The following is a 128,339-nucleotide window of genomic DNA, read 5'->3' as shown; positions in this document are numbered from 1 at the left end:
TAATATTTCAGTTCTGCATTGTACGAAAGTAGTATGCAACAAACTTTTTCACCGAGAAGCAATAGATTGCTCACACTGCAGTTCACAGACCACACATTAGATTAATACTTGTATAGTGTTTGACCAATCCAAACAAAAGAAATTGTTTGCCCTGCATCAAAGAAATTTTTAAAAAGTCACCTGTTTTCTTTTCTCTCCAGTCTTTTTATTCTGAACTGACTTCCTCCAGTATACTCATTACAAGCACAAGTTTATTTCTGAACTCTACAAATGTTATTCCTTAGCTTACTTTCAAATGCTGTGCTAAAAGGTGTTACAAATAGCTGCCCCTGCTGTTTCTTCTTCCCTGTGGCAAAGCTCCACTCGCTCATTACTTGATAGCACATATAATACCAGAAACAATTTTATTTATTTGTGGAATTTGGGCTTCACTGGCAGGGCCAGCATTTATTGCCAATTCTTGAGTTGGTGAGCTGCCTTCTTGATTTGTCACGGGTAGACCCACAATGCTTTAGGCAGGGTTTGCCAGGTTTTTGACCCAGCAACACTGAAGAAACAGTGATGTATTTCTACGTCTAAATGGTAAGTAGCTTGGAAAGGAACTTGCAGGTAGTGATATTTCTATGCATCTGCTCTCCCAGTCCTTCTAAGCAAATAAGCTGCTATCAAACATTTTCCCATTGTCAATATTTAGTGACATTAAAAAATATATCCAACAAGTATGTTTTGACTTCCTTTCTTACAGAACAGTTGAAAGAAGAGGAGCTTTCAGTGAAAAAAAATGCTTGCAGAGTTAAGCTGTTCCTTATTCGTGATATATTAACCAATGAATTTAACCCTTCACCATGGCTAAGTGATCATTGCACAGTTTGATATTGAGTTGGCATCTTAACAGATGTTACTTTTGGCCATTGTACTGCAAAGGCTGCAGACTGTCATAGATAAGTGAACATTCACGAGTCACGCAATTACTGCCACTCCAAGCAATGTTTCCTCTCCACCAGTTGTCAGATGACTTGACCATAATCTTGTGATGAAAAGAAAACTGCAGTGCACTACGTCAATGTTTGTCTTCCAATCATTTGTACTGACTTCATAATAGCCTCAAGTCTTTTTAAAAAGTCATACATGAGACAAAATGAACACATTTTAAATAGCCCATGCTACCCACTTTCACCAAATAGTTACTGTTGTTGCAAATGAATATATTTACCTAAACACAATTAACATGTCATTCCCCACTATTCTAATATCATCTCCTATGTCATCAAAACACATTTTAAAGTTCTTTTTAATTATACACAGATACTCTTAATTCTGAGCAGCATGTGAAAGGGAATTCCTTTTCCTGAATCTGCATTTTAGTACAATTACATTTTGTATCATAGACCTAATATAAATTAAATTTGAATATTGCTTTAAATTTGCAGTGTTTAGTCTTTTTGTGTGGATTAGAAATAGTAGACTATCAATAACATGGCAATATAGGTATTTTATTAACACACTCCAGTCTTTTGTAAAGAGATGGATTAAGGAGTGAGATTTGAAAGCCAGATGAGTTCTGTATTAATTTATTTTGAAATATTTCCTCCATAATAGTCACGCCTCCAGAAAAAAAAGTGAACAAATGAGAAGGCCGATGCCATCTGCAGGTTCGGCTTACCCTCCATCAGGCCTCTAAGGAAACAAAGAAGGCAGGAGAGAAGCCCATACTTTTTACCTTTTGTGGTCAGCTGATCCCACTGAGTTGCTTTTGGTCATGTCTGGAAATCTTCTACTTCAGAAAGGTTTTTTTTTGAAGGCTGAGTCTGTTTCCAGTTTGGTAGGTGACCTGTTTTGTGTTTTCAGTGTGTCTGGGAACTCCTTAGTGTAATTAGTGACCTTTGAACTCTGAAGCTAATCCTGAGCTGTTTTGTATTCCTTACCCATCTTTAAGGCTGGTCTTCTCTCTTTTTCAGTATCCGTTGCCACAATTAAAGAAGAAACAGCTGCATTTCAAAGGGATTCCGATTCTAGAAGCTTAATCGTGATTGACAAGGCCTTCTTATTCTAGGCAATAAGAAAACTCTGGGAGTCCTTTCTTCTGCTGAAACTTCAATCATTTTCAAAAATTCTCATTTGGATTTCATTCTATTCCTTTTATAACTATTCTGCTATACAATTTTACAAAGTTGAAAGATGCTTAGTATTTGCAGTATATATGAATTGCATTCATCCCAAGATTGGTGCCAGACCTATATTGTTGATGGGGAGGAAGCTAAAATCCATTTAGCTTCACAACACGGTTATAAAACATTGTGCAAATCCTGCAGACGGTCTTCTGTCACAACACTTTTATCTGTGTACATAAAAGTAGCTTGCAGCATGGCATTCTATAAGCTAAAATGTCCAGGAAGTGTGCACATTAAAGCTACTGTTTTAAGCATTTTCACGGCTTTTTTGTACAGGACTCTGTATTTTAAAAGATACTTTGTCATGTTGAGAAGTTGTAAGTAGATTAGTAAATGAATTCTGGAGCATAACCTTGTTTTTTTTAACTCAACTGTACCTATTCAGTAATTATATTTAAATACATCAGTTTTGGTTGTTGTAATATGTGTTTTATGTTAGTATCTGAGACAAATTAACATTTAACAAAAGTTAAACTTGCTTTTATGATTAAAAGATAATCTTTTTCCCCCTCAAATCACCACTGCCATCATCAAAGCAGCAAAAGAAATCAATCATTTTCTAATATAGTCAGATCTTCGGTATTTAACTAATGTGATTATTTCTTGAGCTTCAGGTGTATTCTTCCACAAGGGTTACTGGATAGTGTCTGTTGTGAAAAGGCTGATAGATATTTTCCCTAATCCAGGCAAGGAGGGTAATTATCAATCATAAAATGCCATGCCACTGCCCCAACCAATTCAGTGTTGGACTGGCATAGAATAACAAATGGAAGTGAATTAATTAAGTGACTATTGACACAATAAATAACACGTTTAACGGAACATATTTTGATAAATTCATATATTCAAGTTCCAACTGAACTAATTTTTTTAAATTATATGTCAGAAGATCCAAGATCATTCATGCTGACTAAAAACTTCAGAAAAAGAATGAATTTAGTGATTTGAGTGGAACATTTATATGATTGCCAATTTTATGGAAGATCAATACTTGCATTTTGAATTAATTGACAAACTTTGTAGACAAATTATTTAAATATGAACCTATTAATTTCCTTTTGTACAATGATACATCTTAAGTCTCTGGCTTTAGTAATTTTCACTGTATTAAAATTTATAACCTAAATCTTCCCTATCAATAATGCAGTACAAAACTTGGAGTTGCAATTGACATACATAAAATTGTGGTAATATATACCCTTTATTGAGATAAAACCATGAGGCCATTATATTGTCTGCAAACTATTTATATGCGTTCAAAATTAACTTTGAAATAAAACTATCTCAGTGAGGCTGAAAAGTATTGCTGACCACAAGGTGAGACCTTACATCAATGCCTTAAATCAATCCAAACGTCAATAATGTACTCATGATTTGGAGATGCCAATGTTGGGCTGGGGTGTACAAAGTTAAAAATCACACAACACCAGGTTATAATCCAACAGGTTTAATTGGAAGCACTAGCTTTTGGAGTGCAGCTCCTCCACAACCACCTGATGAAGGAGTGGCGCACCAAAAGCTAGTGCTTCCAATTAAACCTGCTGGACTCCAACTTGATTGTTGTGTGATTTTTAAGTCAATAATGTAAATTATTTCAACGATGAACTCCACCATTTCTAAACTATTTTAATTCCAAAAAGCAAAGAACTGCAGATGCTGAACATCTGAAACAAAAACAGAAATAGCTGGTGAAACTCAGCAGGTTTGGCAGCATCTGTGGAGAGAAAGTAAAGTTAAAGTTTCAGGTCCTTTACAGCTCATTTTGCAAGAGGGAAAGCGCAAGTAACTTCCACTCCACCTCTTAGTTCTCCATTATCAGTTGGCTTGACTGGTCTTATCTTTCCATCATCATCCAGTCAAATCTTTCCTGTTTGAAAATGTTTAATTCTATTGGTTGATTTGACATAAATATTTCTCATGCATGAACTTTATCTTCAGTGTCTTGATGTTTGGTCCCCATATTACCCTGACACATGTCATTTCCAGTACAAAGTATACTGCATGCCATGCTGCTTTCTGAATAAATACCTAATGTCCAGATCGAATTTTGTCAATATAAATATTTAATTATTTGCATCTTATTTGTACCCCTTTTCTAAGCCGCCAGTCAAGCTGTTCCTCTCTTCATAAAATTCTTAAATACTCAACCCTTTCCTAATCAAACCCAGTCAATGCTGTTACCACCTGAACATTTTTTTTTGTTTAATCCACGTTGTGCATATCCAACCTCTCAGAAAAAAATTAGGACTAGCTCTGGTGGGATTACAGCTACATAAAACCATCCGAGAGCACACTTAACAAAAAAGCCTAAATGTGTACCTCTTGATGTAGCTTCTACGTGGGACTTTTCAATATGCAAAAGTTGATTCGCGTCCGATCGTACAATGGTATTATCCACAAAAAGTACAAATTCACAACAGCTCAACAACGTGAAATAAGATGTATTTGAAAAAGGAAGACAGTTGACAAAGATGTTGAAAAACAATTAACATTGTTCAGATTTCAGGGACCTTTTGGGATTACATCTTAAAAGCCAGCAAATCAGATTTGCAGCAACTGAAAGTGAAACTGATACTTCCTTTACGAAAGTTTGCAATACTATCCAATTCGAGCCATCGTCCAGTCAGTTTGTTGTATTATTAGGTTAGAATACATGAAGGAATGTTATCTGTTTTCACAAAGAGGACCGCAACTAAAAGAAAAGTTAAATGTTAGCTGAATTCTGAACCTTTTAACCTGGCTCAAGCCTGTTGCTCCCTGTTATGCAAATACCTTAAAATCCCCTTGTTTAGTTCAGTGGAAATAATTTTTTGAATGACAGGTTTACTTTGTGTGGATTCAATTGGTGATTAATCCCCCTTTGATCTAGGGTATTTTGCTAAACTACCAGTTACCTCTTCTGACAGAGTGCAACTGAGATTAGGGAGATCATTGGAATGCTATCAGGGTGTAGGTTTATTTTCCATAACCTCTAAGAGCAAGGGCGAGGAAAGCAATCTATTTGTAGGATTTGATGCTGTGCGGCGTTGTCAATGGAGTCAGGAAGCTGATTGTATTTATTTTAACACTGCAACTGTTTTTTTCACACAAACAAGGCAGATTTTTTGTTAACATTGCACATCCTTGTTGATTGGGCAGTTATGTCAACACTCAAACCAATTTGGTGAAGGGAATAATGTTCCGTGTTCATCTCAAACATAAAACTGTCAATGTATCCCTTTAGCCTCATCAAGAAGTGAGCAGATTTCCCCTTCAAATAGCTGTCGAGTTGATGTAAAAGTAGAATGGTGAAGATAAAGGTTTTAACGAGTTGAATAATTAAAGCCTAGACTGTAAAACGTGTTTCGTGCATGCATTCCCGTTATTTTCACTTGCAGTTTATGGATAACGGCACAACTAACGTCATCCTTCATTCCACTGTCACAGACATTCAATAAGCATTGCCTTGTAAAACTTTTATTTAAAGAGATCTCGATTTCTCAATTCCAGTTTTAATTCCTTTTCCACATTAGAGGAGCTGCAAATTTCTAGCTGAGATTGGTGTCATAAATCTGTGAATTGCCATTTTTGCTAACAGGCGGTTATAACATATTGAATGACGAGAAAATGTTTGAAATATTTAGCTCACTGACAACTTCCAACTCTGTTGAAATGACTTCTGAGAATTTGTATCTAAAAACGATCAAAGATTTTCTTTAAAATTTCAAATTATAACATTTTTAAATATACCTACAATGCGATGATGTTTCTTTGTGTGAATTAGCTTTGTTTGAATTAAATAAGCAGCTGTAATGTTAAAATATGAACAAGCATTAATGCAACTTAAAAAAAATAAGATAAATTTGAGAAACAATAAGCCAATGGTAAATTGTCCCATTTCTTGTCAGATAGATTTTCCTAGTTTTTGTTGCACAAAGCTTGTTCTGATAATGTATATGTATTATTGTATATATGAATTCTTTATCACAGCCAGACTCCAGGAAAGACAAAAAACACTGGCAAATGAAGCTTAGAGGACACTGACCTAGGTTATCTTTGTACACCTTCACGTTATTTATTATTATAGGGAGGCACTGGGAAGAGACATTTCCGAGTTCCCTGCACCATTCTTTTGCAAAAATAGATGATGGAATATTAAGCCGTTGGAAAGAGGAATACACCTCAAGAAGGAAAATCATGATATCCATACAATGCACATCATGGCAGTTCATAGTAACATTAGCAAGTTCAAGCACAGGCTGCATGGCTAAGAAAGCAAAACATAAAAAAAATGTTGCTGTTTAATTAATTTCTGCTGAAGCCATTTCCCACTTGTCACAGGACTGAATGATGACCTCTCATATATTTTTCTTCACAGAATATACACAAGGCAATTTTTGTCCTGAACATTATCCAACTCACTCCATCTCTTGTACTGGAAGAGGCAACAGCTAAATCTAAATTTGAACAATTGCTCAGAAAGAAAGATAAATAAGCAGGAGGAGGAGGAAAGCTGATAATTCACAAGTTTTAGATGCTTATTTATTTCTTCTGTGTGATGTCAAAGAATAAATAATTTGTTGGTATTTTTGATGTGTGAATGTATTACATTAGATCATGACTGGTAAGAGAAGATTATAGCTGCTATTATTATATACTGTAGATGTATAACATTTTAACAGCCGTGTTTAAAGGAATAACCATGTAAATGAGTTAAAACATAAATTGCTGTGGTGAAGCACAGAGGTTAGCTAACAATCTGATCTCATGTGAAGGCTTTTTTTTCCTAATTTAGGTATGTTTAATTTATTAATTGGGGTGATTTATGAATTTGTATTAACTTACACGCACACTACAGAAATTGAATCTTTATGTTACCTGATACAATGACAAAAATTTGTTATGCAAGTAAAAGTTTATCAAATATATGTTTGGGTTGAAGCGATTATTTGCTATATGGAAGATGCCAAGTATGTAGGAATAACATTAGAATTATTTTTATAAAATCATTTTATTTGAACGATCTTGATTTGTATTCAATATTCAATGCCAGTTATAATTATTCAAGTGCTTGAATGTATCACATTACAGAAAGTAAGTCTCCACTGTAGTTTAATAGAAATAACATTTATATAACACTTTTCAGACTCATAAAATAACTCAAACTACTTCAAAACCAATCCATTGATTTATTCCATTTTGTAGACAAACCTGAAGCAAGTTTTCTGAGCAGCAAAATCCTACACATATCAATGAGATAGTTGGTGGCCAGCTAATCTGATTTTGTAATTATAATGGAAGAATGTACATTAGCAAGAGCACTAAGAGAATCTTTCTGCTTATGTTCAGATTATGTTGTTAGATCTTTTGCATCATTTCAATTCGATCTTAGTTTATACTCCAACTAAAGGAAAACATTTTAGATATTGCACCATTCCTTCAGCACAGCATTGACATACCAGATTTACGTGCTCAAGTTTGGAGTGGAGGTTAAGTCCATGATTTTCTGATTTAAATGTCACAGTGTAATCAAATAGTCAAGCTAATGCTGCACCTATTAGAATAAACAGTCAGTTTCCTCAGTCAGAGGGCAGAATTGTACATAGACATTGGACATAATTTGTTAGTTTCTTAAATGACTCATCATGGGGATTAGAATATCGGTGAATTACATCTTCAATATGTTACATTTGCAATTGAAATCACCAAACTTTTCAGTCTTCTGGTAACTTGTCGACAAATAAAACAAGGTAAGAATTTAGAATAAAAAATTCTTACATTTAAACAATGTTTCGTTTCGTGAAATAGAACTGAACTAACTGAATAAAGATATCACTTAACATTTATTCTAATGTAATCTTTACTCTGAGTAAAATGTCAAATAAAGTGATGGAGTAGATTTTAACAAAAGATATCACAATGGCAATAAATAGGCTAAACATTAGTATTGAAAAACAGCCTTCAGTTTTGTTCAAGAGATGAATTAAGAAGATTGGTGCTTGATCCAAACAGAGGCATTATTGTTCGCAACATCTTCTCACAAAATCATGTATTTTCTATTTATCTTTAACATGGTTTGCATCCGGCAATGTTACAATATTTGAGATTCTGAAGAGAAAAAAATGAAGAAGTGCAAAGAATTATGTTGCATGTATAGTTGTGATTTACTCCTGTGTTAACCTGTGATTGAATTCTAACAATTTAACAAAAGTTGCTCATAAAAAATACACTTGGAATTCCGTGAAGATCTCTCAGAGGAAATCAGCCAAAGCACACAGAAATGCAAAGCCTAATAAGACTCTCAGCAATTCTTTTATCAAACTAGCAATATGTGACATAAATAATATGTAAAATCAGAGATGTTTTAGAGTTATGTTTGTAAAGGCTAAATTAATATTCACATTTTAGTAACTGCACATGGAATCAAATCATCAAAAATGTTTGGTTAAAATATCATTGTGGACTAAAGTGTTCAAAATATTATTTTTGCTTCTATGTTCATGAACCAGCATCTTAAGGTTTCATTTGAAGAATTTATTTCAGAAATAATTACATTTCGAGCTTTGAAAGGCAGTTCTGTAAATTATATTCCTTTTAGTTGACTGCAGTTGATCATTCCAAATAACACTGTTTCCCAAGTAGCATGCATCAATCTTTTCCTTAACGAAACATATAGGATTCAGTTTTCTTCCTTCACATTTAATGTCTCCAGTTCTACGTTGTTTTTGAAATCCGCACACAAACCCATAGATTATGCCTCATTCTTGAGCTCTCAGATATCATGTACCAGGCCTTTCAGCAAATAAAGTCATCAAAATGACAGCAAGCCAAATTGAGAGCCAAAACTCTAAATCACAAAATTAGTTTCTGTTGCAAATAGCATTACAAAATTTGTAAAATTTTTGAAAATAGTTAATGATATGTGGTCTTTAAAAAAAAGTTAATATATAAATACAAATATGTCATCAACACCCAAATTCAATTATTTTAATGTGAAGCACGTTATTGCCACATATAACCTTGATAGGCAGTATTTGTGTTAGAGATCACTTGTCATATCCTGTCATGGGTGAAAACATTGTTTACCCTTTTTTAAACTTGGTTTCACAAGATTGCTTCCTCATGGTTGTGGTATTTTGAATCTTATCAATTTCCATTTTATCACAACCACATGGAAATGGTGGTAGAGAGTCAGCATAGATCATTTATAAGAGATCTAACTTGACTAGATTTCATCATTTTTAAAAAGAAAGATGTACTGGCCTCTCCAATGACTGAAATGTTTGCTGTTTGTTTCATTAATAATTAGAGCCAGATAATTGACAGTGAGTGACAACTTGTAGTAGAATGCTGATGTAGTACTGCATGTTTTTGTATATATTGAAATCTGTCATTAAATCTTAAAAAGGCCCATTGTCACTTAAACATTCCAGCTTGAAAATCTTGGATTTCTGCAAGTTCCTGTCAATTATAGAATCATTACTGTCATACAGCATGAAAACGAACCCTTCGGTCTAACGTATCCATGCTGACCAGACATCCTAAAATGCCAAGGTTCCATTTGCCAGTATTCGGCCCATTTCCCTCTAAACCTTCCTAGTCTTAGAAGAGATACCTTTTAAATGTTGTAGTTATTGCAAAGGTACTACACATAGAGAGAAGCCATTGGTAACTTTCACATGAATTAAATTGGTGTAGAGTTTCAAGACTTAATTTGAATTTTATCACAGAAATTATTCAAGACCATCCCAGTGGCAGATTTATATGGCCCCTTATTTACAATTGTGCCTCTTTTAAATATCATTTGCAAACCCCACTTAACTATTTGTGGAATTGAATAGCAAATTGTCTTCTACTTAAAAAAAACCCTAAAAATGCCATACCGGTATGACAAATACGGTTAAACTCTGCATGGTTGCCAGTTTGCCATCTGTCCTTGTTGGCAGAATTCTGCACCAGTCTTGTCTGTCCTCTAGTGGCACATTTGTGGCACTGCAGCATGCAAATCTCAACTGCACCAATTTACAGAAAGAATCTGCTTGTCACCACCTTTTGTTAAAATAAATACTTCAGTTTCAACGACATCATGGAATAATAGCGTACACGAGTCAAGAATTTCTAGATTTTAAACCAAATATTTTTGATAACATAGGGCACTTCAATAAAAGGTCAGTGACTAAAATAATAGTCACTGCTATCCATATCACAGTTAAAGTGTTATTAAACCATGGCTATCACTTGTTATAGTATATAAATTCATATGAAACATAATCATGTACCTTGAAATAAATGGGGTTTATAGGTATGTTGCATCTCTTTTCAGTTTCTGTCACATCTTCTGGACCATTCCATCAAAGGTGGTTAAAAACCTGAGGGAAAACATCTATCATCATATAATCAGTTGTAATCGCATCTGTTTTTCATACAGATTTGACTTCCGGTCCCTCTCCATGAAATTGCTATGGGAATCAGAGCTAATTTCCAAAATAACACTCCACTAAGCATTGCTGTAAAGGTGTGCTATTCAGAAACAGACTTCTTTCCACTCCAAGTGTTTTAACCTTACTTGCAATCATTCCTTACTCCAGTTGGGACTTGGTACCCTGACTACCAGTTGCCTCTCTCTCTACCTCATCCAAAGTGTTCAGAATGGTAGGCAGCTCTTGGCCATTAAAATGCAGTAAATGTTGTCATTGTCAGATACTATTTTGCATACAGATATGGTGCAAGTCACTTTGGAGATGTAATAGGGAAACATTGTTGATAAATCCAATTTTTTTCTCATTCATATTTTCGCAGGTGGCATTGTACAACTACTGGCAACTGGAATTCTAGATGTTTTTTTCTTCCTGATCCTGGAACTAGAAAAGCCTTTGCCAGGTTTTAGTCATGATCCTTCAACAGTGCAGAGTGTAGATCAAACATGGGACCTGGGTCTGTATGGTTCAATGCAAAGCCTCTCAGTATATTGATTCAGCATGCCATCGCAATGCTAAGTGATGTTTTATTTTTAGCTAACTTCTGTTTGAGGACCATTTAGGTTTACATTTTTTAAAACTTTGCTTAAAGTTGGTATTACACCTTGTAATTTATTGATATTGATGAATTTGCCTTAATTCCTGTTTCTTTTAAACACACCCCTGAAGGAGACGCTGTGTTGAACATAAATCATGATCTGGTGCTCATTATAAAAGCCAAAGGGGCAGAAAGTTGTTTGTATTGTGCTTGTTTTTTTAAGATGCACTAAGGCACAAATATGCAAACTTAGCAGTGAGTTGCCCCACATAGATTTAGTAGGGGATCACCTACCTGCTCTGGTTTCATCTTATTGTACTGCTATAAAGTGTCTACAGATGTTTTATACAAATATATGTTTGAAACAGTGAAATAATAATGCAAAAGCTTCAGCACCCACTGTGAGTGCCAACTAAGATAACAGCTTAGAGACTGGGCTTAGATATAAAAATGTCCAAAGTGACCCCTGTGAATGCAACCTGCCATTTGATAGTAAAAGCAGAATATTGTAGATGGCTGAAATGTGAAATAAAAACAGAAAATGCTGCAGATTTTCAGAAGATCCAGCAACACCTGCGGAGAAAGAAACAGGGTTAACCTTTTGAGTCCAATCGAAGTACTGAAGAAGGGTCTCTGGACTCAAAACACTTCTCAAACATGTTTTGATTTTATGACAGTTGATAAAGATAATGTCACAATTTAACACATTATGGTAGATAGCTGCTGACCCTCAATGTATCATGCCTTTTAAACAAAAGATTACTTTTATTTAAATCTCTTTAGAGTTTAACATTAAACATTAGTATTTTTAACACACTTTAACATTTAACATTAGTATTGTTTTTTCTGGATTTCCAGATTGTCACGTTTCTTTCCTATCTGTAATGAAGTCTTATCTGTTCTAATGTTTACAATCCATTCAGATTGATAGGATCCAATGCCAGGTCCATGTTCTTTGATTGTTTGGAAATGGAGGTATAATTACTCATTCCATCATTATCAATGGAGTTACGCAGGATGAGAAAGTCTCTTTTCAGATTGTCTTGGCTATCTAGGTGGTCCAGGCATAGATTTATATCTGATCACTGATGGTCAGGAGTGGCTCATGCAGTGGCCTAGATTATCAGGATCAGGCTACAACTTGAGCTTACTCAGATTTCCAGATCTCGGACGCAAACGTAAATAGCTAAAAACGATCTGAGCATTTATCCTGACAAAGTAGATGAGACAAGACAGACAAATATTTACGTTATAGGCAAGCATTGATAGCTACAATTATATTAGCTGCAGATTGAAACTTGTTAAAGACTGGAAATGCTTGAATGAAATCAAGTGGATTGGACAATGGACAATGGATATTTTCCTCAACCTAATTCTCTGAAATCTCATTACTAAAGGTATTCAGGCACGTAGTACAGCACCATCATTTGTTCTTTTGCTTTAGACCAAAGTCTCCATTAATCATCAAGATGGCAACATTCTTTGGCTTAAACAATACAAAAGAGCTTATACTCTATAAATTTCTATTCAATAGAATTAAGTGGTCTTGATTGAGAACATGAACTTTGCATTTAAAACTGCTTATAATAATATTTTTATAGGTTACATTATTTACAGTTGTAATATTTAGTGGAAATATAGAATCTTGGATATATCTGTTAAGTCCTCGAAAGCCACCCAAATATTACGTTACAATCATTCTGATATGATGTGCAGGTGTTGGTGTTATACTGAAGTGGACAAAGTTAAAAATCACACAACACCAGGTTATAGTCTAAAAGATTTGTTTGGGAGAAGCAGTGCCTTGAAAGCTAGTGCTTTCAAATAAACCTGTTGGACTATAACCTGGTGTTGTGTGATTTTTAACATCATTCAGATAGTAGTGCATTAAAAAAAATCAGCAGTTATTGACTGGAACATTATATTAAAGATAACAACTGGCTATAATTACTCACTGAATTAAACATCACAGGAGTTTCTAGAGTCTGCATTTGCACAGTTAAATATGAAAATCAAGAAATTGTGCCCAATTTGCCCTGCTTCTCCATATTATTCAACAGTGGAAACTCTTGGTCAGATTTGGCATTCAATATAAGGGAGGGAATCAGGTTGTGATGCTTACCAACTAGACAAACATTGCACTTACCAGTAAATGTTATGGCTTGTCTATTCAGATAAAAGTTTCACCTCCTGGCACTAAAAATTTACAATTAAAAACAGATAATCTAATTCCTTAATTACTAATACCTTTAAAATTAAATTTCTTAACATTTTTCTTCCTATTTAATTTCTCTAAGTCCCACCTTCCTTTCATCTACATTGTTCCATATTCTGAACATGATTTGACAGAGAATACTTAATCCAATCTCATACTACTTGGTTTGGAACTTGCACCTCTGAGATTTCTTCACTCTGAAGAACCTATTATTTCTTGAACTGTTTAGCCAGATTCCAGAGAGTGCTGTGCTTAAACATTTCTCCGGTAACTGTAAATTGCAACTCAAAATTCCATGAAAGGTTTGTGGGTAGCTGTAAGAATGAGAAATGGCAAGCTGTGTTCCTTCACTGCTGATCACAACGTCCAGACTATTTATTTTCAAAATAATTACACCCATTGTCATTGTATCTAATCCTGACGTAATTCTTAATACTAAGCCGTAGCTTTGCACAGAAGGGCATGTTGTCAAATACTTACAGTTTAAGGAGAGAAGGTATTAGCTTAATTTTCTTGAGCAGTCTTGGGTTGATTTTATCAATTGATACCTGCAGGTGAGACCTTTAACATCACCCGCGATTACTTAGAGTCATAGAGCCATAGAAAACTACAACATGGAAACAGACCCTTTAGTCCAACTCGTCCATGCTGACCAGATATCCTAACCCAATCTAGTCCCATTTGCCAGCACTTGGTCCATATTCCTCTAAACCTTTCCTATTTGTCTACCCATCCAGATGCCTTTTAAATGCTGCAATTGTACTAGCCTCCACCACTTCCTCTGGCAGCTCATTCCATACATGCACCACCCTTTGCATGAAAAAGTTGCCTCTTAGGTCCCTTTTATATCTTTCTCCTCTCACCCTAAACCTATGGCCTCTAGTTCTGGACTCCCCCAGTCCAGGAAAAGATCTTGTCTATTTATCCTATCCATGCCCTTCATGATTTTATAAACCTCTATAAGGTCACCCCTCAGCCTCCGACGTTCAAGGGAAAACAGCTCAAATCCTCTCCCTACAGCTCAAATCCTCCAACCCTGGTAACATCCTTGTAAAGCTTTTCTGAATTTTTTCAAGTTTCACAACATCCTTCTGATAGGAAGGAGACCAGAATTGCACACAATATTCCAACAGTGGCCGAACCAATGCCCTATACAGCCGCAACATGAAGTCCCAACTCGTGTACTCAATACTCTGACCAATAAAGGACACCATACCAAATGCCTTCTTCACTATCCTGTCTACCTACAACTCTACTTTCAAGGAACTATGAACCTGCACTCCAGCAACAATCCCCAGGACCTTACCATTAAGTGTGTACATTCTGCTCTGATTTGCTTTTCCAAAATGCAGCACCTCACATTTATCTAAATTAAACTCCATCTGCCATGCCTCAGCCCATTGGCCTATCTGATCAAGATTTCATTGTACTCTAAGATAACCTTCTTCACTGTCCACTGCACCTCTAATTTTGGCATCATCTGCAAACTTACTAACTATATCTCCTATGTTCACATCCAAATCATTTATATAAAGGACAAAAAGCAATGGACCCAGGACCGATCCTTGTGGCACACCACTGGTCCCAGGTCTCCAGTCTGAAAACAACCCTCCACCACCACCCTCTGTTTACTATCTTTGAGCTAGTTCTGTATCCAAATGGCTAGTTCTTCCTGTATTCCATGAGATGTAACCTTGCTAACCAGTTTCCCATGGGGAACCTCGTTGGATGCCTTACTGAAGTCTATATACATCACGTCCACTGCTCTGCCTTCATCAATCTCTTTGTTACTTCTTCAAAACTTCAATCAAGTTCGTGAGACATGACTTCCCACACAAAGTCTATCCCTAATCAGTCCTTATCTTTCCAAATATTTGTAAATCCTGTCCCTCAGGATTCCCTCCAACAACTTGCCCACCACCGATGAAGGGCTTATGCCCGAAACGTCGAATTTCCTGTTCCTTGGATGCTGCCTAACCTGCTGTGCTTTAACCAGCAACACATTTTCAGCAGCTCACCACCGATGTCAGGCTCACTGGTCTATAGTTCCTTAGCTTTTCCTGACCACCTTTCTTAAACAGTGGCACCACGTTTGTCAACCTCCAGTCTTCTGGCACCTCACCTGTGACTATCGATGATACAAATATCTCAGCAAGGGGCCCAGCAATCACTTCCCTACCTTTCTACAGAGTTCTCAGGTCCACCTGATCAGGTTCTGGGGATTTATCCAATTTTGTGCATTTAAAGACATCCAACACCTCCTCCCATGTAATATTGGCATTTTTCAAGATGTCACCATCTATTTCCCCACATTCTATGTCTTGCATGACATTCTCCACAGTAAAGACTGATGCAAAATACTCTTTTAACATCTCCCCCATCTCCTGTGGTTCCACACATAGGCTGCCTTCCTGATCTTTGAGGGACCCGGTTCTCCCCCTAGTTACCCTTTCGTCCTCAATGTATTTATAAAAATCCTTCTCCTTCCCAGAAATGATGATGATGCATTTGCAATGATCAATGACAGAGTCATCACAATTGCTTCAAGCCAGGTTTGTATTTGATAGTTAGTTACTGCATACGATTCTCATGTAGAATTCTATGACTACAGAGATCTTGAACCTGGACTGTAAAAGTGTCTGATTAATGAATTTGCCCTCAAAAGGCATCACAATGTTCACAAGTAGAGTTCACACATTCAGACAGAAAAAAAACATTGCCCAATCTGAATGTGGTGGGAGCTATTTCTTATTTTCATTGCACATTTGTGATTCAGATAAGGATGGAAGGCAACACAGTTAGTGCTTCAGAGACTAAGTTGCAAGCTCAGCCTATCAACTTAAGTGAGTCCTCCAAATGTTCCTTCCTTTACATTCCTTCCTGCTTTGTCCAAACTGTTGACTCCATCAGGTTTAAGCCTTCACACATTTCCAACCAACCTTTTAGATTAGATTAGATTCCCTACAGTGCAGAAACAGGCCCTTCGGCCTAACAAGTCCACACTGACCCATTCCCCTACTCCCTACTAATGCACCTATCACTGTGGGCAATTTAGCATGACTAATTCACCTGACCCACAAATCTTTTGGACTGTGGGAGGAAATAGGAGCACCCGGAGGAAACCCACGCAGACATGGGGAGAATGTGCAAACTTCACACAGACAGTCGCTTTAGGCTGGAATCGAATCCGGTTCCCTGATGCTGCAAAGTAGCAGTGCTAATCACTGAGCCACCGTGCCGCCCAAATTAACTGTTCTCTCCTCACTTTTACACCTGATCCCCAGATGTAACAACTATTATAATGTATGGTTCATCAAAGGCAGGGAGTTGGTGCAGTTAATGACCATCCTCTCACAGTAACCTGGGTTCCCCAGAGCTCTGTCATTTCCCTCCTTACATTTTGAGTTGCTACAGCCCCCTGAACCTGTATATCTCAAGTCTCTGGACAGAGATTGGATGATCTTGACTGATTGTGGCAGGACTGACGGACTTGATTAAGGATGACTCTCTTTAGACTTTGAGCTATAGCCTTTTGGTATAAGCACGTTCAGTGTATTTGCCATATAATCTACTGGCACATCCTGAACATTGATATAATGTGGTGCAGTACAACAACATATCTAGCTCCTTGACTGATCACTGCTGACAAGCATAACAAGCTGCCTGCTTTGTGTCCGCACTAAAAGGCAAGCTAAGACAGAATTACGTGAGCCTATAAGTTCTGAATGATACAGCATTGTGAAAAAGGCAAAACACATCAGGGGTGCTTGGAGAATCAAACAGGTGAGTGAATACCAAAAGATTAAGCCAAAGCCCCAAGATGAACACTGTTCCAATTTATGATACAGGTGCCTGTCCCTGCAATGAGGCGTGGCAGCAACTTTGCAATATTAAGGGTAAGTTAGCCTGAAAGTTCAGTATTGGAGTGGTGCATGGTATTCGAAATAAGTGAGAGTGTGGCATGTTGATATGGTGAAGCTGGTGCTTGACTGATGCCACCCTCAATGGACACATTGTTGTCCAATGTCGTTGCAGCTCATCACTGTCCCGAGTTGTTGGGGAGCGATAGACATGATAAAGGCATGGAGAAATCACCAGTGTTTTCACAGCTGCCAGATAACTGTACACAAGTTCATGTCAGGAATTGGTGCCATTGAGATTTTCTCCACAACCTGGGAAAACAACAACTTATCTATAAATGAAATGGGGTTAGGTTATGTTGAGATGTTAGTGTATTTATATAGGTCACTCACCACTTAGTAACAGAAGTCTCACCTAACAGTGAGAACTTTGGGTGGTAGATCAAATCTTTTGTACCTCTCTACATCAAGAATCAAATATTTCCATTCTTACCATATTTTCTAAACTGGCTTGCCATTGCCTATGTCATTCAGATGCTGGGAAACTTCCACCTATGGTTTCCACCATGGATTGCAATAATGTTCTGATCCAATGAATTGTAAATTTAAGGCATTAGCAAAGACAAACACTTTCTTATTCTCTATGTCCAATTTCATATTCACTTTTCTCAGTGAAAAACTTACATATTAATAATTGTGTCATTCAGGACCAGATTAGTGCTGATGAAATAGCTCGTTGGATGCTGCCTGAACTGCTGTTCTCTTCCAGCACCACTGATCTGGAAGCTGAAGAAATTATGCATTCCTGCTATTTCACACTGGAAACCATTCTTATTAAAAATGTTAATCCATTATTATGCCTAAATCTAAAGCATAGAGTGCTTTCATACTTTTCAACTTTATGTTTATTTGCCTTGTCAAGAGTTTCCAGGTAACCATTCCACCAACCAGCCCTGCACACTGATCCCATGCAGCATAATTGAATGAATCAGTGATCAAGATAGTCATGGCCTGAATTAAGTTCTCAGTAACTATTTTCATGCCATTCATTTTCATTGTTATCACCACCGGAGTCATGTCAAATATTCAATTCATGGTTTTCACAGAGTCATTCATCATGGAAAACAGACCCTTCAGTCCAACTAGTCCATGCCAACCATGTTCCCAAACTAAACTGGTCCCATTTGTCTGAATTTGGCCCACATTCCTCCAAACCTTTCCTATTCATGAACTTATTCAAATGTCTTTCAAATATTGTAACTGTACTTATATCCATCACTTCCTCTGGCAGTTCAATCCACACACGAACCACTCTCTGTATAAAAAATTGCCCCTTTTTAAAACTTTCTACTCTAACCTTAAAAATATACCCTATCGTTTTGAACTCCCCACCCTAGGGAAAAGACCCTTGCTATTCACCTTATCTATCCCATCATGATTTTATAAATCTCATTATGGTCACTCCTCAACTTCCAGTGAGAAAGGTTCAGCCTATCCTTATAACTCAAACCCTCCATTCCTGACAACATCCTGGTAAATCTTTCCTGAACCCTCTTCAATTTAATAATATCCCTCCTGTAGCAGAGCAACCAGACTTGCACAAAGTACTTGAGAAGAGGCCTCACCAACATTCTGTTCAGACTCAGCATGACGTCTCAACTCCTATACTCAATGTTCTGAGCAATGAAGGCAAGAGTGCTAAATGCCTTCTTAACAACCCTGTCTACCTGTGATGCAAATTTCAAAGAACTATGTAAATAAACTCCTAGGTCTCTCTATTCTACAACACGACCCAGGGCCCTACCATTAACTGTATAAGTCCTGCACTTGTTTGTTTTACATCAATACAATGCCTTGCATTTGTCCAAACTAAACTCCATCTGTCACTGCTCAGCCTATTGACCCAATTGATCAATACCTCTTTATAATCTTAGATAACCTTCTTCACTGTCCACCATGCCACCAATTTTGATATCATCTGCAAACTTATTAATCGTGCCTCCTATATTCTCATCCAAATCATTTGTATAAATGACAAACAAAAGTGGATCCAGCATTAATCTTTGCAGAAAACTGGTGGTTATAAGCCACCAATCAAAAAAAAACAACCCTCCACCACCACCCTCCGTCTCCTTGAGTCAATTTCGTATCCAATTGCCAAGCTCACCCCAAATTCCATGTGATCTAACTTTACTAATTATCATACTATCTGGAACATCTACTGCTCTGTCCACATCAATCTTTTTGATTACTTCTTCAAAAACGTCATCAAGTTTCAGCGACATGATTTCTCTCACAAAAGCTAGGCTGACTATCTCTAATCAGTCTTTGCCTCTCCAAATGCATGGAAAATCTAATCTTTCAGAATTACCACAAACAACCTGCCCACCACCAATGTCAGACTCACAGATTAATAATTTCCAGGCTTCTCCTTATAGCTTTTCTTAAATAAAGACACAAAATTAGCCACCCTCCAGTCCTCCAGCACCTCACCCATGGTTATAAATGATACAAGTATTTCTGAAGGGGCCCCACAATTTCTTCCCTAACTTCCCACGCCATCCTGGGATACACTTGACCAGGTCCCAGAGATTTATCCAACTTTATGGTTTCTAAGACCTCCAGCACTTTCTCTTCTGTAATGTGACCTGTTTTTAAAGCACCAGTATTTATTTCCATGAGTTCTCTAGCCTCCATTTCACCACAGGCAACTGTCTGTGTGGAGTTTGCACATTTTTCCAGTGTCTGCGTGGGTTTCCTGAGGGTGCTCCAGTTTCCTCCCACAGTTCAAAGATGTACAGGTCAGGTGGACTACCCATAGTGTCCAGGTATGTGGAGGCTAGATGGATTAGCCAAGGGAAAGGCAGGGTTACAGGGATAAGGTGGGAGGTGGATTTGAATGGGATGCTTTGGAGGGTTAGTGTGAACTCAATGGACTGAAGTTACTTGCATATAGTTCTGAAATATTGTACCTCTAAACTTTTTAAACATTTTCCTGATAAATACAAAAGCCTCGTTCCATTTTGGTTACAGAAGTAACCCAAGTACATATTTCCACATCATCCTTCCATTGCTCTCTGTAAATTCGTTTACATGGTGCAACTTCCAACAAAAAACTGGTAGCAATCATAGTTAGAGAACTTGTGGCATAATTCAGTTACTTCACATCAGAAGCTCCCAGAGGCAGTACCTCTCTCAGGAAAAAAAAAGTTATTTATCTTCCCACCAGCAGAGATCAAAGTTAATCTTCTGCTACAATGTTGAACCACAACGTCTCAATTCAGTGGAGTAGGAAGCAGGAATCAGTCTATCATCCACAAGTGTTTATCAGGATTTCTCAGTTCTGTATAAACATTAATTTCCTCTTTCCAACTTACTATGCTTACAGGTTAAAACCAGCTGTTACATCTGTGCTCTAATGAGAATCCCTATTATCTCTTGAACATGTCATAAGAAGTCTATTCTTTTACAGCATTGTCATTCCAAACATTGGTACACGCTTATCAATACAGGAAAGCATCATGAATTATGTATATGTGCATATCTGGGTATGAGTGTATATATTCACAGAGATAATAATTCACAGCTACGTCTGGAGTACTGTGAGCAATTTTAGAAAATATAGTATTTCATTGGAGGCAGTATAGAGAAGGTCCACTAAGAATGATGTCTGGTATGAAGGGATTGTCTTATGAGTGAAGGTTAAACAGACAAATTCCACTCACTGGAATTTAGAAGAATGAAAGATGATCTCATTGTAACAGGGTAAATGCTGAAAAGATGGTTCCCCACATGGGAATGTCTCGGACCAGGAGGCATAGTTCCAGAATAACGGAGTACCAATTTAAGACTGAGATGAGGAGGTATTTCTTCTCTCAGAGGGTTGTGAGTTTTTGTAACTCCTTGCCATAGAGAACTGTGTTGGCAAAGTCCTTGTGTTTTAAAGAAAATTGCTTTTCCGAAATTGCTGGAAAATCCCAGGAGGTCTGGCAGCATTCCGTGGACAGAAATCACCATCAATATTTCGGGTTGAGTGACCTTTCTTTCAGAACTGATGGTAACTGGGAAAAAGTTGATTTTTATGCAGAAGATAAAGGGGGTAAGGAATAAACAATAGGTGGATGTAGAGCCCAAAGGTACAGAATAACAGTTCGACAGGCAAAGGAATTGATAACGGTCAGTCTAAGAGAATGAATAGCTGCTAATGGGGACTATTCATAGCTAACAATGAGTTGTATGTAATAGCAGACCATGTGCTAACAAGGCCTGGTGTGTGGTGCTTGGGGTAAGAACATGGCAGAAGGTGCCTCAAGCCCTAAACTTGTTAAACTCGATATTGATTCCAGAAGGCTGTAGATTCCCAAGCAGAAAATAAGGTGCTGTCCTTCCAACTTGTGCTGAACTTTGCTAGAGCACTACAGCTAACCTGGAACAGGGATATTGGCCAGGGAACAGGGTGGTGTGTTGAAGTGGCAGGCAACTGGAAGCTCAGGGTCTATTTTGCAAACAAAAAATGGAAGCAAAATTGATAAACGTTTCTAACTCTGGACAAGAGAGGGAAGCAACACCAATTATATTATCAATATACCAGAGAAAGAGTTGTGGGTAGGCGCTGGAATAGGACTGGAACAAGGAATGCACCCTTTACCCAAAAAGACAGGGTATAACTGGGGCCCATGTGGGTACACATGGCCACACCTCTGACCTGAAAAAAGTGAGAGCAGTTAAAAGCTAAGTTGTTCAGGGTGAGGACATGCTCAGCCAGGGGGAGAAAGGTCGTGGTGGGTGGGGATGGTTTAGGCCTTTGTTCCAGGAAGAAATGGAGAACCCTGGGACCATCCTGCGGGGGATGGATGTGTAAAAGGATTGCATATCTATGGTAATGAGGAGGCGGCTGGAGCCCACAAACTGGAAATTCTGAAACTGACGTAAAGCACCAGAAGAATCACTGATAAAAGTGGGAAGGGACTGGACATGGGGAGAAGAAACCGAGTCAAGGTAAGAAGAGATGAGTTCTGCGGGGTAGGAGCAGGCAGAAACAAAGGGTCACTAGATGAAATGAGGTTAGTGACCAATGTGGACACAATGGCCTGATGTTCCAAGCTGAGATCATGGTCCACGGGGAAATAGGGGAAGGAATCCGAGAGCTGTTGAGGGCAGTTCACCAGACAAAAACAGCACCACCCTTGTCAGCAGGCTTTGTAAGAAAGTCAGGATGAGATCTGAGAGCAAGGAGTGCAGTCAGGTCTTGGAGAGATTGGTGGGAATGAGTGAGGGGGCCAGAGAAATTGAGGTGACCAATGTTATGAAGAGTCCGAGTGCAGGTAAAAGGCCAGAGGGAGTGGTCCAGCTGGAGGGAGGGTATAGGAGGTGGCTGAAGAGGTCTCTGGGATCCTAAAGGGGTCTTTGAGTTGTATCTCTTCGGGCACTATCTCCACCTATTGTTTACTCCTTATCCCTCCCCCACCCTATCTTCTGCGTAAAAACAACTTTTTTCTAGCTGCCATTAGTCTGAAGAAGGGTCATTGGACCCAAAGTGTTAACTGATTTTTCTCCACCAATGCTGCCAGACCAGATGATTTTTTTCCAGAAATTTCTGTTTTTGTTCTTGATTTCCAGCATCACAACTCAGATACTGATAGCCTTCCAAAGCTTCCTCCCCTCCCCTTCCCTCTAACTCCATCCCCTCTTCCATTGCTTTCACCTCTGTGCCCATTTCTTTGGACAAGAGTCCTCCCCTGCCAATGCTGTGTCTTTAGATAACAGAGGAATAATATGTAGATGAGTAAAAGAAGGAAAAGACTCCTACGGTTTATTATGGACCAGTTATTATTGTATTTTGTACAATTGATTTCCAACGTCTCAATCTTATAGTACAGAGTCACTGTATCAAAAGGTAATTTTTACGGCATTCCATCTAAAGAATGGGGCACTAGGGAAATACAAATGATATTCTTTACATGGAGCTTGTGACCTGCTTAATCTTTTAATATTTCCAACAATTTATAAACTTTTTTGGTCCCTATCACCTGCACCAATACATAAAATACTAAACATTCTGTCAGAGCTATTGGTTTCATTGCCATTTCTCTCCTTAAAGTTCATCTGGAAGTCTATTTCCCACAACAATATCCTACTGTTTGCATGAGTTTATTCAAATCTAGTGAAATGTAGTGGAACTAAGACCAAAAGCAATCATTCAACACAAGGTGAGACCCGGCTGACTTTCTGCTTAATGGACTTCCTGAACTAAAGCTCATAAAGAAACTTGATTGAAAGAAGCCATAAAGTGATATTTAAACTAAACAAGTCTTTTTTTATTAGAGAGGTGAATTTCTGATTGAAAACGATAAATGTCCTGAGTTTTAAGTTTAGGTTCCGTTTTACCACATATACATTGGGAATATAATTTCACATACATATAAATGTCCACCGGCAGGTGCATTGTATCCATTTCTGTGCAGGATAGGAGAGGCTTGTTTGCTGTGTAACTGAAGAACTAAGCACTGGGGGCAGGTGCCACTTTTGATTCAATCCAGACACCCTCTTCACAGGATCAGCAGCTCAATAGGACAACAGCAGAAGTGTCCATGAAGCCAACTTAATATCCAAGAAAAAGTACCTGATGTTGAGAGAGGGGAATTCATTTGTTCTCACTAAGGTGCCCTTCAGGAATATTACAAATTAGACTGGTTAGTGCTAGCAAATTCTTTCAATGCACTGGATGTGGTGTCTGCAAGAATTAATTGTTTCTGTTATAGTTAAAGCCATGATGCACAATGGAGGGTAAATGTTTCCTCCCTCTGTGGAAGCTTTCTCTTGTGTTAGTTGTTGTCTGTTTCTGTCTTATTCAAAGCACTGTAGCAGGTAGTTAGAATTGTTTTTAGGTTTGATCCTGTTATGACTCATTTCTGGTAATTATATGTATTATATTATTACATGATGTCTTTTACAGTCATACTGTCAGAAGGATGTACAGCACAGAAACCAACTCTTCGGTCCAACTAGTCTATGTCGACCAGCTATCCTAAATTAATCTAGACCCATTTGCCAGCACTTGGCTCATAATTCCACTGGGCGGCATGGTGGCTTAGTGGTTAGCACTGCTGCCTCACAGCACCAGGGTCCCAGGTTTGATTCCAGCCTTGGGTGACTGTCTGTGTGGAGTTTGCATATTCTCCCTGTGTCTGCCTGGGTTTCCTCCCACAGTCCAAAGATGTGCAGGTCAGGTGAATTGGCTATGCTAAATTGCCCATAGTTTTAGGTACATTAGTCAGAGGGAAACGGGTCTGGGTGGGTTAGTCTTCGAAGGATCGTTGTGGACTTGTTGGGCCGAAGGGCTTGTTTCCACACTTTAGGGAATCTAATCTAATCTAAACCCTTCCTGTTCCTATACCCATCCGATGCCTTTTAAATGTTGTAATCATACCAGCCTCCACCACTTCCTCTGGCGGCACGGTGGCACAGTGGTTAGCACTGCTGCCTCACAGTGCCTGTAGACCCGGGTTCAATTCCCGACTCAGGCGACTGATTGTGTGGAGTTTGCACGTTCTCCCCGTGTCTGCGTGGGTTTCCTCCGGGTGCTCCGGTTTCCTCCCACAGTCCAAAGATGTGCGGGTCAGGTGAATTGGCCATGCTAAATTGCCCGTAGTGTTAGGTAAGGGGTAAATGTAGGGGTATGGGTGGGTTGCGCTTCGGCAGGTCGGTGTGGACTTGTTGGGCCGAAGGGCCTGTTTCCACACTGTAAGTCTAATCTAATCTGGCAGCTCATTCCATACACACACTACTTTCTGCATGAAAAGGTTGCCCCTTAGATTCCTTTTAAATCTTTCCCCTCTCACCCTAATGCAATGCCCTCTAATTGTGGACTCCCCACCCTTGGGAAAAGACCTTGTCTATTTACCTTATCCATGCCCCTCATGATTTTATAAACCTTTAACATCACCCCTTAACCTCTGATGCTCCAGGGAAAATAGCTCCAGCCTATTCAGCCTCTCCCAATAGCTCAAACCCTCCAATCCTAGCAACACTCCTGTAAATCTTTCCTGAACCCTTTCAAGTTTCACAACATCTTTCCTGTAACAAGGAGATCAGAATTGCACACAGTATTCTAATAGTGGCCTAACCAATGTCCAGTGCAGCCACAACATGACCTCCCAATGTCGAGGCAAAAGTAAGGACTACAGATGCTGGTGATCAGAATCGAGATTAGAGTGGTGATGGAAAAGCGCAGCAGGTCAGGGGCATCCGAGAGCAGGAAAATCAATGTTTTGGCAAGAGCCTTTCATCAGGAATCATTCCTGATGAAGGGCTCCTGCCCGAAATGTCAATTTTGCTGCTCCTCGGATGATGCCTGACCTGCTGCCTTTTTCCAGCATCACTCTAATCTTGACTCCCAACTCCTATACTCAATGCTCTGACCAATAAAAGCAAGCATACCAAATGTCTTCTTCACTATTCTATCTACCTGCATCTTCACTTTCAAGGAATTATGAACCTGCACTCCAAACTCTCTGTTCAGCAACACTTCCCAGGACATTACCATTAAGTGTATTAGTCCTGCCCTGTTTTGCCTTTCCAAAATGCAGCACCTCACATTCATCTAAACTAACCCCATCTGCCACTCCTCAACCCACGGCCATCAAGTTACCGTTATACTCTGAGGTAACCTTCTTCACGGTCCACTATACCTCTAATGTTGGTATCATCTTACTAATCATACCTCCTATGTTCACATCCAAATAATCTACATAAATGATGAAAAGCAGTGGACCCAGCACCGATCCTTGTGGCACACTGTTTTATCAGTGTGAGTTGCTGAAGGAAATCTTTAGAATGTAATAAAGAATGAAGTGAATGTGTAACTCTGTCCATGAAACTCTCCGTCACCAGACGTCATGCAAAATGTACCATGAGCTACTGTGATCCAGCCCTTTATCTTATGAAGAAATGTTCTGTGGAAAGTACCTCCAAAATTTTAAAAGTTCACCAGATAAAACTCTGAGGTTTCATCTCCTCATCTCTTCCAAGCCACCAGCTTCCATCATTTTAATTATGTGTACAAGTTGGTAACTGTATAAAAATGCTCTGTGGAATTATGGGTTTTATAATGAACATCCCTACAAAGTAATGAGGATTTTTTTTACACAACATTAGTTGGACCACAGCTATATTTGGAAAGTTGCTGCTATTAAATGAAGTTGTCTAAAACTGCAATAAGCAAACAGTGAACTGGGATAGTGTCAGGAATGGGACATATAATCCTTGAGATATGTGATTGTCTCCACTGAAGCAGAGAAGACAGAGGAAATTTAATTTCTTCTTATTAAGTATGTTGATAAAAATGAATTACAAAACATTTCATCTGTTGGTGGAATCAATGGTGAAGGTCCTTCTGTTTAAAATAATTACTGAGAGTAAGATATTAGATAAATTTAGAGATTTGTTAGAGCATGGAACGTTTCACCGCAGGAAGTGGTTGAAGCTGCAGCTTGTAAGGGATGATGCAGAGATACAAGGATAGAGTGAGCAGTGGGGTTAGTTTTGAATTTCCTGAGAAAAATGTTGAATATTTTCTATGAACATTTTGATATTATATTCTGATATTTGGTTGGCAGTTTTTTTTTGTAGGATGAGATACGGAACACATAATGAATGATTCTATTAAAACCCAGCAATCTTGCTGAGTCATTTGTTAATGGCTTAATGAAACTCTGAAGAAATTTAACACACACTAATCGCAATGTTGTATAAAAAGAACATTGTTCCAAATAGAGCAATTTATCAAGGCAAGATGAGATTTAACGTTCTACCTTGCAGGTAGAGTGAAAATGGCATTTCAGCCTTAATAGCATTGAACTCATTTGGTATATGACAGACTTAGAATGAGAGAGCAGAGAAAACTAACAGCACCATTCACCTAGCACACAGAGAAAAGTTAGCAATTGCTGAATTCAGAAATTCAATCGAACATCATCTGATTCACATATGATGCTAAAGCTAGGAAGGGACCATTATAAATGAAGATCAGGCTTTCATTAAGAGCATCTGAAAATTGCATGAGGGTCTACACCTGAAAAGAATACTGTTCAGAAATGAGCACCTCAAAAGGTGGATAGTGAGATTGACCAGGATCACTGGGAGAAGACAAGGAATGAGCAAGTAAGTGACATATTTGATGGCTAAAGAAGTACCCCATTGTTAGAGAAATTATCTACCCAGTAGGCTGCTAATTATCAATTTTGTCTGCTGTGTTGCAGAAATAAAAGTGAAAAAAACAAAACATCTCTCACATACTCCCAGAGTGTTGAGGTCCATACTCTACTCTATAATTGTATTTTACATGATAGTCCCAAAAAAGAACAGTAAGAGACCTCAAAGCAATACAAAAACCATGAAAAGTTAGATGGGGAACCCATGTGGGGAATGATGTAAGAAAGCCCCTCTGGGACTTTAGGTACTATTACAGGAATGGGGTGTCACCCCCTCTTTCGAAATGTAATAAAATCATATTATCATCTTCTAAAATTACCCCATCACACTGTCTGAAGATTGAGTAGCGGATTCTTAATTCATGAAAAACTTTAATACATATACAGTGTACAATTGTCCATTTTCTGCAATGATTCAGATTGTCCAGCAGGGGTCAGAAAATGTCAATACAGGTAACATATTATTTTCATTGACCTGCCTCTTTTTTTTGCCACAAAAGGTCCCAGCAAGCAAAGTTATTCTGTGATAGTGTATTCCAGCAAGGATTTATCTGATTCCTCTGTCATCAATGACGTTTACAACATTTATGAGGTTTCTGCAGCTTTTCACTAAAAGTTGCCTCATGAATGGTGTTACGTAATTCACTGGGAATTCTGGATGACCAGGAAGAAGTAAAACATATGGGAGACATTCACACCGTAATTATACTGAAACATTTAAATTTCGTTTAAATCACTAACAGTTAATGCATTGAATTGGATTTGCAGTGAGTTGGCAATGAGTATGACAGGCTGAATGGCTTCCTTCTGTGCTATAACCATTCTATGGTGCTATAAACAGCATCAACATATTAAAAATATTGTCAAATGATGTGCACAAATAAAACCTGTCACAAGTTAATTTCAAAGGTTATCCTGCCCAACGATCAGCTATTTACAGGAGACTATAATGCACATAAAAATTAGATAGGAATAGTTCCTTGGTGGTGACTCATCTTTCCGCCTTACCAAATTGCCAAAATTCTCAAACCAGAGTGGAGGCCACTGCTGGGACAGCAGGAGGCCCTGGGCCAACAGCAACAGTGAAGGCCTGGAAAGAGACGTGAATAGGATGGTGTCTGGGCCAGTCATCAGGGCCTTGTGGAGAGCAGTGTTGGGTATTTAGTTTGTAAATTACAATGTAAAAGCCTGAAATGGCCTGGAATTTGGGAAGACTATCACCTTCCCCTGACTTAATTGAGTGAAGTTGAGAAGAAGAGGGGCAAGGGCGAGGATTGACCATTAAATTCTATCCAAAGAATCAACTATCAACATATTAGATTAGATTAGTTACAGTGTGGAAACAGGCCCTTCGGCCCAACAAGTCCACACCAACCCACCGAAGCGCAACCCACCCAGACCCATTCTCCTACATTTACCTCTTCACCTAACACTAGGGGCAATTTTAACTTGGCCAATTCACCCGACCTGCACATTTTTGGACTTTGGGAGGAAACCAGAGCACCCGGAGGAAACCCACGCAGACACGAGGAGACTGAGCAAAATCCACACAGACTGTCACCTGAGTCAGGGATTGAACCCGGGTCTCTGGCGCTGTGAGGCAGCAGTGCTAACCACTGTGTCACCGTGCCACCCACTTGCAAGAGAAATTAAAATGAAAGCTAAAAAAAATCCCTTAACATTATTGATGCAACTGCGGTAACTAAATCATATTTAATTTTTTCTATTGCTTGTTTTTTTTTTGTCTGTATCATCTCGTGTCAGTTCTGTACCTTATTATCCATACCATAATCTCTTCTCTTGAATTTATCATGTTCTATTCACTTTGCACTGTGGATGAAAGGGTTTATTTGAATCTCAGCTGAACTGGTTTCTCAGTGATCACATTAGGAGAGTCTTCACGGGGGCCACAAATAAATAAAGAATGACTTGGAATTCTTTAGCACCTTTCATGACCTCAGTATATCTTAAAACAAATATGGAGTACTTAGTCACTACTATATTCCAACGCAAGTACATCCAAGCTGTCATACAAAACAAAACCAGACAATATCTTCTTTAATTCATATTGAACTCAGAATGGTAACTCTAGTTCTATCTACACAGATGCTGGAAGACCTATTGAGTTTCCTCAGGACTTTCTGCTTTTTAATTACAGATCTCAAACATCTGATGTACTTTGGTTTGATGATGGACATCTCCACACCAGGTCTTGCTTACTCAACTCTCAAATGGCCCACGTTCTAGAGGGGGACAAAGAAAATGAATGGCAGCATTGACATCAAGAATCTTGGTCCCAATTTGGCCCTCAAATTGCATCATTATTTACATCTCAATGCCTTAATGATGAGGCAGAGTACAGGCAGAGAGGGAAAGTGAGGGAAGTGAATCCTGAAATTCGGATCTGACAACTTGATGTGACATAAACTCCATGTGCCTGAAGAAATGTGGGCAGAGAATTGGCCTGTTCAGCCACATGAAGACCCACAGCAGAAACGCACAACCCTGAGAATACACAATTCTCAAAACAATGGAAAGCCAACAAATAAAACAAAATAAAATTAAAAGATATCCAAAAATTGGGCCAAGTAGTTGAATTTTAAAGAATGTCTTAAAGGAGGGAAATGAGGTAGACAGACAGAAAGCTGTGTGAAGAATATTCACGATCTTAAGGCCCTGGGTAACTGAAAGTCCAGAGGTACAATTAAAATCAGTATGCTCAAGAAGCCAGAATTAGAGTAGAATAAGAGCCAAATATTGAAGGAATATATGATATTTTAATGTGTTTCTATCCAGATATTAGTAGCAATCAAAATTATATAACAAACAAGCTTGTAAAAGAGCAATACATAGTGCAACATAAGACTGAGTTCAAAAGTGATTATGTATCAGAATATATCAGTATGCTGATTACCATATGGCTATTAAGTTCCAGCAGGGACCTGACATAAGTAATTATAACTCTTTGCAGTGAGGTGCAACATTAGTTAGCCTCTAATGGATAATCACACTATTAAGACAATTTTCATCTGATAACCCTATACTGCAGTATCAGTGCAATTCTCCGACTTTTTTTTTGCATTACTCAACTAGGTGGCTTGTAAACAGATGGATTGTTCATGGTGCTGAAACATAAGTTGAGATCAAAGAGAACCCACCCTAGCAACGACATTAACCTCCTGTTCACCTTCCTTTTTCATTTGGCGTCAAAAAAACATGAATTTAGTTGGATAAAAGAACCGAGCCAACTTTTATTTTAATTCTAATTACTATGTAAATAGAAAAGCATTTACCTCCCTTCAGTTTCAATTTCTGACTCACAACTGTCCCACTAATTACTTCATGCCACAAAGAAATGAAAAACTGTGATTGATAGAAACACCATGGATCTATGTAAATTAAGTCTTTTAAATTTTGATAATAATGGCAGGAAATTTTGTGGAATGAATAGAGACAGATTTTAGATTTCACTCACATCTGTTTGGGAAGATAATTACTCCTCTGGTCTATTTGTTTCCACTTTTTTTTATAAACATGCAATTTTGAATATCTCCAATATGTGTCATAAAGAGGATTATTTCTGATGGATGTCAAATCAACAGTTTGGCTTAAATGTAAACAATCAGAATTTTGCTCGATGAGTAAATGTAACGAATAGATAAGTCATATAGAACAGTTAAGTGCTAAATCCTTCGCAGTTGTGAATTAGTTGATCTCAATGAGGTGGTAGGGATGTCACAAGTAGACTCACTCCTACTCTTTGGTTAGGAGGAGAAAATTGTCTCCAGTTGCCACTCTGATGATTCTTGTGTCTGTTAAATTTGCATATTTGTGAATGTTAGTTGAAAACAAATTACTACTGGCCTCATGATCCCTCTAGTACAATAACCTTTCATATACTCACCATCAAAGCTCACATGTGAAATATGTAAACTTTTTTATATGGCAGGGGCCATATAATCAACTTCAAAAACAAGTGATTTCAGAGAACAAAGGGTTGGGTGGAGGATGAAAACGAATGGAAAAACTATTGTGGACTCAGCTACTCTTTTTGGACTAGGATAATGGGACATAAGGAGAAAGGGACATTGTGCTACCTACCACAACAATTCCTGTCCAATTACCAGCTGATATTTGTAGCACTGCTTGGTTGATTATCAAAAGAAAAGCCACAGTTGACTGTAAAGAAAGCAACTCAAGGATAAAAGGAAACATAGCTCTTTTTAACACTAATTTTCAAAATGAGAATTGTACAAAATATGCTTGTTTCTGTTTAATAATGTGAACTTAATTTATACAATTTAATTCTTCAACTACAGTGTTGTCAGATGCAAATAGTTGGAGAAAGGAAATGACATCATTATGTGGGTCAATGTGTGGATGTGAAGTTATATATTTTGCACTGAAGCAATAAAAAACTACTACAAATAGTAAGTAAAATTTCTTTCCAATGTACTTCAAAAACACTGTCAAAACTAAGATTTTTTTTGCACCAAACTTGCTGATGAAGTCCAAGCTAAAACTTCCAAGATGTTCCCTAATGGATGCTGTTGAAAGTCTTTCTTTTTTAACGGCTAGAGTGTGGTCAAAGCACTTCCCACAATGATGTTCAGTAGGAAATGACATGGCGTGGCAATAATGAGGGAACAGAAACACGTATCCATAATGCCTTGAAGGAATACAGCTGTTGTCACACATCTGCTAACCCTGTTCATAGAGGTGTGAAGAGCCTGTGTTTAGAAATTGCTGCAGAAAATGCCTTAGTGACTTGATGTAGCGCATAACGTAACTAAGACAGATTGCAGTGACGGTATGCTAGCGGTGGTTGAGTTGGATGTTTATGCTGGTGCAACATGTACCAATTATCTTGACTGGTCTGACCTTCCAATGTTGAGGTTGGCAGATATAATGATTTTGTCTTTGTTTATTAATCATTTTGTCTACAAACAATATATCTCAAAAACTAATCAATAGCTTGTGACAAAACCTGATACAAAGATACGGTATCACTTCAGGAAAAACAAATTTGTCAAAATGGTTTTTAAAATAATCTGTTAATGTTGGTAAGTAATTCAAATTCATTTTTTTAGAATGCTCTGGGTTACTTTGTTTAAAATTATGTTGATTATTTTGGATTGTTGTGCATTTGCTCAACTGCCACTGTAAAATTTGTCATAGCTATCAAAATGTGAAGTGTTTTCAGAGCGATTGTTGGATGTGATTAAGGTGAAGCCCCTCAGTGAAATAGAAGTATAAGGAAAAGCATAAAGAAAGAGCTCTATAATTGTAAGAAGCTCATATAGATTGATGGGACTGGGCATTCTACTACATACTCACATAATTTGTCATTTCTGTCAGTGAAGGTAATATTCACACTTCTGTTTGTTAGCTTATTTGGCCAGTATATCTTAAAAACAAATGGATAGATTTCAATAAAATCAGGTACACTAACATGATAACATGTATGATTGTGGCAAGCGCTAATGGTGCCTGCACAACAGAAATAGAGGAATACCTATAAAATCATGTAGAAAATTCTATTTTATGGTATTTTTAGAATAAAGGAGTTGTTTAATGATTGTAGTATGGTATAATTTGCAAAGTGCTCAGAAGTAGATGTGTAACAGTGAATGTAAAAACAGAACCCGGTGAAACTATCTGCCTAACTTTGTTCAATGTAAATCAGCAATTTGCAAAAATCCACTTTGGCACAGTCATTCAGAAATGTAAATAGGAAACGTGAGAAAAATTCAACATATCCCACAAAACCACAATAATTCATTGCTTTGAGTTGAAAACTCAATAGTTTTGATTCCAGAATAACTCTGTAAATTCACATAGAAAACATGAGCAGGGCTGGAGGATTACAATAGAACAGTAAATCCAAGTGTGGCTATTTACAGAGATAGGGAGAAATAATGATGCTGTCTGGTGAGGATGAAAGAGGAAGCAGGTGGAGATGATATAGAGCCTCTGTAAAATATGCTGTTTTTAAAAGATCATATTTAAGCGTTTCTGGGAAGCTGTGTGAGCAGCAAATAGAAAGGAAACAGAAACAAAGTGAAAGATTGAGAGTTGAAAAAGCCTGTGCAATGTTAAAATTTATGAAGTGTTATTAGACATGCCCTTTGATAGTGACGTAGAAATATACAAAATAGAGGCAGGAGTAGGATATCTGGCCTTTTGAGCTTACTTTGCCATTAAATTTGATCATGCCTAATCATCCAAATCTATACCCTGTTTCTGCTTTATTCCCATTCTCTTTAACCCCTTTAGCTCTAAGAACTATATCTAGTTCTTTCTTGAAAACATTTAATTTTTGGCTTCAATTGTTTTCTGTGGCAGAGATTTTCACAGACTTACCGCTCTCTGGGTGAAGAAACTTTGACTCAGCTCAATCCAAAAATGGCCTAGCTCTTATCCTTAGACTGTCACGGCTGGTTCTGGACTCCCCAGTAATCAGGAACATCTTTCCTGCATTTGCTCTGTCTGGTCCTGTGAGAAATTTTAAAGTTTCTCTGATATTCCCACACATTCTTTGAAACTCTAGTGTATATCATCCTAACCAATCCAGTCTCTCTTCATACATCAAACCTGCCATCCCAGGAATCCATCTGATAAAATTTTGTTGAACTCCCTCCATAGCCAGAACATCTTTCCTCAGAAAAGGAGACCAGAATTACACACATTACTCCTGATATTCCTGCTCCTGCACTTCAAACCTCTGGCTATAAAGCTCAACATACTATTGGCCTTCTTCACCACCTGCTGCTCCTAGATGCTTCTTTTCAGGAAGTGGTCTACAAGCAGATCTCGCTGCATTTCCCCTTTTCTTGGTATATCAGCATTTGCATAAGAATCTACCTTCCTGGTTTTTGCTTTCAAAGTGGATAACTTCATATTTATTCACTTTATACTTCATCTGCCATGCATTTGGCCACTTACTCAACTCATCCAAATCATACTGAAGAACCTCAGCATCCTCCTCACACTTCACCCTCGCATCCAGTTTGGGCCATCTGTAAACTTGGGGATTTTACATTTAGTTCCCTTATCTATGTAATTAATATATGTTGTGAATAGCCGGGGTCGAAGCATTGACTCCTGCTGTACCCCACTAGTCACAGCCTTTCACTCAGAAAAAGACGTGTTTAATCCTAATCTTTGTCTCTTGTCTGTGAAACAGTTCTCTATCCATGGCAATACATATGACCAATCCCATTGCTTAAATAATTATAAACTAATCTCTCAATCTCTCTCATGCCCCTTATCAATAGCCTTCTGAAAGTCTGAGTAAACCACATTCACTGGCACCCCCTCATTGAATCTATTAGTTACACACTTGAAATATTCCAGTAGATTTGTCAAGCATGATTTCCCTTTCATAAATTCACACTGATTGTCTAATCCTCTTACTCTTTACCAAGAACTCTGCTCTTCAATCTTTTATAATGGAGTTGATCATTTTCTCTACTACCAATGTCAGGCTAACCAGCCTATAAATTCCTTATTTTCTCTTTACCTCCTTTTTAAATAGTGGAGTTGTATTAGCTACATTCCAATCCATAGAAACTGGTCCCGAGTCTTTACAATCTGAAAAGGGAACCACAATGCATTCATTATTTCTAGTGCCACTTCATTAATTACTCTCAGATGTAGATTTATCAGGCCTTGGGGATTAATTAGTCTTTAATCTCATCAAATTTTGCACACTATTTCCTTACTAATATTAATTTCCTCCAGTTCCACCCTCTCACTAGATTCTGCCCTCCCCAAGATTTTTTAGACATCATTTGAGGGCCTTGTGCAGATCGAACCAAAACATTTATGTTATTAGTCTAGCATCTCGTTGGTACCCATTATAATTTCTCCTGTATATGACTGTAAAGGAACTACAATCATTTTCATTAATCTTTTTTCTTCACATACTTACAAAAGCTTTTACAATTGATTATTTTCTCCATGTAAGTTTACTCTCATACTCTATTTTTACCCTCTTAACCAATTGTTTCAGCCTTTTTGCTGAAATCTAAACTGTACCCAAGCTTCAGTTCTGCTGCTCATTTTTGGCCAATTTGTATATCCTTTCCTTGAGTTTAACAATCCATAATTTCCCTTTCTAGCTATAGCCGGGACACTGTTCTCATTTTATTTTTGCATCAGACTGGAATGAACAATTGTTGCAATATCTCCAAGCACGCTAAGTGCTTGCCATTGCTTAAAGTAACATTCCCCAATTTATCATATCCAGCTCATGCCTCAGACCATTATTGTTTCCTTTATTTAGATTCAGGACCCTAGTCTCAGAAAAAATTATGTCATATCCATCTTATTGTAGAATATTCAGGTTAATCTCCCCTTAGACACCTTGCACAGCTAGTTTGCCAATTATTCTTTTCTCATTATATAATACCCTATCTAGGATTATTGGTTATGTGGTTGGTTCCTCAACATAGTGCATGAGATGGTTTTTTCAATCAATATCCTGGAATTGCTCTGATATTGCATTGTTCCTGATTGGATTTGCCAAATCTATATGCTTATTAAAGTCAACTCTAATTATACTTGTAGCTTCATTGCTTGCATCTCTAATTTCTTGCTTGAATGCCCCTTCAGACACTACCACAATTGGGGGTCTATAAATAACAGTTACTGTTGTTTCCTGCTCCTTGGCATTCCTGAACTCTGTCCTTACAGGTTCCATTTTGATTGGAAATCTATGGTGGAACAGCACAGGCGTTAGGTTATTATTCTATTTATTGTACTACATTATACTAGGAAGAATATTAATTTTGCTGTTTTATGTTTGTTTCATACATAAAGTCATTTCGGCTTTCAGTTTTACTTAAGTTTATGTACCTAGGTACATTTGTACTTAAGATGGTGCTGGGAATGGTGACTTTGTTTCCTTTTTACTGTACTCCAGTATCCCTGTACTTGAGTAGACATGACAATAAAATCTAATTCTAATTCTAGTTTACGATAACACAATCTATAGCCTCTGTTTTAAAATTATATTCATGAGTAACTCTTGCTCTGAAAATTCCCTTCGTAATTGAATAATTTTAAATTTTTTTCATCACCTTTAACGTTTATATCCAATAATTTCTTCATTTTGCATTAAGGAAGTTAAAAGTTTAAGTTGGATCTGAGAGAAAAACTTCTAGCTCACACTAATAAAAATTATTTGTATTACAGTGATAAAAATTGTATCACAAATAATATTGTGGTTTGACTTTTGAAGTTATTAATGAGACTGCCAAATTTCTGTTACAATCCCAGAGAAGACAGCCAAATTTATGTTAAAATCTGGTTAGAAGCCAATAACATATTTGTCAAAAGTAGGCTATGTTTGAATCCTCAGGTGCTTGTTCAGAGAATAAAGCCACAAACTTCCACATTTCAAACAAACAAAATAAACTTTAACTAGAAAAGGCTAGAAAAGTAAAACAATCTGCTACATACAACATAACTTAAATCTAACATGCAGAAAAAGCTAACGAGGCAACAGACAAACTATAGTCAAAACTCCCAAAAGGCACATTAAAGTAGCAGATGACAGATCCCATGGATTTTTCAGCAAGGTGTCCAGACATTAATCGTACTATGTATCATCATATCTCATTAAAACTTTGCCTCCTTTACAAGGAATTCAAATGCTTCATCTTTGAATACTTACTCTTAAAACTCGCTCAAAGCTGTGGTCAGTATCAATGACTATTCACCTTCCAATATTTGAATCTCTTTTTCTCTGACCACATCTCCTTCAGTTTCAAAGCTACAATCCAACAGCTACTGATGGCACATTTCCAGCTGTTTCACAGACAGCTAGTTTCACTAAGTTGATCATGCCTTTGGGTTTCCCTGAACTCCATGCCCCCAGCTACACTAAGCAAGTACTGCTTCTTGGCTTCCTTTAGCCCCACTCTCAGATCCCAAATGATTCCTGAGACTTCAGTGAGCCTCCAGCTCCTCACAGTGAACAGCAATATTTTAGCTGGTTGGAGCCACTTTCTTAAGTTGCTCCTGACTCTCTCTATCTTTCTCTTCAACTCAGAGCCATCACATTACCAGTTCCTTAGGACTTCTCCCAAGCCCAGACTGCCTGGAAACTGCTGACAACAGCACCTTCACTCCCCACATCTAAGCACCTTGGTGACCAGAAACCCAATGAGCAATCTTTGGGTTTCTGTTTCTTCTGCCTCCAACCAATTGACTGGTTTCTGTGGATTCCTCTTTCGCTCCCTCTCCTGTCCCAAAATGTTCCTTTTTGTGCCAGTCACATCAACATATGTGCACCATTTTCTTTTCCCACCACAGATTTAATGACTCATCAGTTCAGCATTAACACACCCCTCCATTCCTGGTTAATTCATGTTTTTCATTTCCTCTGGTCCATTATCATCAGGCAGTTTTTCTTTCACTATATCCATGTACTCTGGTACTCACTTTTAGGATGCAGTTTAATCCAGGCAATAGGGGTCTTAGCCATAGACTGGAGATCTGGTAAGGGCACTACATGACTTCCTTTATAAAGGAATGCCATATTAAATGCCAACAAATACATAAGTGGCCTGTGGCAGGCCTTTGCCAGAATCATGGAGCCCAGAGGAGAAAGCCCAGAGGAGAAAGCCCATTGACCAACCACCACCAATAGCTACCAACCTGTTAGATGCTCATAGCTGTCCATTGATGGTAGTGCCATCAGAAGTAGATGGCAGTGCTACATTATACCCACCAGAGATCAGGATCTACAAGGCAGCCAGGCTACAGGTACAAGAATGGGATTTGCAAGCAGGGAGATACAGGGTGGGTCCAAAGAAAAGATAGGTGTTTGCTGTCAACATGCTGCAGCCCTTTCCAAAGTCAAGTCTCACAATTAAGTACTGAAATATCTGATAGAGAGAGACACCCTGGGAGCCCAAAAATAAACCCAACAGAGTTTGCTTTTCAGACTCCACGCAATGGTAACTGACCTACCCTCTGCTGGTGGCTGGACAAAGTCCTTAAATGAGCACTTAAGGGCCTCAGTCAGCATAGGCAGGAAGGCAGACTATAGGCCTTCCAGTTAGATTGCACTCCATCCTCAAACCTTCAAGAGGGGCATACATTCCACCCATTAAAACTCTTCTCTTTGTCACCTACCTCCCTGGTGTGTAAAACTTCTCAAAACTCTCTTCAACGGTGCTTTTGTTTCTGATGTCACGCCCAATTGTTCGGTTATTTGTTCTTCTTGTCACTTTGTAAAGTGCTTTGAAATGCCTTTCTGTAACTGGGGAGAATTTGAGAAATTTAGATTGTTGGTTCTCTATTTTTTGCTATCTAATCACAGGATTGAATTGCACTGGAAGGTGAAAGACAAACTTGTATTTTTACATTCAAATTGTTTCAGTGGGACCACCTCTTTGTCCTGTATTAAGTCCAGAAAATAACCTCCATTTTAATCTTTGCAAGCTGCAAATATTTGTACTAGGGATGCTCATTTGAACAGGCAAGTAAATGAACTGCAGTCCTGGGTTCAATCCAGCCAAGGCAGATGGGATGAAAGTGCTCCCTGTTGGTTGCTAACATTGAGAATGGAATACCTTAATCATCTCAGATCATATTTCCTTTAGATTTACACCATCATAAAACTTCACCTTCATTGAAATCATGACACAGATAATCCTATAGTGAGGAATTCACATCATTGAAACACCGAATGACTTTACTGATACAAATTCAGCAACATTGTTCAATCTAAACAAAACAAGTTGTTTTACATAGCTCCTGGCCGCCAGTTCAAAACAACATTGGCAGAGGCATGAGAGCAGATTGCACTTAATGGCTGGTGCAGAAAGACTGGCGATCAACATAGGCAATTGGAAATAAGTAAGGAAATGTTACACCGATAAGAAGAAAAATATATAGAGGATTAAAAAAAGGATTCTTTCCCAGTGCTAACCATGCAGCTTTAGGATGTGTGAACTAATCAAAGGAAATTTCAAGGAGGTCTTCTCCATGGCACATTGCCAAGGAAATAAATCAGTGACTGCTCAGCTACAAATATTTGGGAGAGATTCCTCATGCATCTCTGGGGTGAAGCTAGCAGGTCCAACAGGCTTTAATAAAAATCAATACTTCAAAGGAACATCATTCCAAATAAACCAGTTACATTATTCTTGGTGTGATTTATAATACATCAGGCATGTCTGACCAGGGGAGAAGGAGAGATTCAGCAACTCTCTTTCCAAAAGGCCTCTTGGCTTGTCACACCAAATAGTTATCTTCCTTTTTAGCATGCAACTATATCACACACATCAAAAATGTAGTTGACGGAATCAAATTGACCAGATCAATTCCAAGACTTATTTGAGTGAAACAAGGATACATTTTATTACCAACCAATGCAAGAAAAAATAATAAAACACAACATCAAGAACACAACAAATAGTCAATAACTTTTAAAAAAGAATGGCATATGCATGAAGAATAAAGGCTATGTAGTTTAAAATTGCTGTAAGATTTTTAACCCGAGACCACAATTGTTTAATTATTGCATTGCATCCTCAGCCATGACAATCTTTGTAAGTATCTTTGAGTTCTTAGTCAATGGCTGTTCCCAGAATTTGCTTTATCACTGAGTGTTGTCTTCTAAGAGTTGACAGAAACAATGTGAGAGAAAGTTTGTTAGTAAAATTCATTATTCCTGTTCTCTACTGTGCCAAGCAGCTACTGCAGTGTGGCAGATCTTCCCAGCATCAATTAGAAAAATAGGGTGAGATTTGCAGAAATTAAATTCTTACTGTTGAGAAAGATTGTCTAACTTTTCAACTAAGTTTTGAACAGGAAGGCAAGAATCTCATAAGCAAGTGGTGAGAGGCCTATTTGCATTCATTTGCATGTATTAGCCTTTTATTAGTACCTGATCTCACCTCATTGATATGCAGTTTTCTATTCTCCCTCTTGTCAGAACAAAACAAGATGAAGAATCACTGCCATAAAAGTCAGAGTGGGTATCTGGTGTTGTGCCTGCCACACAGTGTCTTTTAACTCTTATATCTAGCAAAGAACTGCAAGTTGACTCACAATAATAATAAACGATATATTATAACAATTATACTATAACAACAAAATGCACCATAAACTAACAATTTATACTATAAATCTAATCAACTATCTTGTGCTTTAACTTAACTCTAGATGATCATATACCACCACACTTGATCTTGACCTTGATCCCAAATGGACATTCCTGATGAAGGGGTATGCCCAAAACGTCGACTCTCCTGCTCCTTGGATGCTGCTTAACCTGCTGTGTTTGTCCTGTGCCGCCACACTTTTTGACTTTGATTCACATGGTGTTGATCGTCTGATCGTCTTCTCCCCGTGGCCACAGCAGTGTCTTCTCTTCACAGTGGTTGGTTTCAAGTTACTGCCCCTGAGGATGGTGTTGCGGTGATTCTTATATTAGAAGTCGTTCCAACCCTTTTGGGAAAATCTTTAGTGTCCTCCAATATATCGATCAGAGCTCAAGCATCCCAATCAATCAGACCCAACTGGGCATTGACATGTCGATGGCAGGGTGGTCCTGGAGGTATTAGGTGCACATAGGTCAGGTAGTCTCTCTAAATAAGGGTGCGAGGCACCTCTGTGTTGGGCAAACAACTCGAAGTCCCGATTGCTCTGGGGATGGCCTTCCAGCTGATTAATTCAATTCCAAATTCGAGGCTATATTGCATTGTCTGCAGCTGCTGTGTCAATTACATACTGTCTGTCTATTGTTGCAGCCTGTCTGGATTCTGCAGCATGTTTATTAGTGCAGTCACTTTGGTCAAGGCTTGTCTTAATTTCCCAGCATTGTTTGTTTATTGTCCATTTTTCATAAATCTATCATTTTGAGCAGCTTGTCTGACCACACTGGCTACCCAGTTCACTGCTAGCTCTTCTGAGCCTCCATCTTCAGTAGCATTCATCAACATCTTTTTATTGCAATGCTGCTACCAGGACATTCCATGTGCATAGGGACAGGCACACAGCTCATGGATCAGACCGGGTGCATCTTAGGGCTCTGAGCTCCCTCTCTTAGCGCCTATTTCAATGGTCACAGCATCTTTGTCTTATCTTGCCTTATGTCTTATCTTGTGTGCTGTGTCCCCTCAGCCAGAGCATCGAGGCTCACAGTACTTAGAGTCATAGAGATGTACAGCACAGAAACAGACCATTCAGTCCAATTTGTCCATGCCAACAAGATATCTAAATTAATATAGTCCCATTTGCTAGCACTTGGCCCATACCCCTCTAAATGCTTCCTATTCATGTGCCCATCCAGATACCCTTTAAATGTTGCAATTATACCAGTCTTCACCACTTCCTCTGGCAGCTCATTCCATACACGCACCACTCTTTGTGTGAAAAGTTGCCCCTTAGGTCCCTTATAATTTTTTCTCGTCTCACCCTAAACATATCCCCTCTAGTTCTGCACTCCTGCAACCCATGAAAAAGATCTTCTCTATTTACCCTTTCTATGCTCCGGATTATTTTATAAACCTCTATGAGGTCACCCCTCAGCCTCCAACGCTCCAGGGAAAACAGGACCAGCCAATGCTAGGGAATTGAGGGAGTCAATGCTAGGGATTCAAGCATGCTGCGGTGCAGAGGGGCCCAAAATTGTGAACTGGGAAACAATGCATAAGGAGGGCAGAGACAATCATGAATGGAGGGCATGGGTTACTGTGGGAGAGGGGCTTCTCAGTGATGACTACTATTCTGGCTTTGACAAGGTGACAGTACAGCACAATCATTGACATGGCTAAGCTGTGGGCCTCAGGGGCTAATGTTGGGAGATGAAAGCTAAAATGAAACAGTTGGATTGGAGCATGTGGAAACTCAGTACAGGTAGCCCCTGCTATCCGAAATAAGAGCTTTCCCAGGATACCTTTCATAAGCTGAAAATGGAGTAAAGCAAAAGTGCATGATTTATATGGGAAAAAGTATCCCCATTTTTCGTAAAAGGCAAAATTCCTCTTTGGATTCATGAAAACAGGTACTAATGTAGGTCTTTCATAAAAGCGAAATTGTGTAAAATGAACATTCGAAAAGTGGGGGATGTCATACTGATGTATTTGTCAGGGAATGCCAATAAGAAACAAACAAAGTTTCGGGTGGAATCCAGGCTGAACCTATGACATCACTGTCTCAAGGGCAAATAGTGTTGCCTTCCATTCTCATGTGACTCAACATGCAATGGAAATGAAAAATGGCTGCGACCACACCAGAACTGGATGGAGTCAGTGATTTGTTTTCTGTCTAAGCACACTTGTGAGATGTTTCAAAGGGCAATTACATTAATCAGGCACTTACACAAGACAAATTAAAAACATCTGTAATTATACAACATTACAGCACAGTACAGGCCCTTTGGGCCTCGATATTGCGATGATCTGTGGAACCAATCTGAAGCCCATTCCATTTTCATCCATATCTTTATCCAATGACCATTTAAATACCCTTAAAGTTGGTGAGTCTACTATTGTTGCAGGCAGTGTGTTCCAAGCCCCTACTACTCTCTGAGTAAAGAAAATACCTCTGATATCTGTCCTATATCTATCACCCTTCAATTGAAAGCTATGTCCCCTCATGCTAACCATAATACCCTGCAGGTGAAGGGCAGGCAGTGTCCAAATGGGTGGGATACAAATCCTGGTCAGAAACAAACAATGCTGAAAATGTGTTGCTGGAAAAGCACAGCAGGCCAGGCAGGATCCCAGGAGCAGGTGAGTCGACGTTTCAGGCATGAGCCCTTCTTCAGGCTCATGCCCGAAACGTTGACTCTCCTGCTCCTGGGATGCTGCCTGACCTGCTGCGCTTTTCCAGCAACACATTTTCAGCTCTGATCTCCAGCATCTGCAGTCCTCACTTTCTCCCAGAAACAAACAATGTTGACTATGTTAAAGTATAGGCATGAACAATTTTGCATTTCTTTCTGTCATAACTACAAAACATTTGGCTCATCGTCTATCAGGAATAGGTTTTCATATTTAACTTATTCTAGGCATCGAAACCATATCATAGAATCAGTTTTGTTGATAATGTTTTCAAGTCGGCCAAACTGAGTTATTCTCTGCCATAAAATTTGATGGAATTTGCCTACACTGACTGCACTACTATTCACTTTTAGAAATCAAGCAATTGCTCACTTATTTCAATCTATCATAGGTGTCCTATGCTTCATTTTGCATGCAGTTTATCAGTTATTAAACAATGTGTTGGAAAGTGAAAATAGAAACTTAGACAAAGTCAAAGAGTTTTACAATATGTAAAGAGGCCCTTCAGCCCAACGTATTCACACTTGTTTTCGAGTACCTATCTGCCCTAATCCCATTTTCCAGCATTTGGCTCATTATCTTGTTTACTTTGGCATTGCACATATACATCTCCAATGAACAGCAGAAGCTCAGTCTTTCAGTGAGTTTAAGACACAGACTGATAGATTTCTAGTTACCAATGACATCAAGGATTTTGGGAATAGCCTGGGGAATATGAGGTAGATGATCATCCATAATCTAGATTGCTGGAGAAGGTTCAATGGGCTGAATAGTCTACTCTTGCTCCTATGTTCCAGTTAATTTAGTTGTGCAGCTGACAGCATGTAAATAAGGCTAGAGGGCTAAAATACTCTGACCTAAATATTAATCCATTAAGTACATTTAGTATTAGTCTTTCCCTCTCTCTCTCTCTCTCTCTCTCTCTCTCTTATATCTTATACTCAGCCTTCTTATGTAACTTTGGTTGGAACACAGAGTAATGGTAAAAGAAGCTTTCATACTACTTCTGTGGAGATTCTATGCAAGGTCAGGGATAGTTTGGGAAGCATCCAACAGAACTGATGGTATAGTGCAGTGGTTCTCAAAATGTGCTCCATTAACCAATCATAGTTCATAGGTTTCCTCAAGGTGAACCTGTGCTGATTCAGAATGCATGGCACTGACAAACAAGGCCATATGAGGGAACAGGTCAAAATCCTCACCCCACCACTTGCATGATGCCACACAACCAGACTGGATCCCACATGTGCAACTCAAATTGAATAAATGTTGAGTAACAACAATATACTCTACAAACATGCTCCATTACTAATAGATTGTAAAATTACAATATTAGAATTTTGGAATTGGCTGGAAGCAGTGAGGATGTACTTATTGACTGGGGAGCCTGACATGAGGTGGAAGCTCTCTGTATTATCAGACATCACCTCATTGATGTCTCATCAAAAGCACTATGATCGTTTTCATAAATTCTGTTGTATCTTCTTTACAGTAGCAAAACAAAACAAATTGGGTAGGGACTGGCTGGTTGTCCACAGGGGTCTTCTGCCCAACCTTACTGGTTCATGGATATATAAAAGTTGAGAGCCACTGGTGTATATTTCCCCGGCCCCCAACGCCTCAACTTCACCATGGATATCCAATCCCTCTACACCTCCATCTGCCATGACTAGGGCCTCCAAGCCCTCCGTTTTTTCCTCTCCCAATGTCCCCAACAGTACCCTTCCACCGACACTGTCACTTGTTTGGCCAAACTGGTCCTCACCCTTAACAATTTCTCCTTCGAATCCTCCCACTTCCTCCAGACCAAAGGGGTAGCACCAGTTGGCCTTCTTCTTTAGAGACCGCAATTTCCCTTCCCACGTGGTTAAAAATGCCCTCCAACGCATCTCGTCCACATCCCGCACCTCCGCCCTCAGACCCCACCCCTCCAACCGTAACAAGGACAGAACACCCCTGGTGCTCACCATCCACCCTACCAACCTTTGCATAAACCAAATCATCCGCCGACATTTCCGCCATCTCCAAAAAGACCCCATCACCAGGGACATATTTCCCTCCCCACCCCTTTCCTCCTTCCGCAAAGACTGTTCCCTCCGTGACTATCTGGTCAGGTCCACGCCCCCCCCTACAACCCACCCTCCCATCCTGGCACCTTCCCCTGCCACCGCAGGAATTGCAAAATCTGCGCCCACACCTTCTCCCTCACCTCCATCCAAGGCCCTAAAGAAGCCTTCCACATCCAAAGTTTTACCTGCACATCCACCAATATCATTTATTGTATCCGTTGCTCCTGATGCGGTCTCCTCTACATTGGAGAGACTGGACACCTCCTAGCAGACCGCTTTAGGGAACATTTCTGGGACACCCGCACCAATCAACCACACCGCCCTGTAGCCCAACATTTCAACTCCCCCTCCCACTCTGCCAAGGACATGGAGGTCTTGGGCCTCCTTCACCGCCGCTCCCTCACCACCAGACGCCTGGACGAAGAACGCCTCATCTCCCGCCTTGGCACACTTCAACCCCAGGGCATCAATGTGGACTTCTACAGTTTCCTCATTTCCCCTTCCCTCACCTCACCCTAGTTCCAAACTTCCAGCTCAGCACTGTCCCCATGACTTGTCCGACCTGCCTATCTTCTTTTCCACCTATCCACTCCACCCTCCTCCCTGACCTATCACCTTCATCCCCTCCCCCACTCACCTATTGTACTCTATGCTACTTTCTCCCCACCCCCACCCTCCTCTAGCTTATCTCTCTACTCTTCAGGCTCTCTGCCTTTATTCCTGATGAAGGGCTTTTGCCCAAAACATCGATTTTACAGCTCCTCGGATGCTGCCTGAACTGCTGTGCTCTTCCAGCACCACTAATCCAGAATATGAGTGTGAACAGCCTAATTTTTTGATCAGATTTACACCTCTGCCAGAAGTATCCTTCAGTTTACAGCCATTCAAAGACATTGCAAAAGGTAGTTCTCAAGCCAGCACTCTAGTCTCAAACACTTCTGAATTTCTTGAATGAGTTTTTCTCCTTCATAAGACCAGAAGTGGGTTATATGATTGCACAGATTATTATCCTTCACATTCAATGGTACAACCAACATTGTGTGCTGCACTCTGAACATACCTCAGGATGGTCGTCATTGACTGGAATCCAGCTCAACTCCAATTGCAAAAGCAGGTTGATACTTGCTATTCCACAGTGCATGAGTCACTTCCTGTCATCCCAAAGTTGAGTCACTATAACAGGACATATATCCTACTGTATAATGGAATACATGCACAGCTTGACAATCTGAAAAATGGTGGTAAACAAAACTAAAGAGATTTGAAATAACTCTGCTAATTTTCTTGTTTATAATATTTGAATACAACAAAACATTAATAATTTCAAAGAGCAATATTCATGTTCATTTTAAAATTGCAAACTATAATTTAAAAGTTGTTATGATAATGTGGATGGAATACTTAGCTTCACACCAACAGTTCTTCCTTATCTCATGTAGTTAAAGGGAATTACATGATAATGATAAATCCTAACCTTTATACTGCTATTTTTCAGTGTATGCAAGCTAAATTTTATGTAAAAGAGCCATAAATAATCAAGTAGATGCTGTGATAAGACAGGCATCACTATGTAATTACTGGTTACAAATGTGAAAAGGGCACAGGTGCTGAAATCCACAGGGGTATTGTTGGCATGGACAGCTTCAGTTTACACTTAACACTGCCTGGTATAGAGATCTGAGCACATGCTGTGTTTGTTATAATGTGTAGGAAGCCCAGGGAATCACACCATAACAATCTTGGACAGGCCTCAGAAGAAATAACTTGGCTGAATGAAGCTTATAGTTGTTCTCTCATTTACCACCAACTGGTCTCAATCTTTAATACGTTGACTGTAGATTGCATACTGTGAAAGGTTTCATACTATCATTTAGCTTAAATAATTAGGCTTGAGTTACATATTGTATGAAGTGTTTTATTGCAGGTATCACCTGATATGCAAGGGTTGATTATAGAATCCTCACAAACAGTGCCTATTTCTATCTCCATAATATAACCAGATTTTGTGGCTGAAACAGTTCTGCTGCTGAAACCCCTTCCCCCCCCCCCCCCCCCCAACCTAGTTCTTGATTTTATTATTCTAATGCAGTCCTAGTTGGCTTCTTATGGTCAACTCTCTGAAATCTGTTCACCCCAAAACATTGCTGACCCTGTCCCAGATCAAACCAAGCTGCAAATGTGTTGCTGGTCAAAGCACAGCAGGCCAGGCAGCATCTCAGGAATAGAGAATTCGACGTTTCGAGCATAAACCCTTCATCAGGATGAAGGGCTTCCTGATGAAGGGCTTATGCTCGAAACGTCGAATTCTCTATTCCTGAGATGCTGCCTGGCCTGCTGTGCTTTGACCAGCAACACATTTGCAGCTGTGATCTCCAGCATCTGCAGACCTCATTTTTTACTCCCAGATCAAACCAAGTCCCATTCATCCATCACCATTGTGCTCAGATCAGCTTTTGTTCCTTGTTAAACAACTGTTTGATTTCAAAATCCTCATCCTTGTATTCAAGTCCCTTCATGATCTTACCCTTTCCTAACTCTATGTTGTCTTCCAACTGTACAACACTCCAAGTTAGCTGTGGTCCTCCAATCATGCCTTCTTGAGCATGTCAGATTTTAATCACTCCACCAAGGCCTCAGATTTGGAATTCCTTCTCTGAAGCTCTCTGTATCTACTTTTACTGTCTTTATGGTGGTGTTTAGAACCTATATCTTTGACTAAGCATTTGCCAACTGCCAAAATAGCTCCTTGTGTAGCTCATAGTTAATTTTGTTTGATTAGACTCCACTAAAGCTCCTTGGATGTTCTACTGTCTATAAGGTGCTGTTTAAATGCAAATTGGTATTGTATGCATTACATGCCTCCTTTTTAGTCCCTATTTTCTTATCAATATCCTTAGTCATTTAGAGTATACTAGCTTTGGATACCCTGTATTTAATTCTCATGGGTAAATATTTAGCTTGCACCTTATTCATTTCTCTTTTGAAAACTCCCATTTTCAACTACACTTTTATCCACTGTTTTATTGATCCCTCTACAAAGGAGAAAGTTTCTCTCTATTCTTTTTTTCCCTTCACTTATGTGATGTGAGTGTCACTAGCTTGGCTAGCATTTATTTGCCTATGCCTTGTTGCCCTTGTGAAAGTGGTGGTGAGCTGCCTTCTTAAACTGTTGCAGTCCATGTGCTGTTATTTGGATCTACAATGCTCTGAGGGAATTCCAGAATTTTGACCCAACAAATCTGAAGGAATGATTCCAAGTCAAGATGGTGAGTGGTTTGGAGGCGAGATTGCAGATGGTGATGTTCTCATGTATCTGCTGCCCTTGTCCTTTTAAATGGTAGTGATTATCGATTTGGGAAGGTGTTGTGTAAGGATCTTTGGTGAATTTCTGCAGTGCATCTTGTAGATAGTGCACACTGCTGCTACTGAGTATCAGTGGTGGAAGGAGTGGATGTTTGTGGAAGTAGTGCCAAACAAGTAGTGGCTTTGTCCTGGATGATGTTAAGCTTCTTGAGTGTTGCTGGAGTTGCACAATCCAGGAACTCATTGCTTGAAAGGGTGGTAGAGATAGGAACCCTCACCACATTTAAAATGTTTAAATTTTAGTAGAGAATTTCAAGCCATCACCTGAATGAAGATGTTCCTCTTTGTCTCAGTCCTGAGTGGTTTGTAATTTATTTTGGGACTGTATCTGTAGGTTTGAGATTCCATAGCCAGGAGAAATATCCTTTTTACATCCATTTCATTTTTCCAAGTTTCAGAGAAACAAGCCCAGTCTCCTCAACTCCTCTTCATAGGAAGGTCCAACTATCCCAGATCAGATAGGTGAACCTCCATTGTACTCCCTATTTAGTGATATATCCACTTTTAGGCAAGGTACCAGAACTGGAAAGTAACTGCTGGCTGCTGGGCAAAAGAAACAGTTTGTGCAGCTGAATGTCACCAGCTGTTAGTAAAGGAAGGGTCAGCAGAAAACAGTTAACAGATGATCAGGGGTTTTCAGGTCGGAAGATGAAATTGCAAATTTCTTTGTGAGACCCAACCTAGAGATCTGGGGCTGTTTTGTGTATTATGCTGATCCCAGATGATAGTAATATTAGACAAGTCAAATCCCAAGGTGAAGACTAACTTGATTAACCCAAGTATTATTTTGCAATTTGTTTACCAGGACAGTCAGCCATTGAGCATATGCACAAGAGGTTGCCAATGTACTTTTAACAAAGGAACACTAAAATTTATTGCATACAAAAGATGTATGAGACGTATTTAAACCATCTTATTTCAAATATCAGAAAACCATTTTACTCTCAACAACAATCTCATTGATACCCAAACCTATGGGCTCCTGTCTCTATTTCAAATTTCCTTCTTTAGTTTGCATAGCTGTACCTACTTCCTTTCTGGCAAAATTATGAATTCACTTCATGTTATTTCTTTACTTAACACCTATTCATATGAGACTTCAATAAACTGCTAACACAGTAATCTTACTCTTCAACATGTGTTCCATAAGACCATAGACAAAGGAGCAGAATTAGGCCTTTCGCCCCATTGAGTGTTCTTCACCATTTGATCATGGCTGTTATGTTTCTTAACTCCATTCTACTGTTTTCTCCCCATAAGCTTTGATCCCCTTACTAACCAAGGACCTATCTATCTGCACTCCATGACTTCACCTCCACAGCCTTCTACAGCAATGAGTTCCAAAGATTATCCAGCCTCTGGCTGAAGAAATTCCTCCTTATCTCAATTTTCAAGTGTCATTCCTTCACTCTGACACAGTTCCCTTGAGTCATATTCTCTCTTACTAGTGGAAACATCTTCTCCACATCCATTTTATCCAGACCTCTCAGTATTCTGCAAATTTCAATGAGATCCTGCCACCAACAACCTTCCAAACTCCATCAAGTACAGAACCAGAGTCCTCAACCTCTCCTCATATGACAAACCCTTCATCCCCAGTATAATTCTTATAAATCTCCTCCAGGCCCCCTCCAACCCCAGCACACTCTTTCTTAGATATTGGGTCGAAAACTGCTCACAAAATTCCAAATACGATCTGACCAGAGTTTTACACAGCCTCAGATGTATATCCCAATTCTTGTATTCTAGCCATCTCAGCTAATGAAAGCTAATGTTGCATTTGCCTTCTGAACTGCCACTTGAAATCTGCATGTTAACCTTAAAAGAATCCCCAGCTAGGATTCCTAAGTCCATTTGTGCTTCAGATGTCTGAAGCTCTTCCCCATTTAGAAAATAGTCTGTGCCTCTACTCATGCTAGCAAAGTGCATTACACTTTTCCACATTATGTTCCATCTGCCACTTCTTTGTCCATTCTCCTAGCCTGAAAAAGTCCTTCTAGAGCTTCTTCACTTACTCAACACTATCTGTCCCTATACCTGTCTTTGTGCTATCTGCAAACTTACTAACAAAAACCTCAGCTCCTTCGTCCAGATCATTAATGTATAACATGAATAGTTATGCTCCCAACATTGACCCCTCCAATCACCAGCTGCCATCCTGAAAAAAACACTTTACTCCCATTCTCTGCCAGTCAGTCAATCTTCTATCCATGCCAGTACCTTGACCCTAACACTCATGGGTGCTTATCTTATTTAGCAGCATCCTATGTGTTTGTCAAAGGACTCTGTAAATCCAAATAGTGTTCACTGGCTCTCATTTGCTTAACTGGCTCATTACTTTCTCAAAGATTTCTGACACATTTATCAGGCATGGCCTTCCCATTTCAAAGCCGTGCTCACTCAGCCCTATTTTAGCATGCACTTCCTGCATTCAACAGCTCTGTAGGATGTCTTCCTCTCTGACACATGAAAGCATTCTGTTTCTGGAGATTTCCTCTTACTAACTTCTAAGCCACTCAGGACTATTTTTCTTCCACCCTGACTGTTTGGAAACTGATAAATTGCACTGATGTCACATGGGTTTTCTCTCTGAAAGAAATCTGCACACTCTTTGACCTTCTGGATGGTCTGTCTTTCTTTTCAAAAGATAACTTGTCCCCATCTCTGCCTCCCTTAGGAGCCCTTGCAGAGCCCAATTTTCTTCCTCTCTTCTACACTTGTTTTTGAAAGCACTGAATTATTCACATCATTTTTTTTGTAAACAAATCATTTAAATGCATGCAAACTCAGCCAATCCAAACTCACAGAACTCAAAATCTAAAATGAAAGTAAATCTATGTTTCTCCCTTCTTGATACAAATGGAGAAATACAAATCAAACATAAAACTGGACATGGTTCTGTCTACTTTAGAATCCCAAGTTTCCAATTAAAAATGATGATATACTATGAAACTTCACATACCCATAAGGCATCTAGTTTGTTTATGTCGGCATCTCCTCCGCTTGTAGATCTAAGTGAGAATTAAAAAAGAAGTCAGCTTTAAAGGGATGCGTTACCTTCTGAGTTTTAACACCCAGTGGAGTTAAAGTCAACCACATGGAAAATCGTTTGTGCTCACACTGGAAAGAGTAAAGCCAATCCATGGCTTTGAGAGCACATGATTGTTTGATATGCCTTTCATGGAAAAGGTTCCTGACAGCTCAGAAAATTTTCTCTGTGGCATGTTATGCAAGGTGGGTGAGTTACTACTGGACACTGGACCTAATGCTCGTGTGCTAATTAAGCATTTTCATCATAACCTGCCAATATTTAACTTCACAAACGCATTGCCAAAATTCACTAAGGGTTTCATTGCAAGTAATGTTATAGTCCGTTCACCTATGATTTCGTCATTTTCCTTCATTTTAGTAAGATTTCTGTATTTCAAATATGGGAAGGGGGAGGTGACAATCTATTATAAGCACTGGACTGAACAGTTATTAGGAGATACAGTGGGACATAATGGAGGACAGATTGTAACACTGCACTAATTTACAACACTGGGAATCAAATTATTCAGACTGAGAACTTTAGATGGATTTTGTTTAAAGAAATGATGATAGTTCATAATATCAGGGACATTTTGAATACAAACATCAATTCTTGCTGCAAAAAAAATGAAATAAGTCTATGAGCCCTATGGCCAATAGCTTTTAAAATTTCCGCCAAACCAATTGTCTACAATAAATTCACCTCGTGCAGTAAATTACTTGATAATCCACAGATGCCTTACAGTTATACTAGCCATTTTAGAAAAGAGAACTTCCCTGTGAAGTTTCTATATTTTCACAGAGTACATGAATTAATAGAAGGCTGTCTAAAAATTGTTTTCACATATTAATTAACCTTCCAGTATTTCATTATTAGTAACTTATAACTGGAATAGAAACACCATTTTTGAATGTATGCTCTAAAGCTTCTAGTGCAATGCTTGAACTTCCAAAATACATTCCATCTTCATTGTGTATTGATCCATCAATCAGCCACAGTGAAGACCACCACTTTAGCTCAGGGGAAGTCAGAAAGTAATGATCACCTCAGCAATATTATACTACCATATACAACCCTGAAATTCTTGGGACTAGGAAGGACAAAATGTCTGGTTGCAGTTCTGCACCACAAGACTGCAATCAACTTAGTTACATCAAGACTGCAATCCACTTGCATTGGTACTTTCAATTACAATAGTGAGAGATTTCTGTCCACTCTCCCACTTCCATGCCGAGATCCAACAAAGCCTAACTCTGATGAGAGGTTTGGGTGAGTGTCTGTCCAACATCAAGTCATGAATTAGTCATGACTTCTTCCAATATTTTTTCTTAACTGTTCACAGGCTGTGGACATTGCTGACTTGGCCAGCATTTATTCTCTTTGGCAAGGTGACTGTCAGCTGCCTTCTTGAACTGCTGCAGTCCATATATTGTGGATATAGCTACAGTTTCAGGATTTTGGTGTTAGTATTGTTGAATTCATTGCAAATGATGTAATATGGAAGAATTGACAATGGCTAACCATGGGAAAAAGTGTGCACCAAGATTTTCAAATGCTGCACCAGAGACCTTGGTGGAAGACTGGAAAGGAGAGATGTCCTATATCCTCACACAGTGCCTAAGTGCACGCAGATACGTGCTCAGATGTGAATGGCAAGAAGTAGTGGAGACGTAAATAGCCAGGATGTACTTCCAAGGACCAGAATTGAATGCAAGAAGAAGTTCAATGATTTCACATAAATTGTCAATGTCAGTAAGTTCATCTTCAAATGTCATATCTTACTATAAGGTAGATGCTTGTTGAGGCATAACAAGTCTCATCTACTGCTCAATTCACCACACCAGCATCACCTACCTGCCATCAATCCTATCAATCCAGACTCATTCCTAATATTAATGTGCTATACTTCACCCTCAAGTACTTAGTATTGTTGCAAATATCATCCTCTGCACTGTTAGGCTCAAAAATGATATCTCCCAACCAGATCATCAATGGTTAATTGTTAAGGATTAATTGGGTATTGCACAAGCAATTGAAGGAAAATACTTATAAAACAGACTTAGTGTAAAAACAGCCTGTTTTGGTTGGGAAAGACCTTGCCTTGGTTTGGGGACAGAATGCTTTGCAGCAACACTTGGTTTTGTTTGTGGTTACCAAGTATAGAAGAATGCTTGGGAATGTACTCAGGATAGCAGTACAGCACATAATTTCAGATTCAGAATTATATTAATATGGAAGACTTTTCCAAGCTCATGGTACTTTTCACCGTCAGGACCTTTCCTTATCAGACTGGGGTTCACGAGACGCGAACATGGACTTTCACCTTCAGACTGGGGTTCATACCTAGGAGTGTGAGATAGAGCTCCAAGTGCCAGCCATCACCCAGGAGTCCCTGGGCAGTGAAACCTGTCAGTTGAATATGTCTAAGGTAGTTTAAGCAAATAGATTCACTCATTTGTTTGCATTTATCTAAATTAAAAACGGTCAATAAATTTTCCTTGTATCTTCGTATTCATTTTGATCAGAATTTAAATAACTCATTAGACAATGTTTGAAAAATGTTTACTTAGCGCTGAGAGGAGGATCTGAGTGAAATGTTCATGAAGAAAACAGGAAGAAGACACAGGGATGAGTTCACTAACACCTTGGCTGGAGTGCAGGATGCTGCCCCCACCACTTAAACATGACCAGAGCATTTCATGCCGACAGCCTGTTTATCCTCAGTATCAGTGAACCATCCCCAATTGTCGTGGTTAAATGCTTTCTTTATCTAACTAACAAACTTATGATAGGAGTAATGGTTTAATTGGCTTTAGGTTTGGAAAGCTGTGAGAAGCAGCGGTCTTTCATTGAAGTTATCATGTCACTGACATATTTGAAAATGCGATTTGTAGGTTGGATAATGGAAAAGTTACAGTGATCAGCAGGAGCTGTACTGGAAATTGTAGAAATACGCGATGGTAACTTTGAGAGAAATCTTGATAGACTTTCGAAAGAGATTACAAAAGGAACAACTGAGTTAGAAACTGTCTGCAATAAGTTAGCTTACGGTGCCCATTTGTATGCTTTACAATTGGATAGGGAAAATAGAATACTGTAGGAATTGGTAAAAGAGCTGCAGGATAAAAAAGATTGCCATCAGGAATGCATGGTATCCATTATGTATAATGGGGAAAAGACTGCAGGTAGACCCAATATTGCGACAGGATATTGATGTTGAAATCGATGATGAAATGGACTTCACCCTCAATATTGCAAAATTCAAAACATGCCAGAAAAATTTATGAACAGACAGCAGCTGGGACTGTTATCTTGAAAGACAATGTAAGGAACCTTGAAAATGCATTTAACAATGTTTCCACAACTGTTCCATCCCTGTGTAGTGACACAAAGCCAGTGTGTAATGTCACCCATGAGCTGGAAGGGATGACAAAGGAGCAGAAATATTCAGCACAGTTAGAGATGTGATCAACAAGCCCCTTTTCCCCAGTAAAGTTAAAGAAGCCCTCTGTGAAAACTGAATTGTATTCAAAGAGAGTTCCTATGACAGTTACATGGAGAGCATCTCTTACACTCAACTAAAAGCAATACTAAAACAAGTAGTCTGAAAGCATCATAGCTTCAAGACTTGCAAATCTTATTTCATTCCAAAGTTTAAAAAAATGCTCTTTTAAACTGCTGTACAAAAATGTTGTGAACAAAATGGTTTAGCTTGTTCTCAAAACAGAGACATTCAATTTGAACTCTAATTTGGAATGAGAAATGTTTTGTGCATATACTTGTATTGTTTCTTCGTCTTAAAAGAAAGAACTAAGAAAGGTTTTCTTTAAGACAATAGAAATTTAAAATGCCAGCTTGAAATAATTCAAGGATTTTGACAATTTTTTGATTCATGTACATGAAAGTAGGACATTACATCATTTGATTGCTTGGGTCCTGTCCCTCCAAAGACTGGCAGAGTTAACTCTTTCTGTTGACAATTTAAAATCTTCTCACACACCTTCTATGTGGTGAGATGTGTGATTCTGGAAATTATGAACCCGCTGGGCTTCTTTCTGAAGCACAGTGGATTTTGTGGGGTTTTTTTTGTATTTTTGAACAGAGTTCAATAACACAGCAAGGGAGCTGGAAGTCTTTTGGAAACAAAGTCTTCGAAATCAGGACAATCCTGAACTGACTACACTCACTTTTTTTTTCAATATAAGAACACTGTGTAAAACACCAAGTCTGATGTAATTGTTTCTAAAATTAGGATTGATAAAATGACTTGATATAAGTTGCTCGTTCAAACATGCAATGAAAATTCAATTGAACTTTGAATGGAAAATAAATTTAAATATTTAAATTTTAATTTAAAACAAGAGCAAACAGAAACAACCTAGGTGGTTTTAATTTGTATCAGGAAAAAAGTGGGATAGATGGTTTGGGAAAAAATTAATTGACCACTAATGAAAACTGTTAGCCCAACAATGCTGCAAAGGCTGTACTCAAAAAAAACTTTAGTCTATTGTTGTCAATTCTAAATTTGGAATAATTTTAAAAGTAGAGAAGTTGAGTCTAATCTAGCATGTTACGTTTGAGAAAATTGAATGTATATTTTTTGTAAGAAAGACAAAACAAGCAAGTTTTGTAATGCTTGAAACCACACAGTAATAATGATTGTCTCTTTTAAACTATTGTGAAAACAGGCAGTTTAAAAAAAAACTGGACAGAGGGTTTCTCCCAAGTTCTTGAATCAGTTATGATGGTAATTTATGAGGCCACACTTAGAATAAAGGTATAGTAACAGGAAAAAAAACAGTGACACAACATTAAAAATGCAGATGGGAATAACTTATTTAGGTGTAGTGAAATAGCATATATCCAATAAAATTAAAATGTAGATAAAAGTCAATAATTAACAGTTGTCTTTTGGAGATATGTGAGGCTTTGCTTACATGATATTTCTAAAGGGAACTGAATTGGTTGATTTGGCCACCAACCACATTGGGAACAGGCAAGGACGACACATAAGCACCCACCACCAACTTCTGATCTTTTGAAAAGATTACCCAAAAGTCAAGAATGCATGGCATGATCTTGGGATATCAATCTAAATGTGTAGAGGTGGTTGTTACATGTGAAGTAGCTAACATTTAGATATGCAAGGTGAAAAGGCAGCGAAGAATAGCTCTCAGATGTACATTTATTTAGATTAAATGATAATGCACTGATATACAATTATGAACAAACTAAATGAACAAATCAACAAATGTGGTTTTGGTGAGAAGGAAGTAAAAATTACAATTGGAGACTAATGGTGGAAATGCTGAAGAAATATCCACATATGCACAAAAGTGAAGGAAAAACCAGAGAATCGATTAAGTCCATGCATAACTTGTCACGAGCCAATCTTCAACTTTATCCCATATATAATCAGCTTGGGACTACTGAACAACATGTATGTGCTTAATCATCTGTTTTGAAGGAATGCAATACTAGGCTCAAGAATGACATCTCCAAATCAGATCATCATCACCAATCTCCAATAAAGAGTTAATTGGATATGGCAATAGGCAATTGAAGGAAAATACATGAAAAACAGGCTTACTGGACAGCAGCCTGTTTTGGCTGGCAATGACCCTGCCCTTGGTGGGGAACAAGCTGTTTTTGCAGTGAAACCTGGACTTACCTGTAACCAGACCTTAAAGAACCCATTAGAGGCCCTCTTGTATCCCTATCCTGAGACCTGCGTTCAAGTGCCATCTGCTCCAGCGATGTATAGTAACATCTCTGAACAGGTTGATTAAGCAATAGGTTAAATGAAAAAAACCCATGAGACACCTACACACCCATAACTCAAAGTTTTGAGAGACTGCCAGCTAGCTATCCAGCAACAGCATCAGTCAAACTTTTTAAACACAACTGGCATTCTTCCTTCTTTCTTGGAGCAGCACGGTGGCTTAGTGGATAGCACAGCTGCCTCATAGCACTGGGGTATCTAGATTCGCTTCTACCCTTGGGTGACTGTGTGAAGTTTATACATTCTTCCCATATTTGCGTGGGTTTCCTCCCCCAGTCCAGAGATGTGCACGTTAGGTGGATTGGCCATGTTAAATTATCCATACTGTCCAGGGATGTGTAGGTTTGGTACATTAACCATGGAATATGCGGGGTTAGGCGTTATGTCAGTAACATGATAACTTCAGGACAAGGGGGTGAAACTTGATGGGATGTTCTTTGGAGGGTCGGTGTTGACACAATGGACCGAATGGCCTGCTTCTACACTGTAAAGATTCTATGATTCTTGCAGTAGAAATTAGGCTGATGTGGTGGCTCAGTCGTTCGTACTGCTGCCTCACTGTGCCAGAAACCTGGGTTTGATTCCATCCTGAGGCAACTATCTGTGTGGAGTTTGCACATTCTTGCCATGTCTGCATGGGTTTCCTCCAGGTCCTCCAGTTCCCTCCTACAGTCCAAAGATGTGCAGGTTAGGTGGATTGGCCATGGTAAATTGCCCATACCGTCCAGGGATGTGCAGGCTAGGTGGGTGAGCCATGGGAAATGCAGGGTTACAGGAATGGGGCGGATCTAGTTGGGAATTTCTTTGGAGAGTTCTGAGGACTAGATGGGCTGAATGGCTTGCTTCCACACTATACTGATTCTATGAAACTGGAGGTGGAGGTCAAGGAACAACAACAGAAATTAACAGCTGAAGGAAGGACACAACTTTATTTTTAATTCCACTGACGAGATGATACTGGCCATCATCAGCCACATACCTGACATTACTTCTTCATCTTACTGTTTGCTCATTTCTCAGTCTCTACTGATTTACAAATCAATAATGTGAGTACACACTTCTTAATTTCTCCTCACCTAAGACCAGAACAGAACTCTTCTTTGTTCTTCATTCCAGATAATTAAGAACTAGAATGCACGGAGGTACTGGGGAGAAATTGAAAATGAGCAACTTCATCACTGGATTTCACAGTTGCAGCCACCAACTCAGGTATTGTCATTGTACCGAATTTAGAAGTTTGGAAGGAGTTGGAGAGTACTCCATCATACTCCTGATTTGTGCCTTGTAAATGGTGGCTAGGCTTTAGAGAGACAGGAGGTGAATGGCTTGCACAGCATTCTTAACCTCTGATTTGCTCTTGTCACCACAGTATTTATATGGCTGAAATAAAAATAAAGAACTGCGGATACTGGAAATCTGAAACAAAAAAAAAATTGGAGAAACTCGGCATGACTGTCAGCATCCACAGAGAGAAAAATAGTGGTTTTGTTTTGACTCCAGTGATCCTTCATAGTGGCAACTGAGAAACAGTTGGGAGAGGGTAGTATTAATGCTGATGACCGAGATGGGTAAGAGTAGCGGGACAGGATGTTGATGGAATGAATACAATACATGGAGATGGTGCCCAGAGAAAGAAAGAAAGAGAGAGAGAGAACATGAACAATCAATGTTAGCTGCCAAATCCCACAAGGCAGATCAGAATGAAAAGACATAAAGTCACAATTACATAATGAGGGACATGTCAGGAAAGTATGCCAAGTCAGCACAATAAACCACTTTTACCACACAAAGTTCCTGTTTGACACAAAGCCAAGATTGTTTCAGACTTCTTCCATGTCCATGGGAATGATTTATTTTGTCTGATTTTACCATCACTTCCAGAATCCGTCAAGCAAACTGTGGCACATGCTATTTTATGTTTATTGAGGTCACCAAAGGAGATAATTCAGGATGAGGGACTTTGATTTACTGCTAAACCATTCAGGGACCCATGTGACAAGTGGAAAAAAGATCACTTCACGATTTTTCTTGCATTCTCACACAAACATGATAAGAATGCGCAAATTCCACAGAGAAATATAACAGTACTGTACAAACAATGATCCAGGTAGAACAAACAAGATCTATAGCCACAATGCAATTCCTTACAGCAACACTTCTAAGTGTAATTATTTCAACACCGATGAACAATATTTGGGGTTGGAGAGTGAATTAGGCCCCAAAAATCACCTGAGAAAGTTCAATCACAGGGACGACAAATCAAAGAAAGAAGTAAAAATACAAATTGCTGGAGATACACAGGAAGTCAGACAGCATCTGTAGAGATAAAGCAGAGGTTATGTTTTCCAGTCCAGTGACCCTTCTTCAGAACAATCAAAGGTCGCCCCCGTAGCTGGACAGTCAGAATTTCCAAGGAGCTGTTTCAATTAGAGTTTGATTCTTTCTTGTGCTTGTTGTACATGGACTCATTTAAAAAGTAATATTTGAAAAGAAAATTTAGCCAGAGAAAATCTCAAGAGAAGTTCTCAGAAGAAAACGATTTATCCCTGCAAGCGAATCTATCTAGTTTTCATCGATCTAACTTTTCAGAAGTCAAAAAGCTTCTGAGAAAACAGGAGGGGATCAAAAATGCACAGGACAGGAGGCAAGCTACAAAGTGCTACATTAAAAGGTACAAGTACAGGGTCAAATTCAGTACCTCGTGAAAGGTATATAACCAAACAGCCGTGAAACTCCATTGCATCCAGAATAAAATCCAAACCAGTATCCAAACAGAAGACTCTGTTCTACCACTCACTGTGCATCATCTAGATAGTGGTAAATAATATTGTGATATAACATGTCTGATTTATACACAAACCAAGAACAAGAACAGGCCACTCACCCCTTTCAGCCTGTTTTTATGTTTTTAGCTAACTTGCTCTCATAATTTTTCCCTCATTGATATCTTAGTGATCATTTTGCTGGTTTTCATATCTGGTCCAATTTTCTGGTCTGCTACCTATCCTTGTACAACCACATTTCTATTCTCCAAATTTGATACTTTCTTAAATTTTTTAGTTAACCACATATGGCAGATCCATCCTTACAGTTCCCTTTTTATTGGAATGTATGCAATGTGTGCTTTCTGGAACATCCCCTGAAATGTTTGCCACAGCATTTCTATTGACCTATACTTTAACTTAAGCCAATTCACTTTAGCTAGCTATGCTTTCATGCTGTCATAATTTCCTAGTTTAAGCTAAAAATAAGAGAGAACCTACACTTCTCTCCATTTACTGTATGTAAAATTTAATTATATTATGGTCACCAGTGCCCAGGGGCACTTTCACTATGAGATCAGTAATTAATTCTATTTCATAGTCTACTATAGCATGCTGTTGCATTAGTACCTAAACATGCTGGTCTACAAAATTGTCTCCAAAACATTCAAGGAATTGTGCATCTAGAGTACTTTTTTCCATTTTATTTTGCCAGCAAATATAGGTAAGTTAAAAACGCCTCATGATAATTATAGTACTCTTTTAAAAAGATATTATTTTTTCTTTGATATCATGTCCTACCATATGGCTACTGTTAAGGGGCCTGCACACAACTATTACAAGTCACCTCTTGTCTTCATCATTCCTCATCTCTATCTAGACTGTTTCTATATACTAGTTTCCTGAACTTAGCTCATCCTTCTGTGTTGTGTTAATATCATCTTTAATAAGTTGAGCCATTTCTTAACTTCCTGACTTTCCTAAATGTCACACACCCTTCAATATCCAGGATACACTCCAGGTTATCCTGCAGCCACATGTCATTTACGACCACTAGATTGTATTTATCTCAATTTTACCACTAGTTCATCTATTTTGTTTCAAATGCTACATGCATTGAATTATAGTGCTTTAAATTTTGTCCTGGTCATATCTCTACTCTTAGATGGTAATCTGCTTAGATTTGTACTCTGTCCCTTCGTGTCATTGTTTGTTTATCATTTCTCACATTAATTCCTACCTCCTTTGCCTTCCCCTCTTTTTGATTCACAACTTCCCAAATTTGGGCCCTTACTTCCCTAGTTTTATGGTTTGCAAGAACACCAGTCCCTGTACAGTTCTGGTGTAGACACCCAATGGCACAGATCCCACTTTCTTCATTTTAATGTATCTTTATACCATTTATTCTAAATTTGTGTGTGTGAAGACATATAATGGTTAACATGTAAGTACTTCTGTAGCCATAGTGACTCTTTAGAAAAAAAAACAGTATTAGAGAGATAGCTCTTGGAGGCTAATGAGGATTTGGTTCCATTGGGAAAATTACATGAGACAGAATAAATTGTTTACTGCATTTAGCTTCAGTTATAAGATTTTGAAAACTATATTTCCTTTCCTTGGAAAAGCTTTTTAGTTTCAGTTCAAGGTTTGCAGAAGTTTGGACTGAAGTTGGGGATGTGTAAGGCAGTTGCTCCTGATAAAGAAAGATAGCCCACTTCTTAACAGTTCCAGCTGAATGGAAGGAGTTTACTTTTAAAATTTCAGACCAGAAACATTTGGTTAAAACCCTGAAGAGGTTATTGGAAAGCTCAGTTGAATGAAGACATAACAAAGAAGCTATCAGATTCTGAGGACAAGGAACTGAACTCACAATATTCTTGAGACCTATGGATGTGCTAGAGAAGGGATTTCTCTCCAGTGAGTTTGATGTATTCAATTTTATTTTTATTTCTTTTACATAAGCACTTGTTTTATTTTAAAAACCAATCCTACAGTATTGCATACTTATGCTTCAGTGTACAACTACCTCATTAAAATCAAAATATGACCTTTCAAGCCAAACTTCAATCTTGGATCTGACTGTACAGTGGTAACATCAGTTGGGTTTGTAATAACAAGGAATGGACGAGTTAATAACAGTAGTTTCATCTAGCACAGTGCTGCTGCCAGAAAGGAATATACATGAAGAGAAGCAAAGTTAAAAAAAGGAACAGATATTAAATAGCAAAGTGATATCAGGATCTAAGGAGAAAGAGAAGAAATTTTACTGAAGTATACTGCAAGAAGAACTAAAGTTAAAAGAAAGAGTCACACACTACAGACCAAGAGAATGGCTGCAATGGGCACAGGAATAGACAATAACTAGGACTAAAATAGGTAGAGGTACCAACAGAAGAATAGAGAGTGAAGTGCAAAGAAATAGGACATAAGTAAAGAAGGAAAGCCAGTGAGAACATAACTACTTGACATATGAAATTGCTGAAAGCAAAAGTCATGGAGTAGAGCAGAAAATAGACCGTTCTCAAGCTGGCAAAATGAATTGAATTGAATGTACCGAGGCACAGTGAAAAGCTTTATCTTGCAAGCAATACAGGCAGATCACAGAGTTAAGTAGCATAGATAAGTAAATAAATAGGTAAACAGCAGCAAAAACAAAAACACAGGTACAGGCGAATGTTAAGAGTTTGTGAGTCCATTCAATATTCTAACAACAGTAGGGTAGAAACTGTTTCGAAACCAGCTGGTGCATGTTCAGGCTTCTGTATCTTCTCCCCAATGGTAGAGGTTGTAGAAAAACATTGCCAGAGTGGGATGGATCTTTGAGAATAATGGCGGCCTTTCCTTGACAGCAGGCCTGGTAGATGGATTCTATGGATGGGAGGTTGGTCTTTGTGATTGTCCAGGCCGAGTTAACCACTCTCTGTAACCGTACCCAACCTTGAATGGTACAATTGCCATACGAGGTAGTGACACATCCAGACAGAATGCTCTCGATGGTGCACCTATAAAAGTTGACAAGGGTATTCGCCATCATGCCAAATTTTCTCAACTACCTGAGGAAGAAGAGATGTTGTTGGGCCTTTGTAACCAGTGCATTCACGTGAAGAGTCCAAGAAAGCTTGTTGTGGATAACCACCCTCAGGAGCTTGACACTGCACTTGTTCCGCTGTTAATGTGTACAGGGGCATAAGTAAAATCCCGCCAAAAGTTAATAATGGGTTACTTGGTTTTGCCAGCATTGAGAGCAAGGTTGTTGTCAGTGCACCATTTTTTCAGGTCTTCTACCGCCTGTCTGTAGTCTCTTTCGCCGCCATCTGAGATTCTACCGACTATGGTGGTGTTATCAGTGAACTTGTAAATGGCATTAATCTATTATTTGGTGACACAGTCATGGGAATACAATGAGTACCGTAGTGGGCTGAGTACGCACCCCGGGGGGGTTCCAGTGTTGAGTGTTAGTGAGGATGAAATATTGTCCCCAATCTTAACAGATAGTGGCCAGTGGGTCAAGAAACTGAGGATCTAGTTGCAGAGAGTGCTTAGTCTGAGATCACTAAGTTTAGTAATCAGTCTTGAGGAGATAATAGTGTTGAAGGCTGAACTGCAGTCAATGAGTAGGATTCTTAGGTAGTTATTCTTGGTGTCAAGATGTTCCAGAGAGCAATGAAGGGCTAGTGATATGGCATCTGATGTGGAATTATCGTTCAATAAGCAAATTGGAGTGGGTTAAGAGTAGTGGGAGACTGGAGTTGAATAGTGCCATGACAAGCCTTTCAAAGCACTTCATGACCATCGAAGTTAGGGCCACAGGGGGTAGTCATTGAGACATGCTGCATGAGCCTTCTTAGACACATAGATGATGTTGGCCATCTTGAAACAAGCAGGGACAGTGGCCTGCTGCAGGGAGAGGTTGAAAATGTCCGAAAATACCTCTGCCAGTTGATCTGCGCATGCTGTGAGTGCACGCCATGGTTCTCCGTCTGGTCCCAACACTTTCCTTGGATTCACACGAAGGAAAACAGATCTGACCTCTGATGCAGTGACTGTTGGGATAGGCTGATCAAGACTTGTTGGAATAGGTGTTACCTCTCCAACAAAATTCTGCTCAAAGCGAGCATAGAAGGTGTTGAGATGATCTGGAAGGGATGTGTCATTGTCTGCTATCTTGCTCTGTCTCTTTTTAGAACCTGTGACATAGTTCACTCCTTGCCAAAGTCGCCGGTTGTCTATCTAGGTCTCTTGTTTGAGTAACTCTAGATAGCAGGGCAACACATGGGTATGGATAGGTGGTCAGAAACCCATGGTTCTATGGCATCAAAGGTGTTTCTGAAAAGCAAATTATTAGTCTGATGGCAAATAACAAGGTTAGCACTGGAATGGAATTGAGCTCCGGCAGCTGAGGCGAGATAAACTGAGCAGAAATTACTGAACATTATGAGGATACATCATTGGATAATTTGTGAATGGATCAAAATAATAATAAATAGAAGTGTATTTTCCAGATATACAAATAAATATTGCTAAAACACAACAAACAGAAAAATAAGAACTTTATTTTTAAAATTATTCATCATTTTGAATAATTTCATGATTTTCCTTGTCACTTTTGTGCCTGACATAAGCCAGTTTAGTTGCTTGAGCTGCTTCTCAATATACCAGACTTGAAATCCTGATCCATTTTCACTTGCTTCTTTGTATATGGTTATTTTTGATAGTGCATTTGAAACCAAAGCTGATATCATCTAATGGTGTTTCTGATATTTTGATTCTAAATATATCCATAATCTGTTTGTTTTGATCATTACTAACATCAAGTAAGTTTTGATATTTTATCAAGTGAAACTTTAAGTTCTTCTTTCTGCTTTAATGAGTTTGATTCATTCTATAAGAGAAAATAAGACAACTTTCATTTATAATTCATCTTCACCATAGGGAAACAACCCAAGCTGCTTCACAGAAGTCTAGTCAGACAAAAGTATATAGAAAGCCAAACTAGTGCACAGTTAAAAATAGCCCTATGTAAAGAAGAGAGTTAAGAATCACTCAGAATTTCAAGTTTGGTATCTTAGAAGCAGCTTAACTACATAAAATTTGCAAATGTTAGGCAAAAAAACAAGGAAAATCATGACATTAAAAAAGTGGTGCTGCATGATCAATAAGATGAATTTTTGAGAGGATGCGAAAGGAAAAGAGATTTAGGGACTGGAATCCTGCGTGCAGGACCTATAAAGATACAGTGAACAATGATGCCATAGAGAAGACAGGAAATGTACAAAGAGATATTGAAGAGTAGTGCAAAATTCTTGAAGCATTTGTCAGTTGAAGGATATTATAAAAATACCAGGAAATGAAATATCAATGTATGTAAGTAGATACAGGAGTAATGGGTGAACAGAACCTAGTGCTGCGAGGTTATGGGCAGTCATGTTTCACATGAGCTGAAGTTTATACAAAGCAGAGAATGGAACATTGACCATGAGATCACTGGATTGGTTAAGTTTGGAGGTGAGGCACAAAGGCACAGATAAGATTTTTGCAAAGTTGAACTGAAGCAGGTTCACAGATGATTGATGTTACTGGGGTGAAATTAGGCAATCTTTGTGATTAAGTCAAAGTCAATCATTGGGTCAGATGTTTAGCTCAAAAACAAATATGAAGCAACATTAACACAGTCTGGCTGAAGCTAAGACAATGGCCACAGAAAGCCAGCAAAGAAAGTAGAAATATGCGGACTGTGCTTACTATGTAAAACTGATGGCATGTTTGTTGACCTACATTTTTACAACTACCTGTAATTTCCCAAGGGTGCGTTGTTCATTCTTATGGAATGCAGTCAACAGGGGACCTATGCATTTCCTGTAGTCTTAAAATTAAAAAAAACTTTGGAAATCTCCGTAAAACCGATTAAGGATAACAAAAGCAGGCGAATGAGACCAATACGATCCTCATAGCTAATTATTCTCCATTAGGGTTATTTCTTCTTGAACTGTACTTGAATGATAGAGGCTTAAGAGGCTGAATGGCCTTCTCCCAATTAATGTGTTAGCTGGAATGATTTTTTTTCTGCCCGAAAAAATGTGTCCGATTTGAACTAACTGTTTCCTCCACAAATGGCAAGACTGTCTCTGACCCGCGATGTATTTACATTTTCTGCTGGTATCCAATAATTAAGTGCATTTTGTAAAGACGCACTTCGCCGTCAAGCGGCGTCTGTGAATCTACGCTCATTTAAGCTTTACGAGATACAGATTTTAAAATTTATTTTATCTCGGCCATGATTTTACCCAGTGGGATATTAGCATTATCCGCGGAAAAATATCGTTCCATTGTTTTAATTCAGCACTTGACACATTTATCGTGAATGTTTAGCGGAGAGGGCCCCTTTGGATGAATATCTGCAAAGTTTGCGTCTCGCAACGTGTTTCAGGAACAGCGACTGTTTTGATTCCGGTGAATCGGTGTCAAAAGCACTTTCTGTCAGGTCACAGTGATCACCCGCATTCGCAATTCCAGCGCCTTACGCTGTTTTACACAATTGGGCCGACATCTTCAACACCAATTGAGGACGCGATGAAAACGCTTGGGTTTACATGACGTGCACATCGGATAATGCCACGCAGTGTGAGGAAAATGCTCCCTTCTGCAACAACGTCAATTTTAAGCCATGATTTGGAGCAGCCGGTGTCGGACTAGGGTAGACAAAATTAAAAATCACAATACCAGGTTATAGTCCAAAAGGTTTATTTGGAGGCACGAGCTTTCGAACCACTGCTTCTCCTTCACATGACTGTGAAGCAGGATCATGACACATAATTTATAGCAGAAGAGTACAGTGTCATGCAGCTGAAATGATATGTTCAATATAATATCATTTTATATCATATTCAATGTATCATTTCAGCTGCATGAGCTCATCTTTTGCGATAAATTGTCTTATGATCCTGCTTCACAACCACCTGATGAAGAAGCGCTTCGAAAGCTATGCCTCCAAATAAACCTGTTGGACTATAACCTGGTGTTGTGAGATTTTTAATTTTAAGCCAGTCTCTTTTATACTTGACAGTCGTCCAGCCTTAACTACAATAGCTGTGCAAAGATACACTTCACATAAAAAGGCAAATAATAAAACACGTGTTTCACTAAAATCAAATAAATGCTAACTTTGGATTTGAGACTGACAAAAGAAGGTACGAGAGCACGACTCACAAAAGTCTGACGAAAAGAAAGGCTCAGTGGAGGCAATACGGCACTTGCAACGAGGGAACGTTTAAACCATTTCCCAAAGGCTAAGCTCACACAGAAGACATGAATCAAAAACAGAAACACTCCTCAGACGGGGGAGACTAATGTTTCATTTAGTTGGATGATATACGGCTCAAACCTAGACACAAATTCCTGTTTTCTTTGGCTGTCAAACTAAACACCATCCCGTCGCGAACTCACATCAAACGCTGTTTCCGGACCTCTCTCGGCGTCGGTCAAAGGTCACCGTCGTAAAACAACAGCTTCAAGGAGAGACGGGAAGCCGCATTTACGACGGTTATGACGTACGCGGGGGGCGGCGGGGCCGCGCGGCAGCTTCACTTTACGACAGTGCCTAGGTTGAGAGTGGAAACGGCCTCGAGTGGCTGGCTGTATGTGGGTGCCGCTAGTGGCCGGCTTCTCCGTCTCGGTAACGAGTTGATCTCTGCCCGCCCCCTGCCTCACGCTTCCACCCTGACTGTGTGGGTGTCGGGCTGTTGCCTGACAGCTCCCGGTCCTGTGCAGCGTGGCCTGGTGTGGTCCGGTCGGCTGCGGGATGTGTGAGTGTTGAGGGCGGGCGGTGAGTTCACCACCCCCCCCCCTCCCCTCCTTCGCTACCCCCGCCCTCCCTCCTCCCCCTCCCCGTTCTCCCGGTTAGATCGTCTTCTCTCACCCGCTGCTTTTGGCCCTCATGCCGACGCTGCGTTTCTCCGCTCTTTAGGATGTCTGATGTACCGCCCGGGCCTAGCGTGCTTTCCCCAGCCCCCACTGACATCTCGCCCCTCTCCGCTACTCTCAACCACTCGGGAGCCTACGGCAAAGTCCCGGGGCCGCAGCCAGGAGGGGGCGGCGAGCAGGAGGAGGAGGAAGCGGCTGCTCTGGACGGGGCTGACCAGGAACGCGGCGGGGAAGGCGGGCCACGTTCGGCGAACAGCGTCGGAAACTACCCGGAGCCCAGCCGAGCCAAGAAGGGCGTCCTGCACCTTCACCACCATCATCACCACCACCACCACCACCAGCAACAGCAGCAGCGGCTGCTCAACGGCTGTGTTATAAGCCCCGAGCTCCACTACAAGGCGGAGTGCAAAGGCCGCCTGTCCTGCGCCGAGGCCGCAACCGCCGTCGAGTTTCATCCCGGACTATCACTGCCCGAAGGAGGCAGGAGGAAAGCCGACGGCAATTATTGTGAGAGTCCCAACGTGAATCATGCGAACCAAAGGACTGCCGAGGCGGCCGGACCTAACACACTCAACCCCAGTGATGGACTCGATCGGATTGCTATCAGCCCAGATGACGATGAGCAGTACCGCCTGGCCGCCTCGATAGCTGCTTGTAATTTGCACCCGGAACAACAGCCCGACAGTATACGATATGTTGGCTATGAGTCAGAGTTGCAAATGCCAGATATAATGAGGTTGATCACGAAAGATTTGTCTGAACCTTATTCCATATATACATATAGATATTTTATTCACAACTGGCCACAGCTTTGTTTTCTGGTAAGTCTGGTTTGGGTGAAGGGAGCTATATATCATATATAAATCGAAAGCAATGCTTTTAATAGAAATGTCGGTATAATATCCAGAATGTAACACCTTTTTTGTGAGGATGGAAAATTAGTTGCAACGGAAGGGTCACTTTGGCGTATTGCATGCTGATTCCCACACTTTCAGTTGCTATCAATAGTTGTCATGCTAATGAGTGCAATTTTATTTTTGTAAGCATCTAGACTTTAAGAACTTGCATTACAAAAGAATGAATTTGCCATGCTATTTATAGTCCTCAATGTGACGAATAACCTTGGCTTTGCAGTTCTGTGAAAGACTAGATGAACAGTTCAAAGGCTTGTTTTAAAATCCATTGAAATCCTGTGGTGTATTACTAAATGTACATTTGCTTACTGACTTTTTTTTTGAAAAGTAATACTCTTATTAATGCCACATCTTCTAATGATGACTTGGATTGCTGTAGTTACTACAGACAAAGCTAATAACTTAAAAATTGTTTCACTTTTCGGCCTTCCTGCTTTTACCTGAAACACAGCTGTGAACAGCGAGATGATGTGAATGTTTTTGATTCAATACAAAAGTATAATCTTATCAGTTACTTTAGTGACTACACGATGAAGACTTTCTTTCAGTTTCTTTTAGAGCAAGCCAAAAATGTGGCATCTACCTCACTACCTGAAAAATACTTGTTTCTTTTTAGCATAGAGTTGTGATTTTCTTGGGAGGTTGATAATCTTTTAAAAGCAAGCTGAAACTTTCAGTTAATAACTTAAATGATGACACACAAGATTTTGCATTTAAGACCATTCCTTCAACAAAAGACTGTTGACAAATCTGTGTAGAAAACTGATCTTTTATGCCACAACACAGAGCATTTCCTGTTTTTCTTTAGCACAACACAAAACACTGTTTACAGCTATGCTTTACACTCTTGTATAGATAGATATTCAATTCTTCCAGAACCAGTCCAAGATGACTTTTAACTCCTGGAAGTTTACTTTTAGTTCTTTTTCACCCTGGGAACTGTTAAACTCAAGAATTTCTTTCGCAGTGAGCTTCATTCTGATGTTTTTACTGTTGTACCAAGTAAGGCCATTTAAACGTCTTTATGAATTCAGCATTTTTGATCCAAGTGAGAGCCCTCACACATGCTCCTATGTACTGAATCACTGGACTCGCTGCCTATAGGTGCTATCTCTTCCCTGGATTCTGAAAGCTTAAGTTGCCTGAGAATGTCAGGGAGATCTCAGAAATTTTGAAAATACAAGGGGAAATGTTTGGGCAAGAGGTTATGATCTGAAAACTTCCAATTCCCGACATTGAACCCAGAAGGCTTAAGGTGTGAAGCCCTTTGGAAAGTCTGCCAGTGGCTTTTTTGTCCGATAAATTTTGTTTTTATTGACCTGATTCATCCATGACAATATGATGGTATCCATCTTTCCCAATGGATTACACTGTGTGTCCTTTTACATCCTGACATAAGTTGAGCAAGACTGTGAATGTGTCCAGTCTCTTCGCTATCTAATTCAACTTAGTCAGGGATTCATTCGTGACCAACTTTACAAGAGGCCATGATTAGGTTCGAATTGTACAGGAAGATTTTCAAATTCTCCAGGCTAAGAGCCTTTGGTTATCCCCAACATATCCATAGCTTAGGGTATGCTGATGACTGCACAGTTGTAGCCCACCTAGCAAGGCATGTTAGCTTATCATTTTCTAACATTTTCCCTATGAGAGTTATTGTTTAAGACATTCAAGATTTGTGTAAAGATTTGTAGCTCGGGTGCTGGAAGTCGTAGTTATGGGTATGTTTGCTGAGCTGGAAAGATGTTTTGTCCCTTGTCGAGATGACATCTTCAGTATATTGGAGTCTCTTGTGAAGAGCTGCTGTACTGTCTTCTGGAATTTGTTGGTTCAGTTTCTACTACTTCCAGTTGTTCGTTGTAGTGGCTAGAATATTGTCTATTGCTTGTTGATGGAGTCCATGGATGAGTGCCATGCTTCTAGAAATTCTCTGGCAGTCCTCTGTTGGGCTTGACCAATGATTGTTGTGTTGTCCTAGTCAAATTTGTGGGTCCTTGTCATCTGTGTGTGGCTATTAGCGACAGCTGGTTGTGGCGTTTATAGAGTCCTAGAGATGTACAGCATGTAAATAGACCCTTCGGTCCAACCCGTCCATGCCGACCAGATATCCCAACCCAATCTAATCCCACCTGCCAGCACCCGGCCCATATCCCTCCAAACCCTTCCTATTTATATACCCATCCAAATGCCTTTTAAATGTTGCAGTTGTACCAGCCTCCTCCACATGCTCTGGCAGCTCATTCCATACAAGTGCCACCCTCTGAGTGAAAAAGTTGCCCCTTAGGTCTCTTTTATATCTTTCCCCTCTCACCCTAATCCTATGCCCTCTAGTTCTGGACTCCTAGACACCAGGGAAAAGACTGTCTATTTATCCTATCCATGCCCCTCATAATTTTGTAAACCTCTATAAGGTCACCCCTCAGCCTCCGACGCTCCAGGGAAAACAGCCCCAGCCTGTTCAGCCTCTCCCTATAGCTCAAATCCTCCAACTCTGGCAACATCCTTGTAAATCTTTTCTGAACCATTTCAAGTTTCACAACATCTTTCCGACAGGAAGGAGACTGGAATTGCTCACAATATTTCAACAGTTGCCTAACCAACATCCTGTACAGCCGCAACATGACCTCCCAACTCCTGTACTCAATACTCTGACCAATAAAAGAGAGCATACCAAACGCTTTCTTCACTATCCTATCAACCTGCGACTCCACTTTCAAGGAGCTATGATCCTGCACTCCAAGGTCTCTTTGTTCAGCAACACTCCCTAGGACCTTACCATTAACTGTATAAGTCCTGCTAAGATTTGCTTTCCCAAAATGCAGCACCTTGCATTTATCTGAATTAAACTCCATCTGCCACTTCTCAGCCCATTGGCCCATCTGGTCCAGATCCTGTTGTAATCTGAGGTAACACTCTTTGCTGTTCACTACACCTCCAATTTTGGTGTCATCTGCAAACTTACTAACTGTACCTCTTTTGCTCGCATCCAAATCATTTATGTAAATGACAAAAACTAGAGGACCCAGCACCGATCCTTGTGGCACTCCACTGGTCACAGGCCTCCAGTCTGAAAAACAACCTTCCACTACCACCCTCTGTCTTCTACCTTTGAGCTAGTTCTGTATCCAAATGGCTCGTTCTCCCTGTATTCCATGAAATCTAACCTTGCTAATCAGTCTCCCATGGGGAATCTTGTCGAACACCTGACTGAAGTCCATATAGATCACATCTACTGCTCTGCCCTCATCAATCTTCTTTGTTACTTCTTCAAAAGACTCATTAAACTTTGTGAGACATGATTTCCCACGCACAAAGCCATGATGACTATCCCTAATCAGTCCTTGCCTTTCCAAATATAAGTACATCCTGTCCCTCAGGATTCCCTCCAACAACTTGCCCACCACCAAGGTCAGGCTCACCAGTCTATAGTTCCCTGCTTGTCTTTACCGCCCTTCTTAAATAGTGGCACCGCGTTTGCCAACCTCCAGTCTTCCAACACCTCACCTGTGACTATCGATGATACAAATATCTTAGCAAGAGGCCCAGCAATCACTTCTCAAGCTTCCCACAGAGTTCTCGGGTACACCTGATCAGGCCCTGGGAATTTATCCACCTTTAACCGTTTCAAGACATCCAGCACTTCCTCTGTAATCTGGATATTTTGCAAGATGTCACCATCTATTTCCCTACAGTCTATATCTTCCATATGCTTTTCCACTGTAAATACTGATGCAAAATATTCATTTAGTATCTTCCCCCATTTTCTGTAGCTCCACACAAAGGCCGCCTTGCTGATCTTTGAGGGGCACTATTCACTCCCTAGTTACCCTTTTGTCCTTAATATATTTGTAAAAAACCCTTTGGATCTCCTTAATTCTATTTGTCAAAGCTATTTCATGTCCCCTTTTTGACCTCCTGATTTCCCTCATAAGTATACTCTTACTCCAAAGTTTGTGAAAAGATTTGTAGCTCGGGTGCTCGTTGTTGTGGTTCTGTTCGTCAAGCTGGGAATTTATGTTGCAGACGTTTCGTCCCCTGTCTAGGTGACATCCTCAGTGCTTGGGAGCCTCCTGTTAAGCGCTTCTGTGATGTTTCCTCCGGCATTTGCAGTGGTTTGAATCTGCCGCTTCCGGTTGTCACTTCCAGCTGTCCGCTGCAGTGGTCGGTATATTGGGTCCAGGTCGATGCGCTTATTGAGAGAATCTGTGGATGAGTGCCATGCCTCTAGGAATTCCCTGGCTATTCTCTGTTTGGCTTGTCCTATAATAGTAGTGTTGTCCCAGTCGAATTTATGTTGCTTGTCATCTGCGTGTGTGGCTACTAAGGATAGCTGGTCATGTCGTTTCGTGGCTAGTTGGTGTTCATGGATGCGGATCGTTAGCTGTCTTCCTGTTTGTCCTATGTAGTGTTTTGTGCAGTCCTTGCATGGGATTTTGAACACTACATTGGTTTTGCTCATGCTGGGTATCGGGTCCTTCGTTCTGGCGAGTTGTTGTCTGAGAGTGGCTGTTGGTTTGTATTCTGTTATGAGTCCTAGTGGTCGCAGTAGTCTGGCTATCAGTTCGGAAACTCTCTTGATGTATGTAGTGTGGCTAGTCCTTTGGGTTGTGGCATGTCCTCGTTCCATTGTCTTTCCCTTAGGCATGTTATGAAATTGCAACGGAATTGCAAATTCTTCTTAATTTGTAAAATTTTTTTAGTCATCCAGCATTCCCTATACCTACCAGCCTTCCCTTTCACCCCCAGGAATATACTTTCTCTGGATTCTTGTTATCTCATTTCTGAAGGCTTTCCTTTTTCCATCCGTCCCTTTACCTGCGAACATCTGCCTCCAATCAGCTTTCGTAAGTTCTTGCCTAATACTGTCAAAATTGGCCTTTCTCCAATTTAGAATTTCAACTTTTGGATCTAGTCTATACTTTTCCGTCACTATTTTAAAACGAATAGAATTATGGTCGCTGGCCCCAAAGTGATTCCCCCATTGATACCTCAATCACCCGCCCTGCCTTATTTCCCAAGAGTAGGTCAAGTTTTGCACCTTCTCTAGTAGGTACATCCACATACTGAATCAGAAAATGATCTTGTACATACTTAAGAAATTCCTCTCTATCTAAACCTTTAACACTGGCAGTCCCAGTCGATGTTTGGAAAGTTAAAATCACCAACCATAACTACCCTATTATTCTTACAGATAGCTGAGATCTCCTTCCAAGTTTGTTTCTCAATTTCCCTCTGACTATTAGGGAGGTCTATAATATAATCCCATTAAGGTGATCATCCCTTTCTTATTTCTCAGTTCCGCCCAAATAACTTCCCTGGATATATTTCCAGGAATATCCTCCCTCAGCACAGCTGTAATGCAATCCTTTATCAAAAATGCCACTCCCCCTCCTCTCTTGCCTCCCTTTTCTATCCTTCCTGTAGCATTTGTATCCTGGAACATTAAGTTGCCAGTCCTGCCCATCTTTGAGCCATGTTTCTGTAATTGCTATGATATCCCAGTCCCATGTTTCTAACCATGCCCTGAGTTCATCTGCCTTCCCTGTTCCTTCATCTAGATTGTTAATGTATAAAGTGAAAAGTTGTGGTCCCAACATTGAGCCTTACGGAACACCACATCACCAGTTGTCATTCTGAGAAAGACCCTTTTATCCCCACTCTCTGCTTTGTGCCAGACAACCAAGTTTTTTTTCCATGCTAGCACCTTGCGTCTGGCACCATAAGCCCTTATCTTACTCAGTAGCCTCCTGTGTTGCACCTTGTCAAAGGCCTTCTTGAAGTCCACATAGATAACATCCATTAGCGCTCATCGGTCTAACCTTCTCGTTACATCCTTAAAGAATTCTAGCAGATTTGTCAGGTATGACTTCCCCTTGATGAACCACATTGACTTTGCCCTATTTTACCATACACTTCCAAGTATTCAGAAATCTCATTCTTCACAATGGATTCCAGGATCTAACTCCCAACCAAGGTTAGGCTAATCTGGCTGTAATTTTCTGTCTTTTGCCTTATACCCTTTTTAAACAGGGGTGTCATGTTAGTGATTTCCAGTTCTATCGCCAGTAATGCTCCCACTATCTCTTCAGCTATATCCCTTAGAACTCTGAGGTGTAGTCTATCTGGTTCGGGTGATTTATCCACATTCAGGCCATTCAGTTTTTCTAGCATCTTCTCCTTCGTGTTGGCCACCATACTCAGTTCTGTCCCCTCTCTTGAATTTTTTGTGATATTACTCGTGTCTTCCACTGTAAAGACTGACGCAAAATAATTATTCAGTTCCTCAGCCATTTCCTTGTCCCCACTACTATCTCTCTAGTCTTTTTCCAGCAGCCCAATGTCCTCTTTTGCTCTTTAGATATCTAAAGAAACTCTGTCTTCCTTTATATTATTGACTAACTTACCCTCATATTTAATCCTCTGCTTCCTTATTTCTTTTTTTTCTTACCCTTCTGTAAGCTTCCCTTCACATTATATGCTTTCTCTTTTGCTTTTATACTATCCCTGACTTCCCTTGTCAGCCGTGGTTACCTCATTCTCCATGTACCACATCCTTTTCTTCAGGACGTGTCTCTGCTGTGTCTCCTGAATTCCTCTCAGAAACCCCTGCCATTGCTGTCTTTCCTGCTCGTCAGTTCTACCCAGCTTCTCACTCATGCCTGTCGTTGCTTTTATTCAGCTGTAATACTATTACCTCTGATCCTATCTTCTCCCTCTCAAATTGCTCGGGTCTCATCCTTTCCAAATTTGCATAAGTAATTTGATGATAAGAACAAAGATATAGTTGCTAAATTTGTTGATTAGAAAGAGGAAGATAAAGGATTATAGATAGAGTTTGTGGGCAAAAATCTGGCACATGGCATGTAAGTGGGAAAAATGTATAGTTTTCTATTTTGGCAGGAAGAATGAAAGAGTGCAGTTATTTAAATGATGAAAGGTTAGAGGGCTGAGAGAATCATTTATATCGGGGTTACCTAATGCAGGAATTGTGTAAGGTTAGTATTCAGGTGCAGCAGTAGTTGAGAAAGCTGATAGAGACTTGTTGAGTGATTGAGACCAGGGATTCTTGAGTCTAGAAGTAGAAGGCAGCAAATATTACCGAGGGCTGTTGAGCTGGAGATGTTAATCCAGGAAAGAGGGAGTAGTATCACGCATCAAATTGGAAACTAGGATAAGAATTTTAAAATCGAAGTGTTGCTTAATCAGAGCCTGGTGTTGGTCAGCAGGTACAATGGTGATGACTAAACAGAACTTAGTAAAAATGAGTGTCGTCCCGTTATTCCCCCTCAATCAAAGCAAAACGCTCAGAGACACAGTATAGTTTAACCTCTTTTATCTTTATTCTGGGCCCTGGAAGGAAAGAACGATCGCCCATGTGCACAGGGACATGAGTTGTCAGCCTTCTCTCTCGAACAGCAGTTTCTTAACGAATTGTATAGTCATTTTACAGGGTGGAGTATCCAGGTAAAGCAGCACACATTAATTGGGTGACTGTTACAATCAGCGGGTGTCAGTAGTAAAGATTAAGCCATCTACTGTTGCACAATGAATGTTCTTAACCGGCTTCACATAATGATTACTTTTCACCTTGTTAAACTGACTTTGCATCCTGAATGGTTCCAATATTGTTAAATGGTTGTACATAATGAATGCTTTTCCACCTTGTTAACTCATTCCTCTTGCGTCTAGCACTCCGTTGTTAACTGAAAGTGCTTGCCTGATCTGAGTCATGATCGGTTGAACCTCTTGTTTCATAAAACTCAGAACTTAACTCTTTCCTACCTGCTTATACCCTATGCATATTCTCATTAGGACACAGTGGTTTGGATTATATGGATACAGAATGGAGAATATGGTATGTGTCCATGAGTATATTGGAATAGTCAAAGTCATAGTGAGGGTTTTAGCAATGTTCGAAATAGCACTAGGGCATTCATCCCCTTACAATTTCTTATGTTATTTCATAAAATCATGAATGATCTGCCCCAGGTCTCAACAATTCTTTTGTACTAGCTCCTCCTAGCTCTCCTCTCTAAATATTTTCAGAGATCTACTTCCATAGCTCTCTGAGATGTAGCATTCCAGAACTGATCGGAGTTTCTTCACTTTACAGTTTTAAGTGAGTGTCCTTCTATTCTGTAACTATGTCATTTAGTTTGAGATTTTCCCACTGGTGGGAATATCATCTCAACATCTACCCTATTCAGCCCCCTCTGACTAGTTTTGGTCTTAGCAATATTGCTTTTGTGTATTTGACTAAAAATGTAATACTATACTCATGAGACTAAGAGCTCTGTGTACCTTTTATTTATGTACATCCAAATTTATATACTTTTTTGTTCAGACTGTTGAGAATTTAATATTGAATGGGTTTGAGAATACATTTCTAAATGCAATTGTGTTGCACCTGATTTCTTGATTTAGCAAAAGTGACATCGCACATTTAAATGCTTTTTTTTAAAAAAGTCAGTAGTACTGATTGTGCAATTATATGCAGGCCTGTGATATTGTTTTAAAGGTTTTATTTGGGAACAAAGTTGTTGTTCTCTGGGTAGTATGGTCACATCCTTCCCAATTAAGATGATTTCTAGCTGCTTTGAACTAGTGTGATCTTTGTAGTGGTACTCCCCTGAGTGATAATGAGTGAAATCCTGGAATACTTTACCCAACAACAATTGTCTTTAGAATTTGAAGGAGTAGCTAGGTCACCTTGGCAGGCTTGAGAATAGATATTTCAGAAGGAAAATCCTCTGCTTATTCTTGTTATTAGTTAGGAAAGTTTGAATGTGAGTTGCATTATGTAGGAATATTGCGTGCAATTATGGTCTCCTTCCTATTGGAAAGATGTTGTGAGACTTGAAAGGGTTCAGAAAAGATTTACAAGGATGTTGCCAGGGTTGGAGGATCTGAGCTATAAGGAGAGGTTGAACAGGCTGGGGCTGTTTTCCCTGGAGCGTCGGAGGCTGAGGTGTAAACCTTATAGAGGTTTACAAAATCATGAGGGGCATGGATAGGATAAATAGACAAAGTCTTTTCCCTGGGATCGGGGAGTCCAGAACTAAAAGGCTTAGGTTTAAGGTGAGAGGGGAAAGGTATAAAAGAGACCCTAAGGGGCAACTTTTTCATGCAGAGGGTGATACGTGTATGGAATGAGCTGCCATAGGATGTGGTGGAGGCTGGTACAATTGCAACATTTAAGAGGCATTTGGATGGGTATATGAATAGGAAGGGTTTGGAGGGATATGGGCCGGTTGCTGGCAGGTGGGACTAGATTGGGTTGGGATATCTGGTTGGCATGGACAGGTTGGACCGAAGGGTCTATTTCCATGCTGTACATCTCTATGACTCTATGTAGTACTACTAATAATTATTCATGGATAGTGGAAAAACCATGGCTCAGAAAAACTAAAGTTCACAATTTCTCCAATCTACTCTCATTATAACTTCGGAACTCACTTACCATTGTCCATTTCGCTAATTTTAAATCCGATTCCTGCGTGAATTCTCTTAATTATAACAATAACATTCTACTAATCATACATATTCCATGTTAGTTCAGCAAATCTCTTACTAATGACTTAAACTTTGCAGATGACACCAAAATTGGAGGTGTAGTGGACAGCGAAGAAGGTTACCTCAGATTACACCAGGATCTTGACCTGATGGGCCATTGGGCTGAGAAGTGGCAGAAGGAGTTTAATTCAGATAAATGCGAGGTGCTACATTTTGGGAAAGCAAATCTTAGCAGGACTTATGCACTTAATGGTAAGGTCCTGGGGAGTGTTGCTGAACAAAGACCTTGTAGTGCAGGTTCATAGCTCCTTGAAAGTGGAGTCGCAGGTAGATAGGACAGTGAAGAAGCCGTTCGGTATGCTTTCTTTTATTGGTCAGAGTATTGAGAACAGGATTTGGGAGGTCATGTTGCGGTTGTACAGGACATTGGTTAGGCCACTGTTGGAATATTGCATGCATTTCTAGTCTCCTTCCTATCAGAAAGATGTTGTGAAACAGGCTGGGGCTGTTTTCCCTCGAGTGTCGGAGGCTGAGGGGTGACCTTATAGAGGTTTACAAAATCGTAAGGGGCATGGATAGGATAAATAGACAAAGTCTTTTCCCTGGGGTCGGGGAGTCCAGAACTGAAGAGCATAGGTTTAGGGAGGGTGGGGAAAGATATAAAAGATACCTATGGGGCAACTTTTCCACGCAGAGGGTGGTACGTGTGTGGAATGAGCTTCCAGAGGAATTGGTGGAGGCTGGTACAATTGCAACATTTAAAAGGCATTTGGATGGGTATGTGAATAGCAAGGGTTTGGAGGGATGTGGGCCGGGTGCTGGCAGGTGGGACTAGATTGGGTAGGGATACCTGGTTGGTATGGACAGGTTGGACCGAAGGTCTGTTTCCATGCTGTACATCTCTTTGAATCTGACTCTAAAACCAAAATATTTATGAACTGAAATTCCGGGCTAAAAAGTAAACAAAATGAATTGTGAACAAAGCAGAGATATTAGGCTTGCAGAAACCTATTCCTGCTTTATTAGAATTATTATTTTGTTTAAAGAAAAACTGAAAATTTAGTGTCACTTCACTTTGCAGTTATGCATTTTAACATTGGTGAGAAGTCTTAATAAGGCTATCTAAATTTATAGTTGAGAGTGTGTTGCTGGAAAAAGCACAGCAGGTTAGGCAACATCCGAGGAGCAGTAAAATTGATGTTTCAGGCTGAAGCCTTTCATCAGGAATTCCAGCAACACACTCAACTCTGATCTCCAGCATCTGCAGACCTCACTGTCTCATGTCTAAATTTATGGTTCATTCTGTTCCTGTACAGTTAATTCTGCTATAACAAGAGTTGGCTTAAATGCAATTGAAGAATTTAATCTGTTATTTATAGAACGCAAACTTTCCTTACCTGCATTGATCATTCGCAATTCATACGAGATCGCAACTATCGTGTTTTGTCAGAACCAACTGTATTTTAAAAAATGATTGAAAAGTTCCTGGAGTGAAAATAAGTGCACCCTGCATATCTACACGTGGGAAATTTGGCCTAAAACTGCATGACATGGAGGAAAAGTCTCTGGGAAAGATCTGCACATCTCAAGTGTCATCTCCAATGCGAATCTGAAGTCAAGCACAAGAGTGAAATAAATGCAGGGGAACCCAGACATTCTCTCAACCACTGTTTGTCCCATCTCTGACAGACTGTAGGTTGGGCACTAGACTTGAGTCACCACAGCAGTCATTTTTAGTGAATTACAGTAAGCAATTGTGCATAAGTTGCCACAAACAGCAAGAAACTGGCCCATTTAAACTGTGTTGGCAGTCCTATTTAAAGGAAGAAAATTGATTACGACAACCACCAGCTTGTCTTTGAAAAAGCATCATCAGATCTTTTACACCCACTTGAACAAGGGGAGTAATGGATTATTTAACTTTTTTCACAAAGGAGCCCCACCCCTCAAGCGATTAATACTTCTATTCATATCTTCCACTAGTGCTTGAACTTGCAGTTTTCCCACTGAGAATGTTAGCATTGAACTGTTAAAGGTTTGCATGTTCTTTCATTATCTAGAAAAAAGATCTATCCCATCAAAAATATCACAAGTTGAGTAAGGGTCTTCAACTCTGTTCATTTCTGGAAAGCATAATATATTTTGGAATTCAGAGAATGCGTACTGTTGTGACACTTTGGATTTAGTATTCTGAGTTGTATATATGAGGAAATAAACCAGGGAAAGTGTGTATTTTGAATCTTAAGATCTTAATAAGCTAGAATGATTTTCATCTGCAAATAAGAAAAATATCCAATACATATCTTCCATCATTGCATATATATGATGCACTATGTATAAACTCTGCATTCACTGTGGCAACCTGTATATATTACTTTGGTAGTACCACCTCCTTTGTGACCTGATGCCAAGAGTGATAGGGGAAACAGTGTTATAAGGGATACAATTACCACCACATTCCTTTCTAAGATACGTTTTGTTGTGGACTTTACAAACATGATGGTTTGTTCATCATCACTGGGTCAAAATTCTGTGCCTGGCATCATCATGGTTATATCGCTACCAAAGGGACTGATCTGGTTCAAGGTGATGGCGCAACACCACCTTGGTGCAACTAGGTATGGGCAATAAACAAAGTCTTGATAATGGAACTCTTAACCTTAAGAAGTAGAAATTTCCATTGAAAGCACAGGATCATGAGGCCATAATAAGGCAATGTAATTGTAGATTTTATATTAAGAGGCACAGAACACAAAGGTAATGTTTTTTGTTGGAATGTTGCTGGCAATGAGAGCTGTTTCTACAAACCTAAAAGATCCAGGATGTTAACCTATTTCCACTGGATCATAGCAAGAACACAAATTGAAGATAATCCAGAATTCAAGGTCAGGAAAAAAAATGAATTTAGAACATGGAATTCTCTGCCATAAAATTATGTTGAATTATGGTTCACAAATTATTTTAAAATCTATGGTTGCTTGGAGGAATATGCTGTGTTATAGATCTTTTTAAATTCTTTCATAAGATAGGTGAATGATTGACAATGTGCTTATTCATTTTCCATCTGTAAATGTACCAGAGAAGGTGGTGTTTAGCTTTTTTAGTGAATCCCTGAAGTTCATGTAGTGTGGCTATATTCATAGTTTACAGCTAAGGAGTTCCAGGACTTCAATGTAGTGGCAGTGATAGTCCTATTTACCCAAGTCAGTATCGTATGTGTAGCTTCAAGGAAGGCTTGCTGATGGTGTTCCTGTGTAATTATTGTCCTTGCTCTTTCAGGTGGTAGAGTGTATTAGTTTGAAAGGTGATGTTGAAAAAAAGGAAATGAGTAAGGATGTAGGATTTAACTCCGTGGTTTGTGCAGTGAAATAATCTGATGGATAAAATGCCCCCTCTCTGTCTCCTAATATTCTATAAAGATCCTGATGCAATGCATATTCTGTGTTGGTGTTTCTAATTATGGAGATGCTTTAAGTAACCTTAGAATACAAAAAGTAAAATTGATCTCCTTTCCAAAATGCAGAAGATAAACAGTCACCGGACTCTGCTTTCTTCCCCCAGATGCTGTCAGAACTGCTGAGTTTCATGAACAATTTGTTTTTGTTTCAAAACTATACTTTTTTTTTCAATCATGTTGTAAATCATATCTTCAGAAATAATTCAAAATAAGGAATCTGTCAGTTTCTGCACTGAGGGTGGTTATTGCAATGATATTCCAGATTAAAATAGAATCATAAATGTAAAAAGTAAACAATGCACTATTTGTGATTGCAAAGGTCTGCTGACCTGTGAAGAAGTATCTTCTGCTTAAGAGGTAACCCAGTCATACTGGAGGTTGAGTTCTCTTTCTATCTAACAACAGACAGGATCAGGAGTGGGCTATTTAACCCTCAAACGTGTTGTGCCATTTATTGAAATCCATTATTTAATTCCAAATCTCACAATTTCCTCCATAAACCTTTGGTTAACCAAAGTTAATCAATCTCTGACCTATAATTAATGATTCATCTGGCATCAATTACCATTTTCAAAAGAAAGTTCCAAAAATTGTTTGATTCTGATGTCCCCTTGCAAGTCCTTTTCCCATGCGCCTTTTTAACCCTTACAGTTTAGTAATGTTTTGTTCTTTATAGCTGTCCCAGGTGCCAAGATTTATAATAGTTTCTGCATTTGTGCTTTCTTCTTTTGGTTTATATGTTGTTCCAAACCTCTTAACCACTCGAGGTTTTATTTGGCAATGTGAGTTTTTAAAAGGGGTGTAATCTAGTTCAGTATCATTTTATGAAAGACCTTTACTGATCTAGTTTTATGCATCAGATTTACAAAATTCAATTTGAATGGACTCTGTCATCTCAATAAAGTCTTCCCCTGACCCAATTTCTGCACTTACCCAATCTTTTTCTGCAGATCAACTAGCCAAGTATGTTTGGCTCCCATTTCTGATCATGTTACAGATATGGCTACTATGCATTGGCTCCAAGTTGAATTTCAACATGCAATTCATTAAATTTGTTCTTTATATTCTGTGTTTGGATGAAGAATGCTTGCTCAGGCCACACAACCAACTGTTTCACTCAGATTTATTTCTTTTGCTTTAATTAATTAGCTTTTTCTTTAATTGTAATAGCTAAAGCAAAGTGCATTTTCTGATTACTACTGTTTTCCTCTTTTGTTTTCAAACAACCTATGCCACCTTTTTCACCTCAGCTCTTCTCCAACAGTTCACAGTATTTCCTTACTATTCTCCCTTTCCACAAGGATCCAAGGATTCAGGTGGAGGCCAGCACTAATACCAGTGTCCTATAAAATGGAAGCATCTTTCCTAATCTACTACAAGTCCACACATTCACGCTCTTGTATTATTTATCCCCATTTCAACTTGCTGTTGGCTCTGGTCATTATAAGGAGATTATAACCCTCGAGGTCTCCTAACTTAACTGCAATTGCTGGGTACTTTTCAAAAGAGGATCTCTTGCCCACAGATCCAAATGTTCTTGGTTCCAATATGGATCTTAACAGCTCAACTCTGCTTACTTATCAATATTGGTTCATACGGCTTGGGAATAGTCCACATCCTGGTGTTAGGCTCTCATCATGCCATGTTGCAAGTAGGACTCTACATCCTGCTTATCAAGGGTACGATCTGTCTCCTTAATTATTGCGTTCAAGAATTGCTAAATTTTGCTCTCCCCGCCTCCCTCCTTCTGACAATCTCTCAGTCCAAAGTGTTATGGTGTACATTTCAGCTGACCTAGGAGTCTTATCTGCAAGGGTAGGAAGTTCAGGTAACTGTTGGTCATTACAGAAGCAATTTGGATGAGAATATAGGAGGCATGATTAATAACTTTGCAGCTGATCCCACATTTAGTGGTATAGAGGTCAGTGAAGATGGTGATCTAAACGTACAACAGGATCTTGGTCATTGGGCCAGTGCATAGGAACGGCAGATGGAGTTTAAGTTAGATAAATACAAAGTGTTGCGCTTTGATAAGACAAACCAGCGCAGGATGTACACAGTTACCCTTAGGGCCCTGGGGAGTGTTGTCGAACAGAGAGACGTAAGGGTGCAGGTACATAATTCCTTGAAAGTGGTGCCATAGAAAGACAGGGTAGTGAAGAAGATGTTTGCCATGCTTGCTTTCATTGGTCAGAGCATTGAGTATAGACGTTGGGATTGTATAAGTCATTGATAAGGCACGTTTGGAGTACTGTGTGTGTGCGCGCTCCAATGGATAGAGGACACATGAATATGTACGTGAATAGAAAAGGATTACAGGCTTATGGGCCAAATGCAAGCAACTGAGACTAGTACAGTTTGGGAAATATAGTTGCACATGCCTGATATCAAATTAACAGGTGTATAGGTTACAGACTTCTACTTACAGCTTTTCTTAAAGAAAAGCACAACATTAGCTGTCCTTCAGCTATCATGGTGGCTGTTATAATTTATAAATCAGTGTGACCCGCTTCTTGAAAGTAAATTTAAACTACCAGTGAATATATATTAACCATAATGTTCAATTAGTAATCAAGTTTCATGTCAGAATTGAGCCTGAATCTCAATAAAGAGACCTCAGAATGGTCATGACATATTGTTGTAAGTTTCACTTGTTCCCTTTAACATGGAGTCTATAACAGGACCCAGTTTTTAATATTGCTCATACTCCACGGAAGATTCTACACTCTGTTAATTTTATGCCCTCTATTGATCTCATATTTAAGTATGGACCAAGTCCCTTAAATCGATCAATTTAATCTGTTTCAACAAATTCACTTGACGGCAAGTTCCACATTGGCACTGTACAAGTTAAGTGCATGTCTTCTAAATTATTTAGATAATCTGTTTGTGGTGATATTCTACTTATGATACCAGCTCAGGGCTAACCCACAATTGGTAATAGTTACACCACATACAGCTCATTTAACATCTTCATAACTTTATGTACTTGTACCCTGACAAAACACTAGTGGAATAAAGAGAACCAACTTGCTGAAAGGTAGGTTGTCAGCCAAAGAACAGATCAAATCAAAGCATTTCCATTTGATCCTATTTGTTGGTTGGGAACTTGGGGTCAGGTCTACTGACAGATAACAAAACAACTTAAATTGCCTCAGGCCTCAATATAAGGATTACAAGAGATGAAATTCTAGAGTTGGGAAATTGAACACAGACAGGAGATGACTTATGAAGGTGTTTTCAAGACACCTCACTTGTGGCTGTAGATGATTTTTAAAAAACCCTGCTCAGGGATCGCTCAGTTTCTTACCTAGCTTCCCACAATGTCCTGGGATACACTTGAACTTGATCAGAAGTAGGGATGTTCGCTGATGATGGCATAATATTCACTATTTGCAGTTCATCAGATACTTAAGCAGTCTGTGTTAAATATCAGACACCTGAACTTCAAAATGCAAAGGGACATTTACACCACGCAAGTGCCAGGCATTTGAACTGGAATGCACTCATTTTTGGGCCCAAGAATAATGTGTTGTTCAATCCATTTTCTAAGTTTTCTTTACATTCATACAAATAGGCCATGCAACCTGCATTGTTCAGAGTTTTGATTGCACTTTGCTGCTGCCTATTCTTAGATCATTATCGTTTCAAAATTAAGCACTCAGCTGATTACTGATTTGGTTTTTAATGCAATGTTTATTGGTACAGTAGGATCTCTATTAATTGGTGTCCACTTGTCAACCAATCAACACTCTACTCATGCTGTAGAAATTTAATTTTGTCCCTGAATTAATACTCTTGAATAATATCCTGATGTGTATAAGATGAGCAGAATGTGTAATTTTTCAACAGTACTCATTTGGGAAAGGCATAGAGGAACAATGCTGTTATTATTGGTGAGAGGGATAAGGTGGTGTTGAACAGATCAAAGTATTTGGTCATTTTTTGAGAGAAAAGGCGTCAAGTGAGGATGAAGAAATGCTGTAGACATTTAAAAGTATTTTCAGATATGGAAGGGGTGTTTGGCTTGGAGAACCTAGTTTTTGTTGCCTTGAGATGAGGAGAAAGATGCAATTTAGTATGACAGAGGAAGTGTGAGTGGCACTGTAAAAGTGTGAATTGGTTTAACATTCTACAAAAGATGTAGCTATAGCATAAATGTAGCCTCATTCTGGCGTCAAGGGCCGAATCCAACACATGAAGAACAAGATTTTCTTGGCAAAAATTTTATTTGGCAGTTGTTTTGGCCTCAATTTCTGAAGTGGTAGAAACCCTTGTAACATTTAAGTATTTAGATGTGCACTTACAAGACCAAGGCATACAAGGCTATGCGCCAAGGGCTGCAAAATGAAATTAGAATAGCTAGGCATTTGTTTTTGACCAGCGCAGGCTTAATGAGATGAAGAGTTTTTTCTGTGCTGTAGACCTCAGTAACTCTAAGTGCATTTCATAATAATTGTACTAATATTGAAATTCTGTGTATGCTTCATGGAGATAACATTTGTCATGATTACTAACAGAACATTGTTGCTAATGTATATTCACTGTTGTTTAATTCATTTTCAAGGAGATGGTCACACTGGTTTATAAATTATAACAGTCACTGTGATTGAAACATTTTCTTTGTTCAAATAAATAGCTTAAAAATCAGTCATTTGATGTAAGGTGTACAGCTCATCAGCCTTCGATTGAATGGTCCATTTAAAGATGTTCAGTCCTTTTATTTTGAAAAATAATTGACAGTAATGCTGAATATCTATGTACTATTTGTCTGCTTGTTAAATTGGACAATCAGTAACAATTTATCCAGAATTCAGTAACTTAAGTGGAATCAAATTTCCATAATGATGTTGCTCTTGGTGAAACTCCAGTACTATTTGCTCTTTTCTGTGCACTCCTCCTCTTTCGTACTTTTTCTCTGCTCTCTCACACACCCCTCTCCATTTTTCGCTTCCTCCTGGCAGCAACCCCCAGCTTCCCTATTCCTCGTGTCTCAAAAACATCTTCACAAGTCATCTCTTGTCTCTGTGGATCAATGGAAATACTATGATCTGATTTGTTCTTTGGCTGACAACCTACCTTTCATCAAGTTGGTTCTCTTTATTCCATTAGTGTTTTGTTAGGGTACAAGTACATAACGTTATGAGGATGTTAAATGTGCTGTATGCGGTGTAACTGTTACCAATTGTGGATTAGTTCCGAGCTGGTATCATAAGTAGAATATCACCACAAACAGATTATCTAAATAATTTAGAAGACATGTACTTAATTTGGCACTGTACAATGTGCAACTTGCCATCAAGTGAATTTGTTGAAACAGATAAAATTGATTCACTTAAGGGACTTGGTCCATGCTTAAATATGAGAACAATAGAGGGCATAAAATTAATAAAGTGGAGACTCTTCTGTGGAGTATGAGCAATATTAAAAACTGGGTCCTACAATAGACTCCATGTTAAAGGGAACAAGTGAAACTTACAGCAGTATGTCATGACCATTCATAGGACATTTTACTGAGATCCAGACTCTCAATTTTGATATGAAACTTGATCCAATACCATTGTGGCATTTAAATAGTTAATAGTCATAGTTCTTAATTTAAGAAAATGCGCCATGTGTATTCCTTTATACATTGGAGACACCTTTATTCCCATTCACAGTTTCCTGCTCATTAGGCAATTCTCTATCCATGCCAATGTTCTATCTCTAACACTGACTTTTGTTTTATGACTTAACGTTTGTGAGATGCCTTATCGAATGTCTTCTGGAAGTCCAAATACAACATAATCTACTGGTTCCCCTCTATCCACTCTGGTTAGGATTTCTCCAAAACGCTCCATTCTTGATAGAGTTATAGAGACAGAGATGTGCAGCACAGAAACAGACCCTTCGGTCCAACTCATCCATGCTGACCAGATATCCCAACCCAATCTAGTCCCACCTGCCAGCACCCAGTCCATATCCCTCCAAACCCTTCCTATTCATAGACCCATTCAGATGCATTTTAAATGTTGCAATCATACTAGCCTCCACCACTTCCTCTGGCAGCTCATTCCATACATGTACCACCCTCTGCGTGAAAAAGTTTCCCCTTAGGTCTCTTTTATATCTTTCCCCTCTCACCCTAAACCTATGCCCCCTAGTTCTGGATTCCTGCACCACAGGGAAAAGATTTTATCCATCTATCCTATCCATGCCCCTCATGATTTTATAAACCTCTATAAGGTGCCTCCAACACTCCAGGGAAAACAGCCCTAGCCTGTTCAGCCTCTCCCTACAGCTCAAATTCTCCAACCCTGGCAACATCCTTGTAAATCTTTTCTGAACCCTTTCAAGTTTCACAACATCCTTCCAATAGGAGGGAGACCAGAATTGCATGCAATTTTCCAACAGTGGCCTAACCAATATCCTGTACAGCTATAACATGACCTCCCAACTCATGTACTTAGTACTCTGACCAATAAAGGGAAGCATACCAAAAGCCATCTTCACTATCCTGTCTACCTGCGTCTGCACTTTCAAGGAGCTATGAACCTGCATTCCAAGGTCTCTTTGTTCCGCATCATCCTCTAGGACCTTACCATTAAATGTATAAGTCCTGCTTAGGTTTGCTTTCCCAAAATGCAGCACCTCGCATTTATCTAAATTAAACTCCATCTGCCACTCCTCAGCCCATCGGCCTATCTGATCAAGATCCTGTTGTAATCTGAAGTAATCTTCTTCGCTGTCCACTACATCTCTAATTTTGGTGTCATTTGCAAACTTTTTTACTATACCTCTTATGCTCACATCCAAATCATTTATATAAATGACGGAAAGTAGCGGACCCAGCACCGATCCTTGTGGCACTGTTCTGGTCACAAGCCTCCAGTCTGTAAAACAATCCTCCACCACCACCCTCTGTCTTCTACTTTTGAGTCTTATTGACTGACCATCTTTCTATCCCTAAAACCTCTTAGCTTCTTTCTCTGTGATCTTAATGATGCATGTTGAGCTGTCATGTTAACATTTGATTGATCTATAATGTTTACTAGATGGACGCGCACCACTTTATTAAGCAATTTTCAGAAAGCCTGGATTTTATTTTCTGTTCCTCAGTACTTATTTTATGAGCCAGGTCAGACCTATAGAACAAAGTCATCTCTAAAATACCAACAAGGAATCTGGCCTTTCACCCCACCTCCTATTAAGCAATTTTTAAAAAAATGTGGCAAAAAACTGGCAATCTGTTGGAAAGGCCAGATTGGTGGATAGTATAGGCATTTTTAACAAAAGTCCATTTTTCTAATAATAAAATTAAAACACGGTTAGGGCAGAGAAGAATGAGTGATCACTTAGTCAACTTAAAAGTGGAAAGAAAGACACAAAATGTTCAAAATTGTAAAACATCTTTTTTCTCCACCTACTGGCTTTATAATTTTGGGGCAATGAAACATGACCCCAGCATGACATGCGTTTGTCATCATGTTACAGTGTCACATCAACAGGTGATAAAAGCATGTTGGTTACCAACATTTGTGTAATGAGGGAAATTTAGGAATTGTCAACATATTGCAAACTTCAAACTAGTGCTTTGCTGGCCTACAGCAGTGAACTGCATTCAGTTGATTCACCCATTAGGGAAAGTTTTTTTTGAGAAGTCCTAACGAGAGTGGATAGAGGGGAACCAATAGATATGTTGTATTTGAACTTGCAGAAGGTGTTCGATAAGGCATCTCAAAAGATTAAATCATAAAACAAGAGCCCACAGTGTTAGAGGTAGAAGATTGACATGGATCAAGAATTATCTAATGGGCAGAAAATAGCAAGTGGGGATAAGGGGGTCTTTTTCAGGTTGGTGAGCAATGACCATTGGGGTTCAACAGAGATCAGGGTTAGGAGTACAGCAGTTTACAACATAAAATGATTTGGAAGGTTGAAGCAAATGTACTGTAGCAAAATTTGTGGATCACCCAAAACCCCCCAGGTGGAAAAGCAGGTTGCAAGAGGGGTACGTGCAGTTTCCGGAGAATTATTGACAAGTAATTGGGTAAGAAGTCAGCAAGTGGAGTATGATGGAGAACTGAAGAAAAGTACTATTTAAAAGGAGAACAAAAAGTACTTTTTAAATGGAGAAAAATAACAAAGTTGCAACACGAAGGGTCTTTGAGGTAATCGTACACAAAACACAGAAAGCTAGCACACAGGTGCAGCAGGTATTCGGAAAGGCTAATGGAATGTTGGCCCTTACTACAAGTGGGTTGGAGTATAAGAGTAGAGGAGTCTTATTGCAGCTGTACAAGGTGCTGATAAGACCATATCTGGAGTACAGTGAGCAGTTTTGTGTTCTCCTTATTTAGGAAAAAAATGTCATTTAGTTAGCAGTTCAGAGAACTCTGTGTAGGGTAATCCCTGGTATGGAGGAGATTGGCCTGTGAGCAAAGGTTAAACAGGTTGTGACTCTAATCGTTGTACTTTGGAAACATGAGAGGTTATCGCATTGGAGCAATTTATTCTTAAGGGGCCTGAAAGGATGCTTCCTCTCTTTGGAACATACTTCCTGATTGCTCCTGGTATGATGATGAGTCTGTTTATAATCTAAGTGATGATGCTGTTCTTAATTCAGTTACATGGGGAGTTTCAGAACTTTCCCTCATTGAAGGAGTGGCAAAATATTTCCAGGTCAGGACTGAGCATTCAAGGGAACTGCAACAAATGTTGAAAACTTTACAGGAATCATAAATTTCCATTGAACAATGGTTGAGTAATGATAATATGTAAACTTAGAATTAATACTAAATATATTTAAAAAGTTCGTCATGCAAAAGATTATTGGAATAAGAAAGGATACTACCAATGTTTACAGAAGCTAAGAGCGAATGAAACAAGCATTTGAAGCATTTTTTGAAAAGCTTTTGAGGAAGTGCAAGATACTATGAATCACTGGCTAGGTCGAAGCAGGAGTATTATTTTCAATTCTGGGCACCATGTCAAAGCCATGGAGACAGTGCAGGGATTTAGAACATTATGGCGCAATACAGGCTCTTCGGCCCTCGATGGTTTCACAGGTCAGTGCAAGAATCTAAAGCTCATCTAACATATACTATTCCATAACCATCCATATTTTTATTCAATGACCATTTAGATGCCCTTCAAGTTGGCGAGTCCACTGCTGTTACAGGCAGGGCTTTCTACACCCTTACTACTCGCTGAGTAAGGAAACTATCTCTGACATCTGTCCTATATCTGTCACCCCTCAATGTAAAGCTATGTCCCCTTGTGTTCGCCCTTACCATCCGAGGAAAAAGACTCTCACTGTCCACCCTATCTAGTCCTTTGATCATCTTGTATGCCTCTATTAAGTCACCTCTTAATCACCACCTCTTGAACGAAAGCTGCCTCAAGTCCCTCAGCCTTTCCTCATAAGACCTTCCCTGCTTACCAGGCAACATCCTAGTAAATCTCTGCATCCTTTCCAATGCTTCCAATCCTTCCTATAATATGGTGACCAGAACTGTATGCAATACTCCCAGAGTTTTGTACAGTTGCAACGTGAGCTCATGGCTCCAAAACTCAACCTTTTTACCAATAAAGGCGAACACACAGTGAGCCTTCTTAACAATCCTATTAAGCTGGGTGGCATCTTTCAGAATGATACCAGTTATGTGGAGACATAAGAACATCTGGAATTCTTCTACATTGACCAGAGAAGGTTATGGGGAAAGTCCATGGAAGTGCTCAGAAATTGTGAGGGATTTTGATAGTTTGATTTTTTTTAGTTTAATTTGGTTGGTAGAAGGATCAGGAATTTGAGGACTTGGTCAAAGGACCAGGGCAGAGATGAGTTTATTTTACACAGCATAATGTTATGGTCTGGAATGGTGAGTGGTGGAAGCAAGTCCAATGACAACTTCCAAAGAAAATTAGATAAATATTTGAGTTAGAAAAAAAATGTAAGCTGTGTGAAAAGAATGCAGAACTTACATATATTGAAGTTTTTTATTCGTTCAAGGAATGTGTGTTGCTGGTTAGGCCAGTATTTATTGCCCATGCCTAATTGTCCTGGAGAAGGTGGTGATGAGCTGCTTTCTTGAACTACTAAGGCCCTTGATAGCCCACCCACAATGCTGTTATGGAGAGTGAGTTCCAAAGATTTAACTTAGTGGTACATGCTATAGGTAAGAGTTGGGATGATGTGTGACTTGGCGGGGAACTTGCAGATAGTTCTGTTTCCAAATATATCTACTGTCTTTGTCCTGTGGGGCGTTAGAGATCATGGGTTTCAAAGATGCTGTTAGACGATCCTTGGTGACTTACCGCTGTGCATCTTGTAGAAGATTCACATGACTGATACTGTGTGCATTGGTGAAAGAAGTGAATGTTGAAGGTGGTTCAGGTATCAGTCAAGTGGATTGCTTTGTCTTGGATGGTATTAAGCTGTTTCAGTGGTGTTGATGCTGCACTCTTCCAGGCAATTTCTCCATTGGACTATTTCCTTTGTAGATGGCAAAAGGAGGTGAGCTATTCACCTCAAAATTTTTAAACTTTGAACTGTTGTTTCAAAATGCTGGCACATGCATAATGGCAGCCTTTTATGATCTTTTGAATTTTAATCATTGTTTTGACCTGGTGAATTTTAATCCATGAATGGAGTTGATGTTAGCTCTACCACAGAGACGAGCATTGGTGCGAAAATAGGTGTGATTACAAAAACAATCTGTATCATAGCGCATCCCTGGCTTATCAAAGAAAATTTTAGTGAGCCAAATAGAGTGGATACATTACCTAAAACCTGGTTAAAGGACTTTTAAAAGAGGAAGAGTAACAAATAGAGTAAAGGAGCAAATTCCAGAGTTTAGGTCTTCAGCTGCAAAAACTCTAATAATGTAGCCAATAAAATTGAACTTTGTGTATCAAGCAAAATATCAGAGGTTTGCTTTAAGATCATCTTTTGTGGTTGGACCAGATGAAAGGTTTTGCATGCTATGAGGTAACTTCACCACTCAATCATTCTTCATTACAACTCCATTTGATCCATTGCCGCGTTTTTAAAAAAAAAGTTGATGTCGAAAATTTGGCATTTTTGTTTAAATCTCAATAAATTTGCCGTAATAATTGAAAAGACAAAGACCTCTGCTGACTGCTGCTAGTGAGGTGCTGAAAGACTGAAGGTTGGCAGCATTTGACAAAGAAAGGTGGTAAGGACAAACCAGGGATCTATAGACCGGTGAGCCTGACATTGGTGGTGGGCAAGTTGTTGGAGGGAATCCTGAGAGACAGGATTTACATGTATTTAGAAAGGTAAGGACTGATTAAGGATGGTCAGCATGGCTTTGTGCGTGGGAAATCATGCCTCCAAACTTGATTGAATTTTTTGAAGAAGTAACAATGAGGGCAGAGCAGTTTACGTGATCTATGTGGACTTCAGTAAGGCGTTTGACAAGGTTCCTCATGGGAGACTGGTTAACAAGATCAGATCTCATGGAATACAGAGAGAAATACCCATTTGGATGCAGAACTGTTTTGAAGGTAGAAGACAGGGTGCTGGTGGAGGGCTTCTTTTCAGACTGGAGGCCTGTGACCAGTGATGTACTACAAGGATCGGTGCTGGGTCCATTGCTTTTCATCATTTATGTAAAACAGTTTGGATGTGAACATAGGGGGTATGGTTAGTAAGTTTGCAGATGATGCCAAAATTGGAAGTGCAGTGGACAGCGAAGAAGGTCACCTTAGATTACAATGGGATCTTGATCAGATGGGCCAATGGGATGAAGAGTGTTAGATGGAATTTAATTTTGATAAAAGCGAGATGCTGCATTTTGGAAAAGCAAATCAGAGCAGGACTTCTACAATTAGTGGTAAGGTACTGGGAGTGTTGCTGAACAAAAAGACCTTGGAGTGCAGGTTCATAGTGAAATGTTAAAGGATTAATTTCTTCCACTGACACGTAAGAAATTGGACGTCCCAGGGGGTGTGTTTTTTCGGTCTTGCTGGCAGCATGTGACAATCTAATCTCACACAGTTTTAAGGAATAACCTAATCTCACATTGTTTCTGGAAATAATCTAATCACTTTACACTGGTTTTGGATGGTGTGTGACTGAGGGAGTGGCAGGGGTTTGTGTCTTGCGTGCATGACTGACTGTGATGTAAAACCCTCTATAAAGGGAGGACGGTTTCCTTGTTCAGTGAGCCTTGCTTGACATGCTCCGCAAGCATCACGACAAGTGTTAAGTGATCCTCCACAAGCTTGTACTTGTTTAAATAAATCATGGCTATTCACACATGTCGGCATATTGTAGTTGCATCAAGCGTGTAAGAATCTCAAGAAGGGAATCTTAACAATAGTTTTCTGAAAGTGGAGTCGCAGGTAGATAGGAGAGTGATGAAGGCGTTTGTATGCTTTCCTTTATTAGTCAGTGTCGAGTACAGAAGTTGGGATGTCATGTTGCGGCTGTACAAGATGTTGGTTAGGCCACTGTTGGAATATTGCTTGCAATTCTGGTCTCCTTCCTATTGGAGAAACTTGAAAGGCTTCAGAAAAGATTTACAAGGATGTTGCCAGGGTTGGAGGATGTGAGGTATAGGGAAAGGCTGAACAGGCTGGGGCTGTTTTCTCTGGAGCTTTAGAAGCTGAGGATGACCATAGATGTTTATAAAATCAAGAGAGGCATGGATAGGATAAATAGACAAAGTCTTTTCCTTGGGCTGGGTGAGTCCAGAATTCGAGGGTTTATGGTGAGGCGGAAAACTATAAGGGACCTAAGGGGCAACTTTTTTTTAATGCAGTGGGTTGTGCATGTATGGAATGAGCTTCCAGAGGAAGTGGTGGTGGTTGGTACAATTGCAGCATTTAAAAGGCATCTGGATGAATATATGAATAGGAAGGGTTTGGAGGGAAATGGGCCAAGTGTTGGCAAATGGGATTAGTTTGGGATATCTGGTCAGCGTGGATGAGTTAGACCAAAGGATCTGTTTCCCTGCTGTATGTCTCTATGACTATAAACTACATTGCTTTGACCATTGCTGCACCTCAACAGATCAAATTATTTATCAGATGCAAAATTGAATCAAGTAGAGAAGTTCTGCATACCAAATAAAAGCTTTTTGATCTCAATGAAGTTTTTTAAACCTTTCCAAAAATTACCACTTTATCAGTGGAAAAACATTGTAGCCTGACATTGAAAGGGCATTGAAGCCAGTGTATTTAATCACTGAAATGGATCCCTCAATACAGTTAACTGCTTGACTGTTGAATGATGTTCCAAATAATTCTCAAGCTTATTTTTGTTTGGCAATAATTGTAAAGCAGTTGCTTTGCTTTTATCATTTTTTTTAAAGAAGTGTATATTGATGCATTTTTAGATTCTTCCTGGTGGCCTTGGTTGTGCTGCTGTGAGGACATAGAAGGTTCTGTCTAAGTAGGATGTCCTAATCTAGCCTGTTTGGCTAATGGAATCCTATCCTTTGTATTATAGTAATTAATAGTAATCCCCATCAGCTGCTTTTATTTGCTAAAAGGACATAGATGTCTCAGGAAAGGTCAGCAATTACTGGCCACCCTATTTATTCTGAAGGTGGTGAAGTTACAATCCATGTGTCAGGATACTTCCACAAATAGGAATCCCCCCAGGATTATGGCATCTTGATCATGAGGGATGGCAATCTATTTTGAGTGTTTGATTTGAAGATTTTGAAGGTTTTTTCCCCTGTCTGTACCTTCCTTGCTGTTCTAGGTGACAGAGGTCAAGTTTGTGAGTTGCTGCCAAATGTATTGGTGAACTGCTGTAGTGCTTCTTGTATGTAGTGCATGTTGCAGCCCTGATGTGGTAAAGTGAATGTTTGAATGGGATGCCAATTGCTCTGATTCGGTTTGGATAATGTTTCCCAATTGTTATTGGAGCTGCACATATCTCTTGCAGTCCTAACTTGTGTTTTGTAAATGTTGGAAAGACTACAGAATCGCAAAATGAGAAATAAGTCACTTGTCACAGAGAATATCCAGCCCCTGAGCTGCCCTACTAGACACTATGGTTGAACTAATTGTTTTTTTGGTCAACTATAAACATAGATACCAGTAACGGTCATAGAGTCATCAACATGTACAGTATGGAAATAGGCCCTTCCGTCAAATGCCTTGTGATTGATGCAATGTCTTCATGTCAAGTATATAATATAGCAATGGTATGATTTTGAACAGAAGCATTAAACCAATCTACAAACTTTACACAAGCTTCTAAATATGGAGTTATAAAGTCACATATACAGCATGGAAACAGGCTTTTTGGTCCAACTCGTCCATGCCGACCAGATATCCTAAATTAATCTACTCCCATTGCCAGCACTTGGCCCATGTCCCTCTGAACGCTTTCTATTCATATAGCCATCCAAATGCCTTTTAAACGTTGCAATTGGAGCAGCTTACACCACTTCCTCTGGCAGGTTATTCCATTCACGCACCACTCTGTGTGAAAACATTGTCCCTTAGCTCCCATTTGAAACTTTCCCCTTTCACCTTAAACCTATGCCCTCTAGTTCTAGACTCCCTTACCCCAGGGAAAAGACCCTGCCTTTTTAGTCTTTCCATGCCCCTCATGCTTTTGTATACTCTGTAATGTCACCCTCAGCCTCCGATGCTCCAGGATGTTCTTGTGGAATTTATAATGTGATAAATTTTAACTAGTACTGAGTTCAACTGAATTCAAACGTTCAAATTAGTAGTCACTTTCCAATGCATTGATGATTTTTTAATTCTTGGTTGACTATGTAGGAGTAACTTGTTAACAAAACAAGTGTGTATGTACATGTAAGTATAAATTGTTTAATATTCTGTACGTTGTGTATTAAGTTAAACAATCTTGTGATTTATTTTCTGTAGGCTATGGTTGGAGATGAGTGTGTGGGTGCCATTGTCTGCAAATTGGACATGCACAAGAAGATGTTCAGGAGAGGATATATAGCAATGTTAGCAGTGGATTCCAAGTACAGAAGAAAATCCATTGGTGAGACTTGTAATTTCAAATTAGCAATGCAATTTTATTAAAAATTAGCATTCAACATTCTTTTTCATGAAGACTAATGTGTCAGTCTTTGAGATCACCTGAATAAAGCTAAGGGAGTTTGATTTGTGATTGAAGTGGGTTTTTCTTCACACTTTTACCTCCATTTGTTGTTTCTTTTCTGTCCTGCAATGTAACTTTTTCAGAACTCTGGCTGCGTTAACATAATTCATTAACCTTCTTCTCATTGATCCACTTTGCCTCTTAATCCCCGATGCTTGAATTTTTAAAAATTCTTTGTCAAATTCTCCCTAAGGCTTTGTGCCTGTTTTCTTTCTCACCTCCAGTCTAAGAGACCTCTGTTTCTTGAAATGGAGCCTTCTTTGCACTTGCTGTCCCCAAGTTTGGCAAGTAACAGCTAGATTTTCAACTGCATAGGTTCCCTGCTCTGTATTTCCAACCTTGACATGATTTGCCTTTCCATTTTCTAATCTATCTTCCTTTGCTTGTCTATTTTCTCTTTGCATTTCTGTGAAGTTGCTTGGGATGTTTTTCAATGCTAACTACACCACATTCACATTTCTGTTTGCTTTTTCCCTCTCCTACTTCAGTTTCTAAAGTGATGCTAAATATCATTATTCTTGGTATCTTTTATCTCCGTTTGCTGAAGTTCATTGTATTGATATCAATATTAGCTTATCAAACAGAAATGTGTTCTAATGTAAGTAGCAGCAGTGATTCTTTTTTGATCTATTTTAATTTATGTTAATTATTTTGACCTGCCCCCTTCCCTGATTTTGAATCTTGTAGACCACAGGCTTTGTGAAGTTGGGAGTTAGTTACTTGTTACAGAATTTGTAACCTCTAACATACACACACATATATGGCTCAAACAGTTTCTGGTCAATTATAACCCCTCCCCAATGCCAAGCATGTTTTGTTTTGTATGGGGTTTCACTGATCAGTTATCCTTGACATTCAATGGTATTAACATTAGATTTGTCATTGTCGGACACTTGTGCATTGCAATGTTATTTGCCATTTACCTGCCATGACCTTTTTACATATGGGCACTGATTGCTTCAGTACCTGAGGAGTTGCAAATGGTACTGAACACTCTTCAATCATCAGGAACCATCTCCAGTTCTATTCTTGTACTAGAGGGAGATAATTTATCAAGTAGCTGAAAGTTGTTGAACCTTGGTAACTACCTTGCCATATTTGTCTCTACCCAATGAACCAGGAGGCCTGGGTTCAAGTCCCATCTGTTTGTTCACTGTTGCTGAGTCAAAATTCTGGAACACTCAGCTTTGTGGTTGTAGCTGCCTCCAATGGACTGGCAGTTCAAAAAGAAGGCTCACCACCTGCTCCACAAATCTCTCAACAGATTGATGAAAAGTATCTACCCTGCTATGTTAGGCCTGTTGTGGTGCAGTGGTAGTGTTGCTATATCTGGGCCAATTGTTCCAGGTTTAATTTTGGATGTATAAGTTACTTTTCAAGTGTGCATTTGAAATGACTGTATGCTACTGCATTATTTTCCAGGCACAAATCTAGTGAAGAAAGCAATTTATGCCATGGTAGAAGGCGACTGTGATGAGGTACAAAATGCTGCATCTTCCAGATTGCTATATTTAGATCTCTTTGATTCACTAGCACTAATTTTGTTATTATTAGTTTTGCAGTTCTATTATATTCCTCTCCTCTTTAAATATTAATTTCTCCTGAAATCCCACCTTCAGATGACCTTGCTGTGACCATAGACTTGTTCACTGATGATCTATTATCAAATATTACCATTTCTTGCTCTTCTGTTTCCTGAAGTCCTTGATCTAATTAACCAAGAGCTAGTAAAGTTTAATAATTTTAGTGAGTCAGGTTAAATTACAATCAAACATTTAATTTAAATTGTGAAATGGTAGGTCATCATTCTCCATTGGAGTTAAAAGGGCACTTCATTCTGAAAGTGTGTTTTCACTGAGTTAACTATCTGTATTTGTGTAGATATTATCCTTAAGCACCTATCAAGTCATGTTGTTGCTTTCTTATAAGCAGCTGCACCAGCTTGTGAAGGTGGGAGGATTCACAAAACAGTAAATTCAAACGTTGAGATAAATATGAAGACTGCAGTAATTTGGGTAAAAATAACCAAAGCGGTTCAGAAAGGATGAAAGGGCTTAACAAAGATAACAGGCAATTAGTAACTAAAGTGATGCCAGAATAAAATTTTAAAAGGTTGACTGCACTATAACTGCAAAACATTTGAAATAGAATAGAATAATTATAGCTCAGAGTTTGATCTAATGGCCATTATGGAGAAGTTACATGTTGGGAGTTAAATATTCCAGGATTCTTGCTTTTTTTTTAAAAGCCATAGGCAAAGTAGAAAAGGGATTGGAGTGGGTGATGGTGCGTAATCCCTCAATAAAGGATGAGATAAAGACTGTAATGAGAAATAATTTGAGAGTCATGGTATAGAATCATTTTGAGTGGAGCAAAGAAAAGTCAAAAGACACAGATGAGGATTGCTTTAGGTCGTTTGACATTACAGCGCTATAAATCAGGAAATTGGAAATGCAAATAAGAATAATACATTAATCAAGTTTTTTAATGAATTAGAACAGGCAATGCAAGTTTGCTGTAATAGTGTTGAGGACGAGTTCATAGCAATTAGTTCTTCCACGTGATGTAGAAAAGTATAATGCAGGCTATTTTAGATCTAGCATTGTACAAGAGGCAGGGTTAATTTTTAACCTTGTAAAGGAGGGCATGAATGATTGTGATATGGTGGAATTTATATTCAGCTAGAGATTGACAAGGCTTTAAATCTAAACAAAGTAACCCAAGAAGATACAAGGGATTTTTTTTTAAGCTATAGTATATAGCAATGATAAACATTAGAAGAAGTTACTTATAATTGGCAACATATATCCATTGAAAAATAAAATTTCCGAAGGTAAAGTGACTATCTCTGGCGAGCAAGTAAAATTATAGATAATATTAGATTAAATACGGGAGTTATAATGAAGAAGATTGAAGTCTTGGAGGTTTTTAGAATTCGGCAAAGGGTAACCAAGAAATTGGCTTGCATTTGCTATTACAAAGCCAAATTAGACACTGAACCACTTGGGTTACTGGAGCAAATGCCAAAGGCCTGATTAAGGAGTGTCATAAAGAAAGCATGAGAGAAGGTGAATTGGACGGAATTCCTGACCTACAGTCTTTGACAACGAAAGGCACCGATATCCAACAAGCTTATAAAATTGAGAATTCTGGAGAGGCCAGAATTATTTGAGCTGGTTTTTAAAGACTTATGGGTCTGAGGAAGGACAAGGTCATGGAGGATTTTGAACTAGGATGGCAAGTTTGAAATCCAACATGTTGACCAAAGGTTAATGTTGCAAGTGCAAGGTTGACAGCCAAAGGCTGTGGGTGTGAGGATAGACATACAAAGCAGAATTTTAAATGATTCCAAGTTTGCAGAATATATAATCTGGAGACCAAGCAGAAGGACGGCTTAATTGTAATGTCGAGAGGTAACAAAGAGACAAAGGTTTTGGCAAACGAGGTGAGGCAGCAGTAAAATTGGCTGCTGTTAGAGTTGGTCAGAAGCTCATTTCAGATTTAAATAGACACCAATATTGCAAATGTATAGGAATGAAATAGAAGACGAGTTGACTAGCAAGAGAAAAACCGATTGTAAAATCTTCCTTTAAAGTAAGAAATTAGCAAAAGTAAATTTAGGTCCCTCAGATACAAAATTTAGAACACTCATGGGCAATTTTAAGAGTGGAAAAATGAATACAGTTGTCTCATTTGAGCTATAAAGGTTCCATAAGAACCCCACTCCTTCATCTTTCATGAGGAGGGACACCTGATAAAATGTGCAATTGATGTGGGGAAGTATGAGGTCTTTCTGTTTCAATTCAAAGAAAATGATTATTTCACAACTAGGAAAGAAACTAGGAATTAAAGTGCAAATTTAGGTGTCTGGTTTTTATCATGGGGGAACTAGAATAGTCTTGTTAGATCTCTCAAAGCACAAATTTCAGTTCCAAGAACTGCATCTTGAAAAAAGGATGAGGAAAAATATACTAGCATTTCTATTGTTCTTTTAGTGACCACAGGAAGTCCCATTGCTTTACAGTCAATGTTGTACTTAGATACTATTGTAATGTAGCAAACATAGCAACCATTTTATCTACAATGAACTCTAACATCAGTGTGATAGCAGATAATTTTTGGTTTTGATTCAAGCAATAAGACTGACTAGGACACACAACACTCCCTGCTGGAAGGTTCACCACAAGGACGAGAAGGCTAGAAAGATTAAATAATAAGGACAAACTATATAAAATTTATTTTTAGTCCTTTGCGTGTAACAGATTATTGGATGATCTAAACAAAATGATTGAAGTGATAAAATCATGCAACAGAATAAATAAAGGAAATAATCCTAAAACTAAAACCAGACCGTTTAGAGGTGAAACCAGGAAGTATTTCTGTCTATGTATTGTATATAAATTTGATATTGTTTCCTTTCTCACTCCTCCCTGCATGAGGATTTCAGAACTGAAATGGATAGATTACCTTAAGTACTAGTATCAAGGGATAAGCTACCATGATCTATTTTAATGGTGAAACGGGCTCACGTGATAAATGGTCAACACTTTGTTTATATGTTCATTTGAGATTAAAGTTTTGATGCAAGAGGGAATCTGAATAATTATTCAATGTTTAAACTAATAACTTTTAACATATGATTTAATCAGCATCTCTACAGAATATATCAAATACAATATCAAATGCCCAATAAAATGCTCACGTGCAAATTTTTATTGTTTGATGTTTGTAGAATTAGGAAATATAAATAGATAAACTAAACGTTGGATACTCTAATAGATTTCTCTTTCTTTCATAAATATAGGTTGTCCTGGAAACTGAGATTACAAACAAATCTGCCCTGAAACTCTATGAAAATCTTGGATTTGTGAGAGACAAAAGGCTGTTCAGATATTACTTAAATGGAGTTGATGCACTGCGTCTTAAACTGTGGCTACGTTAGAGAACTATAAAGAACGAGTTCAAAATGAGTCCTTTTAGCACGCACTGCAATTTCAAAGAATTGCTTTGCAACAGGACTCTTGATTTCCATGCAGCTCTTATCTGTCTGTGTCTCATTGAGTGTCACATACATTTGTTGCACTATGGCATGGCGCAGTTGTGCTAAATAAAAAAGGAATTTTTTTTTCTTAAAAATTGTCAAAATATTCATGGATGAATTGTGGTACAAGAAAGAGAAACAGTTGTCCTGAGATACATCGTTTCAGTGAAGTGAGGAAAGAAACAAAATTGCATGTCATTTGCAGTAGACAACATCTCAAATGACTTATTGGGGGAAAATGTTTTGTGGCTTCCAGAAAGCTTGTATGTTGAGATTTCTTCATGCACTGCAACAACGTTTCAAATAGAAATTTGCCAGATTAAATACTGAACTCCTCAAAGAGTGTTGATTCTATTATTCAGATTTTATTTTTCATATTAAATTTTCCAGTTAATGATTCTTGGTACGTCAGTGACAGAAGAAAGCACATGTTAGAAGTTGTGGGTGTCTGTGTGAACGTAACAAGAAAATAACATTGCACAGCCAGTGCCTGTAGAGATCCACATATGTGTCTCATTCCTAGTTTGATTGCATGCTTTTTTTCTTTCCCAGACAATCTTGGCAACAATGCTTTTACCTTTATTCGAACTATGATTTTGATTGGGAGTGACTACAGTTTTTTGATTAGGTTTTTTCTCTCTCGAGCCAAAGCAAAGCTATCCTTGCTTTAAGAGGTATCTGGCAATTGTTTTCAGAGAACTGGGATTTTTTTGTTTTGGAAATGTGTATAGTAGCTGTTGTTTGTAAAACCCTTAGTACGCAGCTACATTTGCTGATTCTATATAATGCACCTTTCTGGTTTAAATTGACTTTTTTTTTTAAAAAGTGGCAGATTGTATGTTTATATATGATTTTAACTAAAAATCTATTCTGATTTTTGGAAGCTGTGAAAGGCTGGATTTTAAAAATAATTGGGACAAATTTTACTGTCCATTTAAGTATGCAAGCAGGTTAGCTGCAGGTTCCTGACCCCATCTGGTGCAAAGGTTAGCCCTTTCGAAAGTAAGTTGTAAATTCTAAGTGCATAGTACTTAATTTCAGTTCAATATCTCTATGCCTGCTGCAGCTAAACTCTTTCTTTCCTTTTGGAGCTAATGAATGCTTTCACCCTTGAATACATGAATACTTGCGTCTGTACTGCTTCACATGGTTCAAAGTCACTTAATCTGCCTTATTTCTCAAAGGATAGATGGCACTGAGCAATGGATTTGATACTTTCGTCAGTTTACAAATACAAAGCATCAGATGGAGATTGGATACAGAGCTAACTTTATGGAATAAAACCTTGGGTTTAGATAAACCAACTTGATTACTTTGCCATACAGTTTTACTGGAGTTAAGGGTAGTAAATGAGATTGGGCAACTGTTCAGTATCTGATTCATTTCTATGTTGAATGATTGGGACTTCTATTTAGTCAGTAATTTCATCGCTGAATTTCACCGCTGACCCTGCTACTTGTCTCCAAATGAGCAGGACAAAAGCTACAGGAAAGGGTTAAATAGAAATTGCAATGTTTGTAACTTTGTAAGATGCAGTAAAATAAAGTGAAAAGTGGTTTTAAGAGACTGAAATTCTGTGGTGTAAAAAAAATTCAATATTTTTGATAGAATTCATGCCATGTCACACCAGTAACCAAGTATTATCCCAATTATTTCACAGGTTAGAATACACCATCCTGAAGGATTCTCTGTTTTATTTCAAAGGAAATTTTAAAGTGACTGCAGAATCTCAAATTGTGAAATGATACTCCAAATAACAATTTCAGTTTTATTGTACATCTTCGGAGAATGTGACATTTACCAAATGTGCCCATAGAGTAAAGTTCAATGTGAAACTCTATCTGGTAGTTTTGTTTTATGAAACAGAATTTTTTTTCAACTATTGTTCCATACACAGTTGCCTCTCACCATAAAGCTATATGGAACAGTAGTCATTTATATAACTGGTTATGGTTCATTGAAAGCCATATAAAATCATTCTACTTGATTCAATCTTTCTAAAATCCTCAAGTATGACATATTTCATTGCAACTTAAATTGTAAAATTTCCAAAGGCAGGTAAGTGGAGGTCTACTATTTATCAATGTTTGCCTCCACTGTTTTACTGTTGTACTATGCAGTATGTACATATGCTATAAGAGTACATTTTTCAACAAAATCTTTTGAATATTGGCAATAAATAACTCACATACCTCAATGCTACTGGATGTAATAATGTTTAAATTTGACATTTATGCACTGAAGCAGTTTAAAAGTTTAGTAAATGGTTTCCAAGGAAATACATCTATTTGCACAGTATTTTTAAATTTATGCACACAATTCAGACCCAACCTCAATAACCTACAACCCTTTGAGATATTGACATGCCACCAATCCTTAAAAAAAAATTTCAATCATTCCAGCTTTGGTAGCTGAGCCTTCAGCTATCTAGGCTCTCGCTGCCCTCCACATTTCTGCCTCTCTACCTTGCGTGTAGCGTCCTAGAGATGTACAACATGGAAACACACCCTTTGGTCCAACCGGCCCATGAAGACCAAATATCTTAACCTGATCTAGTCCCACCTGTCAGCACTTAAACCCTTCCTATTCGTTTACCAATGCAAATGTCTTTTAAATGCTGCAATTGTACCAACCTCCACTACTTCTTCTGGAAGCTCATTCCTCTGCCTTAAAAAGTTGTGCCTTAGGTCCCTTTTTATATCTTTCCTCTCTCACCCTAAACCTAGTTCTGGACTCGCCCACCCTAGGGAAAAGACTTTGTCTATTTATCTTATTCATGCCCCTCATGATTTTATAAACCTCAATAATATGACACGTCAACCTCCGACGCTCTAGGGGAAAAAAGCTCCAGCCTATTCAGCCTCTCCCTATAGCCCAAATTCTCTAATCCTGGCTACATCCTTGTAAATCATTTCTGAACCCTTTCAAGTTTCACAACATCTTACCAATACGAGGGAGACCAGAATTGCATGCAATATTCCAAAAGTGGCCTAACGTCCTGTACAGCTATAACATGACCTCCCAACTCCTTTACTCAATACTCTGACTAATAAAGGAAAGCATACCGAATGCCAACTTCACTATTCTATCTACCTTTCAAGGAAGTATGAACCTGTACTCCAAGGTCTCTTTGTTTTGCAACACTCCCTAGGACTTCACCATTAAGTGTATAAGCCTCTCCTTTAAAGACACCTGGTTCTTTGATTAAAATTGCTTCATCTAACTCAGTGTTCTATTTTGTTGTCTAGTGGCTCTGTGAATTAATTTATCATTTTATTATATTAAAGGCACTATATCAGTTGCTGAATTAGAATATTGTAATCATGCAGCAGAGGATGTATCCATTCAACCCATCGAGTCCACACCAACCCTCTAAAGAGTATCCCACCAGACCCAAATACCTGCCATATCCCTATAACCCTGTAATATCCATGGCTAACCCACCTAGCTAGCACATCCCTGGACACTATGTGCAATTTAGCATGGCCACTCCACCTAACTTGCACATTCTTTGAACTGCAGGAAGAAACCATAGCGCCCAGAGGAATCTCGTACAGGCACAGGGAGAATGTCTGTGACTAGCTTGCACAGTCACATGAGGGAGAATCAAATCTGTGTCTCTGGTACTGTGAAGCTGTCCTAACCACTGAGCCATCGTGGTGCTGTTTTGTAAAATCAACTTGTCCCACTCTCTCTCCTCTCCTCTCCTCCCCTCACTGTCTTCCATAAAGCGTTGAAATATTTTTCTCTCACTTTGTATATATCCAATTCTGTTTTAACTCCTGTGCCTCCTTGGCAGCTCTCCACCTTGGCTTGATATCCACCCTAAAGTGAGGCCCAGAGTTGAGCAAAATGGGATCTTGTAATGAGGCTTAAACTTGTTTATAAATGTTTAGCATAACTTCATTGCTGTTGAACAATATGGCTTTGAAAGGATATAGGTTTGCTCGCTGAGCTGTCTGTTTGATATCCAGACGTTTCATTACCTGGCTAGGTAACATCATTAGTGGTGACCTCCAAGCGAATCTGTTGTCTCCTGCTTTCTATTTATATGTTTGTCCTGGATGGGGTTCCTGGGGTTTGTGGTGATGTCATTCCCTGTTTGTTTTGAGGGGTTGATAGATGGTATCTAGATCTGTGTGTTTGTTTATGGCGTTGTGGTTGGAGTGCCAGGCCTCTAGGAATTCTCTGGCATGTTTTTGCTTAGCCTGTCCCAGGTTAGATGTGTTGTCCCAGTCAAAATGATGTTTTTTTCATCCGTGTGTAGGCTACAAGGGAGACAGGGTTGTGTCTTTTTGCAGCAAGCTGGTGTTCGTGTATCCTGGTGGCTAACTTTCTTCCTGTTTGTCCTATGTAGTGTTTGTGGCAGTCCTTGCATGGAATTTTGTAGATGACGTTGGTTTTGTCCATGGGTTGTACTAGGTCTTTTACGCTTGTTAGTTTTTGTTTGAGAGTGTTGGTGGGTTTGTGTGGTACTAGGATTCCAAGGTGTCTCAGTAGTCTGGCTGTCATTTCTGAAACTTCTTTGATGTATGGTAAAAGAAGTTTCAGAAATGACAGCCAGAATACTAAGACCCCTCGGAAACCTAGTAGCACCTATGATACCATCTATCAACCCCTCAGAAAACAAACAGGGAATGACATCACCACAATCCCCAGGAACCCCATCCAGGACAAACATAGAAAGCAGGAGACAACAGCTTCGCTTCACTTGGAGGTCACCACTGATGATGTTACTAGCCAGGTAATGAAACGTCTGGATATCAAACTGACAGATCAGCGAGCAAACCTATACCCTAAATCTCAACCTAAGCTACAAACTTTGCATGTCTCTGAAAATTGTCCCATTTGGTTTATAGTGTTCTCATTGTTATTCCTATCAAACATTGCTTTGAACTCATCAGTCATGTAATCTGCCCTATTTTCACTACTCGATACAAGTCCTTCCATTATTATCCTCATCAATGCTTGTTTATTACATTACCAGGATTTGTGCAAACTTTGGCTTTTGTGCATAAGACTTCAATGTCATTAATGTTATTTAAAAGAACAATGGTCAATACTATTAACTCCTGAGAACATGACTGGTGCTTCCCTTCAGTTTAAAAAGAACACCACCACTACTCTCTGCTTTCTGTTCCTTGATCTTTCGTATCCACACAGCTACTGTTCCTTTTAAGCCTTTTGATGACATTTGAAAATTTCTAGGGATTCTATGCTTAAGTAATAGAGGAGTTGCCATTCCTACCAAAATCAGGGCATTTAATTCTATTTACGCAAACCATTCCTTAACTTTACGTTCCTAAATAGTGAGTTATTTCTTCCTACCATTAGAAATTCATATTTTAGAAAGAAATGAGAAAAGAGACTTGTGTATTTGCATCAGACAAAGCCAATCATTTGTGCAGATAAGTTTAAGTTTCAGGGATGTTGTTAGTGCAAAACAAAATGTGAATTGCATTTCCTGTGTTTCTTTAGCAATTACACTCAAAACTGCTTTAGTGCCTGTAGATAACTTTTTAAACAGTGCAGAAATGTTTGAAGACAGGAGAAGCTTATGGAAGAAACCAGTATCATTTCACTTTGGATTGTGTTCTTAACTCATAAGCTGAGAAGCTAGTCAGTGATCCAGGAGACTTTTCAGTTGCTACTTCAGCAACTGAAAGATGATGGGAATATAGATGAAGAGTTTGATTTTTAAAATTTGAGATCCCTATTGTAATGAAGTGAAGCCAGGCTTACAGTTCAGGATCTATAACTAAACTTCCCAAAATCCATACTAGTGGGCAAACTGAGGCATCCTAGTTAGGAATTGGTCAATGTAGTGTCACTACTTTCTCACTCAACATATTGGGAGTCGAGACGAAGTAGTTCTGTAATCATCTTTGCATTCTCACTGTCCACTGGAGGGTGGCAAATGTTCTTCTGTTCAAGAAAGAGAATAGGGGTAATCCTGGGAATTAGAGACCAGTCGACCTTACGTCAGTGGTGAGCAAACTATTGGAGAGGATTCTGAGAGACTAGGATTTACGAATACTTAGAAAACCGTAGCTTGATTAGAGAGAACATAGCTTTGTGAGGACCAGTTCCTGCCTCTCAAATCTTATTGAGGGTGTCACAAAATGCATTGTTGATAAGGTTCGCCATGGTAGGCTCAGAAAGTAAGCCAAATGAGATACAAGGAAACTTGTTTGTCTGGATGCAGAATTGGCTAGCCCACAGAAGATAGAGGATGGTAGTATTCAGCCTGGAGTTTGGTGATCAGTGGTGTTCCATAGGGATCAGTTCTGGGACCTCTGCTCTTTATAAATTATTGGATGAGGAAGTGATACGGTTGGTTAGTAAGTTTGCCAATGACATAAAGGTTGGTAGAGTAGTACGTTGCACCGGACGTTGATAAAATGCAGAATTAGGCTGAGAAGTGGCAGATGGAGTTCCTCCTGGAAAAATGTAAAGTTATTCACTTTGGAAGGTCGAATTTGAATCCAGAATACAGGCAGGTTAAAGGCAGGAGTCTTGGCAATGTGGAGGACCAGAAGGATCCTGGGGTCCTCATCCCTGGGTCCCTCAAAGTTGCCACCCAGTTTGATAGGCTTATCAAGAAGGCATATGGTGTGTTGGCTTTCATTAGCAGGGGGAATGAGTTTAAGACATGCGAGATTATGCTGCAGCTCTACAGAGCCATGGTTAGACCACACTTGAATATTCAATTCAGTTCTGGTTGCTTCATTATAAGAAAGATACAGAAGCTTTAGAGCGTGTGCAAAGTAAATTTACCAGAATGTTGCTTGGACTAGAGGGCATGTCATATGAAGAAAGGTTGAGGGAGCTAAGACTTTTCTCATTGGAGCGAATAAGGATGAGATGTGACTTGGAGGTGTACAAAATTTTGAGAGGCATAGATAGTGGATGGCCAGAGACTTTTCCCCATAGCGGAAATGTCTGTCACGAGAATTTTAAGGTAATTGGAGCATGGTTTACAGGAGATGTCAGAGGTAGGTTCTTTACACAGTGTGTGGTGGGTGCATGGAATGCACTGCCCACAGTTGTAGAGTCAGACACATTAGGGACATTTAAGCATCTCTTTGATAGACACATGGAGGATAGTACAAGGAAAGGTGTGTAGGTTAGTCTGATCTTAGAGTGTGTTCTATGTAAGTGACCAAACTACTTAAGTCTAAGTAACTGAACTTCTGGGTATTGATAAGCAATAATAGTATTTGTGACTGAAAGACAGTGTTTATTTCTGAATATAAACATATTTCATTCTTCTGAAAGAATGTGTGTTTAGGAAATACATGGATGGAGAATATGAAGCAAAAACTAAAGTGCTGTGCTTAAAAAGTTGCCTGTACTGACCATCTGCCTTCTGGTTTCTCACAAGCAAGCAGGGCTCAAACACAGCTCCACAACTAAATTATGAATCCATACTGGTACTAATGTCTACTTTTATTTCACTGCCTCTTGTGTGTTCTACAGCTTATTTTTTTGCAGCTTATATAAATTGCAAGTCGGTTGTGCACTTTTAAATAAATAAATGTTACAAGGCGATGATTCTTCACCTGATACATGGGGAGTATGGATGGGTACACTACCAGTACAATTTTCCATCTCTCATTATTTTGCAAAGCTGACTATCCGACTGCTATCAAACATTCAATCCTTATCTCGATGATAGAGTGTATGGAAAAACATTCAATTGTGTTGTCAAGTTATGTTCTCTGAAGAAATGGAAAGACACTATATATCTTCTGGATTCTACACCACAGTGCATATGAATGCTTAAAAATACTAAGATATTGTTCTCTATTGTGGGTGGACTTTTTTTTTAATTTTTGAAGGGTTGCATCTCAGCGTGCCACACCACAAAAAAGTGCAGTCAATTATTGTTCTAACAATTTCTTATTTCTGAAGTACCAGTTCTCGAAGCTTGTTTTAAGAGAATTAAGAATTTGATTGGCAAACATCTAGATTATCTTACGAACAAAAGAGAAATTGCTGATGGCAGTTCAGTATGTATTAAGATTTTCATTTTAAATGTAACTTTATAATTTTAAGTTCATAGAATATATTTTCAATAAAGTACCCAAATCACTTGAAATCTTTCAATATTTGTATGTTTATAGTGCTGTATATCAATCCTCGAGGGGTTGTATAAATATTTATCAATCCTTACCATCATTATGCTTGAGATTTTAGCTGTTCAGTGGAACATTTATTCTGCATTTACTTGTGATAAGAATTTAAATTTTTAGAACTTGTAATTTAAAACTTAAAAAGTAAAGTTGCCATTGTGTTAGCAAACCAGAGAACTGTTCTCTCATTAGAGAGAGACAACTTCAACCTTGCTTTGTTTTGAAACTTGTGACGGTTTTGAAGAATTTGGGTGTCTTTTAAACTGTCCAAAGAATGCTAAGTGACTGCATTTCTTTACTTTTTAAAATGTGACTTTTTCCTGCTTCATTTTTTGATCCTCAAAGGGCACTATGAAAAAAGGCACACTATGCTTGTTTTGTACACAATCTTTCAGTTATACTGTGAAATGCAATGTATTTCAAATACTACTATCTTGCTTGAGAAGTGGCAATATTTTGAAGTAACCCTGAAAGCCAGATAAGCTAAAGACCATTATGTGCGGAAGAGGTAGATTATACAGGGTATGTTATTTTTCTGTGATTTGTTGGAGCTGTGTAGAAGCTGGAAGAAAAAGATCAAACATTTGTCGAGCATTGGGTTCAGCTTTAGGAACATTCTTGAATACAAATTGTGCTTTCTAAAATGCTATATCAGAGCACACTGCAAATAATACAACAGAAAGTGGCACACTTCTAGTGATCCTACTCCTGGACCAGGGCCCTAGGTTCAAGTCCCACCTGCTCCAGACGTGTGTAATAACATCCCTGAACAAAGTTAAAAATCAAACAACACGGGTTATAGTCCAACAGGTTTAATTAGAAGCACACTAGCTTTCGGAGCGTTGCTCCTTCATCAGGTGATAGTGGAGGACTCAATCCTAATACACAGAATTTATAGCAAAAATTTACAGTGTGATGTAACTGAAGTTATACATTGAAAAATACCTTGATTGTCTGTTGAGTCTTTCATCTGTTTGAATACCATGATAGTTTCACTTTCATGTGTAAATCACAAAACGTTTTTTTTACAGCAGGCGCCACAACCTTGAAATTCAGATGGAGTCCACACTCTCAGCCTGCACACAGGATACATCAGTACAATTACATGACATTGCCAAACAGACAAGGTGACAAAACTACACCCACATACATACAAACCAAGAACAAAAAACTGGAGAAACTTGGCATTCTCACTGGTAATAGCAAAGCCCACCCTGGAACCACAGTAGATAACATTATCACTGCGGGGAAGTCTATTATCAACTTATCGGACCACACACTTTGACTGAAAGAGATTGAAGTCCTGAGTAGAGGTCTCCACCTCTGCACCACCATCAAAATGGACGGTTCTGGCAGCAGACACTGAGGGATTCATCAGACGAATGAGACTCCGGGAATTCTTTCAAGGTGCCGGCAGTGATCCCAATGAGCCCACTGATGAACTGGAACAGTCATCACAGACATCTGTAGAGGAGCGACCAAAGAAGGTGTCAACTTGGACCTCACTGGAGGGCTGCTGTCCTGGGCTTGACATGTATGTTCAAACAGGAAATATATAAATGCCAGATTCATCAGCCGTACCCACAAGGTAGAGCAAAACATCACCCGTTCACAACACAATGCCATCCAGGCTCTCAAAACCAATCACAACATTGTCATCAAACCAGCAGATAAAGGAGGAGCCATTGTCATTCAGAATAGAACAGATTACTGCAAGGAAATGTCCTGACAACTGAACAACCAGGAACACTACAGGCAACTACCAGCTGATCCGACCAAAGAACACACCTGTGAATTAAACTCATTGATCAGAACTTTGGATCCAGTTCTTCAGAGTTCCCTACGCGCCCTAATCTCATGTACATCTCGTGTAGGTGACTTCTACTGCCTTCCAAAGATACACAAAGCCAACACACTGAGTCGTCCCATTGTATAGGGCAATGGGACCCTATGTGAGAATCTCTTCAGCTATGTGGAAGGCATTTTGAAACCTATTGTACAGGGGATCTCCAGCTTCTGTCGCGACACTACGGATTTCTTACAGAAACTCCGCACCCACGGACCTGTCGAACCGGGAACATTCATCATCAGTGGATGTCTCAGCACTCTACATCATCATCCCCCACAAGGATGGCATCGCGTCAACAGCCTCAGTACTCAACACCAACAACTGCCAATCTCCAAACACCATCCTACAACTCATTCGCTTTATCCTTGATCATAACCCCTTCACCTTTGACAACCAATTCTTCATCCAGACACACGGAACAGCCATGGGGACCAAATTTGCACCTCAATATGCCAACATTTTTATGCACTGGTTCAAACAAGACTTCTTCTCTATGCAGGATTTCAAACCAATTGTACACCAGATACATTGACAACATTTTCTTCCTCTGGACCCATGGTGAGGAGTCACTGATAAAACTACACAGTGACATCAAGAAGTCTCATCCTACCATCAAACTCACCATGGACTACTATCAACTATCTGTCTCATTCTTGGACCCATGCAACTCCGCCAAGGATGGACACCTCAGCACCACACTCTACCGCAAACCCACAGACAACCTCACAATGTTACACTTCTCTAGCTTCCACCCAAAACATATTAAAACAGCCATCCCCTATGGACAAGCCCTTCGCATACACTGGATCTGCTGAGTTGAGGAGGAACGTGACGGATACCTGGAAGTACTCAAGCATGCCCTCACAAGAACGGGGTATGATGCTCAACTCATCGACTGCGAGTTCCGACGTGCCACAGCAAGGAATCAAAATGACCTCCTCAGGAGACAGACACATGCTACTACCGACAGGGTACCCTTCGTTGTTCAGTATTTCCCAGGAACTGAAAAATTACACCATGTTTTTTTGTGACCCACAACACATTATCAATGAGGATAAGCACCTCACCAAGACCTTCCCCACACCTCCACTACTTGCCTTTAAACAACCACCAAACCTCAAGCAGATCGTTGTTCGTAGCAAGCTGTCCTGCTCTCAGGACAACTCCATACAACCCTGTCACGGTAGCCACTGCAAGACGTGTTAGAGTGTGGACATAGATACCACCATTACACGTGGGGACACCTCCCACCTTGTACATGGCAGGTACTCCTGTGACTCAGCCAACGTGTATCTTATACATTGTAGGCAAGGATGCCCTAAGGCATGGTACATTGGGGAAACCGAGCAAAGGCTATGACAACGGATGAATGGGCACCGTACAACAATCAACAGACAGAAGGGTTCCCTCCCAGTTGGGGAACACTTCAGTGATCCAAGACATTCAGCCTCGGACCTTCGGGTGACCATCCTCCAAGGTGGACTTTGGAACAGGCAGCAGAGAAAAGTGGCCGAGCAGAGGCTGATAGCTAAGTTCGGTACCCATAGGGAGGGCCTCAACCAGGACCTTGGGTTCATGTCACATTACAGGTGACACCATTGCACTATACACACACATAGATACTCACACACACACTCACAGGCACTCCTATACACACATACACATACACACAGATGCGCACACAGACACCCATACACACCCTTACAGACACACACTCCCACACTCTCATGCATCCCCTCACAGACTTAAGACACTCTGCACTCACTACACTCACACTCACACTCACACTCACAACCCCCAACCCAGACAGACACACACAGACAGGCAAAGACCCACATGCGCACATATATTTTGTGGGTGAATTTGTACTTTCAGGGTTACATTGTACTTTGCTCAAAAACTGCATGCATTCATGTAGAACTCTGAGCTCAAAAACTGCATGAATTTATGTAAAACTTCGTCATCTCACTTTTTTTAGATTAGAATCAATCTAAACATCATGGCATAGACAGAGAACACAGGGGCCAACACCTTCAACATATTGTCTAGCTATCACCATTGCTAACAGCTAACCCGAGAATGCAACTTTTTTAAAAAAAGGTTTTGTGATTTACACATGAAAGAAGTGAAACTATCACTGTATTCGAACAGATGAAAGGTTTAACAGACAATCAATTTTTCAATGTATAATTTCAGTTACATCACACTGTAAATTTGCTCTAAATTCTGTGTTAGGATTGAGTCCTCCACTATTACCTGATGAAGGAGCGTTGCTCCGAAAGCTAGTGTGCTTCCAATTAAACCTGTTGGACTATAACCTGGTGTTGTGATTTTTAACTTTTAAAAAAAGTTGCTTTCTCAGGTTAGCTGTAACGATTGGTGTTAGCTAGACAATATGTTAAAGGTGTTAGCCCGTGTTCTCTATGCCATGATGTTTAGACTGATTCTAATCTAAAAAGTGAGATAACAGCTTTTTATAAGAATTTATGCAGTTTTTGAGCAAAGTACAAATTCACCTAACAAAATATATGTGTGCATGTGGGTCTTTGTCTGTCTGTGTGTGTCTGTCTGGGTTGGAGGTTGTGAGTGTATGTGTTTGTGTGTAGTGAGTGTAGAGTGTCTTAAGTCTGTGAGGGGGTGCATGTGAAAGTATGGGAGTGTGTGCGCGTGTCTCGGATGGGCGATTGTGAGTGTCTGTGAGAGAGAGTGTATGTGTGTGTATGCATGAGTGTAGGGTAGTCTCAGTCTCTGTGAGGATGTGTGTGGGTGTGTGTCCGTGTATATGTGGGAGGGAACCCTTCTGTCTGTTGATTGTTGTGCGGTGCTCATTCATCCATTGTCGTAGCCTTTGCTCGGTTTCCCAAATGTACCATGCCTCCGGGCATCCTTGCCTGCAATGTATAAGATACACAACGTTGGCTGAGTCACATGAGTGACTGCCATGTACAAGGTGGAAGGTGTCCCCACGTGTATGATGGTATCCATGTCCACACTCTGACACGTCTTGCAGCTGCTACCATGACAGGGTTATATGGAGTTGTCCTGAGAGCCGGGCAGCTTGCTACGAACAATGATCTGTTTGAGGTTTGGCGGTTGTTTAAAGACGAGTCGTGGAGGTGTGGGGAAAGTCTTAGCAAGGTGCTCATCCTCATTGATGATGCGTTACAGGTCACAAAGAACATGGCATAGTTTTTCAGCTCCCAGGGAATACTGAACAATGAAGGGTACCCTTTCAGTTGCAGCACGTTTCTGTCTCCTGAGGAGGTCATTACAGTTCCTTGTTGTGGCACGTCGGAACTGGTGGTCGATGAGTTGGGCATTGTACCCCATTCTTGTGAATGCATCCCTGAGTACTTCCAGGTGCCCGTCACGCTCCTCCTCATCTGAGCAGATCCAGTGTACGTGCAGTGCTTGTCCATAGGGAATGGCTGTTTTAACATGTTTTGGGTAGAAGTTGGAGAAGTGTAGCATTGTGAGATTGTGGGTTTGCGGTAGAGTGTGGTGCTGAGGTGTCCATCCTTGATGGAGACGCATGTGTCCAAGAATGAGACAGATAGTCGAGAGTAGTCCATGGTGAGTTTGATGGTGGGATGAAACTTATTGATGTCATTGTGTAGTTTTCAGTGACTCCTCGCCGTGGGTCCAGAGGAAGAAAATGTTGTCAATGTACCTGGTGTATAATGTTGGTTGGAGATCCTGCATTGAGAAAATGTCTTGTTCGAACCTGTGCATAAAACTGTTGGCATATTGAGGTGTAAATTTGGTCCCCATGGCTGTTCCATGTGTCTGAATGAAGAACTGGTTGTCAAAGGTGAAGACGTTGTGATCGAGGATAAAGTGGAAGAGTTGTGGGATGGTGTTTGGAGATTGGTAATTGTTGGTGTTGAGTACTGAGGTTGTTGCGGCGATTCCATCCTTGTGGGGGATGCTGGTGTAAGTGCTGAGAAATCCATTGTGACGAGGAATGTTCCCGGTTCGACTGGTCTGTGGGTGCTGAGTTTCTGTAAGAAATCCGCAGTATCACAACAGAAGCTGGGGATCCCCTGTATAATAGGTTTCAAGATGCCTTCCACATAGCAGGAGAGATTCTCACATAGGGTCCCATTGCCCGACACAATGGGACATCCTGGTGTGTTGGCTTTGTGTACCTTTGGAAGGCAGTAGAAGATGCCTACACTAGAAGTACGTGGGATGAGGGTACATAGGGAACTCTGAAGGACTGGATCCAAAGTTCTGATCAATGTGTTTAATTCACAGGTGTATTCTTTGGTCGGATCAGCTGGTAGTTGCCTGTAGTGTTCCTGGTTGATCAGTTGTCGGTACATTTCCTTGCAGTAATCTGTTCTATTCTGAATGGCAATGGCTCCTCCTTTATCTGCTGGTTTGATGACAATGTTGTGATTGGTTTTGAGAGCCTGGATGGCATTGTGTTGTGAACGGGTGATGTTTTGCTCTACCTTGTGGGTACGGCTGATGAATCTGGCATTTACATATTTCCTGATGGTTTGAGCATACATGTCAAGCCCAGGGCAGCGGCCCTCCGTTGGGGTCCAGGTTGACCTCCCCTTTGGTCGTTCCTCTACAGATCCCTGTGATGACTGTTCCAGTTCATCAGTGGGCTCATTGGGATCACTGTCGGCACCTTGAAAGAATTTCCGGAGTTTCATTCGTCTGACGAACTCCTCCGTGTCTTCTGCCAGAACCAACGGGTCCATTTTGGTGGTGGGGCAAAAGTTGAGACTCCTGTTCAGGACTTCAATCTCTTTCAGTCAAAGGGTGTGATCTGATAAATTGATAATAGACTTCCCCGCAGTGATAATGTTATCTACTGTGGTGCCAGGGTGGGCTTTGCTATTACTGGTGAGAATGCCAAGTTTCCCCAGCTTTTTGTTCTTGGTTTGCATGTACGTGGTGTAGTTTTGTCACCTTGTCTGTTTGGCAACGTCGTGTAATTGTACTGATGTATCCTGAGTGCAGGCTGAGAGTGTGGACTCCATCTGAATTTCAAGGTTGTGGCGCCTGCTGTAGAGGTAGTGCACGAGATGATTGAGGAGTTTACGAGAAGTGCGGTGGCAAAGTCTCTCTGCGTAATCTGTGTTGTAGGTCAACTTGAGTGGGTTCGTGATCCGTCATCCTTTTGAGATCTTTCCTGCTTGCCTGCATTCCTGTAGAAACTTGATGTCTGTGTCGATATGTGCGATCTTCTTGGAGATCCTCTCCACTTTAAGCTGGCGGTTAGTGGTGTCGATAGTAGTCTTGGTATTTGTACAGATGAAAGACTCAACAGACAATCAAGGTATTTTTCAATGTATAATTTCAGTTACATCACACTGTAAATTTTTGCTGTAAATTCTGTGTCTTAGGATTGAGCCCTCCACTATCACCTGATGAGGGAGCGATGCTCTGAAAGCTAGTGTACTTCCAATTAAACCTGTTGGACTATAACCTGGTGTTGTGTGATTTTTAACTTTGTACACCCCGGTCCAACACTGGCATCTCCAAATCATCCCTGAACAGGTTGATTAGAAAAATAGTCTGGCAATATCCGACCTTTCATTGGAGCAGAGATTTTCTGTTTGTAGATTTGCAAATGATTGTAACAAGTTGATGCCAGTGTTCTCTTCAGGGAAAAGAAATGTTTCATCATGTAATGTCCATCAACCTTCACTTCCTATTGGAGCTCTGTATTTAAAATTATACAGACCAAACAGGATTTAGAGCAGCAGGATCAGCTTTAAATCATGCTGCCCTCAGAAGCCTGCCGCGTTGCTGTTGGTGTTCTGTGCGTGTTCAAAGCTTAGATTTGTGGCCTAAAACAAAATGGAGTTGAGGTTGGCAATCAGTCACAGCCTTATCGTGCAGCATGTTCAATGAGCTGAATGACTTATTCCTTTTTTAGTAGCTATGAAGACAGACACATTCACACATACCTAGATTGCACTGGTTTCAGTTTCACATCTTATAATTTCTGCAGAATGAATGCCTTTTCTTGGGCTCAGAGCAGGGAATGTTCCATTTTATTTGTGTAGTTTTTTTTGTGGTGGCTGCAAGATGTGGATGGTAAGAGTACAGTCTGTTCTTGTTTGTCAAAGAAAGGCTTCTTCTATCAAATTACCCATTAGTCATTTGGACAGCTGGATTGCAAAGCAGAATGACCCCAACAACGTGGACTGAGGTCACCATGAAGGACACTCCTTCTCAATCTCTACCCTCACCTAAGGTGTGACTGTTAAACCGTCATCAGTCATCTCAAAGAAGAGCAAGCCTATGATCTGATAAGACAATGGCAACTTTATAGACCTGAGTAATGCTGAAAAATGACACATTTTGCCAAAGCATTTTGTCTTGTACTCATCAGAACAATTTGTAAGAATACTAACTCAAGGAAACAAACAACATTTATGCTGCATTCAAGGAAAGCCTGACTGGTAAAGGTGAAATCCATTGATAATGATTACTCAAGTTATTGTCCTGGGAAATGAACTAGCAAATGTCTGTTATCGTTTTGTTGATTTGTTGCACTGATTTAGGAGCAGGGTTCCACAGCTTAAATTAAGCAGGACATGCCAACAGCAGCAGACAGGTTATTTTTTTAAATTAAAACACATGTAGTTTGATAGGTCATTGCTAATTATTCTCACCCATCATATTGGTTCTTGCTTTGTAGTTGCACATTAAAGTGTCTGTATGGTAAGACAAGGAAATGTAGACCTATCATTTTACATGGAATAGTGATTCAAATAGACGAATCTACAGAATACAGTTTGCGCCTAATAATTTAAGTTTGATTTTACTAGCAAAGATTTTAATTATTGAGTTGTTTGAATTTAGCAATGTGAATAATTCGATACCTCCAGCTATGAGAATACCATCAGTTGAATTGGGCATCAGTGATATATCGTTGTAGTCATTCTCCTTCCAAAAGCAATGTTTGAAATTCTCCAAAATATTCTATACTATTATGGGCTCCCTATCGTGGTCATGGCTATACTTTTATGCAACATGTCCACTTATCAATACAGTTGCTTTTGGATTATGAGGGAATGATCATTGTTTCTTTTGATTTGTTCACAGGATATGGTTATCGCTGTCTAGGCCAACCTTTATTGCCTATCTCAAATTGTTAAAAAATGGCCACATCCTAGGTCTGGAGACACATATAGGCCAAATCAAGCAAAAATGGCTGATTTCCTTCCCTGAAGGACATTTGTGAACAAATGGGTTTTTAATGACCAGAGTAGAGTGGTGCTGGAAAAGCACAGCAGGTCAGGCAGCATCCGAGGAACAGTAAAATCGACGTTTTGGGCCAAAGCCCTTCATCAGGAAGGGCTGCAGTGATGAAGAGCTGATTGCTGATGAAGGGTTTTTGCCTGAAACATCAATTTTCCTGGTCCTCTGATGCTCCTGACCTACTGTGCTTTTCCAGCACCACTTTAAACTTAACTCTAATCTCCAGCATCTGCAGTGCCACAATTGACTGTGATTGCATGCTCATTAGGTCAGCTCTTTATTCCAGATTTTTGCTGAAATCAAACTTCATTATCTGTTCTGATGTGATTCAAACTCATGTTCCCAATAGCACTGGCTCTGTATTGCCACCCAACTGCTTCCCATTCCCTATCATCTCCAACTCTTTCACAGTCCTCTGTTTAGAGTTTGAGAGTATAATTTGGCAGTTGGTTATGTAGTTTAAATGAAATGGAGAAATTCTTTGCACATACACGTTTTCTTTTGTAATTTTCACCCTGCCTAACCACACAGTTTGGTTTCTTTTTGGTTGAACATTTGGTGGCACAGTGGCTCAGTGGTTAGCACTGCTGCCTCACAGCATCAGGGACCCAGGTTCGATTCCAGCCTCAGGTGACTGTCTGTGTTCAGTTTGCACATTCTCTCCGTGTCTGCGTGGGTTTCCTCCAGGTGCTCTGGTTTCCTCTCACCATCCAAAGATGTGCAGGTCAGGTAAATTGACCATACTAAATTGCCGGTAGTGTTAAGTGCATTAGTCAGGGGTAAATGTAGCAGAATTGGTCTGGGTGGGTTACTCTTCCGAGGGTCGGTGTGGACTTGTTGGGCCAAAGGGCCTGTTTTTGTACTGTAGGGAATCTAATCTACTTTTCCCTTCAGTTTTGTGGTACTGAGGCAAAAAAGGGGGTGGGGACAAAATGATGAACCAAAGTGGATATGAAGAGGAGTGATCAAAAAGTTGATCAGTGGTGGGTTTTATGTAGTGTTTGTGGGACATGATTGTCCAGTGGTTGTTATTACTAAACTATTAATCCTGAGTCCCAGGTAATATTCTGGGTACCCAGGTTTGAAGCTTATCATGGCAGATAGTGAAATTTCAGTTCAATAGAACACTAGAATTAGAAGTCTAATGATGCCCACGAACCCATTGTCAATTTGTCAGGAAAAACCTATCTGGTTCAATAATGTCCTTTTAGGGAAAGAAACTGACACTTTACCTGGTGGCACATGTGACTCCAGAACTATAACAATGTGATTGACTCTGACTCTAAGCTGCCCTCTGGGCAATGAATGCTGGCCTAGCCAGTGATGCACACATCCCATGAATGATTTTTTTTAAAGGAGTAAAAGCATGACTTTGAGGAATAAATTCCTATGTGAGTGTTCTGAGCAACTGAAAGAATAGCCACAGATGATAGGTTGTATGAAGTTATTTTCAATGGTGGCAGCTAGTATATAAAGATTTGGCATTGGTTGACAAAGGATACAGATGTGAGGAGTGGTATGCCCATAAAGGCGTTTAAATGCAAAATAAGAATTTTTAACCTGGAACTGGGAACAAATGTCAGCAAGAACAGATGAGAAATGCACAGCAGTGTTTTGGATTGGCTGGAATTTAAAAGATGAAAGGCTACCCATGAATACATCAGAATAATGGAGTTTGGAGTTGATCAGAGCATGAATGATGAGCTATATTATGGTAGTGGAGGTAGTTTTTATGATAGAGTTCACTGAATAATGAGCATTATTTTCCACTCCTAAATTATAACCACAGTCTCCAATTCAATGGCTATCTGAGCATCACGCTGGAGATCAAATTCTTAATTAATGTGCCTCAGGATTGAATTCTGACCATTTTAGTGATTGCCACCTTACTGCCATATTAGCAAGAAATGGCAATGGTGATTGAGAAGAAACCTTTTGCCTTCTTGCTCTTAGCATATCTGGAACAATGCTTTGTAACTAAGCTTCAGGGGAATATTAGCATAAGTTGCAGGCACCTTGGAGGTGTTGGAGTCTCAAGATTTTATTTAGTAATGAGGTTCAGACCACTGAAAACAGATTGTAAATGTTTTCATATCTGTGACAAATAGTCTGTTGTTTGGAGGGTACTATACTAAATTCTTTATTACAGCTAAGGATGAGTACTTCTATCTGATACACTGGAAGTTGTTGTTTCAAGCCAACCTGAGTTGCGGAAAAAAATAATAGGCTATTTTTGTACCAGCCTTTAAAGATAAACTTTATACATTCTACAGAAGCATATATGCTAAGTGCATGCATAACAAATTGATGAAACTTTATATGGTTTCCTAATTTTATGTAAAATTCATCACTGTTTTATTGCACTGACTTTTCTATATCTTAAGTATATTAATACCAGTTATGTTGACAAAGCCCTCAGCCTCTATGGTCCTAAATATTCTATATATCCTACATAAAATTTTGAATTTTTAAGTGTTTCCCAGTAGATTAGGATGACCATACTGCACAAAAATGTTGCTGATAACAAAATCCAGAAATGAAGCAAGAATATTCACTGTGACATTGAAGAATGCTCTTGTGCTATGATGTGCATACCTTAACCTGCTTTCAATCATCATCTATCTCAACAAGATATGATCTATTAGTCCCAGGATTGAAGACAATCTGAAGCAGCAGTAATAGAAGTAAGATGTGTTATCTTTGGCTCATATACAATTCAGTGAACATTATCTGTATGTAGTCTTACCTTAAAAATAAAAAAAATTGCATTATTGGGTCATTGATCTTTGTGTGATTGGTATATTTACACCTAAGAAATGAGTGTACCATCATTGCAGCTTGTGATTTCTGAACATTTTTGTATATTTAACTACACAACCTAGCATTCTGGGAGTATGTTATTGAAGATTTGTCTGCAGCATGTACAAGTCTCAATCCTTCCACATATAGATGAAAAGAACTTACCATTTTCTGGGGGAATTGCACCTTGCTCCAGTCAGCAAGCATAATTGCTAGTAAAACTGTTCAAATTTGGGAGAATTTGCCAATAAAAAGTCTTAACGACATCAATGACAAAGATTAAGCATTCCAGGTCTCAGTCATTAGACTGACAACAAAATCTGTCCCTTTTGGGAGATCAGGGAAATTAGAATACTGCAGTCTGACTGATGAAGAAGAATTTACGAAGTAACAGCCAGAAAAAGTCTGTAAAAGGTTAACGCTCACTATTTGCTTAACTTTGGCAATTCTTAATGATGTTTTTCTACTGTTGAAACATTTACATTGTGGACAGAATTTACAATTAAATCAAGAAAGAGCTCAACCGCTCTACCGGTACAGTCACCCAGTAACCCACATCAACTAAGGCAGGTCTTGCAACTCAGCTAATTTAATCCTAAAAAAGAGCTGGAAGAAACTTGTCTGATGTCAAAAGCTCCAGATAAAATTAAAAAGTTGCAAAATGACCATAAAATGTCCACCCATCAGCTTTACTTTATTTTAGCATCACACTGCACAATATTGTATACTTGCAACTAGATAAAGAAGCTATTCATATTACTAGAGGTAATGAGACCTCCCAAACTGGATGCATCAAGTCATCTTAAAAAGCCACATGAAATATGGTCAACACTCATTGAGCTTTACTCATAATTGATCATGTTCAGAATTCATGTATTTAAGAAAAACAATCATTGCTCAATCCATTACTAGTTGAAGAGATAAGATATGTGATTGCAGTTTCATGGTGGCAGTCAGAACAATTGGGCTTGTGATTGAATCCAGTGGAAGACTTGCAACAAGATACCTTGGACCAGTCCAAAAGGTAGCATCATGGGGGAGTACTCTTACAAAGCAAATGCTTGTAAACAGTAATGCTAAGCCTTGGAATTTGTCTACCCCTATCTGTAATTTCGCCACCATTGTTACAATGGAAAAAGGAGACAAATCTAGAAAGCATATAAACATTTAATGTTATATGCAAGACTTGTGATGCCAGAAAATGTTAGAAGAATGTAAAGACCAGAATGAAGGGTCAGACAGTACAAACAGCCACTTTCAAAAGCCAAATGGATCTAACCTGCCAAAAGTGTACAAAACACAGTCACGATAACCCCTAAAAATTATTTAGGCAAGTGATATAATCGTGATGAGAATGGTCAGGCCATTGACACAAAAAGTGAACCAACATTCAGTACAGTAAGCATCAAAGTATGGTACTAATAAAAGTGTTTACACTTGTTACGACCAGTCCCTGGGCAAAGTTCTTCAATTTATTATGGTTCCAGATGGGATACCTAAAATTATCAAGCTTTTTTTCCTTTCTTTTTCTTTCACCTCACTCTCTTCAATAGCTGCTCAGCCCCCTTGGTTGGTTACGAAAAGGTTAATGGAAAAGAATAACCACCACCCCTCCCCTCCGCAACCCCCCTTCCCCCCCCAACCTCCCCCACACACAACACACACACCACCACCATCAATGCTACCCATGCGCGCGCACGCACACACACACCATGGGAGTTTCCTCCTATACAAAAATTAATTCATGTTTTAAAAGGGAGCCAATTAAACCAGACCCTCTAGAGATAACAAAACAATGAGTTTGTTAGTTACAAAACACATACATACAAATTTAAAAATAAGAATTTGGTCAAAAAAAGTTAAAAGATACACATGTCAGTCTCTGGGTCATTTGAAGAAGCTTGGATAGTTGAGCAGTCAATTTGGGATTCTCGGCTTTGAATTAACTTTCAGGGTTGCTGACCTTCTTCTGTTTTCTTTTAAACAGTGAGACAATGCTTTGCTTACAATGCAGGGTGACAGAATCTACTGGATGGTTCTTTGACTGTGATTGTCACAGCACACTAGCACTCAATCATAGGTTATTACATGAGCATCTGAGACTGTTACCACATACGACCAGCATTGAAACTCATTTTTAACCATGGTCCCTGTCTATTCTTGAAAAGGGAAAAATAAGCAAGTTGTTCACCTAGCCTATTAGATTCCTGAGATTTCAACTGTGATCTCCAGCATCTGCAGACCTCACTTTTTACTCGAAGATTTCAACTGTGATCTCCAGCATCTGCAGACCTCACTTTTTACTAGTATAGAAACAGGCCCTTCAGCCCAAACTGACCCTCCAAAGAATAACCCACCCAAACCCATTTCCCTCTGACTAATGCACCTAACACTATGGGCAATTTAGCATGGCCAATTCACCTAACCTGCAATTCTTTGGACTGTGGGAGGAAACCAACGCAGACAGGTGGAGAATATGCAAACTGCACAGTTGCCCGAAGCTGGAATTGAACCTGGGTCTGTGGTGCTGTGAGACTGCAGTGCTAGCTGCTGAGCCATCATGCCACCCCACAGTGTTTTGTCCTATCATATGCACAGCTTAAGATTCTCACAGTGGTTTGCAGTTCAGTTTTTTAAAAAATTAGATTTATCCTTTGGAAGTTTCCTTAATACCTTCAGCTGTGACATTCCAGAGTTCTTCCTCAGACAGTCACTTGAATTTAATGCCCATAGTCATCTTTTGGCTGTATCTCCACTTGTAAATAGAAAACAAAGTTGGAATGAAAACGTAGATATGTCTGAGCTGGTCAGGATTTATGATCCATGGTCTGAGCTGATCTGGATTTATGATCCATGGTCTGAGCTGGTCTGGATTTATTATCCATGATCATGACACACTGCTCAGATTCTATGCCAACAGATAGAGGGACAGCACAATTTGTATGAAAAAAAAGGTTCTTCTACTTTGCATACTGAAATATACGTACCATAGAATTACCAATGATAATTTGACCAGCCAGTACTTAACTCTCCTACAGTGGATCTGAGATTCCACATCTGGGATCCACTACACTCAAGGTCAGCACAAAAATTTATCCTAGTCACCCTTAATAGTTGCAATTCTGGATACCAGAAGTCCAACGTCTGACGTTCTACTGACATGCAAGGATCTGTCTTTGGTCGGAATCCATGATATTGTCAAGACCATGATGAGCACCAGAGTCCAGAAGGCCCACAATTGGAGAACCTATGCTTACAATGGAAAAGATCCACTGATCAACAGATCAACAGCCAACAGGTGACACAATACTGTTCAAACTAAAAAATGTATATCAATTCTGGACTTTAAGTTTTACTGCAAGCAACATTTAATTGCTATTTGGCAGATAAGTGCAGACGAATTATAACTTACTGATACTGTGATGGGTATGTCACTGCTTGATCAAAAAAAGGGAAAGGAGAATGATGCCCATGGCTGGCACGCAGATTGCAAATTAGCCAAGCTGAAAATTGGACAGAAAGTTGAGTATAATATCAAAATGTCAACACCTTGAACCCAGCAGAAATTGTCAGCAGATGCTCAGAACCAAGACCATATCAGGTATGAACACAAAAATGACATAACAATGCAGAAACTCAGACACTAAATAACAGTACTGCCACAACGAGAAACACTGACCCATCCTTTTATGTATCTCTAATCATCAGTCTTCAGACATACAGCAGTCTTCAGCAAAAATGACCAGAAGTAAGGTTGTACAGAAAAAACAAACCATGATATATTTCGAAAACATATCAATTTATTGCTCTGAGTTAAAGTACATTCACACGCAATGTTATTTTATTTTATTGTCATGTAAATAGTTTGAATTTGGACTGGTAAACATTTGTTTTGGGAAGAAAATGAATGTTGTGTTAGGCCATGCAGATAGCTTGAGGGCTTGCCATAGTTATAAAATATAGACTATCAATTTTTTATGTCCTGATTTTAATACCCGGGACTTTCACCACATGAAATAGCTTCAGAAAGAATAAAGCACTTACTTAACAATGGCTGCAGTGATCACCTGGCAACAGATTAGGCAGAAGTCCCGTATCCTTCCAAAGGTAAAACTATCTAAAATCAAAACCTGATTTCTCACAATTGCAACAAATCACTTCTACACCACTTTTGACAACAGTAATTTGTCTATGTTAGATAATAATGCTGCCTCTATGATAGTTGAGAGTGTGGTGCTGGGAAAGTACAGCAGGTCAGGCAGCAACCAAGGAGCAGGGAGTCGATGTTTTGGGCATGAGCCCTTCATCAGGAATGAGGCTTGTGGGCTGGGCGGTGCGGGGAGAGCTGAGAGATAAATTGGAGGTGTGGTGTGTTTGGGGGAAAGGTAGCTGAGAATGCCATAGGGAGAGGTGATGGGTTGGAGAGAAGGGTGGAGTGGATAGATGGGAAAGTGATGGACAGGTCAGGAGAGCGGTGCCGAGTTGAAGGTATGATACTGGGATAATGTGGAGGGAAGGGAACTGAGGAAACTGGTGAAATCCACATTGATCCTGTGTGGTTGGGGGTCTGAGAGATAAATTAGAGGGGGTGGGGCAGGGTGTAGGGGAAGGTAGCTGAGAATGCGATAGGTAGATGAAGGTGAGGGAGAAGGTGATAAGGTTGGAGAGGAGGGTGGAGCAGATAGATGGGAAAGGTGATGGACAGGTCAGGACGCCGGTGCCAGGTTTGAGGTTTGGGACTGATATAATTTTGGGAGAAGGGAAATGGGGAAACTGTTGAAATCCACATTGATCCCATTTGGTTGCAGGGTCCCAAGTTGGAAGATGAGGTGTTCTTCCTCCAGGTGTTGGGTGGTAAGGGTTTGGCATGGAGGAGGCCCAGGAACCTGCATGTCCTTGGCAGAGTGGGAGAGGGAGTTGAAGTGTTCAGCCATGTGGAGATGGGGTTGCTTGGTGCTGGTGTCTCAGAGATGTTTTCTGAAACGATCTGCAAGTAGGCATCCTGTCTCCCCAATTTAGAGGAGACCACATCAGGTGCAATGGATACAGTTAGTGACATTGGTAGAGGGCGCAGGTTTTGCACTTGCACCTAATTTTTCCCCTCCGTCCCCTTCCTGGACCTCTCCATCTCCATCTCCATCGACCAACTAACCACGGACATCCACTACAAGCCCATCGACTCTCACAGCTACCTAGACTACACCTCCTCCCACCTTACCTCCTGTAAAAACACCATCCCTTATTCCCAATTCCTCTGCCTCCACTGCATCTGTTCCCAGGTTGACCAATTCCACCTTAGAAAATCTCAGATGGCCTCCTTCTTCCAAAATCGCAATTTCCCTTCCCACATGGATGACAATGCCTTCTAACACATCTCTTCCACTTCCCGCACCACTGTCCTTGAGCTCCATCCCTCCCAACAAAACAAGGACAGAACCCCCTTCCACTCCACCAACTTCTGCATATATCGCATCATCCTCTGTCACTTCCACCACCTACAAACAGACCCCACCACCAGATATATTTTTTGCTCCCCACCTATATCAGCGTTCCAGAGAGACCATTCCCTCCTCAACTCCCTTGTCAGATCCAAGCTCCCCCACAACTAGCGGCCCCCCCAACTACTCCACCAGCTCACACCCCACTCCTGGCATCTTTCCCCGCCACCGTAGGATGTGCAAAACCTGCTCCCACACCATCCAAGGTGCCAAAGGATCCTCCCACATCTGACAGAAATTTACCGGTACCTCTACCAATGTCATCTCTGTATCCGTTGCACCTGATGTGGTCTCCTCTACTTCAGGGAGACAGAATGCCTTCTTGCGGATCGTTTCAGAGAACATCTCTAAGACACCTGCACCAACTAACCCCACCATCCCGTGGCTGAACAATTCAACTCCCCCGTCCCACTCTGCCAAGGACATGCAGGTCTTGGGCCTCCTCCACCTCCAAACCTTTACCAACCGATGCCTGGAGGAAGAACGCCTCATCTTCCAACTTGGGACCCTGCAACCAAACGGGATCAACGTGGATTTCAACAGTTTCCTCATTTCCCTTCTCCCAAAATTATATCAGTCCCAAACCTCAAACCTGGCACTGGCGTCCTGACCTGTCCAT

The 128,339-nt window shown here is 39.6% G+C and overlaps 1 protein-coding gene and 1 long non-coding RNA gene across 3 annotated transcripts; one reads left to right on the top strand and one right to left on the bottom strand.

The window, feature by feature from the left end:
- Positions 1-8,220: 8,220 nt before the first annotated feature.
- On the bottom strand, positions 8,221-68,161 carry LOC132818286 (uncharacterized). Of its 2 annotated transcripts, XR_009644987.1 has the most exons (5): positions 67,708-68,161; positions 51,652-51,700; positions 38,597-38,723; positions 10,430-10,519; positions 8,221-8,258 (listed from the first exon to the last, which is right to left on the bottom strand). It is a non-coding gene; the product is annotated as an uncharacterized LOC132818286 (long non-coding RNA). The 2 variants fall into 2 exon arrangements; XR_009644986.1 differs by lacking the exons at positions 51,652-51,700; positions 67,708-68,161 and adding an exon at positions 46,387-46,474.
- naa30 (N-alpha-acetyltransferase 30, NatC catalytic subunit) lies at positions 67,830-104,095 on the top strand. Its single transcript, XM_060829125.1, has 4 exons — positions 67,830-69,005; positions 96,925-97,048; positions 98,591-98,646; positions 101,973-104,095. The coding sequence occupies exons 1-4, from the start codon at positions 68,229-68,231 to the stop codon at positions 102,108-102,110; spliced, it is 1,095 nt and encodes a 364-aa protein (XP_060685108.1). The 5' UTR covers positions 67,830-68,228; the 3' UTR covers positions 102,111-104,095.
- Positions 104,096-128,339: the final 24,244 nt, after the last annotated feature.

Source organism: Hemiscyllium ocellatum, chromosome 8, assembly GCF_020745735.1.
Source record: "Hemiscyllium ocellatum isolate sHemOce1 chromosome 8, sHemOce1.pat.X.cur, whole genome shotgun sequence".
Classification (NCBI taxonomy): Eukaryota; Metazoa; Chordata; class Chondrichthyes; order Orectolobiformes; family Hemiscylliidae; genus Hemiscyllium; species Hemiscyllium ocellatum.
Note: the sequence above shows the minus strand (reverse complement) of the source record. Positions and strands in the feature narration are given on the sequence as shown.

Excerpts from the sequence above, each read along its gene's own strand:
- naa30 (XM_060829125.1), top strand. The coding sequence starts at position 68,229 with ATGTCTGATGTACCGCCCGGGCCTAGCGTGCTTTCCCCAGCCCCCACT. Across the intron at positions 69,006-96,924 it reads GGCCACAGCTTTGTTTTCTG|GCTATGGTTGGAGATGAGTG; the intron begins GTAAGTCTGGTT and ends TATTTTCTGTAG. Across the intron at positions 98,647-101,972 it reads TAGAAGGCGACTGTGATGAG|GTTGTCCTGGAAACTGAGAT; the intron begins GTACAAAATGCT and ends TCATAAATATAG.